The 144,179-nt window shown below is 40.5% G+C and overlaps 6 protein-coding genes and 1 long non-coding RNA gene across 9 annotated transcripts; 4 read left to right on the top strand and 3 right to left on the bottom strand.

Annotated features, from left to right (window-relative positions):
• Positions 1-28,576: 28,576 nt before the first annotated feature.
• On the top strand, positions 28,577-35,461 carry LOC308103318. The gene is made up of 4 exons (XR_013934722.1): positions 28,577-28,711; positions 29,690-29,757; positions 33,980-34,093; positions 35,409-35,461. It is a non-coding gene; the product is annotated as an uncharacterized lncRNA (long non-coding RNA).
• Positions 35,462-40,459: 4,998 nt separating this feature from the next.
• On the top strand, positions 40,460-41,335 carry LOC308103777 (isopentenyl-diphosphate Delta-isomerase 1-like; the record flags this gene model as incomplete). Its single annotated transcript, XM_080453936.1, has 1 exon — positions 40,460-41,335. The coding sequence occupies one exon, from the start codon at positions 40,460-40,462 to the stop codon at positions 41,333-41,335; it is 876 nt and encodes a 291-aa protein (XP_080310062.1).
• A 48,801-nt stretch (positions 41,336-90,136) lies between these two features.
• On the top strand, positions 90,137-98,365 carry atf3 (activating transcription factor 3). The gene is made up of 4 exons (XM_080454206.1): positions 90,137-90,262; positions 92,475-92,730; positions 93,521-93,628; positions 94,623-98,365. The coding sequence occupies exons 2-4, from the start codon at positions 92,482-92,484 to the stop codon at positions 94,974-94,976; spliced, it is 711 nt and encodes a 236-aa protein (XP_080310332.1). The 5' UTR covers positions 90,137-90,262; positions 92,475-92,481; the 3' UTR covers positions 94,977-98,365.
• Positions 98,366-111,277: 12,912 nt separating this feature from the next.
• On the bottom strand, positions 111,278-113,295 carry batf3 (basic leucine zipper transcription factor, ATF-like 3). Its single transcript, XM_080452636.1, has 4 exons — positions 113,191-113,295; positions 112,842-112,949; positions 112,063-112,107; positions 111,278-111,485 (listed from the first exon to the last, which is right to left on the bottom strand). Exons 1-4 carry the CDS (start codon positions 113,260-113,262, stop codon positions 111,315-111,317), a joined length of 396 nt encoding a protein of 131 aa, XP_080308762.1. The 5' UTR covers positions 113,263-113,295; the 3' UTR covers positions 111,278-111,314.
• A 1,670-nt stretch (positions 113,296-114,965) lies between these two features.
• On the bottom strand, positions 114,966-126,124 carry nsl1 (NSL1 component of MIS12 kinetochore complex). Of its 2 annotated transcripts, none has more exons than XM_080452361.1 (8): positions 125,714-126,124; positions 123,844-123,918; positions 121,905-122,030; positions 121,408-121,480; positions 120,655-120,788; positions 118,138-118,192; positions 117,167-117,228; positions 114,966-115,485 (listed from the first exon to the last, which is right to left on the bottom strand). In XM_080452361.1, the coding sequence occupies exons 2-8, from the start codon at positions 123,895-123,897 to the stop codon at positions 115,282-115,284; spliced, it is 708 nt and encodes a 235-aa protein (XP_080308487.1). In that variant the 5' UTR covers positions 123,898-123,918; positions 125,714-126,124; the 3' UTR covers positions 114,966-115,281. The 2 variants fall into 2 exon arrangements, with proteins under 2 accessions (XP_080308487.1, XP_080308488.1); XM_080452362.1 differs by having other exon boundaries at positions 120,655-120,785.
• A 177-nt stretch (positions 126,125-126,301) lies between these two features.
• Positions 126,302-140,665, top strand: tatdn3 (TatD DNase domain containing 3). Of its 2 annotated transcripts, XM_080452358.1 has the most exons (10): positions 126,302-126,494; positions 127,640-127,672; positions 128,329-128,402; positions 131,070-131,154; positions 132,331-132,393; positions 134,835-134,944; positions 136,284-136,339; positions 137,371-137,483; positions 138,718-138,798; positions 140,148-140,665. In XM_080452358.1, the coding sequence occupies exons 1-10, from the start codon at positions 126,438-126,440 to the stop codon at positions 140,280-140,282; spliced, it is 807 nt and encodes a 268-aa protein (XP_080308484.1). In that variant the 5' UTR covers positions 126,302-126,437; the 3' UTR covers positions 140,283-140,665. The 2 variants fall into 2 exon arrangements, with proteins under 2 accessions (XP_080308484.1, XP_080308485.1); XM_080452359.1 differs by lacking the exon at positions 138,718-138,798.
• A 154-nt stretch (positions 140,666-140,819) lies between these two features.
• Positions 140,820-143,491, bottom strand: spata45 (spermatogenesis associated 45). Its single transcript, XM_080452364.1, has 2 exons — positions 142,892-143,491; positions 140,820-142,125 (listed from the first exon to the last, which is right to left on the bottom strand). The coding sequence occupies exons 1-2, from the start codon at positions 143,121-143,123 to the stop codon at positions 142,100-142,102; spliced, it is 258 nt and encodes an 85-aa protein (XP_080308490.1). The 5' UTR covers positions 143,124-143,491; the 3' UTR covers positions 140,820-142,099.
• Between the last annotated feature and the right edge of the window lie 688 nt (positions 143,492-144,179).

The raw sequence follows: 144,179 nt of genomic DNA, 5'->3' as shown, positions 1-144,179 counted from the left end.
TGGGAAAGGCAAGTCCAGAAATAAAGTCAGTCATACAAATGGGAAGAGTGGAGAGAAGTGAAAACAAAGTGAAAAGAGAAGAGAGGGTGAATGTTCCTGTGGAGTGGGTTTTGGAATGTGGTGCAGTTCAAGCTCCTCGCTCTCCTCGCTCTAAAGGCCCGATCGCGTCCTCTCCACCTCGCCCCCTCCTCCTCGCCCTCCTCCTTGCTTCTCTCCCCCTCTTTGGAATGGATGGTCTTGATGGATTGGTCCCATCAGTTAGAAATCATTGAGGATGAGTTGTAGGCCTTGTCTGGGTTGAATGTGCTATCACATGGAAGGGGGGGGGGGAATCCAACCCTAAAAGCTTCACTTTACAGTTCAGCAGGAGCTGAACTGTAAAGTGAAGCTTTTAGTTGTTTGTGCAACTTTATTATAAGCGACCTTGGGATTCTTTTTCTGTGAAGTCGCTTGTAAATGTTGGTAGTTGCGGTTTGCGTTTTTTGGGGCATTTGTCCCTAATCCCCATCTGAAAATGTTTTGTGCCAGGGAGCCCCGTACCAGATTTGTGTTTCAAAAATCTTCCAAATCTAAAAAAAAAAATAATTGCCGATCTACAAGCTCACATCGCGTCCTTTTGGGCTTGTTTTCCTAGACCTGGTTGCTTATTTCTCTTAACCAGTTAGAGCTAGATCAACATATCGGCCGGGTCAATATAGCAGCCACTATTTTGACGACATTGGTAAATATGCAGTCAATGTGTGCTGTTTCCCAAAAAATTACCCAAAATTGTATGTTGTGTATGAGGTCGATTCACTGTCCGTTCGTCTACCACCCTGTACTGGTTATACTGTTGACGTACAGTAGTAATGGTCTTATTATTAGTTTATCGTTTATCTCATTTTAGAGGTATTAAAAAGGTCTTAAAAGTCATTCAATTGTCAATTTTATAAATGTGCAGATACCCTGTATACACTTATACTGTATGTTGGTTGGTTTACTGTTGAGTGAGAAAACAATGTTGCACATTAAGCTAATCATCTGGGGACCCCCCAAAATCATGGATTACTACTAGACATCGATTAAAATCAATTCAAACTGGTGAAAATTGTAATCGATTTAATACAAAATGTATTGTGATGAAAAGAGCAGAGGGCGCATAAAAAGAAGGGAATTAAATACAGGATCTTTGTAAGAGAATTGATTTAAAAAATAGTTTTCAGTCATTTGCCACTGTATTGAAAAGTGGATAAGAGAAAACACAGTATTGTGAAAAAAATAAGAGAAGAAAATACTGGATTTGTGTAAGAGAAATGATTTAAAAACTAGAAAAAGTGCTCCACAGGTCTCCCTAGGTTATTGTGGCCTCCTGGTGGCGCTGTAATAGGCCAATGTGAAAAGGGTGCCATTTCTTCTTAGGCCTTTCAATCGGACACTGCATTCATGATTTGACCTGCTGGTGGCGCTATAACAGGCCAATGTGAAAAGGGCGTCATGTCTTCCTCGGTACGCGCAAAATTTCACGGAAATCGCATGCTGCTATGACAATTTGAGGCATTTTGTTCAAAATGAACCAATCCTGCAAACTTTGGAAGCCAATCAAAATCTGTAGGAGTGATATCCAAAAATATGTTTTTGCACAAATTGGCCTCCTGGTGGCGCAATAACAGGCCAATCTGAAAAATGCAGGGGCAGAGGTTAGGCTTTGGCATCCAGGGAGTGTGTGTGCACAGTTTTGCAGCGGGCCGGGCTAGCGGTGCCGGAGATTAGCTGTTCACAGACAGACACGCGGACGGACGGACGGACAGGGTGCAAAACATACTCTCGCCATGCCGTTCGGCCTGGCAGAGACAAAATGAAAAATATTTTTTGTGTTTAAAAAATCATGAAAAATTGTATCGTGAACGTGATTCGAATCGTATCGTGAGTTGAGTGAATCGTTACACGCCTATCTACTACAGTCTGTTTCACAGTTAACACGTTGGTTGATGTAAAACACCACCCCCCCCCTCTCTCTCTCTCTCTCTCTCTCTCTCTCTCTCTCTCTCTCTCTCTCTCTCTCTCTCTCTCTCTCTCTCTCTCTCTCTCTCTCTCTCTCTCTCTCTCGTGCCACCTGAGGGGCTGTCATTCGGTGACCATGGAGACATCCTCACTGCCACCGCTATACTGTATATATATATCTGCCATCTGCAGCGTCGGTCCCACGCTTTGTCCTTTTACACAGACCATGATGGGCCCCCCAAGCAAAGCCTCAGTGGACCCACTCCACTCACCAGCCTGGATAATGGGCTCTGTGTCTGACCTTTCTGCTTAATATCACTGAACAATGCCATAATATCACAGTCATCACTGCACGGCTCTGGTCTTTGTCTGTCCATCTCCCCAGCTATCCATCATATAATAATATATATATTATATATATATATATATATATATATATATATATATATATATCGTCGCTGTCGGAAATGGAAACCTTGTATGTCCAAAACCTCTGTTCCTTTTTTATTATTTTAACCCATCCAATCCGGGGACGCATCTCTGTCATTTTAGATGTCTTTGGCTATTCAGAAATCGTGCAAATCTTTGAATATATATTTTTTTAGTAAAATATTCAGTAAAATAATTAGTTCCGGCAAAGATTTGAGTTGAAAATGTTGTTTAAAAAAATACATATATGTATTCAAAGATTTGAACAAGTCAAAATGTTCAAAAATAGCAGATCTACAAGCTCATAGCGCGGCAGTGCTATGAGCCGCGCTATGAGTGCTATGAGCTTGTAGATCTGCTATTTTTTAATAGCCAAAGTATACAATAATGGTTATAGCTCAAATCTAAAAATGAAACAGATGCGTTTTAAAAAACATTTTAAAATAGTGAAAATAGCCGATCTACAAAGCTTGTATATCTGCTATTTTCACTATACATTTGTGCCACATTCTTGTGTATGATGAAGTAGGGAGTTAACTCAGCCAAAATATGGAGATACAAGTTTTCTGCCCAACATATATACAGGTTTATAACAGACCAGGCTAAAAAGCTTCGTCTTTTCACTTCACACGTAGCTTTAATTCGCCAATCAGGCTGGAATGTGAAAAATTTGGTGGATCGGACGGATCCGTCTTGATCACTTGACTATAGAGATCATGTGTACCAATTTGCTTGATGTTTGGATAAAATCTGATGGAGTAATATAAAAAAAATGTTTTATATAAGTCGGCCTCCTGGTGGCGCTATAATAGGGCAATGTTGAAAGGGTGGCATTTGTTCATCAACGTAGTGCAAATGTGCGTGCAAAGTTTCACCGCAATCGGACCCTGCGTTCATGATTTGCAACATTTTGTTCAAAACGGGCCACTCTTGCAAACTTTAGATGTCAATCTTAGCCAATCAGGATGGAATATAAAAAATATAAATAAATATAAAAGGCAGATGTATAAAATACAGGGCAAAGGTTTTTCTTTGGCCTCTAGGGAGTGCACATACAAAGTTTTACACAGATCAGTGCAGTTACAATATAGGCAAAAACACTAATCGGCATGTTATAGCGCCACCATGAGGCTGATTAGAAAATGTTCAAGTGGCATTTCTTCCTTGGCCTAGTAGTATCCCTATAGGGAGGTGAGATACTGACACAGCATAAATTAGGCATAACAGTTGATAAAGGAGTTACTTGGCTATCTCATAACGTCCTTAACATAATCACTGGTATTAAGAATAACTACGGACACGCTTTTATCAGCCAGTTTTATTATAATTTTAGGGTTGGGCTGCAATTATTTTATGGGGGTTCCGTTTGCTCTACAATATTATTATAATTTCTTAGGGTCTGTTTGGATTTAATTATAGCGCTTCAATATCTCTTTCAAAAACCTTATGGAAAGTAGCCAGTTGTGGGATGTTGTATGAATATTCAAATACCAATGTAACTTTGTTTAACTAAACCTTTGTATCAAACAGTGGTGGAAAGTAACTAAGTACATTTACTCAAGTACTGTACTTAAGTACAATGTTGAGATATCTTTACTTTACTGGAGTACTTCCAATTTTCAATAATTTTACTTTTACTCCACTAGGCTACACCTCAAAGGCATTATTGTACTTTTACTCCATTATAACTTTGTAGATTTTGATCTTATTATAACATCACTTCAGATCTATACAGGCCATACTTTGGCGATTTGAAAATAGCTTATTTTGATTATGGCGATAATATCGTAAATCGCAATATTTTTTTGCCACAATAATTGTAAGATGTAATTTTCATATCGTCCCATCTCTAGTTTGAAGATTGCTTTTTGGTGGAAAGTAACTAAGTACATGTACTCAAGTACTGTACTTAAGTACAATTTTGAGGTAATACTTTTACTTCTACTCACAGCACAGGGGGAGAGAGAAGACTTGAGGTGTGAGAAGCCACCTGGGAGACTGTCAACATCATGCTGCTGCTTATTGCTTTGATGCCATCATTCCTCAATAAAAACCTTTTACTGTATACTTCACCCCGAGAGGAATACAAAAAAAACACCACTTTGTGGCAACTAGAAAGTGGTATTTTGTGGCCTTTTTTTTCTGTCAATAGCCATACTATCTCGTTCCAGCTCGCATTACTTTAATTCGAGGGAACAAGATTGTATTTCGAGGCCACGAGTTATTCATTTTTTTTTTCTGTCAATGGCCTCTCCGGGGCTCCATTAGGTGCTCCGAGGAGGAACAAAATATTGGTTTATTTTTACTGACTGACTGAGTAGAGAATTACAGAAGACATGCTTTAAGTGCAGTTGTCTAAAAATAAACATACAACAATCAAACCTTCAAATTAAATGCCTTCTTAGACATTTATAGATATATTTATTACCACCTGTTACCACCACACACAGGTGTGTGTGCGACGTGCGTGTGCGTGCGTGTGCGCGAGTGCGTGTGTGTAATGGTTTTAGGCAGGGAATAAACAGTGGCAAATACTTGACAGATTGGGGGTGATAGCATGCTGTTTCTCTCCCTCTTTTTCCCCTGTCTTTCTCCCTCGCCATCTTTCTCTCTTTGGTTCCCTCTATCTCATGCTCCATGTTCTACCTATTTGATCCCTTGGCAGCCAGGTTGGTGCTGACACCACACCACACCACACCACACATTAAGCGTCACCACTTCGACTGAACGCCAGGGAACTTTGAAGAAAACTCACGTCATGCCAGCCGTTGGAGGAGGTTGTTCCTCTGCAACATGTTCATGGAATAAAACATGATGTCTCTGTCGTCGGGGAAACCTCATATGTCCAAAAACTATTACTTTTCAGGATTAAATAAAAAAACGGGTAGCAGATCGACAAGCTCGAAACACACTACACTGTAGTATGATCAAGTATAGGGCGTTCATTTACGAAAAACCAAAACGAGTTAGAACATGGAGATGAGAGGTTTCTGCCTGACAACAGCGATGAATATCACCTGTTTCCTAGGCGGTGTGTTTTCCACTTCCTGTCGATTTCATTGGATATCATTGGTCATCTGACCAGTTTCATTGGATTTCATTGGATCAAATCGACAGGAAGTGGAAAACACAGCCTAGGAAACAGGTGAATAGACGGCTGCATGCAGACAGAGGGTACAGCCACACATGAGCGCCAACTTGACGCCCGGAAGTCGGAAGTCCCGTCCACTCCCATGTTATAGGAAAAACCGGACCGGAACTTCCGGTTTTTAACTTAACATGGGAGTGGACGGGACTTCCGACTTCCGGGCGTCAAGTTGGCGCTCATGTGTGGCTGTACCCACATAGCCTGGTAAAGCCCCTCCCTCCGGAATTCTCATTTCCATTTGATTTCAGGAGTGAGTCTGGCCTGAAGGCTTATCTGGGCGTTTCTTGCTCGTCCACCAAATGGACTCTCCAATCAGCGTCCTCGCTCATTGTTTTGTGATTGACAGCGGAGGTAGGCCAATCAGGTGGAACCCGAGTGGTTCACACATCATTAATCAATACACCTTTCATACAAGCTGCTCGTTAACATCAGAGACAAACCAATTACTCCTGGTGATAATCACTGCAGCCTAAAGTGGCTTAATTGGACATCAAAGGGCCACTTGGACATCAAAGCTACATTACTCCCGCCCAGCTCCAGCCCACAGCCAAAAAGCCAAACAGGCCCTCATGCCAGACTCACTCCTGAAATAAAATACAAATGAGATTTCTGGAGGGAGGGTTTACCAGGCTAGTACCCACAGGCACCTTCAGAGAGGTGAGGGGGGGGCGAGGGGCTTAGAGTGGAAAACCCTGGCATCTTCACTTCCGTTCCTAAACCCTGCGTATCTGAGATCAGTGGAAGTGTGGGGACAGGAGTAGACGTGTAGCATGTACAGTAGTACAGTAGTAGCACGGCTGGAACAGAGGTCTGCTGCCGTGGGAGAAGAATAAGCTCTATGCACAGCAGCCATAATTGTAAGACATTCAAAGGTGTTACCAATGATACTAATGAAGGCTTTGCTCCATTCTGGTCAAACAGAGTCAGGGTGCTGATATTATGCATTGTTGACTCACTGGAAACACTCTGTTACACCAGTGGGTCTAAAGGGGTTTCCAAATGGCCCCTTACGGGTGTGTAACTCTGAGTGTACAAATGGAACCAGTTATGGGGGTCGTGGAAATTGAAAAATCTACACCACCACTGTGCTACACGAAATGGAACAGAGTCTTCATTAGTATCATTGGTAACACCTGTGAAGGAAGTGATAATATGGCTGCTGTGCATAGAGCCTATTGAGAGTTTTGTGTTTTCAGAAACTGTTGCTTAGCCCCCTTACTTAAAGGCATAGTTCACCCCCAAAAACCTTTTTTTCTATCGATTAGTCACCCCATGGAGACTTGAATTCATGGATATTTTTTATCAGTAGGTGGCCAGTGACTTTGACCAGTTTCACTTTCATAACCTTTGCCATCATGCCATGTCACACGAACAGAATGCGGCACACAACACCAATGGTTTTGATAATGTGGATTGTGTTAGTTAAATGGTGGATTTGTGGATAGGACTCTATATGAACAAACTTGTTATATCAACAAAATGCATCGGATTCTGTTTGTGTGACATGCATGATGCAAAGGTTTTGAAAGTGAAACTGGTCAAAGTCACTGGCCACCTACTCATGTCGATGTCGGGCAGACACCTCTTATCTCCATATTCTAACTTTGTGTGTTCTTTCGTAAATTAACGCCCTACTTGATCACACTACACACAAGCATCAAAAGTAGTAGCTTGTAGATCTGATACTTTTGATACTTTTGAATTTGAATCCTGAAAAGTCATAGTTTTGGAACATATGAGGTTTCCACCCGACAGAGGCGATATGTAAAGCACAACATAAAGCACAAGCTGTTTATATGCCCAGTGAGAGTATATACTAGTGTGTGAATATGTGTGTGTGTGTGTGTGTGTGTGTGTGTGTGTGTGTGTGTGTGTGTGTGTGTGTGTGTGTGTGTGTGTGTGTGTGTGTGTGTGTGCGTGCGTGCGTGCGTGCGTGCGTGCGTGCGTGCGTGCGTGCGTGCGTGCGTGCGTGCGTGCTGTATATAGAATAAGAAAAGTTGTCAGAATAAATTCATGTCCAATCTCTGGCTGCCTGGATGGAAAAAACATGCTGCATCCAACAAGCATTTTCAAGACACACTCAGCGTACAGTATATATATATATATATATATATATATATATATATATATATATATATATATATATAAACAAATACAATTGCCTGGGGTTTTATTTGACATTCAGATACAAGAAATGTTTTCAGTGACTCGAAAACAAAATGTGATTTAAAAAGTTTTTGAGGTTCAAAGGCGTTATGATGAGTGTGACAGGAAGCCCCATGCATGCGCTCTGTCACTTAAAATAGAAGCAGAGATAGATTTAAGGCAGAGTTAGCAGGGAATCATCATAACAATGCGTTTTGATCAAACCGATTGTTGTGTTTATAGTGCAGATGTCCAGTGTCAGACTCTAAGGCTATTTATATTATTTCTTATCTTATTCCCATCTCTCTAATCTGTACCGATCACCTTATCCTGTGATTCACACTAAGGGCTGTTGCTGGCTGCTATGACTCCTGAATTTCCCTACGGGGGTCGATAAAAGGTTTATCTTATCTTATTGCCAACCTGTTCAATGCAGTCTCTGTTACCTTAAATTACACTCAAGGCACAACCTGTGCATTTCCATTGCTAAACTAAACAGTACTGGGTTTGGTGATGTTTTATATTGTCTGAATCAGTGGTGGAAAGTAACTAGTAGGCTACACGTACTCAAGTACAATGTTGAGGTATTTTTTATTTATTGGAGTATTTCCAATTTTCAATACTTTTATTTCTACTCCATTACATCTCAGAGGCAAATATTGTACTTTTACTCCATTGCAATTACCACTTCAGCCCTATATAGACTTCGGCACTTTGAAAATAGCCGATCTACAAGCTCACAACGCGTCGTGATGCGACGCGTTGTGAGCTTGTAGATCTGCTATTTTCAAAAGATTTTATACATTTTGAAAACATGAAATGGAAGATTTCAGTATAACAAGTACTTTTACTTTTGGTACTTAAATACAACAAGTAAAAGTACAATTTTGTCAATTCGGAATACCAGACTGGTTATTGTAACAGAGTATTTCTGCATTGTAGTATTGATACGAAAATTGAGTACTTTTTCCACCACTGGTCTGAAACAGCTTTGTGTCGCGATGCGACACATTGTGAGCTTGTATATATCTGCTATTATCTGCCATTTTCAAAAGATTTTAAAACATTGTATACATTATGATAACCTTGTGAAATGGGACAGTCTGCAATTACTGAGTACTTTCTACTTTTGGTACTTTAAGTACTTTTGAAACCAATACTTTGTACTTTTGACTTATTTACGTATTTCTACATTATTGTTACTTTTACTTAAGTAAAAAAAAAAAGTAGTACATTTTCACCACTGCCAGTGACACCGTCGTCATGACAACAAGTGGCTCTGTGTCACTCACTCAAATCTGATCCACAAGTCAGCGTTCTCTTCAATGTCACTGTCCCATCGACCGTCTGTCTACAGTGTTGCCATGTCTGCTTATTATAGGCGACTTTGGACTTGTTTTTCTGTTAAGTTGCTTGTAAATATTGATAGTTGTGGGTTGCGTTTTTTTGGGCTTGTTTCTAAAGTGCAGTTGCTTGTTTAGGCTTGTTTTCTAATTTTGTTTAAAAAATATGATTTGAAAATAGCAGATATACAAGCTTGTATAGGTTTAAAGTGTTCACGTGGCCCATAGCTTATTCACTTATTTTGGGCTTGTTTTCATAGACCTGGTTGCTTATTTCTCTCACAAAATCTGGCAACACTGTAAGACAGCCTAATTCCCACCCGGTGATCAATAAAGTATCAACCTACTGTATCTTTCAGTACTTCTTGGGGGAAATAAATAGCCGATATGTCATCTCTCTATTTATCTGTCACTTCCCCTTCTACCATGTGTTACAACGTCTCTCAGCGGTAAATAAAGACATAACATTGTCTCTGTCGGGAAGAAACCTCTTATCTCCAGGTTTTAACTTTTTGTGTTAAAAGGGATAGTTCACCCATAGTAGGCAGCGGTTCCGGTAGGAGACACAAAGGAGACTTGGAGACTCAAATTATTGTCTTAGGAATGAGACAAAAACAAAAAAATATCCATGAATTCAAGTCTCCAAGGGGTGACTAATTGATAGAAAAAAATGCATTTTGGGGTGAACTATCCCTTTAACAGCCTACTACTTGATCATACTGCAGCGTCACACAAAAGCATCAAAAGTAGCAGATCTACAAGCTCGAAACGCGGTGCGAAGCGACGCGTTTCGAGCTTGTAGATCTGCTACTTTTGCTGCTTTTGAATTTGAATAATGAAAAGTAACAGTTTTGGACACCCGACAGAGACGAATTGACAGGTATATCAAGAGATGAAGTCATATTTAAAAAGACAACCAGGCTTTATGTGAAAGCTCTCTCTTCATAGTAGATCTCTATGTGAAAATACAATTAAATGAAAGATTAACATAATAGGTAGATAAAGTGTGGGACATAATGGTGGCATATTGAATAGAGATGTTTCAATGTGGACCAGATAAACTGTAAGGCCTAATTATACTCAGGGTTAGATTTTCCAATTAAATTGTTAAATCAGAAAAAGGAAAATGCATGTATTTAATTCAGTCTGACCAAAAGCTGGCATGAAAACATATAAATGAATGACATGGATGACAACTTGTTGTGTTTTTAACTTTTTTTTGTAAATCAATGCCCCACTTCATAATAATAATAATAATAATATATTGTATTTGTAACGCACATTATATTTGCACCAAATCTCAAAGTGCTACATTTCAAGAAAAAAAAATAATACAAAATAATACCAATAAAAACAATGAAATGAAAAAGATTCAGACAATGGTCAACTATACACATGAGCTAAGAAAACGTGTAAAAAGTTTTACCTGATCATACTACAGCGTCACACAATAGCAAAAGTAGCAGATCTGCAAGCTCGAAACGTGGCGCGAAACGACGTGTTTCGAGCTTGCGGATCTGCTACTTTTGCTATTTTTGAATTTTAATCCTAAAAAAGTAACAGTTTTGGACATATGAGGTTTCCACCCGACAGAGATGATATTTTGTAAACGATGGCGGGTCTTTATACAATAGCAATCATGAAAAAAATTAGAGAACAATTGAGGGAGACAGGAGTTTTTTGGGAGCCCGGTGGCGCTCCGCTCAGAAAGGGATGATGTTGATGTAAGTGTTTGGGATGGAGGGATGGAGGGATGGAGGGATGGAGGGATGGAGGGATGGAGGGATGGAGGGATGTCACACTGGGCCCGGCTCCAGCAACTCAAACTTCAAAATCCATCTCCTTCCTCTTTGGTTTCTAATTAGCGCTCAACAGACGAGGCGTCTATGAAGCAGAAGGGGAGCGAGAGAGAGAGAGAGAGAGAGAGAGAGAGAGAGAGAGAGAGAGAGAGAGAGAGAGAGAGAGATATGAGGGCCTCTCTCCACCGCTGAGCGGTGCCAGCGCGTATGCCATCTCCTTCTTATTGCAATTTTGAGATTTTTCAGGTGAGTGATTTTCCCTTTTCACCCATTGCGCCGCCCCGTCCTCCTCGGATCGAGGTGGGGGGGGGGGGGGGGGGGCCGGACTGATTTAGCTGAGTTAAACTCTTTAATAAGCCCTGTTTCGCGGCGTGCAGCAGAGAGATTAGATCTGACAGGGGAGGCGTGGGCTGGTGGTTATCTCCGGGCTAAAAAGCTATATCCCGTCCTGGAAAACTTCCAAAAGCCTGGTGCCTGGCTGCTCTCCGTGGACTTGGAGAGCTTCTGGCTACCGGCGTACGTACGTGATGATATTCTGGGACGAGTGGCTATTGTGAGCCGTTCTCCCCATCGGCTAGGCAGCCACTAGTACCCCAAACCCCAGCCAGCCCCATGCAGCCCTCCCTTCCCTCTCATGTTCTGCCCTGAATGGAGTGAACATGGGTGAGGCTAATGACTGATGCACTCTGTTTTGTTGTCATTGAAAATCTGTCGTTCTTGACAAGTGTTAAGTTTAAATCCACCACCGCGGAGGTCGTGGGTTCGAATCCACTCTGGATGGTGCATCCGGCGACGCGATGTGAACCCATGTATAAAATAGGGCTCAAGTGGTTAATGTATGTTTTATAATATAATCATTTATATCTGCAAAGTAACTAGTAACTAAAGTTTTCAAATAATTGTAGTGGAGTAAAAGTACAATATTTGCCTCCGAGATATAGTGGAGTATAAGTAAAAGTTGGAATTACTCCAGTAAAGTAAAAAAATACCTCAAAATTGTACTTAAGTACAGTACTTGAGTACATGTACTTAGTTACTTTACACCACTGCTAGAACGTGTCTGATGTTTTACCATTACTCAGCCCAAACCAAAATGCCAGCATGTCATCATTGGCTCCAGGGCTCTGTGACAGGAGAACATCTGTCCAACATCTGTCAGAAGGAAGGAGGGAAGGAATTAAAGGAAGTCAGAACCGTTTACCTTTTGTTTCCTATAAAGCAGGCCCCCTATATTCACCAGAAAATAGTTAATTTAGCACTCGGTGCCACGCTATGAGCTTGTATATCTGCTATTTTTGAATGGCCAAGAAATCTAAAAATGATGTGCGTTCCCTGATTGAATGGTTTAAAGGACCACATGGTTGGTCAACTACTCAACAAGGGGTTTGCACCATAGATATAGAAACCTAATTACCTCATTGGCCTCTGCAGTTCATTGGAGCGACCTGTATCGCAATACAAGGCTCTGGCGGCCGCCTGAGTTACTTTGCAGATATAAGTTATTATATTATAAAACATACATTAACCCCTTCAGCCATACAGTTATTTGAAAATAGACGATCTACAGTTCAAGCTCACAAGCGAGTGAGCTTGTAGATCTGCTATTTTCAAACATTTTAGTACTTTTACTTTTGGTACTTTAAATACATTTTGATACCAATACTTTTGTACTTTTACTCAAGTAAATTTTGAATTCTGGACTTTTAATTGTAACAGAGTATTTCTACATTGCAGTATTGATACTTAAGTAAAACATTTGAGTATTTTTTACACCACTGCATTCTACGATGAAGCATGAAACCGTCTCTGTCGGGTGAAAAACTCATATGTCCCAAAACTGTTACTTTTAAATATTCAAATTCCAAAGTATAAGTGTAAGCCATTGGTTCTCAAACATTCTCATATCAAGGACCCCCAAATTGACACTTATATATGCCAGGGACCCCCATAAGAGAAGATTTTTACGGCTCTTAGCAGTGATTCTCAACCATTTTGATTTCAAGGACCCCCAGTTTGACATGCATTAGGCCTACTTTCTTCAGTATTTACAATTTGCAATACTTTTACTTCTACTCCACTACATCTCAGAGGAGAATATTGTACTTTTACTCCACTACAATTATATGAAAACTGTAATAGTTACTTTGTAGATTTTGATTATTATTACAAAACACACTAACCACTTCAGCCCTATATATATTTAGCCTATTTGAAAATAGCAGATCTACAAGCTCACAATGTGTTGCGATGCGACGCATTGTGAGCTTGTAGATCGGCTATTTTCAAAAGATTTTTAATACATTTTGAACTTGTTAAATGGGACATTCTGCTCAATGAGTACTTTTACTTTTGGTACTTTAAGTACATCTGTATATCGATACTTTTACTCATATACATTTTGAATTCCAGACTTTTACTTGTAACAGAGTACTTCTACATTGCAGTATTCATATGGTTTGCATTAGCCTGGGATCATTACCATTTTCGGGTTTCTGATCCGGTCTGGACGGAAATAACTTTACGTCAGGTTGGCCGGGACCAGCGACCGGAACCTCCAAAATGATTCCCCTAGTTTACAATTGGTTTAAATTGGTATAATCGTTTTGTTTCTTTTGGTATAATAATCGTTTGGTATGTCCATCTTTTATTCTAACTTCACACCAACCGTAAACAACCGCCAGTTTGGAATGAATACCAGGCTTTCCTCCGTGGTGGAACGTCTGGTGATGCGAGGTTAGGTTTGCATAGAAGCAGTGTTGATTTCGTCGACGAAAAATGTTGGTCGACTACATTTTTACACTGACGAAAACTAAATAAAAACTAAGCTAGGATGACTAAAACTAAGACAAAATATATTGACAATTTTGTCAACAAATGAAAACTAGACTAAAATGTTAGTGAGGGACTAGAGGGGAAGAGATCCAGTAGAACTAAGACAAGTTGTTTCATGTTTGGTTGCGCTCGGGTGTTGTACTCTGAAAATAGCAGATCTACAAGCTCACAACGCGTCGCGCTGCGGCGCGTTGTGAGCTTGTAGATCGGCTATTTTAGGCATGCAACCAAGTGTAAAATCAGCCATTACGACGCCATCAAGGCACCGCCAAAATACATTTTAGTCGACTAAATCAATTTAGTCGACTATAATATTATGATATTTAGTCGACTAAAACTAGACCAAAACGAAAACAGTTCAGATGGAATTTGATTCAAAAGACTGACTAAAACTAAATCAAAATTTGGTGTCAAAATCAACAGTACATAGAAGCAAAGGGTAGAGGCAGGTGGGAGTCTGCCTACCATATCATACAGCCTGCGGGAGCATGTACAGTAATAGACACAGACGATACACATTCTCCACAGTGGACCTAAGGGCCACGAGAGGATTCATTCCAATATGGAGGCACTTTAATCCCACCGCTAGCCGCGGGGGGGCAGAGCAAAGGGGTGAGCAACACGCCTTCAGAAGAAGAAAGAAGTGCACAACATGTCTGCTCTGACTCAGGCAGGCTAGGGGATGTGTGAGTCTGGCTGTGACTCTTTGAAGTAATATTGGGGCTGAAAACCATGGGAATAGACCAGTAGAGATGTGTTGATTTTGACACCCAATTTTGATTTAGTGTTATTCATAGTCTTTCATTTAGTCATATTTTAGTCATCTGAAACGTTTTGGTTTTTGTCTAGTTTTAGTCAACTAAATATCATGAGATTTTAGTCGACAAAATCTACAGTTGATTTAGTCGACTAAAATGTATTGTGGCGGTGCCTTGATGGCGTCTTAATGGCTGATTTTACACTTGGTTGCATGCTGAAAATAGCCGATCTACAAGCTCACAATGCGTCGCAGCACGACGCATTGTGAGCTTGTAGATCGGCTATTTTCAGAGAGCAATATGTTCTACTGGATCCACTAGTGACTAGTCCCTCACTAACATTTTAGTCTAGTTTTTATTTGTTGACGAAACTGTCAATATATTTAGTCATAGTTTTAGTCATCATAGCTTAGTTTTTATTTGTTTTTTATTTAGTTTTCGTCAGTGAAAAAAGGTAGTCGACAAAAAAATGTCGTCATAGTTTTAGTCGACAAAATCAACACTGCAGTATAGGGGTCTTCAACAGGGTGTCCAGGACAATAGGGGGTCCTCAAATCCGCCAAATGTTTTTACATTAACCACTTGAACCCCCACTTGCATCCCTATTCTGAGGGGGAACATTAGCCAAAAATAGCAGATCGGCTATTTTCGGCAAAGTGGTTTGGTGAAGAGGGAACATTCACACAACGATAGTCTCTCTCTCTCTCTCTCTCTCTCTCTCTCTCTCTCTCTCTCTCTCTCTGCAAAGATATTTAGTTTAGGGCAAAACCAGAAAAGTCACAACTAGCATAGAGCCCTGAGGGACTCCGGTTTTAAGTGGTTAACTGTAGTTCCATGCAGGTTGCTTGCCTGCCGTGCATCACGTTTTGGATTGGCCGGCAATGCCTTGCTGCTGTGAATGGACATTTACCAAAAGGTTAATAAGGAAACCGGGAGGCACATAATAAACGAAGGAGGGTGAGCGACGAGCTCCGTCGAGTGAAAAGAGCAACAAATTGCAATCTTTGATATGAATGTCCGTCCGTGCAGCAATAAGCCCTCCACTCTCCTCCTCCAGACCCCTATAAGCTCATTTCACTCATAATAAAACCACCGGGATGATAAAGCCATGCTTAACCCATTAGTGGTGCCGCGCTATGAGCTTGTGGATCTGCTATTCCGCAGCCAAATACATATAATTGTGGGGGTCATTGACATGAAAAAGTTTGAGCACCACTGATATAGCAACATAGGTTTTACAGAAGACTGTTAGGATTTAAAGTATGAGTAAAGGATTTTGTAGAATCCCCCCAGAAGCAAAGATTTTAGTTACAAATGTTCGCTTTAAAAATATATATATCCAAAGATTTGCGCACATTTTCATGATTTTTCAATAAATAGCAGATATACAAGCTAGTAGTGCGGCACTCGGTGCCGCGCTATGAGCTTGTATATCTGCTATTTTTGAATAGCCAAAGTCATAGTTAAAATCTAAAATGACAGATGCGTTCCCGGACTTAATCTAATGGGTTAATTCTGTGGCTGAATAACATAGTGTATTCCATTCAGGGTTGATCTGCAGATCAAGTGACATGAAGACTGGTTGAAGAAGGCGGCCGTTTGTTCTTGATGTTGGGTGCTCTGCTCAGTAATGAGGTCTGCTTGAGATGTCTTTTATAAAGAAAAAAACATCTTTAAAGGGACGCGAATGGTAATGGCGCGGAACAGACGCACACACACACACACACACACACACACACACACACACACACACACACACACACACACACACACACACACACACACACACACACACACACACACACACACGGGTGTGCACACACTTTTATACGACAGATAATGTCACCAGAGATAAACAGTTCAGAGTGATAGAAGTATAACCAGCATGAATAGCAGCAAAAGGACCCTAAAATTATTTCTATTCACCCCTATCCCAGAATGCACCTGGGCCCTAGCCTCTTATGGTCTTTATGGAGTGTTATTATTATTGCAGCTCTTCTTCTGCCATTTTCCCCACTGACACTGGAGCTATAACCTCATTATTGAAAACATTCTTCATCCTCTTCCATTGTGTGTGAAGCTAAAAGCAGCTACCCATTCTAAACAGTGTACATGCACTACCCCCCTGTGGCGGAGTGGAGTAACTGCACTGATATTAGATCATGGCTGATTAGATAGAGAACATAATGGTAAAGCAGTGGTGTAAAGTACCTAAGTACATTTACTCAAGTACAGTACTTAAGTAAAATTTTGAGGTGTTTTTACTTTACTGGAGTATTTCCAATTTTCAGTTCTTTTACTTCTACTCCACTACGTCGGAGAGGCAAATATTATAGCCTACTTTTACTCCACTACAATTATTTGAAAACTGTAGTTAGTCTACTAGTTACTTTGTAGATTTTGATTATTATTACATAACATACATTACCTACTTCAGCCCTATATACATTTCGGCCATTTGAAAATAGCCTATCTACAAGCTCGCGATGTAACGCATTGTGAGCTTGTAGATCGGCTATTTTCTAAAGATTTGTATACATTTTATACATTTGAAAACATTCTGCATAATGAGATTTTGATACCAATACTTTAGTACTTTTATTCAAGTACATTTTGAATCGCGGACTTTTACTTGTAATAGTTATTTCTACATTGCAGTATTGCTACTTTTACTTACTTACTTTTACTTACTTTAGTACTTTTTCCACCACTGTATGTAATCAGGACATTTATTTATACATTATTTTAACATTTTAACATTTATTTAACAACTAGAGGGAGTGTTAACAATGATCTGGTACCACCCACCCATAAAACAAACATGGGCAAATTCTCCTTCTACAGCACTGCCACCCAGGTTTGGAATAGTCTAACCCCATCCCTCAAAAAGTACAGTTCGCTGGGCTCATTCAAAACAGCCCTGAAAATTCACTTTTCAGGAGGCCAAAAAATGAGGTATTTTCCAGTTAGACAGACCCCCCCCCCCCCCCAATTTTGTACAGCATAGCATTACCAACTTTTTTCCCTGCTATTTTTTAGTTTTTGTTTGTACATAGTGTTATTTTTTTGGTATTTTTGTGTTAATATTTGAACTGATGGTGCAACTATATATGACTATGAATTGAATACCAAGGAAGGACCTCAATGGAAACAAGACCGCAAGGACTTTTTTTGAACGGACCTTTTAGACAAAGTATTCTAAATGTAACTGTGCTGTTTTACATTTTTGCCTAATACAATATTCAATCAATCAATCAATTTAGCAAGCTGTAGGCTACTCATCTGACTTCTGCACTCTTCAGCCAGTTCATTAACCTTCTCCGCTTCACATTTCCAAGAGACGCAGCATAACTGGAGGCTCTGCTCCTCTCCTAATCTCTGGCTGTCTGCAGTATCATCATCATTACTCAGATACTGTAGATATACCAGCCCTCACAAGGTTATCAAATGAAAACTTGATGCATCACTGTAACATAAATAGCAGGGTAGGTTTTATACTGTAGTAGATGTTGCCGTTAAGGACGCGTCACAGTGATAAAAGACAGAGTAAACCTGTTTTATTTGACATTTTGTGTCCCATTAGCCTTTACTATACCCTCCATGTCAAGTAAAAAGATAGGAAACAATTGCTGTTCTGCTACAATGACATCAAATCACAACATTTAAACTAAGTTTACAAGTTTGAGTAAAAAAAATAATACTTTTACTTATTTCTACTCCACTACATCTCAGAGGCAAATATTGTACTTTTTACTCCACTATAATTATTTGAGAACTTTATTTACTACTTTGCACATTTAGATTGTTATTACAAAACATACATTAACCACTTCAGTACTGTACTGTACGTTGGCAATTTGAAAATAGCCGATCTACGATCTTGTAGATCTGCTGTTTTCAAATATTTATTATTATATAATTTTTTTACATTTTATACATTTGAAAACTGGTGTAAAGGGACAATCTGCATAATGAGTACTTTTATTCTTGGTACTTTTAAGTATATTTTCATGCCAATGCTTCTGTACTTTTACTCAAGTAAATGTTGAATACAGTGCTTGTAACAGAGTATTTCAACATTGGGTTGTTGATACTTTTACTTAAGTGATACTTTTACTTCTTCCACCACTGCTTAAACTGAGAGTAAACCTGTTAAAGTGGACTTTTTGGTCAGGTTGCAAGCACACATTCATTGCAGTGCTGCCTCGTCAAGTAAAGAAGTCAAATGTCATTTAATCCGTTCTACTCAGTGGTGGAAGAAGTACTCACATTTTTTCCTTAAGTAAAAGTATCAATACCCTATTGTAGAAATACTTTTACAAGTGCAAGTCCGGTATTAAAAATGTACTTGAGTACAAAAGTATTGGCATCAAAATATACTTAAAGTAGGTACCAACAGTAAAAGTACTCATTATGCAGAAGGTTCCATTTCACAAGTTTTCAAATGTATAAAAATACTTTGAAATTAGCCAATCTACAAGCTCACAACTCGCCGCAAAGCGACGCGTTGTGAGCTTGTAGATCTGCTATTTTCAAATTGCCAAAGTATGTACACACACACACACACACACACACACACACACACACACACACCCCCACACCCACACCCACACACACACACACACACACACACACACACACACACACACACACACACCCACACACACACACACACACACACACACACACACACACACACACACACACACACATAGGTCTGAAGTGGTTTTGTGATAATAATCTACAATAAATCTACAAATAACTAGTAACTAAAGTTTTTGGTAGAGTAAAAGTACAATATTTGCATTTCAGATGGTGTGGGGTATAGAAGTAAAATGATTGAAAATTGGAAATACTCCAGTAAAGTAAAACAAAATACCTCAAAATTGTACTAAGTTCAGTACTTGAGTAAATGTACTTAGTTACTTTCCACCACTGGTTCTGCTCAAACCACATTGGGACATCATGCACCAAAATGGTGCCGTTATGTTTGCTCCTCTTGGGGCGAACAAAGGAAGATGAAATGAGACTTTTGAGATTCCTGCACAAAAGAGAGATCATTTGATCCTTCCAGTCCCTCGGGAACCTCTCACCCAATATCACCCTGCAGTTGCCTAGTAACCAACGGCTCTTTTCCACTGCAAGGCCTAAGTGAGCCGCGCCGTGCCATGTTAAAAGTATTTCAGTTCTGGATATGGTTTCCATATGGTTACGTGTTAAGTGTTTTTCAGAACCTAATTTCGGGGTGCTGCTCAGGTGAGGTGGTGGTACCAGTAGCGGAAAAAGTACTCACATTTCTTACTTAAGTAAAAGTATCAATACTGCAATGTAGAAATACTCTTGTTACGGAATTCAACATTTACTTGAGTAAAAGTACAAAAGTATTGGTACAAAAATGTACTTAAAGTATCAAAAGTAGAAAGTACTCATTATACAGAATGTCCCATTTCACAAGTTTTCTAATGTATAAAACTAGAAAATTAGCGGCCTGAACCCCTAGAGTAGGTTGAAGGGCTTGCTTCTTTTGTTTTTTTTTCATAAACCTGGCTGCTTGTTTCTCGCGCACAATCTGGCAACACTGATCCCGAACGTCGGTGTAGGAGACTGCACAGACGAACTCCGAAAGTACAAAGGCACAGTAACAAACACATACGCAGACACGCAGGACGTATAAAAGAAGGAAAAAGCAGCAATGATTACCTTTTTGTGCGTGAGCGAAAGGGCAGTGATGTCCGGATGAGGTGGAGATGGACACATTTCAATGGCCGCCGCTTCGTTTTCGCCCGGCTGTAGTCGGCTGCACTCGGCTCGGTAGGACCCGTATGAGACCGACCGTACACCGCCGACCGACCGTCATGAGCTTGTAGATCTGCTATTTTCAAATGGCCTAAAATGTATATAGGGTTGAAGTGGGTCATTTATGTTTTCTAATAATCAACCAAGTAACTAGTAATTAAAGTTTTGAGTGGAGTAAAAGTACAATATCGGCCTCTGAGAGGTAGTGGAGTAAAAGTAAAAGTACTGAAATTTGGAAATACTCCTGTAACGTAAAAGTTTAGTTTTATAATAGTACTTGAGCACATACTTCATTACTTCCACCACTTGGTGGTGGTACTGTACTAACCCTACGTTCTGGGAACTCAGAAAGTACTTTCAAACTGTTTCTAATCTAGAACAGTGGTTCCCAAACTGGGGTCCCCCCAACATTTTTGGGGGGGTTCTCAGATGATTGGCTTAATGTGCAACATTGTTTTTTCACTCAACAGTAAACAAACCAACATACAGTATAAGTGTATACAGGGTATCTGTAACATTTCTAAAGTGACAATGTAAAGACTTTTAAGACCGTTTTAATACCAGTAAAATGAAAAAATAACACCATTACTACGTCAAAAGTAAGCGACAAACTATACTATAAAAATTGTCAAACATTGGCCAAATTATCAAATATTACCTAGCTTGAAAATAGCCGATCTACAAGATCACAACGCCTCGTAGTGCGAGGCGCTGTGATCTTGTAGTTCGGCTACTTTCACATAATGTATCTGTGGAACCGAGTCAAACTAAATGTAATGCCTACAATTCTGTAGTGCTTGTCAGGGTGAGGGGTCCCCAGTTCAAATATGATTATTTTGGGGGGTCAAGGCCTGAAAGGTTTGGGAACCTTCGATCTAGAATAGCTAAAATAGCAGATGTACAAGTTTGTAAACTTATACAACTTTGTAAAATAAAATAAATAGAAAAATGGAAACGAAACCAAAAGAACCATCACAGAACGTGACGGGTCGAGTAAGGTTCTGGGTTACCCTTCAGAGACAAAAAGAGCCACAAGCAAAGGTTTTTGTGAGGCCCTCTTATATGGAGAATTTAGCCCCGATCTACGAGCTACGAATGGCAGAAAAAAGCTGTTTTAGAATTAGGCCTGTCTCAATTATTACATAATCGTCTAATCGCAATTATTTGAGATAAACGCAATTATTTGTGTTCCGTTTTTCTGTAAATATACTTTTATTGCTCCTAGTATTGACGACGTGTTGTATTGTATGTATATTTTGATGAATTGAATAGTGGACCACAATGGAAACAAGCCCTGAGGGCTTTTTGTGTTATCCTTTTAGCATTATTGTATAACTGTACATCTGTACTTTTTGCAAACTGTTAATAACGTATTAAAATAGGTTTAAAGTGGTTAAACTGATTGTGATTGCTATATTAACTCATTTTGCTGGGGACCCCCGGAGCCAACTCAAGGACCCCATGGAAGGGGTCTGACATCACTGCCGCTAGAGCCCCAGTTTTTTATTTATTTTGGATTTTAGATCGCGTCATAAGAACTATGTTCCAGAAATAAACAAACCACCCCGGCAATTTTACTCATATGGATATGAATCATCGACTGATGGCAGTGGTGGATAAAGTACTCGCATTGTTTACTTAAGTAAAAAATATCAATATTGCAATGTAGAAATACTCTGTTACAAGTAAAAGTACAGAATTCAAAATGTACTTGAGTAAAAGTACAAAAGTATTGGCATCAAAATGTACTTAAAGTACCAAAAGTGAAAGCACTCATTAGGCAGAATGTCCTATTTCAAGTATTCAAATGTATAAACATCTTTTGAAAATAGAGGCATCATGTGTAGGACGACGGACAACACTAGCCAGTGGAATTAATTGTCTGGTTAATGAATGTCCAAAGGACTTTACCAAAATGGACATTCAGAATATAAACTCCAGTGCTGTGATTGGCTGGTTTCAGGTGTTCAGCCAGTTTTGTATTGAGATGGTTGAGGAGGTGTGTTGTGACCTGCTGCGTCTCACTTAGTTCTTCCTTTACAGGTTAGACCGTTAGTATTATGTGTCTTGTATCTTTTTAACAGTAATATATTACCATTATCAAAAGAGTCTAATAACGGCTTTTCTTTCATGTTGATCTCTGCCGTCATGGTGATGATGTCATATTGATTATATCAGTCTTGCCCAAATATGGAAAGGTGGCGGCTTGCACACATGGGTGTTGTTAAGGCATGCATTGCAACGGTTTTGTTGTGAGTGAGGTAAGAGCAGAGCTCTGCTCAGCCTCTATAAAGTGTTAAGCTACTGCACACTTATTCTTCATCCCAGACTTACACTTCTGCCCATTGGGACTAGAAGATACTTTGCACTTCATCCCAGCTGAGACCAATATATGTCCTGACGAAGAGTGCTGAGAGAAAGAGATAGAGAACATACAAAGGTAGAGAGAGTATAAAGACATATTTGCAAGCCCCTGCAGAACCTACAACTTCAGTCTTCATCACAGTCCATAGAAGCAGCTTTGACGATACATCGCCACTCCTGGAAAGAGAGAGTCCAAAGAGGAGCCACGACCTCTACTGCAAAACGATGACTGGACAGATCCGATCAGCAGCCGATCAGCAAATCACTTCTTCCATCACTTCTTCCATCACTGTGATGACCACTGTGACCACACCGCCCACTTCACACTGGGTGTGATTTTTTTTACTTTAGTAACTTTAGTTACTAAACTTCAGGCTTAATTTTGTCAATTTGATAATTATTACAAAACATACATTAACCACTTCATCCTTATATACATTTTAATGTTTATACATTTGAAAACTTGTGAAATGGGACATTCTGCAAAACGAGTACTTTCTACATTTGTTACTTTAAGTACATGTTTATACCAATACTTTTGTACTTTTTTAAAGTACATTTTGAATTCCACACTTTTACTTGTAACAGTATTTCTACATTGCAGTATTGATACTTTCACTTAAGTAAAACATTTGAGTACTTTTACCACCACTGGTTGAAAGATTGGACATGGGCATTGACAAGTCTGTGTACAGACATATTGATGACCCCTGATGTAGGCTATCATGTTATTTTACTGTACTGTGTGTTTCTGCTACACCCCCTGCCCCCAACACATGGCTCTTATATACACACACACATATATTTGCACCACAATGGAAATAAGCTATCAATCTTTTTTTATGTTTTATCCTTTTGGCAAATTCTGTACAAATATATGTTCATGTATATGCATGTTTGTTAATAATAACATCAATCAATCAATCATTCAATCAAAGCTTTGAGTGCAAGAAAACAGGGTCCCAAATTAAAGTTTGTATCTGGGTATACTTTTGGTTAATTAGCATGATACTTTTGGGTATTTTAGGGTACTTTAGGGTATTTAAGGGTATTTTAAGAATGTGCTGATTTACCTGTGTTGCGTTTCATCTGCAATAAACCAGTGGTTCTCAACCTTTTCAGGCCACGACCCCCCAAAATAATCATATTTGAACTGGGGACCCCCCAAAATAATCATATTTGAACTGGGGACCCCCCACCCTGAAAAAGACTTGGAATTGTAGGAGTTGAGGCGTTACATTTAGTTTGACTCAGTTGCCACAGATAAATAGATCTACATGCTCTAAAAGAGCTTGTAGATCGGCTATTTAAAAAAATGTTGCCCCTTTCTTATATTATTTGACTTTTTGGCCAATGTTTGCCCAGTTGTTATAGTATAGTTTGTTGATTGCTTTTGATGCAGTAATGGTCTTTCTTCTTTTTTTTTTGTATTCAAAAGGTCTTAAAAGTCCTTAAACTTTTCACTTCACTGTCATCCCCCCAAAATCATGTGGGGACCCGGGACCCCCCTGGGGGACCCGACCCACAGGTTGAGAACCACTGGCCTACACCACAGGACAATGGTGTTGAGCATCAATGCATTCGCATGAACACATGTCTCTCCGTCAGTATTACACTGGCACCATAATATGAACACAAAGTATCATCAATCATGGAACACCAAACAAGGATATACAGAAATATTTCAATACATCCATACAGTAATTTGATTACAATCAGCAATACCTGCAATCATAGAACAGAACAGTGATTGGCTGGACAGTGACTCACCCTCATGATACACCCTCGTGTATGTATATGATTGTTGATAATATATTTAGATAGAATATAGAATATATTTATAGAATATATAAATACTTGTAAGTTTATTTATATATATGAATTACATTATTGAATTATCTGTTTAATTTGTCTGTGGTGAAAGATTTGGTTTATTTAAATGTATCCCATGTTGGTATTATGTAAAAATATAGACGTCAATCGAAGAGGAACGAAGTTTTATTCATTCTACTTCTTTTTGAGCATGTAGAATTATAGTATTTTGTTGTTGCCTGTGAGGCTTGTTTTTGACAAAGATTTCATTCATTAAAAAATGATAATGGATCCTAACTTTGCAAAGAAGGCCGCTCCAGTAGAGATAACGGTACATTAGAATTCTTTATATCTATAATACTTAATATTTACTTAATAACTTCCAATGTTAATAAATTAATAATTCTGATTGGCTACTGAGTGAATCAGGAAGTGAAATTCAAGTTCGAGTTTCCAGTCAGAAGTTTCAGTGGTGAGTACACACACACACACACACACACACACACACACACACACACACATATTATTTACACTACGGAATTGTAAATAATAGACCATATTCACATGGTGGCAGGGGGGAAAAGGAGAGAAAAAAGGATGAATAAACAAAGATATTTACATACACTATGTACATGAGGAGACATAAGGTGCATAAGGTAGAGTATGTACATGAGGAGACATAAGGTGCATAAGGTACAGTATGTACAGTACATGAGGTTAGACATAAGGTGCATAAGGTACAGTATATACAAGAGGTTAGACATAAGGTGCATAAGGTGTACATAAGGAGACATGAGGTGCATAAGCAGCAGCTATATACATGATTATGTGCAATAATCCAGACTGTCGGCTTGCTGGAAACAGATGATGTAACATCATATCTTTAATCTGATTGGCTGATTCTTCTAAACTACAGAATGAGTCCTCCTTCATTCTCTTTCAGACTCCAGAACTTCTCTTATTCTGATCCGTTTATTCTCATCTGTTTATTCTCATCTGTGTATTCTCATCTATTAAATTCAGATCAGTTTCGATCAGTGATGATAAAGATTACAGCCACCCTCCTCATCCTCTCCTCTGTACTTCATGTCAAAGCGATCCCAGGAAGTAAGTACATTATATGAAGATTATGTTGATGTACGCAGACTTCAACAAAAGGAAGGTGGTGGAGCCTCAGCCTCCGTTTATAGAGCTTCTCACCTTCCCAGGAGCTTATGATTATGCTTTGAATCAGCAGCACTACTGCAAAGCCAACCTGGAAATCATTCTCACTGCCTTGAAGAAACCACCAGTGAAAGGTACATGAATATATGAACACAATAGTTATTAACTAAAACGGTTGAATGTATTGAACATGAATGCAAATGTTTAAACATGTATATTAAGCATTTATGTTTTTTTTTTTTATGGTGAAATATTTTCTATATAATATTTATTTTTAGTAAACATGTGCTTGAGGTGCAGATAATACAATTATACAACAGTTACCATCAAAATAAAAACATATCAAAATGTATTCATATTGTGAGGCATTTTGCTCTCAAAATAACAACCTTTCTGCGAGTGTTATCTCTGTTATCCTGCCAGAAATACATGATGGGGTCTGACAGACAGACAGAGTCCTTGTTTACTCAGCCACGCTAGACAACTGGACACAGAGAAACAAAACTTAATTGGTAGCTCAATCTCATTGTATTTAAGATATTCAATATACATTCAAAACATTAATGTGAATGCCAGATTTCACATGCCTGAACCTATTTTAGACTTTATGTAGTGACATATTTGGCTGACGGGGGCAGTTAGCCTAGTGTTGAATTTATGATAATAAAACTGAACATTAATGACATTTTTAATGGTCTATTTCCAGATGGATATGTGTACTATGAGGCTCAACGCTGTGTGTTTAACTCCAGTGAGCTGAAGGACATACAGTTCATAGTGTCATTGAATTTCGATGGTGATGAGTTCCTCAGGTGGGACAGCAGAGTAGATCAGTATGTTGGATACACCGAGTTTGGTGTGAAGAACGCAGAGTACCACAATAAAGATCCTACACAACTGGCTAGGATGAGAGCAACACGAGAGGTAGCCTGCAAAGAGAACATTGAGATCTCCTACTCCAACATTCAACATTCATCACCTCATAAACTATAACATGAAATCATAATAAATGATTCTATTCAGAGATGATTAATGATGTTAATATTGATCTGTTAATGATTATAAAACATTACTTAATCTGCTGAGAAACATTTCAGATCCTCTTAAACACTTAAGCTTGATTTTTACACTATCCAACAAGCTGTCACACAGTGGAAATAGCAGATCTACAAGCTCACAACAATGTGTATAAATTAAACATATAGATATTTGTCTGAGTGTTTTCACCTACCTGCCTAAAATAGAGACACCAGGATTAATGTTTTTAAATTAACGTTAAAAAGAACCATGCAGGCTAAAACACACCTCTATACATTCATTTCACCACACGATTTAATATTTTAATTATTATCTTTACTAGTTTGTTTTGTATGTTTTTAATCACTTTAGTAATATTTTACAGGATTATGTGTATCGTTTTGTTTGTTTCTACACTTGTTGATTCAAACTATTTTCATTAAATGATATTGCTTGGTTTATTTTTGTTCATATAAAGCACTGTGTAACTGCATGTGAATTATGTAATATGTTTACATTATATTATATAAATGCATTCGACGTTCAACTGTAGAATTTTGTAGAATCTACAGTATTCTATGACACCTTGTTCTCTGGTGCAATCTGGTGGCCAAACACTGACATTTACAGTAACAATTCACAATGTAGGCATTTATCAGACGCTCTTAATCCAGAGTGATTTACAGTAAGCAAGGAAAACACAAGGTAATACATCAAATGCATAGAAATAGTAATCTAGGATCATAGGTAAACCAAGAACCTATCATCAGTCTAAACAGTATAGTATCAAACAAATAATCTGTACATTGAAACTATCCATTGAAATCCATTGAAACTATAGGATGTCAGGTCTACAAATGACCTGGCATCTGTCTAAATAACATGTTATCTAAATTACATTTTAGCGTTTGCATAAGTCTGCAGGGTAGTCGAGGCTAGTCTAGTGCTACAGACTGAGGTGCAGTCTGAAGAGGAGAGTCTTCAGATTACGGTGGAAGAATGAGAGTGAGTCTGCAGTTCTGACTGCAATAGGGAGTTTGTTCCACCGTTTGGGAGCCAGAAGGGAGAAGAGTCTAGGATGTGTGGAGCGTTGTCCAGGGTGTTTTAGAGAAGGGAGAAGAGTCTGGGACGTGTGGAGCGTTGTCCAGGGTGTTTTAGAGAAGGGAGAAGAGTCTAGGACGTGTGGAGCGTTGTCCAGGGTGTTTTAGGGAAGGGAGAATAGTCTAGGACGTGTGGAGCGTTGTCCAGGGTGTTTTAGGGAAGGGAGAATAGTCTAGGACGTGTGGAGCGTTGTCCAGGGTGTTTTAGAGATGGGAGAAGAGTCTAGGACGTGTGGAGCGTTGTCCAGGGTGTTTTAGGGAAGGGAGAAGAGTCTAGGACGTGTGGAGCGTTGTCCAGGGTGTTTTAGGGAAGGGAGAATAGTCTAGGACATGTGGAGCGTTGTCCAGGGTGTTTTAGAGATGGGAGAAGAGTCTAGGACGTGTGGAGCGTTGTCCAGGGTGTTTTAGAGAGGGGAGAAGAGTCTAGGATGTGTGGAGCGTTGTCCAGGGTGTTTTAGAGAAGATTCTGACAGCTTCCCTGTGTTAGCTGATCTGAGTGAGCGGGAGGGGTTGTAGGGTTAGATCAGGCTTGAAGATATGGGGGTGTCATACCTTTGGTTGCTTTGTAGGCCAACATCAGTGTTTTGTACTCTGTGAGGGCAGCAACTGGGAGCCAGAACGGGGAGAGCAGGGAAACGTGAACATTTTGGCTGGTTGAAGACCAAGCGGCGTGTTGCGGCTTTCTGGATCATTTGGATCTCATTTGGATTATATACAATTATTAATGATAATGACATGTTCCTATGACTGGTGGTAATAATAATAATAATAATAATGATAAGAATAATAATAATCTTATTTATCCAGCGGAGCCCAAAGTGAGACTGAAGTCAGAGACTCTCCCTGGTGGTGGTAAACACACTCACATGCTGAGGTGCAGCAGCTACGACTTCTATCCTAAAGTGATCCTGGTGACCTGGTGGAGAGGTCAAGAACCTTTGACCTCTGGTCTCTCCTCTACTGATGAGCTGTCTGATGGAGACTGGTACTACCAGTACCACTCCTACCTGGAGTACACACCCAGGTACACACCTAACAGACACCTATACATAGAAATACACACCTAATAGACACCTATACATATATTCTTTAAAAAATAAAACAAGGGTTACTCACTTAATGAAAAAGGCCCATTAATTGTTAGGCTAATATTAAGTCGCACACGCACACACAATTCAATTCAAAGTACACACACACACACACACACACACACACACACACACACACACACACACACACACACACACACACACACACACACACACACACACACACACACACACACACACACACACACACACACACACACACACACACACACACACACACAGTGTATTGGGCAGGTATAAAGAAACCTTGACCATTACAAATATATAAATCTTTGGCCTACAAATGTATACACTTGGGTCACTTCAAGTTCTTCTTTGGTAAGTATATTTGGTACCCAATATACTTCTAATATCTGATAATAATATCTAATAATCTGATCCTGATAGCGTTATTGCGGACGCATGCGCTGTTGCCCACTACAGACGAACACAAAAACTCTCGCCCCAAAACAGTCACCCCCGGGGAAATCCGGTGATATTCACCTGGTATTCCTAAACGTAACCTCATTTAACTATGCCTAAACCTAACCTTATTCCTAAACGTAACCTCAGTAAAACTAATAATATGGCTAACAATATGCTATACATGAATACACACACAGGAATACGCTATAACGTGCGTATCTCGTTACTAAATTTCTTCTGCCTCTTGCCTTCCTATTTTTTCTGCAATGGGGAGGGAATAGTGGAATACACAATAAACACTAGAGCGAAGGAGAGCCCAGCGGGGCATTCACGCTCCTACAAAAAGAAATAGTCAAACAAAATATAAACAAAGATCAATGTGTCGAATCGCGGCGTGTTTCAGCGTGTAGATCGACTACTACTGTGTGTGTGTGTGTGTGTGTGTGTGTGTGTGTGTGTGTGTGTGTGTGTGTGTGTGTGTGTTACAGATCAGGAGAGAAGATCACATGCATGGTGGAACATCCCAGCCTGACCGCACCCATCAAGATGGACTGGGGTCAGTTACTGTATTCTACTGTATTCTACTGTACTATACTGTAATCTACTGTATTCTACTGTAATCTACTGTAATGTGTTACAATACACTCTGTTTTAAGGGTTCAAGGATTCAAGGTACATTTGTTTTGTAGAAAGGAAACACAGCAATCCAATTGAAAACAAGACACAACTAGAAAAAGTGCTCCTCGGAGCACAGGTCTCCGCCAGATCAGGTAATAAGGATAATTCCTTTTAACAGGTCGTTCATGAAAGTCCTTGCGGTCTTGTTTCCAATGAGAACCTGTGAGCAATTGGGGTTAAGAGTCTTGCTCAGGGACAAATTTCATATCATCGGCACATATGCTGGGATAGCCTGGAATCGAACCTGGGGCAACCAGGGCCTCTGGTTCCCTAGGCGGGCTCACTAACCACTCAGCTATGGCCGCCCCAGGTAGGTTATTTTGGCCTCCTGGTGGAGCTATAATAGGCCAATGTGAAAAGGGTGCCATTTCTTCCTAGGCCGTGCACGGCAATCGGACACTGCATTCATGATTTGAGGCATTTTGTTCTAAAAATGTGTTTTGCTAAATTTGACCTGCTGGTGGCGCTACAACAGGCCAACGTGAAAAGGGTGGCATTTGTTCCTCAACATAGTGTGAATGTGCGTGGAAAGTTTCACCGCAATCAGACGCTGCGTTCATGATTTGAGGCATTTTGTTCAAAACAAGCCACTACTGCAAACTTTAGATGTTATTCTTAGCCAATCAGGATGGAATATGAAAAATCTTGATTTTTACGACTATAGAGATCATGGGGCGCTATTCCAGGTTTAATTTGAACAAACCACTAATTACTGATTTAGGACTAGGCAAGAGGCGTTTCCCCGCAAATTATGGTATTCTGTGGCACCCCTCTCACCCGCCAAACACCTGAGCTACCCCTTACATTATGCATAGGTGTGGTTTGGGCGTTACAATGATAAAACCAATCACCGTGCCAGAAGCCATTGCCTTTAAGAGAAGACTGCGCTAGCCGTCATCCCCGATCCAATATATCTCTGCTGTCCAGCCCGAACCTGCTAACTCCAAAACGCTCATTGTTCAGGAAACGAAAAAACAAAATATACGTTTTTCAGGAAATGAAGAAAACCTTATATATTTTAAAACAAAGCAATACTGCCTCATCAAAGTTGGTATAGTGACTTTATATATCGTCAGATACTTGCATGTGTCATTATTTTATCACCACTTTACCCAAATCCAGCGCAAGTGGAGATAGTAGTTTCAGACGAGCAGAAATCAAGCTGAAATGGAGTTAGGTGTCCAAACAACAATAGCTCCACTTGCTGCTGAGGGAGAGGTTTCAAAAGGGTACAAATTTCCAAAAGCTAACAATGGATCTCCAAGCTCACAATGCAACGTGTGAATTAATGCCCTGATGCTTCATGACACTTATATAGGCCAACATTAATAAACAGGACTTTAAATATTACAATAACTTTTGCAAAGAGGGGTTCACAGAATTGGAGTTTCAGTAGAACTAGCGCGAGTCGTGACAGAAATGCTATCAACTCCTTTCTTCTTGTCACATTGCTCTCTTCATTAAACACTTCATAGATTTTAGAAATATAATTACTTGTTTTCATAACATTAGCGTCAGTGCTAAGTTTGATAAACAGGTACACTGCATAGTTTTAACAGACTACGGGGAGTTTTTTTACGTGATACTCCTCCTCGTTCACTGCGCAGCGCGCTCTGAGTCTGTTCTGTGAAAAGGCTGCAGCAGAGTGGAGAGGGGGAGTTGTTTGTTTTTGACGGACAGTTTGAGGATCCAATGTAGTTGGGAGGTTTCGTCAGAGGCGCTTTTTAATACTTTTCATTGGTTCAAATGTTTAGATTTTACACAGACGTAAAGGATGTTCAATAGCGTTGATTTATGAAAAAAAAAAAAAAAGCTGAAAATGGAGTTAGCTGGTTCGCCCCGGACACCGACGATTATAAAAATCAATACAAATACATGAAAACACCCTAAAAAGTAACCATTCTAATAAGAAGGTCATGACAGGAGCCTCACCTACTTAAGTGTCTTGTCTAGATGAGGTACATCATCTTAGAATGGCTGCCGGTACAAAGACATTTATAGAATTTATACCTCTGGTTTAGAAGCTGCTGGAGTGAAGGGGCTGAAAGTCACTGTAAAGTATGAGAACAGTCCTGAGAGATGGAACTGGTCATATATATATGCTGCATTAATATCAATGGTAATGGTCTAGTGGTTAGAGTGTCTGCCCTAAGATTGGAAGGTTGGGTTTTGATCGGGTCGTACCAAAGACTATCAAAGTGGGGCCAAATGCCTCCCTGCTTGGCACTCAGCATCAAGGGTTGGGTTGGGGGGGTAAGTCCCTGTGACCTACTAGCGTCATGTCCAGGAGGTGTACTTATACTTGCATCAAGCCGCCTCACGCTACAGAAACAGGAGATAGGCTCCTCCCCCTATGGGGCCACATGGCTCGGCAAGGCTTACTTACTAGGGGTCATCAATGTGTCCGTAGCTAGACTTGGCCTTGTCTGTGGCAAATTTTAGATTTTCATTTTTTTACGTTATTTTGATCATAAGACTCTGCATACTGAATGTCTCGGTCTCCAGGTTTTCTTCAGAATATGTATGACACTGATTTACTATGATACTATGTACAGTATGACACATTAGAAGTCCACTGGTACAGTGGTTCTCTAACCTTTTATTTTCAAGGACCCCCATAACTTGCACAAATGGAACCAAATGGACCCATAGGGTCCATTTGGTTCCATTTTAAAGGTTTGTGTGTTTCTGGTAATATAATTGTCCATACATCTTTATGTCCATGGCAAAGATAACATTTTGACAAAAATGTCCACCACAAGCCAGCATGGCGATGACCTGTGTTACTTACTTAATCCATTAAGACCGGGAACGCATCTGTGTTTTAGATTTCTTTGGCTATTCAAAAATAGCAGATATACAAGCTCATAGCACGGCACCGAGTGCCGCACTATGAGCATGTAGATCTGCTATTTTAGAAAAATCTTGAACATTTGTGCAAATCTTTGAATATATATTTTTAAAGCAAACATTTGTGACTGTCAAATGTCTCTCAACATATGTCTTAATTTTTCTGAAAAAAATCTATTGTTGCTATATCAGTGGTGCTCATACTTTTTCTTGTAAAGGACCCCCAAAATTATGTTTTTGTCCGCTGATCCCCATTAAAATATGTTGTTCCAGAAGCAAATATTTGAGTTAAAAATGTTTTAAAAATATATATTAAATGTTCAAGATTTTTCAAAAATAGCAGATCTACAAGCTTGTAGCTTATTGATTTGATAAAAACAGATAAAAGACCAGATTGATTTGATAAAAGCAGATCAAAGATCAGATTGATTTGATAAAAACAGATAAAAGACCAGATTGATTTGATAAAAGCAGATCAAATATTAGATTGATTTGATAAAAACAGATACAAGACCAGATTGATTTGATAAAAACAGATACAAGACCAGATTGATTTGATAAAAACAGACAAAAGACCAGATTGATTTGATAAAAACAGATACAAGACCAGATTGATTTGATATAAAAACAGACAAAAGACCAGATTGATTTGATAAAAGCAGATCAAAGACCAGATTGATTTGATATTAACAGATAAAAGATCAGATTGATTTGATATTAACAGATAAAAGAACAGATTGACTTGATAAAAACAGATAAAAGACCAGATTGATTTGATAAAAGTAGATCAAAGAGTCATCATGGTTTTATCAATGTGAAAACAAGACAGTTTTCGCTGATGTTCTTTTTTACAAACTGCCTCACAGTTCTGAGTCTATGACTCTGTCCCAAGATACTTTCTGCACATTCCATAGCCTGGTTTAAAATCATCATAGTAAAGTCATAGTCTTCTAAAATCTATAATCATATCCTTTGTTTTGGATGTATTTAGCTCTAAGAAGGACATGTCACATCAGGTGACAAACTCCTCAAGGACTGGACCAATAGGGTTGGACTCATTATTACTGAACAGACTCACAATGACTGTTGTCTGTTTAATGTTTATTGTGTTTGGTTGTTGTAGCTTATTGTCAGATGACTCCATGTCAGAATCAGTGAAGAACACAGTGTTTTAATCTACTGTAATAATATGATATGATATAATATAATATGATATGATAATTAATATGATATAATATTTGTATTATCAGATGACTCCATGCCAGAGTCAGTGAAGAACAAGGTGGCCATGGGAGCATCAGGTCTGGTTCTGGGTCTGGTCTTGTTCCTGTCTGGATTCATCTACTTCCAGTGGAGGAAACAAGGTGATTAACATGTTTAATTAACATGTGTAATTAATTATTATACTACCAGTGGAAGAAATGAGGTCAGATCAACAGAGGATCACATGACATGTGGAACCCTCACAGAAATGCAAACAAACAAACAAACATGTAAAGCCACAACCTAAACTGGTTTATATCGGTTTAGAACCTTCACTGGTTCAGACCAGTTTAGACAACCTAGTTAGAGGTCAAAGTGTGTTCTATGTTGTCACATTTAGCTTTAACACATTGATTGCCAAGATCGAGTTAACTCGTTTTTAGAATCCATCACTTGATTGCCAAGATCGAGTTAACTAGTAAAAATAATAATAATAATAATAATAAAACATTTAATTTGACCCAAAGACCAAGGAGATATGATGATTGGAGATATGATGATTTTTCGAAGATTTAGACTCCTATCCACTTCCTTGTTAACTTGAAACTTAAAAATTCTGTATCTCGGCTCTTGAGTACTTTTTTTAGCGGTGCCAGCCGCTCTACGTTTGACCGTGTGTGTTTGCGTGTCCGTATGTCCGTCCGAGCACGGCATAAGCAGCTGCGGCTGATTAAACACAAACAGGACACAGTGCAACACATGCGCCACTTAAAGGCACATGCGCCACTTAAAGGCGCACGCGCGCACACACACACACACACACACACACACACACACACACACACACACACACACACACACAAATTAAAAGTAAATAGAGTACAAATATTTAAAAGTAAATACCTTGAGTAACAATACTTAAGAGTACTTAAATTGAGTAAAAATACTCAGTAGTACTCAAATGAGTAAAAATACTTAAAGGTTGTTAAAATTTGCAAAAATACTTAAACATAGTTAAAATGAGTAATTATACTTAAAAGTTGATAAAAATTGTACAAATACTCTTTTAGTACCACCTCAATACCAGAACCCACACATCAAATAGAGTAGTACCGTCTGAATGCCAGCGCCCACACATCAAATAGATTTGTACCGCCTGAATGACAGCACACACTCATCAACCAGAGTAGGCACCGCTTACTCACACTGGGTGTGATTTTTTTAAAACCCCTGGCAATAAACTGCAAAAAATCAGAAATAATTCTGGCAGTCATACATGTACGTGTTAAATTTAGTCCTAAATAAGAGTCAAATGTTCACATTAGTTCTGATGACTGAACCCTAATGTTGTGTTATTGTGTTGTTGTGTTATTGTGTTTTTGTGTGCAGATGCATTTTATGGAGAAATACACACAACACAGTACATAGGATTTATTTGTGTGTCTGTTTTAATTGTCTCTCTTCTTCTTCTATCAGGTCGTATTCTGGTGCCGACAACCAATGAGAATCTTTAGACTCCTCACACACACAGGTTCACTTCCTCTTTATTTTGACTAAACTTTGTTTTTCTTTTTAATGTATAAAGGTGTATAAAACTAGAAAACATACACAAAACAACATGCTTGTGTAAGAAATGAAACAACTAGCCTGGTAAACCATCCCGGTCGCGTGAATTCACATTATCATGTGTCTTCTGCTTCATTTCTTATAATAATTAATCTAATAATCACATTTAATAGTCAAATGATTTGTTGTATCACACAACACTAATGACAATGTGGGCAGATGGCGGGTGGTCCTCTTGGTAAACTGTGTGGTTTGAACCATGGGGGGGGGGGGGTAGTTTGGACCATTCATCATCAATCACATATAAACATGGTTTACATGACGCAGGAGTTTAAATCCCATAGCCTGAGAGGACGTGCAGGAATTTAGATTCCATAGCCTGAGAGGACGTTCAGGTGTGGGGGTTTGATCCCATAGCCTGAGAGGACGTTCAGGTGATTCAGTCAAGGAAGTTTTTGAAAGGAAGAGACGTGCTGGACGCCGGGGATGCGCCATGACACTCATGTGTGGCAAACCTTGCACCGGAAGTTCAAGAAATACATTGCAGTGAATGGAGCCGGCTGGACCAGCTCATGAACAAACATTATATCTGAACGATTGCGACAGTACATCATTTTATTGAGGCATCTAAACAGTGGCAAGTATTGTTTCTGTCTCGGATGTATCGCGAGATTTGGTTGCCAGACAGGACTTTGGCCTTTCAGAAACATACTTTTTGCTCTTTAGATACCTCTATGAAATTATACAGTTTACACAACGAAAAGCAACACAGCAGAAAACAATGTGTGATAAGAGTTCTTTTAATTTCTTGAGCAGAGTATTTTATAAAGGTCTCAATCGTTCAGAGTGTTTGTTCATATAAGCTGTCCGATCGGCTCTCATAGACTCCAATGTTATTTCACTGACTTCCGGTGTGAGTCTGCCACCCAGTGAGACGAATCTGCCGGCTGGTATTGCAGGATAGAGAAAATGACGTCGGCGTCTCTTCCTTTTAAAATGAATTCCTTGGATTCAGTCAGGAAATGAAGTGCCTGTGATTCAGTTCAGTGAAGAGACGACACAATGCAGCCAGACTCTGAACCAATCAGTTGAACTAAACATTTCAGTGAGCTGTAGCCTACCCAATGATTCAAAACATTTAACACAACATTTCAGAGAACTGTACCGAATGATTCAGTACATTGAACACAACATTTCAGTGAACTGTACCCAATGATTCAGTTCATTGAACACAACATTTCAGTGAACTGTACCCAATGATTCAGTTCATTGAACACAACATTTCAGTGAACTGTACCAATGATTCAGTTCATTGAACACAACATTTCAGTGAACTGTACACAATGATTCAGTTCATTGAACACAACATTTCAGTGAACTGTACCCAATGATTCAGTACATTGAACTAAACATTTCAGTGAACTGTACCCAATGATTCAGCACATTGAACACAACATTTCAGTGAACTGTACCCAATGATTCAGTTCATTGAACACAACATTTCAGTGAACTGTACCCAATGATTCAGTTCATTGAACACAACATTTCAGTGAACTGTACCCAATGATTCAGTTCATTGAACACAACATTTCAGTGAACTGTACCCAATGCTTCAGTTCATTGAAAACAACATTTCAGTGAACTGTACCCAATGTTTCAGTACATTGAACACAACATTTCAGTGAACTGTACCCACCCAATGATTCAGTTCATTGAACACAACATTTCAGTGAACTGTACCCAATGATTCAGTACATTGAACACAACATTTCAGTGAACTGTACCCAATGATTCAGTACATTGAACTAAATATTTCAGTGAACTGTACCCAATGATTCAGTTAATTGAAAACACTGCTCATTACATGACTAGCAGGATCAAAGACAGAACCTTGTGGTCCAAAGGAGAGTGTTCTACCAACTGAGTTGCCCTTCCTACTAAGATACACTATTGACAAAGTATTGGTCAAATGTTGTTTGAATGGACTGAATTGTTTCTACTTTGATGGTTACTGTAGTTGCAGGGAGGGTGCTGGGAGGTTAGGTTTTTAAGTAGTTTACTAATAATTTGTTCATGATCTATTAACCATTTATAGCATAGTTTTAAATCATTAAATCATTAACCATTAACAAACATTTGGCAAGTTATGAATAACACATTAACTAATCATTTGGCAATGATTAATTTACTATTATAAGGGAATGTTATTCTAAAGTGTTAACATGTTCACACAGTTAATACATTCTGATTCTTATTGGTTTATTGTCTTTTCACAGAACACCTGGGTTTGTTTTCAGAGAAGCAGAGAGTCATCGCTGCCCCCTTGTGGAGAGAGGAGGAAATACATGTGTGTCCATTCAGCTTTTAAATAATCATAACAGCAGCACAATGATGACATCATCAACCTTTTTCACAAATGTGTCCTTTAAACGATTACAAATGCTAATTAACAAGCCAAGGCTAACGATAATTACTGTCTTTTCCCGGTGTTTCGCAAAGGTTGACGTTGACATGCTTTTGAGGGTTAGGGTTAAGGTTAGGTTTATAGACATAGTGTTGGTGAGGTTAAGGTACTTTTGGGTACGCCTTTGGGTATTCTTTAGTACTTTAGGGTACTTATGGGTACTATTGAGTTTGCTTTTGGGTACCCGTTTTGGGTACTTTAATGTAATTTTGGGTATGCTTTCGGGTATTTTTGGGTACCCCGGACCCCACTTTGAGAACCACTGCCGTAGCTAGTTAATCCGGCCATACAAAGAGAACACAGAGAGCCTCATTATTAAAACTTTCATCCATTTACTCTCTCTGCAGTCATCCCATATCGGCCACTAGATGGCAGCAAAACACCAATCCTTATGTCATGTCCTATATGAGGCCCAGTATACAAAACACACACACACACACACACACACACACACACACACACACACACACACACACACACACACACACACACACACACACACACACACACACACACACACACACAGTTACAGCTCCACCCGGTTACAGCTCCATTCGGTTCCATTTGTACACTCTCAGAGTTACAGCCCCATAAGGGTACATTATCTTTTATCTAAGGACCCCCTGGAGCCCCTCCCCCAAGGATCCTTGGGGGTCCCCACTTTGAGAACCACCGACAGACGATAAAGCAGGGTTTGCTTTGTGATTCAGGGCTGCCAGTGCTATAGACTATGGCAAGGTCTTCAACGTTTTTCAGACCAAGGACCCCTTAGCAGAGAGAGAGATGAAGCAGGGACCCCCCCCCCTATTGTATAAAATTGTATTGCAGATTAAACTTTTTCAAAGATTTCATTGATAGTTTCGTTGACTATCCTCATCGTTGTGTAAATCAATCCTTTTTTGTTTATTTCAGACATTTAACCACTTAAATACTAAACTTGACCGTTGGCTCTATACTTGGTTTGTTCCATTTTCCTTCTAAACAAAACCTCTTTGCTGAAAATAGCCGATCTACAAGCTCACAACACTTTGCAGCGCGATGTGAGCTATTCGACTACTTTCGGCGAATGTTCCTCTCAGAATAGGGACACTATAGGGTTGAATTGGTTAATAAAAAATAAAATAAAAAGTTCCTATCACACAAAGATTTGACGGCCCCCCCTGTAGTAACTCTGAGGACCCCCTAGGGGTCCCGGACCTCCTGTTGAAGACCCCTGGACTATAGACTAGCTCGTCCAAATATGGAAACTTCGTCCATGTATCCAATTATGGTGACGATGGATCTACTGAACTCAAGGCTTCTAAATGGGACTCCATAAACCAATGGGTGATGTCACAGTGACACTGTCCATATTTCTTTTCACAGTCTGAGTATAATAACAATGACGTCATTTCTCTCAAATATAAAAGCCTGATATTGATAAGTCTTAGTCCTGATGCTACAGTACTGCTGTCATACACGTCTGATGTCGTACAGTACTGTCCCAAGTACTCTGATAATTGATACTGCAATAATAAGAAGTAAGAACTCAGTACAGCGGGTAGTACTAGGATTTCTGATTTAGGAGACATTGACAATGCCTCTCAGTCAATCACAATTTGAGTACCGAAGTCCTGATGTCACTCCCACTACCCCTAGCCTCATTCCCAGCCTTACTCATCTGCGAAGAGAAAAGCCTGGTCACGACCCTAATGCAGTGAGTGAGTGTCTATAGGGGCGGGACTTCCGTCATATGCATTTCCCCCGAAACGATCTTTTTCGACCAATCACAACTCTTGTTTCATTCACAGAGAATGTAAACAGATTTGTTAAGCGTCAACGTCATTTCCTTGGGCGGTACTTCCGCCAAATCCCGGTACTTCCGTTTAGACACTCAACCGGCTAGCTCTTGCCCGGCGTGCACTACACCCGGGTGACAGCGTTATTTTTTGTATTGGAATTCCCATAGGCGAATCTTAGATTGCGTCATATAAGAATTGTGTTCCAAAAATAAACAAACCACCCCAGAGATTTTGTCAGGTATGTGACTCTGTCGTTTATGATATTGAGTTAAATTTGATAACGTCTGTGTTTGCAGAAAAAAAAAATACATTTTACTCTTTGAAAAATGTTATACTTTTTTACCGTCAGTCGATTCTTCATATCCATATGAGTAAAATCTCTGGGGTGGTTTGTTTATTTTTGGAACCCAGTTCTTATATTATGTGATCTAAGCTTTCCCTATGGGTATTCTAATACAAAAAAGAATATGCAGTGACCCAGGGGGATAGCGCCCTCTAGCGGCAGTGATGTCAGACTTCGGTGCTCGATGTGAGTCTGGAACTGTGATGTCACCACCAACATAAAAGAGAGAGTTCAAACATTGCAGCCTGCAGAGTGCTGGTTTGAAAGGCATTGTGTCGTGGGTACACGCAGTAGATAAATCATTTGCAGATGAAGGAGGACTAGATACGATCTTACAGCTTAGTCACAGTAGTATCGACTCAATTGCGCAAACATGCCGATTTTTGCGAAGACCGTTACTGGCAAGACCACGACCCTGGAGGTTGAGCCAAACGATAATAACACTGAGAACGTCAAGGCCAAAATCCAGGACATGGGAGGCGTTCAACCTGACCAGCAGAGGCTGCTCTTTGCCGGCAAGCAACCGGAAGACGGTCGCACCCCGTCTGAAATAAACACGGACGACCTCGACGAGAAGCAGGTGCAGCTCCTCTCGGAGATGTGCATCCTCGTCGACCACGACGACCGCAAGATCGGAGAAGACACCAAGAAGAACTGCCACCTGAACTCCAACATCGACAGGGGTTCGTTGCACAGAGCCTTCAGCGTCTTCATTTTCGACGGCGAAGAGAAGCTGCTCTTGCAACAGAGGTCCGACGCCAAGATCACCTTTCCGGGCTGTTTTACGAATGCGTGCTGCAGTCACCCTCTACACACCGCCAGCGAGCTGGAGGAGAGGGACGCCATGGGAGTCAGGAGAGCTGCTCAGAGAAGACTCAAAGCCGAACTGGGAATCCCCGCGGAACAAGTGACGCCGGACGAGATGACGTACCTGACGAGGATCCACTACAAGGCCCGGTCGGACGGCGTGTGGGGAGAGCACGAGATCGACTACGTCCTCCTCGTGCAGAAGGACGTGGAGGTGCGCCCCGACCCCAACGAGGTCAAGAGCCACCGCTACGTCACCAGGGAGGAGCTGAAGGAGATGATGGAGAAGGCAAAGTGCAAGGAGCTGGAGATCACGCCTTGGTTCAGCCTCATCGCCGAGACCCTCCTCTTCGAGTGGTGGGACAACCTGCGCGACCTGAAGCGGTTTGTGGATCACAGCCACATCCACCGCATGGATCCACACACTCGTGCCACCCTCTAATATGAAGTAAAAACTAGTAACAAACAGTCAAAACCAGCTTTTTCCAGCTTAGATTTTAGCCCTAGATAAAGGCCCATCTCTCCCTGAAGGATCTAGAGATGGAAATTAATGCCTTCATTTCGTCGAGGCTTGATCACTGCATCTCCCTGTATGTGAGCATTGACCAGTCGCAGCTTCTTGCCTCTTAACTGGTAAGAAAAGGTGTGACCACATCAATCCCAGTTCTGGCCTCACTCCACTGTCTCCCCGTCCATATTAGAATTTATTTGAAGCTTTGTTTGTTTTTAAAGACCTAAATGGGCTGGTTCCTCTGTAGGCTATACCACACCCTAGCTAAAACTTTGAGGTCATCTGACTTCTGGATGTGCCTCGCATAAGAACTGAGGTGACAGTGCCCCTATGCTCTGGAACAGCTTGCCTCTCCTTATTTGTTCCACCCAGTCCCTTGTGGTTTTTAAATCTTTATTAAAAACTCACTGGTCCCTGGCCTTCAATTCTAGATGAGCATAAAACCCTGGCATTTGGTGTGCACTGCTGTTATAAGCCCTTGCATACATTGAAACTATGGGATACAAGGTACACAACAAACCCAGCGTCCGTTTAAATAACAAGCTATCTAAATTGCATTCTTAATACTCTTGTGGTCAAGAAAACAAACCATAAATAACCAAAACATGAGAGCGAGTGACCGAGTTACAGTTTGTCCACGTGGCAGCCATCTTGGCCAACACTAGCATCAATGGAGGCAGAAGGTGGCAGGAAGGGGTATAGGGAGAATATAGTGCTCGACATGAAAAGGTTTGAGAACCACTGGTATAAAGCACAAGTAGACGAGGCCGTTTCATACAACTGTGTTTACATCTTTACTTACTCTTCACTACAATCCAACAGTATCTGTTAATGTTGAGAGTTTGCTGCCATCTAAAGGTAAAAAGAAATGTCCTAAAGGACTAGGCTGAGCTTAGTTGGGACACTGATGTAAGCAACACAGCTGCAGCTAATAAAGTTAATAACGGATCTGTTTAAATGTAGGTGTGGCAAAAAGCAAGCATTGGCATTATTACTATCTTGGCATGATCACATTGGCACACCTGAATCTACAGTAACACACCCAATATTAATTTCATTATTGATTATTTTTGAACAGGAAGCAAACTCACACACTTTGCCCAGGGTTTAGTTCCCCTTTAAAAGGAAAACAACTGAGAAGGCTATTGGGTAACACTTTAGAATAACTATCCGTTATAAGTAGTTAATAGATCATTCATAAACTGTTAGTTAATGAGTTATTAATGCCTTCTTAAGCATTAGTTAATAGTTAGTTAAGGATTAATAACTATCCGTTATAAGTAGTTAATAGATCATTCATAAACTATTAGTTAATGAGTTATTAATGCCTTGTTAAGCATTAGTTAATAGTCAGTTAAGGATTAATAACAATGCTTTATAACTACTTAATGGATCATTTATAGACCATTATTTAATTAGTTATTAATGTTTTGTTAAATATTTGTTAACAGCTAGTTAAGGACTTGTAACCATGCCTTATAGATAGTTAATAGACTACTCACAAACTATTAGTTAATGAGTTAACAATGATTTGTTAAATATGTTTTAGTAGTATGTTAAGGATTTATAAATATGCCTTGTAGATAGATAATAGATCACTCACAAATGATTAGTTAACTGACTTATTAACTGTCTGCTAATGATGTATGACTTGTCTTATAAATGCCTTATAACTAGTTAATAGATCATTTATGGACCATTAGTTAATGAGTTAATAATGTACTTGTTAAATATTTGTTAACAGTTAGAAAGGAGTTATAACTATTCCTTATAGATAAGGGATAGATTACTCACAAACTAACTACACCTTATATATGTTCAAAGGATTATGAGCAAGCTATTAGTAACTCACTTACTAATGGCTAGTTAAGTATTTGTTAATGGTTAATATATGTTAATGGGTAGTTATTCTAAAGTTGCAACTACTCCTCATTTACTAACATGAATTAAGTATTTGTTGATGGTTAATATGTGTTATTGGGTAGTTATTCTAAAGTTGCAACTACTCCTCATTTACTAACATGAATTAAGTATTTGTTAATGGTTAATATATGTTATTGGGTAGTTATTCTAAAGTTGCAACTACTCCTCATTTACTAACATGAATTAAGTATTTGTTAATGGTTAATATATGTTATTGGGTAGTTATTCTAAAGTTGCAACTACTCCTCATTTACTAACTATTAACAAATACTTAACTTACCTTTTACAGATCAATTGTTAATCAGAGACACTTTGTACAACAGCAAATGGGTGATACAGAAATGTGATGTGATACTGTGGACATATTTCACATTTTGGTACCTCAACCTTGTTCAATATTTTACAAAATAAATATCACAAATGAAATAGTGAACACTTTATTTATAATGAATAAAGAAAACAATACACAAATAATAAATGCATCCATCTAAAATAACAATAGCAAATAAATAAATAGTCATATCAACAGTAATACAGTAATTAGAAATAACCAAAAGGAATCCCCTCCCATCATAATCCACCTTTACAGTCCAGATTACATATAGCTTTATCCAGTGGATATAGCACACACATTAGCTTTAGCTTTATAGCAGGCCTTCTGCAGTAAAGCAGTATGGCCACAGCAACACCATGTGCTAAAATTGTAGATATGCTAATATTGTAGCTAACAGGCTAAAAGTGTTCCCAAATTATAAATCTTACTCTTTTTCATCAAACAAACAAAAACGAATTATTTACATTAACTAATAAACACAACAGTTCATACAGTTGTCATGGTTTTTGCACTACATAACCTGACATGCATAAAATAGAATACACAATGGCATCAGATACAGAACAATGGTTCCTTCTCTCATGTCTTGTTCACAATAACTGAACAACATCCTGCTCCTTTCAAAATAAAAGGCAGTTGAGCTTCAGAACTCCATTGAGACACACTGCCATCTACTGACGCAAAGTAGTATTGGTAATACATTACAGACTAGTGTAGTTACATGAACTGACAATAAAATAAAAATACAATAAAACATGCAATGAGGGGTCAATATTAAACACTTAAAGGGATATTTCACTTTCAAAAAAACGTTTGGTCATTTTATCGTCTACTCAGGCTTTTGTGAACCTCCCAGACCATTTTTAAGTTGCTTCATTTAGTATTTAGATATTTGATATCCATTTTATCAGACACGCCCCCTTCCTATACAAACCCATTATAACTTCAAACTCCATTTTTAACATGTTAGATTCATCCTTGGTTCACCCGTCCTTGGTTCTGGACTCACCCTGCCCCCCTAATACACGAGGGGGCCGTGTTTTTTCGATACATAAAAAAAATAAATGAAAAAAGTTATCGAAAAAACATGGCCCCCTCACACATTAGGAGGGCAGGGTGAGTCACCAGAACCAAGGACGGGTGTTTCTGATGAATCTAACATGGTTAAAATGGAGTTTGAAGTTACAATGGGTTTGTCTGATAAAATGATTATCAAATATCTAAATACTAAATGAAGCAACTTAAAAACGGTCTGGGGGGTTCACAAAAGCCTGAGTAGACGATAAAATGACCAAAAGTTTTTTTGAAAGTGAAATATCCCTTTAACATTAAGAACACAGCTATGGCATGTGGCCAAATATGTTTCATATCACCACATAGGCTACATACTGTAATTATGCCTTAGGAATTATTGATCATTGTGAGCATTACTTACTGTAGCTACACAACAGAACACAATGAACAGTAAAATGGCAGTGTTTTTAACAGAGTATACTCGTAAACCTGGACTAAAGCTTAAAAACAAAAAGAACCACCATCAATCTTAGTCTACTCTCATTTCCTTCTACTACACCAGATGTCTTTGCCAGAAACAGCAGATCTTTCTCACAGCAAGACATGCTGTGAGCTTGTAGATCATGCCATTTCTAATCTGATATTTCTACTGAGTGAAGAAAAACTCAAGAGAAATGCCCCATTTCAACATTACAGGCCATGACCAGAAATTGACCCCTAGGTGTTTCCTGGGCCTTTTTAGAAGCAATAACCCTCAATTTGAAATTTGTGAGGTTGCAATTATTTTCTTCCGTTTCTCTTCATTCGCCAGAAATATCCGGAATAGCAGATCTACAAGCTCACAACATGTTGAAATGCGTCTTGCTGTGAGCTTGTAGATCTGTCATTTCTTATCTGCCATTTATGGCGAATGTTCCATGTATGTTCCATTTATTTTTATTTTATTGTCCTATACAGTTCAGTTCATGTAACTACACTAGTCTGTAATATAGTACCAATACCAATTTGCGTCAGTAGATGGCAGTGTGTCTCAATGGAGTTCTGAAGCTCAACTGCATTTTATTTTGAAAGGAGCAGGATGTTGTTCAGTTATTGTGAACAAGACATGAGAGAAGGAACCATTGTTCTGTATCTGATGCCATTGTGTATTCTATTTTATGCATTTCAGGTGATGTAGTGCAAAAACCATGACAACTGTATGAACTGTTGTGTTTATTATTTAATGTAAATAATTCGTTTTTGTTTGTTTGATGAAAAAGAGTAAGATTTATCATTTGGGAACTCTTTTAGCCTGTTAGCTACAATATTAGCATATCTACAATTTTAGCACATGGTGTTGCTGTGGCCATACTGCTTTACTGCAGAAGGCCTGCTATAAAGCTAAAGCTAATGTGTGTGCTATATATCCACTGGATAAAGCTATATGTAATCTGGACTGTAAAGGTGGATTATGATGGGAGGGGATTCCTTTTGGTTATTTCTAATTACTGTATTACTGTTGATATGACTATTTCTTTATTTGCTATTGTTATTTTAGATGGATGCATTTATTATTTGTGTATTGTTTTCTTTATTCATTATAAATAAATTGTTCACTATTTCATCTGTGGTATTTCTTTTGTAAAATATTGAACAAGGTTGAGGTACCAAAATGTGAAATATGTCCACAGTATCACATCACATTTCTGTATCACCCATTTGCTGTTGTACAACGTGTCTCTGGTATTAGTAGATGGGAATCAAATCATTAACAATCGATCTGTAAAAGGTAAGTTAAGCATTTGTTAATAGTTAGTAAATGAGGAGTAGTTGCAACTTTAGAATAACTACCCAATAACATATATTAACCATTAACAAATACTTATCTCATGTTAGTAAATGAGGAGTAGTTGCAACTTTAGAATAACTACCCAATAACATAAATTAACCATTAACAAATACTTAACTCATGTTAGTAAATGAGGAATAGTTGCAACTTTAGAACAACTACCCAATAACATATATTAACCATGAACAAATACTTAACTAGCCATTAGTAAGTGATTTACTAATAGCTTGTTAATAATCCTTTGAACATATACTGTATAGGGCATAGTTATAAATCATTAGCATACAGGTAATAAGTCAGGTAATAGTTGTTTGTGAGTGGTCTATTGGCTATCTACAAGGCATATTTATAAATCCTTAACCAACTACTAAAACATATTTAACAAGTCATTAACTAATAGTTTGTGAGTAGTCTATACATTATATATAAGGGATAGTTATAACTCCTTAACTAACGGTTAACAACTATTTAACAAGACATTATTAACTCATTAACTAATGGTTTATAAATGATCTATTAACTAATTATAATACATTCATAAGACATAATTATAAATCCTTAACATACTACTAAAACATATTTAACAAGTCATTGATAACTCATTAACTAATTGTTTGTGAGTAATCTATTAACCATCTATAAGGCATGGTTACAACTCCTTAACTAGCTGTTAACAAATATTTAACAAAACATTAATAACGCATTAACTAATAGTTTATAAATGATTTATTAAGTAGTTATAAGGCGTTGTTATTAATCATTAACTAACTATTAACAAATGCTTAACAAGTCATTAATAACTCATTAACTAACAGTTTATGAATGATCTATTAACTACTTATAACGAATAGTTATTCTAAAGTGTTACCGGCTATTGTGTGCATGGTGCTTGTTGAGGAAAGGCCATGGAGTCACTAAAATCAATAGGGTTCATCCTGCAATCAGACAGCAACAGACAGGCAACACTAGGGTGACCATATTCTGAATTCCCAAATAGAGGACACCCAACGAATTCACGCACGCGCAAAAGAAAAGAGAGGTAGATAACAAAATAATCAATAAATGTTAAGTTCTGTATGAACATTCAGCTTTTTGCAAACAGTACACTCTGCTTCACATTTGTCACGACCCAGACGAAAACACGGGTACTTTTTGCGCATTTCATCTGTGAAGTTGCATTTGCGTTTCGGCATTTTCTCCACCTCTGTCTGTGTAACTTTTCTCAGTCGGGGAACAATGAATGACAGGCAGCGCTGAGCGCGATGTATGCTGTTCAGTGTGTGTCTGTGTGAGTGTCTGTGTCTGTGTCTGTGTCTGTGTGTGTGTGTGTGTGTGTGTGTGTGTGTGTGTGTGTGTGTGTGTGTGTGTGTGGTCACGTGTGCCTCCAGCCTGTCAGCAGCTGTGTTGCCAAGTCTCATGAGAGAAATAAGGAAACATTCCTCCAAAACAAGCCAGAAAAATAAGCACATTTTAGTTTTTGAAGTTGCAGTAAATATTCGGACATGGCAACACTAACAATGTGAACAACTCGTTCGCAATTTACCAAACCGGGGTTACGGAAGTACCATAGTTAGCGCTTTCATTCCCAAAAAAAAAATCCCAAAACACCGGACATTTGAAGGATTTTATAAACCCCCCCCGGACAGGCCGGACAGCACCCCAAAAGAGGACATGTCCGGGTAAAAGAGGACGTATGGTCACTTCAGAATCAGAATCAGTTTTATTGTCACATCACAGGTTTACAAGGTAAAAAAGTGGGTGAAATTCGTTTTTGTACATCGTTCCCATCGCAACGTTAATTTCCATAGAAAGAAGAGGGGGGGGGGGGGGGGGAAGAAGAGGGGTGGGGGGCAAGTGGGAAGGAGATCAAAACAAGAGAGCAACAGAAGGCCAGACAAGTTATCTACATATTTACAAAGTACCTGAGATAATAAAAACTAAGGTGCCTGAGCATAGCAGCAATGTATGTATACTGTGCATGTTATACTTATACTGTGCATGATATACATATGGACGTTAAGGTGCCCAATAACATATATTAACCATGAACAAATACTTAACTAGCCATTAGTAAGTGATTTACTAATAGCTTGTTAATAATCCTTTGAACATATACTGTATAGGGCATAGTTATAAATCATTAGCATACAGGTAATAAGTCAGGTAATAGTTGTTTGTGAGTGGTCTATTGGCTATCTACAAGGCATATTTATAAATCCTTAACCAACTACTAAAACATATTTAACAAGTCATTAACTAATAGTTTGTGAGTAGTCTATACATTATATATAAGGGATAGTTATAACTCCTTAACTAACGGTTAACAACTATTTAACAAGACATTATTAACTCATTAACTAATGGTTTATAAATGATCTATTAACTAATTATAATACATTCATAAGACATAATTATAAATCCTTAACATACTACTAAAACATATTTAACAAGTCATTGATAACTCATTAACTAATTGTTTGTGAGTAATCTATTAACCATCTATAAGGCATGGTTACAACTCCTTAACTAGCTGTTAACAAATATTTAACAAAACATTAATAACGCATTAACTAATAGTTTATAAATGATTTATTAAGTAGTTATAAGGCGTTGTTATTAATCATTAACTAACTATTAACAAATGCTTAACAAGTCATTAATAACTCATTAACTAACAGTTTATGAATGATCTATTAACTACTTATAACGAATAGTTATTCTAAAGTGTTACCGGCTATTGTGTGCATGGTGCTTGTTGAGGAAAGGCCATGGAGTCACTAAAATCAATAGGGTTCATCCTGCAATCAGACAGCAACAGACAGGCAACACTAGGGTGACCATATTCTGAATTCCCAAATAGAGGACACCCAACGAATTCACGCACGCGCAAAAGAAAAGAGAGGTAGATAACAAAATAATCAATAAATGTTAAGTTCTGTATGAACATTCAGCTTTTTGCAAACAGTACACTCTGCTTCACATTTGTCACGACCCAGACGAAAACACGGGTACTTTTTGCGCATTTCATCTGTGAAGTTGCATTTGCGTTTCGGCATTTTCTCCACCTCTGTCTGTGTAACTTTTCTCAGTCGGGGAACAATGAATGACAGGCAGCGCTGAGCGCGATGTATGCTGTTCAGTGTGTGTCTGTGTGAGTGTCTGTGTCTGTGTCTGTGTCTGTGTGTGTGTGTGTGTGTGTGTGTGTGTGTGTGTGTGTGTGTGTGTGTGGTCACGTGTGCCTCCAGCCTGTCAGCAGCTGTGTTGCCAAGTCTCATGAGAGAAATAAGGAAACATTCCTCCAAAACAAGCCAGAAAAATAAGCACATTTTAGTTTTTGAAGTTGCAGTAAATATTCGGACATGGCAACACTAACAATGTGAACAACTCGTTCGCAATTTACCAAACCGGGGTTACGGAAGTACCATAGTTAGCGCTTTCATTCCCAAAAAAAAAATCCCAAAACACCGGACATTTGAAGGATTTTATAAACCCCCCCCGGACAGGCCGGACAGCACCCCAAAAGAGGACATGTCCGGGTAAAAGAGGACGTATGGTCACTTCAGAATCAGAATCAGTTTTATTGTCACATCACAGGTTTACAAGGTAAAAAAGTGGGTGAAATTCGTTTTTGTACATCGTTCCCATCGCAACGTTAATTTCCATAGAAAGAAGAGGGGGGGGGGGGGGGGGAAGAAGAGGGGTGGGGGGCAAGTGGGAAGGAGATCAAAACAAGAGAGCAACAGAAGGCCAGACAAGTTATCTACATATTTACAAAGTACCTGAGATAATAAAAACTAAGGTGCCTGAGCATAGCAGCAATGTATGTATACTGTGCATGTTATACTTATACTGTGCATGATATACATATGGACGTTAAGGTGCCCAATAACATATATTAACCATGAACAAATACTTAACTAGCCATTAGTAAGTGATTTACTAATAGCTTGTTAATAATCCTTTGAACATATACTGTATAGGGCATAGTTATAAATCATTAGCATACAGGTAATAAGTCAGGTAATAGTTGTTTGTGAGTGGTCTATTGGCTATCTACAAGGCATATTTATAAATCCTTAACCAACTACTAAAACATATTTAACAAGTCATTAACTAATAGTTTGTGAGTAGTCTATACATTATATATAAGGGATAGTTATAACTCCTTAACTAACGGTTAACAACTATTTAACAAGACATTATTAACTCATTAACTAATGGTTTATAAATGATCTATTAACTAATTATAATACATTCATAAGACATAATTATAAATCCTTAACATACTACTAAAACATATTTAACAAGTCATTGATAACTCATTAACTAATTGTTTGTGAGTAATCTATTAACCATCTATAAGGCATGGTTACAACTCCTTAACTAGCTGTTAACAAATATTTAACAAAACATTAATAACGCATTAACTAATAGTTTATAAATGATTTATTAAGTAGTTATAAGGCGTTGTTATTAATCATTAACTAACTATTAACAAATGCTTAACAAGTCATTAATAACTCATTAACTAACAGTTTATGAATGATCTATTAACTACTTATAACGAATAGTTATTCTAAAGTGTTACCGGCTATTGTGTGCATGGTGCTTGTTGAGGAAAGGCCATGGAGTCACTAAAATCAATAGGGTTCATCCTGCAATCAGACAGCAACAGACAGGCAACACTAGGGTGACCATATTCTGAATTCCCAAATAGAGGACACCCAACGAATTCACGCACGCGCAAAAGAAAAGAGAGGTAGATAACAAAATAATCAATAAATGTTAAGTTCTGTATGAACATTCAGCTTTTTGCAAACAGTACACTCTGCTTCACATTTGTCACGACCCAGACGAAAACACGGGTACTTTTTGCGCATTTCATCTGTGAAGTTGCATTTGCGTTTCGGCATTTTCTCCACCTCTGTCTGTGTAACTTTTCTCAGTCGGGGAACAATGAATGACAGGCAGCGCTGAGCGCGATGTATGCTGTTCAGTGTGTGTCTGTGTGAGTGTCTGTGTCTGTGTCTGTGTCTGTGTGTGTGTGTGTGTGTGTGTGTGTGTGTGTGTGTGTGTGTGTGTGTGTGTGTGTGTGTGTGTGTGTGTGTGTGTGTGTGTGGTCACGTGTGCCTCCAGCCTGTCAGCAGCTGTGTTGCCAAGTCTCATGAGAGAAATAAGGAAACATTCCTCCAAAACAAGCCAGAAAAATAAGCACATTTTAGTTTTTGAAGTTGCAGTAAATATTCGGACATGGCAACACTAACAATGTGAACAACTCGTTCGCAATTTACAAAACCGGGGTTACGGAAGTACCATAGTTAGCGCTTTCATTCCCAAAAAAAAAATCCCAAAACACCGGACATTTGAAGGATTTTATAAACCCCCCCCGGACAGGCCGGACAGCACCCCAAAAGAGGACATGTCCGGGTAAAAGAGGACGTATGGTCACTTCAGAATCAGAATCAGTTTTATTGTCACATCACAGGTTTACAAGGTAAAAAAGTGGGTGAAATTCGTTTTTGTACATCGTTCCCATCGCAACGTTAATTTCCATAGAAAGAAGAGGGGGGGGGGGGAAGAAGAGGGGTGGGGGGCAAGTGGGAAGGAGATCAAAACAAGAGAGCAACAGAAGGCCAGACAAGTTATCTACATATTTACAAAGTACCTGAGATAATAAAAACTAAGGTGCCTGAGCATAGCAGCAATGTATGTATACTGTGCATGTTATACTTATACTGTGCATGATATACATATGGACGTTAAGGTGCTTAGAGAAAAAAGAGCACAATAAAAAGACAAAAAAGTCAGTGCGTTATACATGGGATTAAGGTGCAAAAGGTCAGTGCGTGTCCACCTAGGGTGGACTGACCCTAGTATAATCCGCAAGTAGCTCCATGAGGGAGTGCAACAAAAATGTCATTTGTACCTGGTGTAGTCCACAGGTGTGTCCGAGGGGGAGCTAAGTCCAAGTCATTGTCCCTGGTATAATCCACAGGTGTGTTCAGGAAGAGCCAGAAAAGTTTTTGCACCGCCTGCTGTCAGGCTGCTGAACAAGGCTTATGCCTCATTCAGCATCCTGACAGCAGCCGGATTAAAACTACACCAGTACCTGGTGGTGGAACTCTTGATACTGCGGTAGAGCCCCTTGCCCGGTCGCGGTCGTTGTAGGGGTTTGAACAGTCTGTGACTTGGGTGGTGCTTGTCCTTGATGATGCGCTTGGCTTTGACCACGCACCGCTTTTTGTACAGTTCCTGGAGCGCTGGGAGCACTTAACACCTTCTAGACAAACCTCTTGCCAAACTGTTCACCTTGGTGGAGGTCTGAGCATAATTATGTTCTAGCTTACTGGTTGCTAGAACATAACTTATCTGTAAGGGTTAAATGGACCCTTACAGGTCAGTAACGGGCCAGAGTCGATGGCTTCGACACCAGAGCGCTGCGCTCAATAGAGGGGATAAAAAGTGTCAAGATAGGGTCTCCAACATCAAGCAGCAGGAACGCACCCAACAGCCCCTCCAAATTTATGTTGACAATTAATTGTCACTCAAATAATTGTGATTAACGATTTAATTGTGTGTTTAGCATTGAACATTCGAACATATGAATAGATACAAATTTAATTTCTGTTTGCCTTTTAGTCTTCGTAATCAAATATTGCACAGGGAAAATATGAAAAATAACTTAAACATACAAAGAAAGTATTGACATTTAATAATTGTATACATGTAAAAATAGCAGAAATAGCTGATCTACAAGCTCACAACGCGTCACAAAGTGACGCGTTGTAAGCTTGTAGATCAGCTATCAAAAGAGAAAAGCTTGTAGATCAGCTGAAAATTTTACATGAATGTACATGAAAAAGAAACAATATAACATGTTTTTCAGAAAACTGTTAGGATTTAGAAGGCATTTGTAGAATCGGCCTCAGGTCTTAATGGGTTAACCAACTGTCAGACACTCTCCGAGAAGATTAAAAGAGTTTCGTGACAATGAGCTGTTTTGGCAATTCTGACTTTAGAGATTTGAATGACTTATGGGGCTAATGAGGTCACTGAGGATGGCACGATGCCTGACAACACAGTATTGTAATTTGTCGCAATAGTTGCTGCAACAGGTGTGTCACTGGGCACGCTATGACCAAGAAAAAGAGCTACGGGAGAGTACAGAGACTGTCAATCAATCCATAGATTGACTTTATAGAAGGTAGGCTGATACATAGAGTGATAGAAGAGCTATCGAATCGAGCTTGTAGATCTTCCACTTTTGCCATTTTTGAATTTGAATCCTGAAAAGTAACAGTTTTGGACATAATAAGTTTCCACCTGACAGAGACGATATGATGTAGGCCTAACTTAGGACATCGCTAAGTCAAGTGTACTGTATATGTAGGGGAAGGTGTGTGTGCATATGCATGTGCGTGAGCCATCATGTAATTTAATCATCATTACAGAGCTCATTTTCTTCCTGGTTGTCTGTGTGACTCATAGTGACATCATCATTCTTTTGACCCATCTGTGTGGTCGGTCGCCTAAGATTATAAGTAACCTTATATGGACATGTGCCTGTCTGTGTGGATACAGATCAAAGGATTCTATTGAAACTCCACGGTAATGATCATCAAAGGATTGAACCTCCATTAGTGTTGACTGATGGGGTTATTTTATTGACCCAAACATAACACTTTCTAAAGAAAAGGGACTGTCATAGCGTGCCCTATTTACCGCACTGGTAAACAGTGGTGTAAAGCAACTAAGTACATGTACTCAAGTACTGTACTTAAGTACAATTTTGAGGTATTTTTACTTTACTGGAGTATGTACAGTTTTCAGTACTTTTTGTTAAATTCTACTCCACTCCACATCTCAGAGGCAAATATTGTACTTTTTACTCAACTACAATTATTTGAAAACTTCAGTTACTATAGTTACTTTGTAGATTTTGATTATTATTACAAAACATACAGTAACCACTTCAGCCCTATATACATTACATTTCGGCCATTTGAAAATAGCCGATCTACAAGCTCAGATGTAGATCTGCTATTTTCATGAAAATGAGTGCAAATCTTTTTTGCACATTTGTAACTCAAAGTTTGGGGGTCCCTGGAACAAAATATTTTAGAAATGTTAGCTTTAAAAAATATATATATTCAAAGATTTGAACAAATTTTCACGATAAAAATAAATAAATAGCAGATCTACAAGTTCATTGTGTGGCACTCGGTGCCGCGCTATGAGCTTGTATATCTGCACATTTTTTTAATAGCCAAATAAATCTAAAAATGACAGATGCATTCTCGATCTTAATGGGTTAAATGTTATTTTCATACATAGAAGTTTATTATGATTATACAGTATACTTAGATAAAAAATATATGGTTGCTTAAGTTAAATGTTCTCAAATTGAACCTTTGATCAAATACGTTTTTCAAATTGATATAAAAACTCTTTTTTATTCTGTATTTTTCACAAAATATCATTCATCATAGTCAATCAGCGGTCCTATTACTCTAGTAAACATGGCTAAGTGATGCTGAACGCTGATATAACCGTTGCATGAAATGTGTGTGAAAGAGAAACAAGAAGTTTCACCCAGTCATGATGACGAAACAGCTCTCATGACCCAGAAATAGAGTGAGAGAGAGAGATCATCCGGGGGTAAAAATGTCGAATCACAGAGTTGAAGCAGAATAGAAGCTCTTGCTGCATAATAGACCTTAGTTGCTGAGTAACCCCCCACATGGTGACTGAGGGTGCTTTCCCACACGGTGTATGATAATGAAAATGTGACAAGTCACGTTCAAAAACCACAAAACAGGTTGAGCTGAAACGAACCTCATGACCATGTGTCACACACAACTTTTGTTGTGGTTCGTGTTGCTCATTAGCTCTCTCTTTGCTCACTCTTTTGTGACCCCGGTGGTGGAAAACTGAAAAATCCCCACCGGTCTGTGTCATGTGACAGAAATACTACCTGTTGTGTGCTTTTTCAGATTGTGCTGGATGTCCTGGATGCCCTCTCTCTGCTCTCTGAGGGGGGTTTGCCAGAATGCAGGTCATCATCATGGGGTAAGATTAAAACATACAGGATTTTGTGTCATGATTAGACTTTTGATGCCTGGAAAAGACTCCAGGAAACGGTCACTTACACAGTAGTGGTGACTGTGCCCCGCACACAGCAGTGTGTGTGTGTGTGTGTGTGTGTGTGTGTGTGTGTGTGTGTGTGTGTGTGTGTGTGTGTGTGTGTGTGTGTGTGTGTGTGTGTGTGTGTGTGTGTGTGTGTGTGTGTGTGTGCGCCAGGAAAGCTTGTAGTGTTGTGAGCTTGTGGATCTGCTATGCTTTTTTTGAAAATGTGTGAATATTTCTCTAGTTTTTATTTTTCAATAATTTTTTTTTTTGAAAGAAGTATTTGTTTTTAAATATTTTTTTTATTTTTTTTTAAAAGATTGGGGAAAGGTTAAAAAATATTCTGTATTTACTCACGATCCATGAAAACGGCTCAGTGACCCAAAATGTTGCTCTGTTTGGGGAAACACTGGGTGTGGATTTCCAATCAGTGCCCGTTACAAAAACTCCTAACTGATCATACATAGTAGGAAGTATATCGTGTCTGTCGGGTGGAAAGCTCAGTGATGTCCATAACTGTTACTTTTCAATAACTTCAGTAAATTGCAAAAATAGCAGATCGACAAGCTCAAAACACGTCGCTCCGCTTGTGGATCTGCTATTATTGATACTGTAGTGTGACGCTGTAGTATGATCATGTGTGGCATTAATTAACGAAAAAAACACAAAAAGTTAAAATATAGAGAGAAGAGGTTTCATGGTAACCTCACTCCGTCAAATGGAAGCAGCTTGCGACACACATTTTGTTTCACAGCGTACTTGCATCTGAGACTCCGGGCGCAGAATCGATGACAGACGGAGTTTCATTTTTTCAAGCTACTAGGCAGGTGATTGGATGATCCCGCCCCTAGCAGCCGCTGATTGGTTCGTATGCGCAGCGGTTCGGGCAGCTTTACTCTGTGAGCAATCCCAGACCCTCCTTCCTGAAACCAAATGCAATGCAATGCATGAGATTTCCGGAGGGAGGGGGTGTTTACCAGGCTAGTTTCATGGATCATTTAGAACGTTTTACACACACGCTCTATGTCCGTGAGACCAGTCCAGTGACACACTGGCTGACACATGCAGGAAAACCATGGGAGCGGGCATGAAATGTAACCTGTGTGTGTGTGTGTGTGTGTGTGTGTGTGTGTGTGTGTGTGTGTGTGTGTGTGTGTGTGTGTGTGTGTGTGTGTGTGTGTGTGTGTGTGTGTGTGTGTGTGTGTGTGTGTGTGTGTGTGTGTGTGTGTGTGTGTGTACGCCTGCACGCGCACGTGTGTTTGCTTGCCCTCATGTACAGTATGTGTATGTGGTTGTGATGTGGTATTATTGCCCATTCAGCCCCACAGAAAGACCAGTACGCAGCTGCACATGGTCAAGTGCTGGCCTAGATTCCTGATGTTGGTGTTGAACTTGGCAGGAAACTACTGCGTTGAATGCCAAGCTGTATAGTCCACAGTACCAGTGGTTCTCACCTTTTCAGGCCGTGACCCCCCAAAACAATCTATTATTTGAACCCCACCCTGACAAGCACTTGGAATTGTAGGCATTACATTTAGTTTGACTCTGTTCCACAGATAAATAGTGAAAATAGCAGATCTACAAGCTCACAACGCTTCGCAATTTATTTATTTTTGTCACTTTCTTATATTGTTTGACAATTTGGCCAATGTTTGACCAGTTTTTATAGTGCAGTTTGTTGATTACTTCTGATGCAGTAATTTTTTCTTATTTTTTTTTAGATATTACAATTGTCTCAAAAGTCCTTACATTGTCACTTTACTGTCATCTGGGGACCCCCTGACATCATGTGGGGTCCCGACCCACAGGTTGAGAACCACTGCACCATACCACAAGCAACATTTGCAACTTTCCACCATTATGCCTGACGTGGGAATGTTGCAATATTAGCCAACTTATGACTGTTTTGATATTACCAGAACAATTCATGCCTTGTCATTGACAAAAGACACATTTCATCTAATGTTGCCGTTTTTCTTTTGTTTTTGGCTGCTGTTTTGTGTACCCACTACCTGGTCTTATTTCCGTATATGGACTGGAGTCGAGTTCTTATCATGGGTGTGTCAACACAGCTGAAGGAAACTGTAAATGGCAGGAAATTGCTGTATTTAAAAGATTTGTGGAGAGGCTGCCAGCTGTGGGTCAATGGTAGCATATATATATATATATATTTGTTTTATTTATACGTATGCCAATCAGCAGAAGTGAGAAGTAACAAACTACAATTACTGTGTTACTGTACTTAGGCCTATGAATAGTTTGTATGTACTATGCATTTCCACTTAAGATTCAAGACTTTTAGTTTCTACATTTCAAAAGAAACATCTATACTTTCTACACACAATATTTTCAAAATAGACTCTTCACTCCTTCCTTGGGGGGGACCAACGGTTCCTGAGCCATGTGGCCCAATGGTCAAAGGTCAGGAGCCTATCTCCTGTTTCCATCACAAGAGGCAGCTTGATGTACAAGTACAAGGGGACTCACTCTTTCATTGGTGCGCCTAAACCTTAAACTTTAACTTCACCAAAACTATGCCTAAACCTAACCTTAAACCTAACCTCACAAACACTATGCCTAACCCTAACCTTAACCTCACAGAAATGATGCCTATACCTAACCTCAAAACCCCGTCCACCTGGGTGAAACACCGGGAAAAGAGGGAGTCCGCATCAACATCAACGTCAATACGGAAGACATAGACGTAGCCCAACAACTCACTGACGTACCCTTGGGGAACGTACAGCAACTGTTTTGAGAGAGAAAGAAAGAAAGATAGAAAGACGGAATGAATGAATAATGGACATGAGGAATAGGCCTACCTAGACAGAATAGGCCATCAACGCGATCCCAAGAGTCGCAAAAACTAGACTAAAATATTAGTGAGGGACTAGTGGAGAAGAGATCCAGTAGAGTCTACTGGATCTACACCCGAGCGCAACCAAACTAAAACGACTTGTCTTAGGTCACAAGTTGTTTGGTTGTGCTCGGGTGTTGCACTCTGAAAATAGCAGATCTACAAGCTCACAACGCGTCGCGCTGCGATGCAGCTTGTAGATTGTCTATTTTCAGCATGCAACCAAGTGTAAAATCAGCCATTACGACGCCATAAAGATCAAGGCCCACCAAAATACATTTTAGTAGACTAAATCAACTGTACATACAGTATAGTGGACTACATTATAATCTTATATTTAGTTGACTAAAACTAGACAATTCATTTCAAAACATTTCAAATGACTGAAATATGACTAAAGATACTCAAAAGACTGACTAAAACTAAAACCAAAAATTGCTGTCAAAATCAACACTGGTCCCAACTCCCAAAATGACAGCAATAGTTTGAATCACATTAGTATACGCACAGCATACAACCCAAGCAGCAGCAGTAAAGAAAAAGTGGGGGAAAAATAAAATAAAACCCTACCTTGAGCCGTCTTCTACTTGACTTCATCAGTTGCGGCGTCTCCATACACCTGGCTAGCTCGCCATGTACTTTCCTCTCCAGCTGGGAGCTCCCTGTGTCAATGGCAGTGGTCCCATTCTCCCCGTTGCCATCGTGTCACTCACCCTTGGTATAGCCCCCCCCACACACACACACAGTCGGTTCAGACCGGTCCGTCCCCGGCGTGCCAGGTCTTCTCCTTTGATGCCGTCTCCTGGGTCCCAGACGTAGCGGTGACAACGCGTGGGCCCAGCTGACTCCCAACTCCCGCTTCCAGGGTGGCTCCATTCATGCCTTTGTAGACATTAGGTCCTCAGGGATAGAACTGAGCAGCTCTTTGTGCAGGACTCGAGTCTGTTTAGAGCAGTGGTTCTCAACCTGTGGGTCGGTCCCAACATGATTTTGGGGGGGGGGGGTCCCCAGATGACACAGAAGTGAACATTTAAGGAACTTTAATTAATACCTTTTTACTGCCTCAAAAAAAAGGAGAAAAAAAGACCAGTACTGCATAAAAAGTAAAGTATAAAAACTGGCCAAACATTGGCCAAATTGTTGAATAATATAAGAAAGAGGCAAACATTTTGAAAATAGCCGATCTACAAGCTCACAACGCCTCGCGTTTGCCATTTTCACCATGTTTATCTGTGGAAAAACTAAATGAATGCCTCAGCAAGTACTTGTCAGGGTGGGGGCTCCCCAGTTCAAATGTGATTATTTTGGGGGGTCCCCAGATCAAACATGATTATTTTGGGGGGTCCCCTGTTCAAATTTGATTATTTTGGGGGGTCACAGCCTGAAAAGGTTGAGAACCACTGGTTTAGAACTTCAGAGGCAACGCTGTCGTATTGGTGTCATGCAGGATATGACAGTCATGTTTCTGGGCTTGCCTTGCTAGTGCAAAAGGTACAGTAGCAGCCTCTCGTCGGAGGCCGGCCGAGGTTATTCCCGCGAGGACTGGCATGTATGAACACAGGGGTGGAGGCTTCAGGCAACCAGTTATGATCCGGAGAGTGTTGTTAATGCCAGTATCAACCTTTTTGGCATGTGGGCTTCTACGCAGTATTCAGCTGCAGCGGAGACCGGGGCTTGCATGGAGATTCGTAGTACCTGCTCTCGTACCTGTGTGCATGGCTCCTAGGGTCCAGAGTAGGTTGGGAGGAACACCATAAGCCTTGAGTGTCTGAAACAAACAAACAAACAAACAGGCCGCAGTAGTAAGTTAGTTTTATATTGGATAGTTTGTAAAGGAAAGAGAAGGTCTGCACATCGTCTTAATAATGCTCCCAAAATAATGTAAGATCCTTCTCAAAAGATTTGAATATCGTGGATACATTTCGGCCATTTGAAAATAGCAGATCTACACGCTCACAATGCGTCGCAACACATTGTGAGCCTGTAGATCTGCTATTTTCAAAAGATTTTAATACATTTTATGCATTTGAAAACTTGTGAATTCTGCATAATGAGTGCTTTCTACTTTTGGTACTTTAAGTACATTTTGATACCAGTAGGCCTACTTTTGTACTTTTACTCAAGTACATTTTGAATTCCAGACTTTTACTTGTAACAGAGCATTTCTACATTGCGGTATTGATACTTTTTCTTAAGTAAATCATTTGAGTACTTTTTCCACCACTGCTGGTCAGTCAAGCACAGTAATGCCATGGTCAGTAGGCCTACACCAGTTACTAGTGGTTTTGGCACAGTGGGCAGGTTGCCAACTCCTGCTGGAAAATGAAATCAGCATCTCCCTAAAGCTTGTCAACATACGGAAGCACAAAGTGCTCTAAAATCTCCTGCTAGATGGCCGTGTTGACACAGGACTTGATAAAACACAGTGGACCACAACAGCAGCAGACTGAGAGGCACCGAGTCAGAGTTGCTTGAAGTCCAGTGGGAAGTTTCTGCAGTCAGTGACGATTTGGTCTGCTGTGGCATCTGCTGCTGTTGGTCCACTGTGGTTTATCAAGTCCAGAGTCAACACAGCCATCTACCCGGAGATTTTAGAGCCTTTTGTGCTTCCGTACGTTGACAAGCTTTATGGAGATGCTGATTTATTTTTCCAGAGGCACTAGGCTGTATATGCACATGCAGCCATATTGGAAAGAAATTGGGCCTCTTCCTTAACAGATGTTACCAATAATGCTAATTAAGGCTCTGTTCCATTCTGGTCAAACAGAGTCAGGGTGCTGATGTTGTTTGTGCATTTTGGCTCACTGGAAACACCAGTCTCAAAGTGTGGTCCAGGGACCCTCATGGTTCCTTGAGAGGGTCACTCTGAGAGTGTACAAATACGGGTCCATTTGGTTCCATTTGTACACTCTCAGAGCTATGGGGGTCCTTGAAATTAAAAGGTTTGAGAACCACTGTGCAACACGAATGATAGATAGGTTAGGGTTGGGGTTAGGGTTAGGGATAGGGTTAGTAATGTCGGAACAATGACATGTAACCCTTGAAAAATGCATTAATGCTTTCAATTTATCAGAGTCAAATAATTGGTTTAATAGTAGGCATGTTTCTCTTCCCTACACATATTGATTTATTTTGTCCTCACTATCTGGTGGCATTTTTAAACATGCACACATTATAAGACCTACACCAAGAACTCTGACTAGGGCACCTTGCAATAAATAGAGAGATTAAATAGAAATCTAGATGTACTATTCAGGTTGTAAAACTTGCTGCAATATCACTTTCAATTAATCAATCATTGCTAAACAGTTGAGAATGAAGTTTCATAAGAGGATATCCGGTGCTGTGACACCCCAACAAAACATTGTGTATTTATTTGGTCAATAAAAGTATATAGGGGACACACACACACACACACACACACACACACACACACACACACACACACACACACACACACACACACACACACACACACACACACACACACACACACACACACACACACACACACACACACACACACACACACACACACACACACACACACACACACACACACACACACACACACACACACACGTTAACTTACCTGGAGAGTAAACACATTTGGAAAGAAAACGACCAACGCACGAGGAGTCTTTCAACCTCACTCCCTGACAAACACTGACAAGTTGTTTATTTATTTCACTCTTTTTCCCTTCCAAACATAACATAACAGCTTGTAATGGAGACCTCTCTCTGTCTGTTTGGGGGAAGGGGGCGAGGCAACCGGAGGGTTTTAGAGAGCCCTCTGATTGAAGCCTACTTAGGGAGTGTCTACCAATTAGCCTGCATTCACAGAGTGTCTACTTTCTAGGGCAATGGTTGTGGTTCCCAAACTTTTCAGAATAACCATATTTGAACAACTAAGAGAAATACTTTGTTTGAATTGTATAATGTACAGTTTATTTGTTTATTTTCACTTACAAGATAATTAAAAAATTATACAAAGATTCAGAAAAATGTGAAGGAGTATGCCTAAAAACCCTCCAGGGGCTTGAGAAGTGGCATTCTCTGGGAATATTTGTACATTCATAAGATAAAATTATTATGTGGAATATACACATCTATTACAAATAAAACATTAATAGACAAAAATTAACACAAAAAACCTATATGGACTTTATTGAATACTTTATTAGAAGCAGATAAAAGCACATGAAAGTACTTATCAATAAAAGGTCAGCTAATAGGAATGAAAAAACCCAAGAAAGCCATTGGCTTGTTTCTATTGGGGTCCTTTGTACTCAATTCATAGTGGACAATATAACAAAGAAAAGAAACAGAAAAAACATATCAAAACAATAAAAGTCAAAGGCACAAGTCAAAGTGAAATAAAACAGAAAAGCCATCACACTACAGGCAAGGCAAGTCAATGGAACAGTAGGTCTGCTATTATTACCTTACATTACGTTAGATTCAGCCAAAAAAGGCCAATCTACGAGCTCACTGTGCTTGTAGATCTGCTATTTTTGGCTAATGTTCCCCTCAGAATAGGGAATTAGGGATCCTATAGGGACCAAGTGCATGGTTAATGCAAAACAAAACAAAAAAGTTCCCTTCACACAAAGATTTGGAAACCCCCCTGTAGTAACTCTAAGGACCCCTTAGGGTCCTGTACATAACAAGCCGTGCCCGTCTGGCAAGGAAGGAAGCAGCTTTAAACAAACCATAAAGGTATCTCCATGCTATCCGATCCATCACGCTTATTGCACATACCACCAGAAATACAACACCACAAGTGAGTAGAGTGCCGTGCTAGCATTCAGTAGTGGAAAAGTATACTTTTTTTTATATATTTTTACTTAAGTAAAAGTATCAATAATGCAATGTAGAAATACTCTGTTACAAGTAAAAGTCCGGAATTATAAATGTACTTGAGCAAAAGTACAAAAGTATTGGCATCAAAATGTACTTAAAGTACCAAAAGCAAAAGTACTCATAATGCAGAATGAGTACCACAAGCTCACAATGTGTCGCATCGCGACGCATTGTGAGCTTGTAGATCTGCTATTTTCAAATGGCCGAAAAGTATAGGGCTGAAGTGGTTGATCTATGTTTTGTAATAATAATCGAAATATGCAAAGTAAAAGTAGAGTAAAAGTACAATATTTCCCTCTGAGTTGTAGTGGAGTAGAAGTAAAATATGTGAAATAGGAAATACTCATGTAAAGTACAAATACCTCAAAATGGTACTTTTACATTACTTGAGTAAATGTACTCAGTTACTTTACACCACTGCTGATCCATCACTCTTAGTCTTATTGCCACATACCACCCCAGAAATACAACACTACAAGTGAGTAGAGTGCATGCCAGCATTACAATAACAACCTTTTCATGGCACCACGTGACGGTGTAGTATAAAGTGAAAGAGCAGCATCTCATAGTAAAGTGAGTAGAGCTGTGGTCCCGCTGGGGATGACAGTAATTGCCAATTGCTGACTCACTGCTCCTGGTCTTAGATTGCTGTTCCTTCTGCTATTAACAGCGTGACTCACAGCTACTGGCAGTGAATCATACTCACAACAAATCCCTCTGTCACTACGAGAGGAGTTAGGTCATCGTCACCCTTACTGCTGCTTGATCTACTGTCCGTCTGTCTGTCTGTCTGCCTGCCTGTCTGTCTGTCTGCCTGTCTGTCTGTCTGTCTGTCTGTCTGTATGTCTGTCTGTCTGTCTGTCTGTCTGTCTGTCTGCCAACTATGTCTGTCTGTCAATGTCGGTCAATGTCTGTCAACTCTGTCAGTCTGTCTATCTGTCTGTCTTTCTTTCTTTCCTCTAGTTGTTTCTTTATTCTAACTCTTTATCCTGTTTTACTTTTATATTCAGTACATTTCTTTCTCATCACTCTCTTCCACTTGCTGTGCTGTGTTATTCAGGGCCAGCTCAGGTCGTGTGTGTGTGCGTGCGTGCGTGCGTGCATGTGTGTGTGTGTGTGTGTGTGTGTGTGTGTGTGTGTGTGTGTGTGTGTGTGTGTGTGTAGCCTATGTACATTATTGATTCCCTTTGATCCTGTCCAGGCAGCAGCGGCTAGTCTCTGCCCTACAATCTGATTGGCCCGCAGCCATCGGCCCTCATTACCTGATGTGTGTCCAGGCCTCTGGTGATTGGCTCTCGGTGTGTCGCCTCATTACGTATTCATGGTGATGCAGGCTGAAGTCACACCACTGCTCAAACCGATGATGTCATCATTCCAACCTGAGCCCCAAGAGTGCCCCCCCCCCCTACTTGTGAGGACATCAACCTTTCAGGATGGTGATTTTACGAGTGTCATTTTTATCATTCTTACGTTACCCTAACCCTGAAGGTGAAAATAGCAGATCTACAAGCTCAATAGATTGTCTATTTTCGGTGTATTCGACACCGGCACGCATACTTCTAACCCTATCCCCTAAAACAGGGGTTTTCAATGGGGGGGACCCCACTGTTCTATGGCATCACTTCTGTCAATGTTCTATTCAATTCAAAGGAGCTTTATTGACATGCGTTTACATTGCCAAAGCAAGTCAGTAACACTAACAGTGATTGGCCACTTTATCCGCAAGTAGGAAACGGTATATCCTGTAACACTATAAAGTGATTGGGCCATTTTATAACATGGGGAAATAAAACAGGTTTCTCGGACCGGAGCGGTGATTGGAAATGTCATCATGATGGTGGAAGAAACTGCACTTGTAACAGTAACAGTGATGGTATCAAACTTCCCTGTGCCTGTAAAATGTGAAGGACAGTTTAGTTCTGGAGGGAAACTATAACCGATGACAAATAGTTGTCATTGCCAGGAAGGAACCCAGACTCCTGGTAGGGATACTACCACTTCAGCATTCCTCACGGCATATACAGTAAATAAGTAAATTCAGGCATACAGTAAATAGGAATTATTCCTTCCTGCATGAGATTCCTGGAAATGGTGTTAGGCCACAGAAAGTTAAGGAAAGTATAAGTTATACCTTACTCCATTGGTCCTCAAGGCGGGGTCCGGCAACCCCCAGGGTCCTTGGCGGGGTACCAGGGGGTCCTGAGCTAAATAAGTTAATATAGCATCACGATCATTTTAACCACTTTAACCATTATTATATACTTTGGCTATTAAAAAATAGCAGATCTACAAGCTATGAGCTTGTAGATCTGCTATTTTTGAAAAATATTTTTTTTTAAAAGATTTGCGCAAATCTTTGAATATAGGCCTATATATGTTTTTTTTTTAAGCCAACATTTGTAACTCAAATCTTTGCTTCTGGGGGGTCCCTGGAACAAAAGAGTTTGAGATGGGGGTCCGTGGCCAAATACATATAATTTTGGGGGTCCTTGACATGAAGAAGTTTGAGAACCACGCCTTACTCTAACTTAGTGCTTTTTTTTCATGTCAAGGACCCCCAAATTGACACATATTATTAGCCCACGCCGGACCCCCATTTGAAAATATATGCCAGGGTCCCCCATAACAGAAGATTTTTTACAGTTATAGCAGTGATTCTCAATCATTTCAAGGACCCCCAGTTTGATATGCATTAGGGCTACGGACCCCTCTCAGAGTTACAGACCCATAAGAGTCCATTTGGATCCTAACTATCAATCATTTTGCTGGGGACCCCGTGGAACCCCTTCAAAGACCCCTGGGGGTCCCCGGACCCCACTTTGAGAAACACTGCTCTAACTTGCTTGTATTTTCTGTCTATCTAATACAGTGGTTCTCAAAGTGGGGTCCGGGGACCCCCCTGGGGTCCTCGAGGGGTTTCCAGGGGGTCCCCAATGCAAAAGGAGTTAATGTTGCATCAAAATTAGTTCAACCCATTTAACTTGTGAGCTTGTCATAATTTAGAAATCTTTAAACATAAATATTCTCTTCTGGGGGTCCCTGGCTCAAAATCCTTTCAGATGAGGGATCCACGGTCTAACTTGTCAATTTGGGGGTCTTTGGCACGAAAACGTTTAAGAACCACTGATCTAATACAGTGGTTCTCAACCTGTGGGTCGGGACCCCTAGGGGGGTCCCCACATGATTTTGGGGTGGTCCCCAGATGACAGGGAAGTGACAATTTAAGGACTTTTAAGACCTTTTTAATACCTAAAAAAAAGACCGTTACTGCATCAAAAGTAATCAACAAACTATACTTTAAAAACTGGTCAAACATTGGCCAAATTGTCAAATAATATAAGAAAGAGGCAAACAATTTCAATAGCCGATCTACAAGCTCAGTTAAACTACATTTAATATTTCAAGTGCTTGTCAGGGTGGGGGGGTCCCCAGTTCACATATGATTATTTGGGGGGGTCCCCAGTTCACATATGATTATTTTGGGGGGTCCCCAGTTCACATATGATTATTTTGGGGGGTCCCCACTCCCCAGTTCACATATGATTATTTTGGGGGGTCACGGTCTGAAAACGTTTGAGAACCACTGATCTAATATACTGTATATAAATTACACATCATTAAGTAGAAGATAGCCTGGCAGCTTGAGATTGTATCGGGAAGTAGCAACATGTATTGTTGGGAATGAGTCAGCAGAATATGCTGCTGGGTCATGATTAATTACCTCTGTGTGTGTGTGTGTGTGTGTGTGTGTGTGTGTGTGTGTGTGTGTGTGTGTGTGTGTGTGTGTGTGTGTGTGTGTGTGTGTGTGTGTGTGTGTGTGTGTGTGTGTGTGTGTGTGTGTGTGTGTGTGTGTTTGTGTGTTTGCATGTACAGTATGTATGTGTGTGCCAATGTTAATTTCGATCAATGTTACAAATCTGTTATGTGTGTCAGATGATTAAATAATTAAGGAGAACAAGGAGAACAATAAACCCTCCCATGACTGAGTTACCAAGAACTCATGATGACTCATTATTAAAAGCCTTGGAGATTGGAGAACATTACATTTTGTAAGATAATACAAACCATGTGTATTTGTTATCTACAGTATCTATCGTGTGTGTGCGTGTGTGTGTGTAATAATAGGACAGAAAGTGGTTTTCTTTGCCAAAGTGCTTTTGAAAAACATATATTTTTAATCTCAGTGTAACATTAAAGAAATAACCCCATGGGCCACATGCAGGTCCATCAGTTGCAGTAAAACTATAGCATAAGACACTTCTACCATTTTGTATGCCTGTATAGCAACAACATACTGTAACATGCCTCAACTCAACTTTATTGTCATATTGTCATGTTTAGTTGTAAAAATGTGGTTTAAAAGCTTTGTTCCCATGCTCCCATGATTTGCAGTTTCAAGAAAGGTGGAAAGAGAAGAAATAAAAAAAACTGGGTAGATATCGATATGGGCTGTGTGAAATATATAAGGTTCATGATATATAGCCCACTGCAGTGGTTCTCAACCTGTGGGTCGGACCCCGAGGTGGGTCCCCACATGATATTGGGGGGGTGGTCCCCAGATGACAGATGTGAAGTGACAATTTAAGGATTTTTGAGACCTTTTGAACACCAAAACAAAACATTCATGCATCAAATGTAATCAACAAACTACACTATAAAAAAAAACTGGTCAAACATTGGCCAAATTGTCAAATAATAATAAGAAAGAGGCAAAAAATGTAAAATATTATTATTTTCACAATATTTATCTGTGGAACCGAGTCCAACTAAATGTAGGCCTAATCCTCAACTCCTCAATTACAAGTTATTATCAGGGTGGGGGGTCCCCAGTTCAAATATGATTAGTTTGGGGTCACGGCCTGAAAAGGTTGAGAACCACTATAGTAGTATCACTATTCTGGGGTGAACATTATGCTAAAATATTTAGTGTAGATTGAAAACTGTAGGGGGGCTTGTACAGAGCCTTGAGTGACTCCGTCCAACTCCGTACAATATATCGTCTCTGTCGGGTGGAAAGCTCATTTGTCCAAAACTCTTGCTTTTCAGGATTCAGATAAAAAAATGGCAAAAGTAGCAGATCTACAAGCTCGAAACGCGTCGCTTCGTGCCGTGTTTCGAGCTTGTAGATCTGCTACTTTTGATGCTTTTGTGTGACGCTGTGGTATGATCAAGTAGGGCATTCATTTACCAAATAAACATAAAAAGTTTGAATATGGAGATAAGAAGGTTTCTGCCCGACAGCAACAACATAGGGTTTAAGTAGTGAATTCATGAAGAGTTGTTTAGTTTTTGTCGCATTCCTGAGACACAAATTTGATGACCAGCGGAGACACAATTGAGTCTCCTACTGACCAGCCACCCCGTCATCAAATTATTGGCTCAGGAATGCTACAAAATCAAAAAAACATCCATGAATTCAAGGCTTCATGGGGTGTGTAATTGATAGAAAATAAGTCATTTTTGGAGGTGAACCTACTCCTTTAAGGAAAATCGCAATAAAACGAGGCAGTTAAAAAGCAGCAGATATATTAATAATAACTGTGACAGAGTATAATATACAGCCATATAAACACAGAAAGATAATCCTGTGTCATCAGGACAAGCAGCCTGGCGACAGGCGAGCTCAGAGGCTGGTTCCAACACTGTGATGGTAGCCAGGTGGAATCTGTCCACAAAGCTGCTGCTGTGGCGTATATGGCCAGTATGAACACATTCACACAGATGACTGGCTTTCATCTTGTTGTACTAACTACTGTACATGATTATCTTTTTTTCCCCTCTTTTTTATAGAATGTTATTGTTATCTGTGAACCACATCTCCCTTTTATGGGAGAATATTGAATTACATTAACTGAATTTAAAGCTGCCCGATGTAAATGTCCTCTTCTACCCCGTATTTGAACCCGCTTTCTGCGCAAGTGCAGATTCTTTTCTTTTTTTTACCATTGAGCTAATAGAGTCTGCCTGCTGAATTGATTAAATTAATTGAATCTGAATCTGAGACCTTTGCCACGATCTAAATGTCTCAATAGAAGATCAGGGAGACAAAATACAACCTCCCCAATTGGATATTAAGTTATATTGTATGAACGCTCTACCATACAGATTGGACAAAATGACATGTTATTCATTAAAAATAAAGTTGCATAGTGCCGCTTTAATGAAATCTATGTACGCTGTGGTTCTCACATATTGTCATGTCAAGGAACCCCCAAATTGATAGCCTACTGTATGTACTATTTGGCCACGGACCCCCATTTCAATGATTTTGTTCCAGGGGACATTCGTACAAAAATCGTTTGTCAACATTTTTTTCAAAAATAGCCAATCTACAAGCTCACAACATGTCACGACGCGATGTGTGGCGAGCTAGATCGGTTGTTTTCGAATAGATGGAGAGAACAAAATAAGACTTGAGTGTTAAAGGAGTAGTTCACCCCAAAAATTACTTATTTTCTATCAATTACACACCCCATGAAGACTTGAATTCATTTTTTGTTTTTGTCGCATTCCTATAAGCCAATAATTTGATGACCGACAGAGTCTCCGGTAGGAGACTCAAAGAGTCTCCTATTGAGTCTCTATTGACCGATGACCCGGTCATCAAATTATTGGCTCAAGAATGCGACAAAAAACAAAAAAAGTCCATGAGTTCAAGTCTTCATGGGGTGTGTAATTGATAGTAGTCCTTTTTTAGGCTAACTACTCCTTTAAAACTGGTCCTCGGTTTGCCCTGGGACCCCCTGGAACCCCTACAAGGACCCCCTGGTGGTCCCTGGACCCCACTTTGACAACCGGTGGTTTATATCACTTGTTAATCTTGACACAGTGACATAATATCTTGTTTTTAACACTTGCGTAAGACTAAAGATAGACCAGTAAACGTCACAGACACTTAACACGGACTGGTGCGCGCGCGCACCAGTGTGTGTGTGTGTGTGTGTGTGTGTGTGTGTGTGTGTGTGTGTGTGTGTGTGTGTGTGTGTGTGTGTGTGTGTGTGTGTGTGTGTGTGTGTGTGTGTGTGTGGCTGCCAAGGCCATGCAACCGAGTTTACACATGATCCCAAAAATAGCAGCGCACCGCAGACAGGAAGTGATGTCACAATGATCCATAACAGCTGAGCAGGGCAGAGAGAGGAGGGGGGGGGGGGCCTGGGAATCCTAGGACACGTTCCATTCCCAAAACAACAACCACTCCTTATTTCATGCCACCTTCCGTATTACTCCCTTTGTTTCATTCCCAAGCGTAGACATACAATACGATTCAATAAGGGAGAGATGACAAAAACGGAACGCACAAGAAAAGCAAATTCATAAAGCAAAGGAAAGGAAATGACGGAGAAAGGACACTGTTCTTTTCATAATGGAATGGGACCTTCACAGAGGCTTCCCTTCCCTTCTCTCTCGCCCACTCCCTCTCTCACTCTCGCCCTCGCCTCTCTCTCTCTCTCTCTCTCTCTCTCTCTCTCTCTCTCTCTCTCTCTAGTGGAGTGGAAGTCCATGGGGGTGTGTGTGTGTGTGTGTGTGTGTGTGTGTGTGTGTGTGTGTGTGTGTGTGTGTGTGTGTGTGTGTGTGTGTGTGTGTGTGTGTGTGTGTGTGTGTGTGTGTGTGTGTGTGTGTGTGTGTGTGTGTGTGTGTGTGTGTGTGTGTGTGTGTGTGTGTGTGTGAGCGAGGGCTTGTCACCATGGCAGCAGCCACATAAACATAAACAATGGCATTCTAGCATGGCTGTTTGTCAAGGTCTAAAGCAGGCAGCGGGGTGGTGTAGTGTTGCGTTAAAGCCTTGCTCTGCGATCCACGTAGACATGGGAAAGCTACGTCACAACAATGTATGTGTATGTATCCATTAATAGCCAGATTTTTAGGCAAAATATATACAATAACTAATAACTAACTATAGTCAGGGGATATTAGCAGAATATTTTCCAATCTTGGAATAAATTCCTTACCAAAAAAAATCTTCGCCAATGTGTTTGTAAAGGTGTCTAGTAACACATCTCACAAAGACTGAAATGCAGTCCCCCTAGGAGAATTTTTGACAGTTCCTTAAAGTTGGGGTACCCACAATAACCTTGGTTTAAAAAAAAAATCAAATTTTAATTCTGTTTTAAGTAGCATGTGAGGGGTAAAACTAGGGTGTTTTTATGATTCTGAATCCATTGCAAGCATTTGTTTTGCACCAAAACCACTCCTTGGGCTAAAAACGGCCATAGCCATCCTTTTCCAGGTATACTTTTTGTGTAAAAAGCCCATTGAGATTGGGCCGTTTTTAGCCCAAGGAGTGGTTTTGGTGCAAAACAAATGCTTGCAATGGATTCAGAATCATAAAAACACCCTAGTTTGACACCTCACATGCTACTTAAAACAGAATTAAATTTAGATTTTTATTTTTATTTATTTTTAACCACGGTTATGGTGGGTACCCCAACTTTAAGGAGCTGTCAAAAATTCTCCTAGGGGGACTGCATTTCAGTCTTTGTGAGATGTGTTACTAGACACCTTTACAAACACATTGGTGAAGATTTTTTTTGGTAAGGAATTTATTCCAAGATTTTTTTAATATCCCCTGACTACTAATTAAGATAATAAATAAAGAAATAAAGAAATAAATATATGACAATGATAGAAGTTCCTGCATGCCATCTAGATCATTGGTTCTCAAAGTGGGGTCCGGGGACCCCCAGGGGTCCTTGGGGGGGTTCCAGGGGGTCCCCAGCATAGTTAACATAGCATCACAATCATTTTAACCATTTTATCCATTTATATATTTTCAAAAACAGTACATAGCAGAAGTGCCGTGCTGTGAGCTTGTACATCTGCTATTTTTTAAAGATATTCGAAAAATATAAAAAATGTTTGGGAAATGATCATGAATCATTCTGAATGTTCTAACACAAATCTTCTATTCTGGGTTTCCCTGGCACAAAACCCTTTCAGATGGGGGGTCCGTGGCCTAATAATACATATCAATTTGGGGGGTCCTTGACTTGAAAATGTTTGAGAACTACTGACCTATATTCACTGTAGGTCATATCTTATCTAAGGAAAATAAAAAAGGTTTTACATGTAAGCTTGACTAAAAACCTGAATTGTGATTACTCACTTGCTTATTGCTTTATTAATATCAGAATGATTATTATCTGCTGACTGATGAACACTTCCAATACGATGGGTTCTGGAATGTCACCCTTCATTGTTTTTTCCTTCCTGTCATCAGATTAGAACCCTCCATCCACAGGGTGTTGTAATGGAACGGAATGGAATGAACAGAATGGAATGGGTAAGTTCCGGGTGTGTCACGGCAAAGATTTACAATTACAACGCTACCGGAATCCAATGCTGTTGGCAAAGAATTTAGATTGGCCTCGACTAAATTCAACTCAATTGAACCCAACTAACACAATAGCAATGTTTATGACAGTAATACTAACTAAATTAATTCCAGTATAGTGTGATTTAAAGGTGGTAAATATTTTGATAGTAATCATTGCTATATTATTTGTTTCGTGCAGTGGTTCTCAAACTTTTTCATGTCAAGGACCCCCAAAATGATATGTATTTGGCTGCGGACCCCATCTCCAAAAATATTTTGTGCCAGGGATTTTTCAAAAATAGCAGATCTACAAGCTCATAGCGTGGCACAGTGCCACGCTATGAGCTTGTAGATCTGCTATTTTTGAATAGCCAAAGTACAAAATATGGACAGTGGTTAAAATGATTGTGACGCTTTATTAACTAATTTTGCTGGGGACCCCCTGGTACCCTCCCCCAAGGACCCCTGGGGGTCCCCGGACCCCACTTTGAGAGCCAATGGTTTAGTGACCTGGGTCTTTATATGTAGACATATCAAATGTTGTTTAGGTATTGAACCTATCACCTTTTGCCTACGGGCCAAACCTAAGTGTTAATAAAACTTTATAGCAATTGACCCGTACAGGGTCCATTTTTCACAACTCAGAGTTAAATCAACACTCAGGATTTGACTGTGCCCCGGTCTAGTTTGTATTTCGTATAGCAGCCAATAACTGTCCCGGTTTTTTAATGTCTGAGGGTCACAGACAAGTTATCACAATCGCGGAATGCACCTTTAGCCTCAAGGCAGCTCTGGAATTATAAATAGCTATGACTTGCACAGTCAGAGAACTCTGCCAAACGTACAGTAGCACTAGCAAGAGAAAGGTGAGAGAGGAGGGGGGGGGGCGGGTAGTGAGGGGGAGAGGAGAGGAGAGGAGAGGAGAGGAGAGGAGAGGAGAGGAGAGGAGAGGAGAGGAGATGTTGGAAAAATATCGAAAATGTTGAATAATTTAAAAGAACATTAATAAACAGAAAATCTTCTCTACTGGGGGTCCCTGGCACAAAACCTTTTCACATGGGGGTCCGCGGCCAAATACGTCAATCAATGTGGGGGTCCTTGACAGGGAGGGAATGAGGAGACCTGGAAGAACAAACAGAGGGAACAGGAGAAGGAGGTACAGTAGGATGATTATACATCAGTGGTTCTCAAAAATGTTAATGTCAAGGACGCCCAAATTGATACGTATTTGCAGTCATTACATTACATTACATTACATTACATTACAGTCATTTAGCAGACGCTTTTATCCAAAGCGACTTACAATAAGTGTATTCAACATACTGGTAGGCAAGAAAACTAGAAATCACCAGAAGTATTAAGTGCATTCTCTTCTAAAACAAGCTACTAAGAGTATACCTAGCGCTAAGGTAAAAGTGCAATATATCAGCTACCCTTTCTTAACCAGATGAGACAAATAGGAAAATCAAATGAGCAAGAGCTAAAACAAATAAGTGTATCAAATAAACAAGAGCTCGTACAAATAATTGACAACAAGTAGGCAAGGCTAAGAGGAAGGGTCAGGGTAGTGTTTCCTGAAGCAGTCGAACCAGAGCCGTCTGGGAGAAATGCGGGGCCCTGTGCGAAGTCGCGTGCGCCCCCCCATCCTCGAGCGTGCGGTTTTGGGCGGATATTTCCAAGTTTTTGGTGGTTATTTGCTATAAAAAAGTTTTTTTGCGGGGCTCCCCCAAGCGCGGGGCCCTGCGCGGCCGCACATGTTCGCACACCCCTTCCTGCGGCCCTGAGTCGAACCCCCATTTGTAAAGGTTTTGTGCCAGGGACACCCGTAACGTAAGAGAAGCTTTGCGTCAAGAATGTTCAAAATCATTCAACATTTTTCAAAAAGTTCCACAAATTTGTCAAAAGTTTTTTTTTTAAATATAGCTTTAAATATGAGCTTGTAGATCTGGAAATTTTGTGAAGAGGTTAAGGTGGCTAAACTGATTTTGATGATATTTGAACTAACACCAAATTTTTCTGGGGACCCCCTGGAACCCCCTCAAGGATCCCAGGGGGGGATCCCCCAGGCGGACCACTGCTATGCGTGACGGAGGATTGGAATGTAAAGAAGCTCATATAAGTATTATTTAGAGCGCGTCCGTCTCTGTCAGCTCGTCTTACATTCCCACGCTGTGAGCGTCGTCCAACCTGTTTAGGCTCCACATGGAGAGGGGAAAAAAAGAAGAGGGAAAAAAAAGTAACTACGTCACCTCTAGCCTATTTTTACACCGCTGTGCTAATGTTTAACTTTCACCTGTTGCCATGTTCACCTGTCTTTATAAACATAAAATACATTTCCAGGATACCAAATTTTATCCAATTAGCAGAGCAGAGGCCTGTTGAGTATCATCACGTGTCGTGTGGAAACCTATTATGTCCAAACCTGTTTGCTTCTCAGGAAAGGGAAAAAAAGAACCATTCTTGTATGACGAAGTAAGGCATTATTTTATGAAAAAAGAAACTAAAGAAACATAAAACATAACATGAAAAAATAATGGAGATACAAGGTTTCTGACAGACAGCAACAATATCTTGGTTTTGTCAGTTGCTTGATAACATAGTTTTACTGCGGTGACTGCAGGTAGCACAAAGTGTATTGTGTGAAGCGAACCTCACTTATCAGCACTTAAGTAGGTCAACAAATCACTACCCTCAGCAGCGACTCTGGATGTGTTGCGTTCAATCAATGTGTGTGTGTGTGTGTGTGTGTGTGTGTGTGTGTGTGTGTGTGTGTGTGTGTGTGTGTGTGTGTGTGTGTGTGTGTGTGTGTGTGTGTGTGCGTGTGCGTGTGTGTGTGTCTGTGTTACTTTCTCGATTTACTTCAGGTTTATCCAGGCTTAACCTTTGGTTGGAAAAAAAAACAAACTGTTGTTGTGTCTCTTCTTGAGAAACCTCTATTTTACCACTGTCTGTAAACAGAGCATGGCCGGACACATGCCTTGAACTTCGCCTGAGTTTATCCAGGCTCTACTGAGAACCCAGTTCATTCAGTGCATTATGTGTTTCTGTCATTATGCTTTGAGACCAGAGTTCACTGACAGACAACATGTAACAACACATACCTCTGCAAAAAGACCAGTGGTGGAAAAAGTACTCAATTTTTTTTACATAAGTAAAAGTATCAAAACTGCAGTAAAAGTCTGGTAATCTTAAAGCAGCACTATGTGACTTTCCTGCACAAGTGCTGACATTTTCACCATTGAGCTAATAGAGCCGACCTGCTTGCTCAGGGGATAAATAGAATCTTGACCATCAGGTCAAAATTCGTGTCAGATCCCTGTGTCAAGGTGAGACATGACCTTTGACACGATCTAAATGTCTCAATAGAAGAGCAGGGAGACAAAATACAACCACCTCAATTATATTAAGTTATATTGTATTAACATACTCTACCATACAGATTGTATAAGTTATATTGTATTAACATACTCTACCATACAGATTGTATAAGTTATATTGTATTAACTCTACCATACAGATTGTATAAGTTATATTGTATTAACATACTCTACCATACAGATTGTATAAGTTATATTGTATTAACTCTACCATACAGATTGTATAAGTTATATTGTATTAACATACTCTACCATACAGATTGGACAACATTTATTTGTATTAATAAAAAAGTTACATAGTGTAGCTTTAAATGGCTGATCTACAAGGCACTACGCATTGTGATGTGATGCATTCGTTGTGCTTATGGATTGCCTATTTTCGCGAATTGTCATAGGGCTTAACTGTTGTTTTAAAATGTGCTTTGTTTGTTTACAAATCAAAGATAACACATAGTTACTGTATGTCATAAAATTACATCATAATCGCATGATCACACTTCCATTGAACTTTGTCCATAATTGTGTTGGTTTGGGTTGTGATTAATGTATGATACTACTGTATGACTATTGCCTGACTATGGCATAATGCTTTGCCTTTACCCCAGTGTCAAAATGGCCCATTACACAATGATATGCTAGCATTAGCATCTTAGCCCAGTGGTTCCTAGCGGTGTGCAGGTGAAAACACTGATTTCCAGGTTACCGAAGCACATCCCATACTCACCTGGCATCCCTATTTAGGGCATGTCTTCATAGGCAACACTTTCAGTTATATATATTTTTAAAGTTTAAAAAGTTTAAAGTCCACAGTATCAAATACAATTGTTTTACAGTTTGACAAAATGTGAAGATTTCCGCCTATAATGACATGCCCAAAATAGGGATGCCATGCAGGTTTTAGGGCCATCCACTCCAAGCAATATTATAACTATACTGTAGCTGTAAATATGCTGTAAATATATTGTCATAAAAATCATTCTAACTCAAGTGAATGGCAGTGTCAACACCACAACTTTAACAATGACAATGCTGAACGATATAGTTATGGTGGTGTGGACGGCCCTTAAATATAGTTAGTATCGTTAACCACTCATTCCATTATATTGCTAATCTCTGACCACAACACAATGCAGGGCCTTTGGCCCAGTATCACAGTGTTCCTTATACAAATAACTGAACTGAACTCCACCACACTTATATGACTTTAGTCACCATGATGTGGCTCATATATACAGTATAATAAATGCATTAAATGAATGTTCTCTGACTACAACAAACAGCCTGTGTCCCAGTAACCTCTGCCTCAGTATCCTACTAGATTCTAGTAACTTCTAGTAGTAACTAGAAGATACAGTACATGCCCCCCTGTGCCGTACAAAAAGTGTCACCCCAACCTTTTGGTCACATTCTCCTAAAACCAAGCAGCACCTTCCATGCGATGTTCTGCGGTACAAGTAATAACATGCAAACGCTGCGTATTTCATGTCACTTTTCCAACTGCGTTTCTTGACAGATGCATCTGTGCTTCCGTTCATTCAACCTGTTCACAAGAAAACTGAGCTTTTCTGACAGTTTTCTATACCAACTAGTATACTTTAAGTTCCTATATATCTGTATCATAAGTAAGTAAGTAGGTCGGAGAGGTTTATTGTCGGGAACGTGGGAGTCTGTCCCCGTTATAATGCGCTGCTAGCCCCCTGGGAGATGGATTGCTGAGGTGGAGCGCCACACCTATACCATCAGCTCCCAGTGCTTACCACATGACTTGCCGAACCCAAGACACTCTACTCATACGCTGTCCCCAGCAACCCCCAAAATGTAAAAATAAATAAAAAGAAGGATAATTTGACATTTTTTAAACACAAATCGTTTTATTTAATTGCTCTTTTCTTCTCATTTTGATTTGGCACCAAAATGTGGTCCCCTTAAATAGCCTACACTACAGTAGCTTTATAGTTGTAGGCTGTCTATTGGTTATTTATTTATTCTGTATTGTTTAACTTAACAATATGCTGCTACCTGCAACTTGCAAAAGCCATTATATATATATATATATATATATATATATATATATATATATATATATATATATATATATATATATATATATATATAATGGTGATGATAATGGTAATAACAATAATAGCCAAACCTACTAATGATAATTGTTTATTAGGCTATTCACCTATTATTATTATTATTATTATTATTATTATTATTATTATTATTATTATTATTATTATTATTATCATTATTATTATTATTATTATTATTATTATCATTTAATATTATTAATATTATTAATGATGTTATTGTATAGCAAATGTGGACCAGCAAACCATATTCCTGTTCATCATAGTACAGTAGGTTTAATTTCAATAATATAACAGGCCACATCAGTAGCTTATTTACTGTAGCAGGAGCCATGCTCCTCCAACTTCTCCAATGAATCATCACCTTACCGTGGTGGAGAGGTTTGTGTGCCCCAATGAACCTGGGAGCTGTGTTGTCGGGAGCCTTGTGCTCCTGGTAGGGTCTCCCATGGCAAAGTGGTCTCGGGGGAGGGGCCAGACTAAGAATGGTTCACCAAACACTTCATGGACAATTCAAGACGAAGTGATGCGACCCGGCCCGGAGGAAGCCCGGGGCCCTCCTCTGGAGCCAGGCCCGGAGGAAGGGCTCGTCAGCGAGCGCCTGGTGGCCGGGCTAACCACGGAGCCCGGCCGGGCACAGCCCGAAGAAGGAACGTGGGCAGATCTTCGCCGCCACGTGGGCCCACCACCCGCGATCGGAACCAGTGGGGTCGGGTGCACTGTCAGATGGGTGGCAGTGACAGCAGAGGTTCCAGACGGACCAATCAGGGGCAGCAGAGGCTGACTTTTGGGACGTGGAACGTAACTACGCTGGTGGGGAAGGAGCCTGAGCTGGTGCGGGAGGCAGAGCGCTACCGGTTAGACCTGGTGGGGCTTGCCTCCACACATAGCAAGGACTCTGGAACCAAACTCCTGGACAAGGGGTGGACCTTGTTTTATTCTGGAGTTGCTCAGGGTGTGAGGTCTCAGGCGGGTGTGGGGATACTCACAAGCCCCCGGCTGAGTGCCATCACGTTGGGGTTCACCCCGGTGGACAAGAGAGTCGCCTCCCTCCGCCTAAGGGTTGATGGGGGGAAAACTCTGACTGTTGTCTGTGCGTACGCGCCAAACAAGAGTTCAGAGTATTCGGCCTTTTTGGATACCCTGCATGGGGTCCTGCATGGGGCTCCGGTGGGGGATTCCATAGTCTTGCTGGGGGACTTCAACGCACACGTGGGCAATGACGGGGATACTTGGACTGGCGTGATTGGGAGGAACGGTCTCCCTGATCTGAACCTGAGTGGTGGCTTGTTATTGGATTTCTGTGCTAGTCATGGACTGACAATAACAAACACCATGTTCAAACATAAGGATGCTCATAAGTGTACTTGGTACCAGAGTACCCTAGGCCAAAGATCAATGATCGATTTTGTAATCGTATCAGCTGATCTGAGGCCGCATGTTCTGGACACTCGGGTGAAGAGAGGGGCGGAACTGTCAACTGATCACCATCTGGTGGTGAGTTGGTTCAGATGGCGGGGGAAGCCTCTGGACAGACCTGGCAAACCCAAGCGTGTAGTGCGGGTGAACTGGGAACGTTTGGAGGAGACCTCTGTTCGGAAGGAATTTAACTCCCACCTCCGGCGGGACTTCTCTGGCATCCCTGTGGAGGTTGGGGGCATTGAACAGGAATGGGCAATGTTCAAAGCCTCTATTGCTAAAGCTGCGGCTGTGAGCTGTGGTCAGAAGGTCTTAGGTGCCTCAAGGGGCGGTAACCCTCGAACACCCTGGTGGACAGCGGTGGTCAGGGAAGCCGTCCGACTGAAGAAGGAGGCCTATCGGGGTATGATATCCCAGGGGACTCCAGAGGCAGTTGCAAGGTACCGACAGGCCCGAAGGGCGGCAGCCACAGCTGTGACGGAGGCTAAGCAGCGGGTGTGGGAGGAGTTCGGGGAATCCATGGAGAAGGACTTTCGGGCGGCACCAAAGTTGTTCTGGACGACCATACGGCACCTCAGGAGGGGAAAGCGGGGAACCATCCAAGCTGTATACAGCAAGGATGGGGCTCTGCTGACTTCAAGTGAGGAAGTCGTAGGGAGGTGGAAGGAACACTTTGAGGAACTCCTAAACCCAATGACATCAGACCCACCCTCCCTGACAGGAGCAGAGCCTGAGGATGATGGGGGATCGGCGTCAATCTCCCGGAAGGAAGTCACTGAGGTAGTTAAACAACTCCACAGTGGCAAAGCTCCGGGGGTTGATGAGATTCGTCCAGAAATGCTGAAGGCTCTGGGTGTTGAGGGGCTGTCTTGGTTGATACGTCTTTGCAACATCGCGTGGAAGTCTGGGACAGTACCGAGGGAGTGGCAGACTGGGGTGGTGGTCCCACTTTTCAAAAAGGGGGACCAGAGGTTGTGTGCCAATTACAGAGGTATCACATTACTCAGCCTCCCTGGGAAAGTTTATGCCAAGGTACTGGAAAGGAGGGTCCGGCCGATAGTCGAACCTCAGATTCAAGAGGAGCAATGTGGTTTCCGTCCTGGTCGTGGAACAACTGACCAACTCTTTACTCTGGCAGGGATCCTGGAGAGGGCCTGGGAGTATGCATATCCGGTCTACATGTGTTTTGTGGATTTGGAGAAGGCATATGACCGGGTCCCCCGGGAGTTTCTGTGGGAGGTGCTGCGGGAATATGGGGTGAGGGGGACCTTGTTGAGGGCCATCCAATCTCTGTACGCCCAAAGCGAGAGCTGTGTCCGTGTGCTCGGCAGTAAGTCGGATTATTTTCCAGTGGGGGTTGGTCTCAGACAGGGCTGCGCCTTGTCACCTATCCTGTTTGTGATTTTCATGGACAGGATCTCGAGGCGAAGTCGTGGCGGAGAGGGTATACGGTTCGGTGAGCTAAGGGTTGCGTCACTGCTTTTTGCGGATGATGTGGTCCTGATGGCACCATCGGTCCGGGACCTTCAGCTCTCACTGGATCGGTTCGCAGTCGAGTGTGCGTCGGCTGGGATGAAAATCAGCATCTCCAAATCTGAGGCCATGGTTCTCAGCAGGAAACCGGTGGATTGTGCAGTCCGGGTAGGGAATGAGGCTTTGCCCCAGGTGAAGGAGTTTAAGTATCTCGGGGTCTTGTTCACGAGTGAGGGGAGGACGGAGCAGGAGATCAGCCGGAGAATCGGAGCAGCAGGAGCGGTATTGCAGTCGCTGTACCGCACTGTGGTGACGAAAAGAGAGCTGAGCCAGAAGGCAAAGCTCTCGGTCTTCCGAGCAATCTTCGTTCCTACTCTCACCTATGGTCATGAAGTGTGGGTCATGACCGAAAGAATAAGGTCGCGGGTACAAGCGGCCGAAATGAGTTTTCTCAGACGGGTGGCTGGCATCTCCCTTAGAGATAGGGTGAGAAGTTCGGTCACCCGGGAGAGACTCGGAGTAGAGTCGCTGCTCCTTCGCTTGGAAAGGAGCCAGCTTAGGTGGTTCGGGCATCTAGTACGGATGCCTCCCGAGCGTCTCCCTAGGGAGGTCCTCGCTGCACGTCCCACTGGGAGGAGACCCCGGGGCAGACCAAGGACCAGATGGGCGGATTACATCTCCACACTGGCCTGGGAACGCCTCGGGATCCCCCAGGAGGAAGTTGCTAATGTTGCTCAGGAGAGGAAGGTCTGGAGCTCTCTGCTGGAACTGTTGCCCCCGCGACCCGACTCCGGATAAGCGGTTGAAGATGGATGGATGGATGGAGGAGCCATGCAGGAGAAAAGCGTTTACTGTAGATAGATGAAACATAGGGATTTATAATGACATAATAGGCTACTGTAAAAGAAAAAAAGAAAAGAAAAACCTAGTATCAGCCCACCCAGATCTGGAGCGAACAATAAACAGATACCATTATATATTATGTCTCGGTCATTGAACGTCTTTATGCTGCAGGTGCTTCTGGTTTCACGCCATATGACGATGACTCAACGCCTTGGAGCTTTTACAGGAATGTGTGATTCACTCACATCAGATCGAAAATGGAAATGATATATTGTTATGTACCGTAATCTAACTTAACACTCTCGACCTCCTCTCCATCCCTCCCGTTTCGCCTCATCCTCCGGTTTCTGGTCGGTCGCGTGATGTTGGCAGAAGGAGGGGGGGTTCCTATGTTATGGATCATTTCCCGGACGCCGGTAAGGCAATGCTTTAACGCCACCAGGGTTGCCAGATTCCACGAGAGAAATAAGCCCAAAACAAGCCCAAAACAAGCCCAAAAGAAGAAGCAACTACTATTGGCCACATCATGAGCACTTTACATTTATAAATACATCAGCTCTTTGAAAATAGACCATCTACAAGCTCATAACGCGTCGCATCGCTTGTAGATCTGCTATTTTCAAAAGATATTTGGGGGGGGGGGGGGGGATTGGAATATTTTGAAACATTTTAACAACACAAATCTGGTATGTTGATGAGTCTTGTATATTATTGTATTTTATTGTATGTCTTTAAATGTCTTGATGAATTGAATACACATGGACCACAATGGAAATAAGGACTTTTTGTTATCTTTTTAGCACCATTGCCTAATCTTACCACTGTAGCCTGCAAACTGTTAATAAAGTATTCAATCAATCAATCAAAAAATACAGGGGTCCCTTGCTGGCTCAAAATATTTCCAGATGTGAGTCTGCGGACAAATACATATTATTAATTTGGAGGGTCCATGAAAATGTTTAAGAACCACTGTTTTTTAAACAACATAGAATAGACAGCAAGCCCATATAGCAACTTCACTTTAGAAACAAGCCCAAATAAACAACTACACCTCAGAAACAAGCCCCAAAAGAACACAACCCACAACTACCAATAATCAACAAGGAACTTTTACAGAAAAACTAGCCCAAAGTCGCTTATAAATAAGCAGACATGGCAACGCTGCTGCTTAATGCCCACAGTGTCAGGATGAGAAGCGCCACTTCCCGGAAAGGATGACGTAATGCCATCCTTGAAAGAATGCACAAGAAGGAAGAAACACAGAGGGAGCTGTTCTGTTGTTGCTGTTGGCATGGGAGCTGCTACTGTTACAAGTTACAACACATACTGCACTATAGTGGAGTGCACTTGCTCTCAAACTTTTTCAAGTCAAGGACCCCCCAAATGTATATGTATTTTGACCGGCCGCGGACCCCCCATCTGAAAAGGTTTTGTGCCAGGGACCCCCAGAAGAGAAGATATATGTTAAATAAATTCAAAAGTACTCAACATTTTCAATATATTTCAAAAGTTTAAAAAAAAATAGCAGATGTGCAAGCGCTGTGAGCTTGTATATATCTGCTATTTTTGAATAGCCAACGTATAAATGGATAAAGTGGTTAAAATTATTGTGATGCTGTATTAACTACTTTTGCTGGGGACCTCCTGGAACCCCTAAAGGACCCCTGGGGGCCAATTGTTTTTATTAACGCAATTAACAATAATGTATTATGGAATGAATCCAAAAACATACACTAGGCCACTGTGGCTGTTATACACTAGTGTCTATAATCCAGTAATATATGATATGATATGTTATAGGCCTAATATTTTACATTAAATTAGGCCTATATTATATTATATTATATTATATTATATTATATTATATTATATTATATTATATTATATTATATTATATTATATTATATTATATTATATTATATCATATTATATTATATTATATTATAATATATCATATTATATTATGTTGCTATGTTGTGTTATATTATATTACAGTAGGCCTATGTTATAATATTGTATTATTTTATATTATAGTATGTTATATTATACCTTATCATATGACTGACAGACAGACAGACAGACAGACAGACAGACAGACAGACAGACAGACAGACAGACAGACAGACAGGTAAATAGATAGAAAGAAAAAAGGTCACATGTCCTGCAGTCAATTTGTTATTTATTATTTAAGTATCCCATAAAACAAGAAGAAAGCCTGTTATATCCTGTATCTTTTCTCACATAATGAAACTACCACTATCCACAGCAACGCCCCTCTCCCCTGCACCTTTCACATAAACACACTTCATAATCCAGAAAGCAAACTGAAAGTTAACACCGGGGGTGGTTGACCTCAAACTGAAAATGGAACCGTAGAGTTACGTAAAATCGGAAGGGTTTTCTTGTAAATAAAGTGGTCTTTGTTAGAGGTTCTCAAAGTGGGGTACGGGGACCCCCCAGGGGTCCTTGAGGGGGTTTCAGGTGGTCCCATGCAGCAAAATTAGCTTACTTAGGCTATTCCAAAATAGCAGATAAGCTCACAATGCGAACCGCTGAGAGCTTGTAGATCGGATATTTTTGAGGGGGAAAAAAAAATTCTTGCAAAAACAAATCTCTCTCAAGTCCCTGGCACAATATATTTTCAGATGGGGGTCCACAACCAAATAAATGTCAAGCCTGGGGGTCCTTGACTTATATAAATGTTTGAAAATCATATTGCTCTGAACATGAATCTTTTGTTGCTCCCGCAGACACATCACCCTTGAAAGCGGCACTATGTAACTTCTTTTTGATTAATAAAATGTAATTTTGTCCAATCTGTATGGTAGTTTGTTAATACAATATAACTTATACAAGGTTGTATTTAGTCTCCCTGCTCTTCTATTGAGACATTTAAGATCATGTCAAAGGTCATGTCTCACCTAGACACAGGATCTGACCCACATTTTGACCTGATTGTCAAGATTCTATTTATCTCCTGAGCAAGCAGGCAAGCTCTATTAGCTCAATGGTAAAAAAAAATAAGAAAAAAAAGGGGGGGGGAATCAGGACTTGTGCATGAAACTGGGTTCAAATCCGGGGTAGAAGAAGAAAGTTATAGGGCAGCTTTAAATACCACATGCTGAACTAGTTTAAGAGTTTGAAGCATTGCTATTCCTCAGTTGGTTCCATTGACTCTCATGATAATAATAAAAAAGTATAATAAAACAATTAATAATAATAAAGTTATCATGATAGTTTACGTTATTAATCAAGCGGTGTTAGTGTAACATTTAGCCGATGGGACGGCTGTTCTTATCACACGATATAAATAGGAAAACAGGTCAGCATCGACCGCGTCGCGCAGTCTGTACGTCTGAACTGTCCTCATAACCTTTACAACACCTGTCCATGAGTGTAATGTGTGTGCGCATGCATCTGTACCACTGTGCGTGCGCGCGCGCGTGTGTGTGTGTGTGTGTGTGTGTGTGTGTGTGTGTGTGTGTGTGTGTGTGTGTGTGTGTGTGTGTGTGTGTGTGTGTGCAGGGCCGGATACAGAAATTATGAACTGGGGGGGCATTAATAAATGCTGGGGGGGCGGCTTCCTCGGCGCCGCGCGCAGCGCGGCGACGAAATTTTTTTTTGGGGGGCCCAAAACCATTTGGGGGGTTTTCGGGGGCCCCAAACGGTTCTGCTTCATTTTTCTGTGTGTGGGTTTTGCGAGCAGTCGGCCCGTCACAGTCCCCCCACCCCCCCGCTTAGGAGAGACACTAAGCGGTGCGTGTTCAGGTGGGTCTAAAATGCTGCCCACGGTGCCCACTTACAGTCTATGGTGCCCACCCAATCAAAATAAATAAATGTTACATAAATATTTTATGATAAAAAAAAAGAAATTGGCAAAAAAATATTCTTTTTTTTTTTTTTTTTTTTTTTTACCCAAATTTTGATTGGGTGGGCAGGATGCACGTTTGGGTGGGCACTGCCCACCCCTGCCCCCCCCTAGAACCGGCCCTGTGTGTGTGTGTGTGTGTGTTGTTGTGCTTGTTTGTCTAATTCAGTGGCCCAAGGGGGTCCCCATGTGACTTTTCCCCCCCTTTTCTTTTTTCTTTTTTTTGGGGGGGAGGGGGGTCCCCAGATGACAGTGAAATGACAATTTAAGGACTTTTAAGACCTTTTTAATATAATTTTTTTTTTTAAAGAAAATAAAGAAAATAAAAAGACCATTACTGCATCAAAAGTGTAATAATGAATGACTGGGCAGTCATGCAAAAGAATGACATACCAAGCCTGGGCCGCAGCGTGGCGGTCCAGGCACCCTAAGATTGCAATGCTAGCGTGCTGCGGGTTCGAGTCCCGATCCCGATGACCTTTGCTGCGTGTCACTCCCCATCTCTCTCCCCATTTCCTGTCAGTCTATACTGTCCTATAAATAAAGGCATAAAAGCCCCAAAACAAATCTTTAAAAAAGGGGAAAAAAAGAATGACTGCCCCAGAATAGGGATGCTGTAGGGTTCAAGTGGTTCAAATGTGACGTTTCAGTCACAGTAGGACCTTCATCAGACATTTGGACACACCGGTTCCTAATGTAGACCTAAAGTAGGACTCCTAATCTTGGATAATATGGAATGTAGTGTCTTCCACGATGGGAAGTTGTTTTTTACAGTTTGCATTTCACTGCATTGAGCTTTCACTCTTATCAACGGATGTTTGTCTACAGGGCATGTGCATTTTCATATTCAAAACCCTGTATGCAAATCAAATTGTGCGACAATAAAGTTTAGAATCTACACTTACTGTGTAGATTCCAAAGATGACTTTGATTCCGTGACTTTGAATATCTATTTATTTATTTATCTATATGGGTTAAGAGGGGAACACCATTTGGTTCATAATTAACTGTTTTACAGCTGCTTGACGCACCGGTTATATGGCCGCTATCACAAACCTGTGCACACACACACACACACACACACACACACACACACACACACACACACACACACACACACACACACAACACACACACACACACACACACACACCGTTTCCTGAATGGAAAATCACCATGGTGGTGTTTTCAGCACTCAGACTAGGCTCCCTAGGAAACAATGATGTGTGTGTACGAAGACAGATGAAAACACACACACACACACACACACGTGTACGTGCGCATACACACAATGACAGATGGCATGCAGAGTTTAGTGAGGAGAGAGCTAGAAGTTTCTAGATCACATTGATCCGAATGGCTTCTATGATGTCATACAGTAGGCTATGTTCTGTCTGAATGTGTTCATATTGTCCATCCTTCTATGTCTATGTGTTGTCACACCTGTATTAGTCATTTAACACTACCGTAAGTTGACTTTGCACCATGTATCACAAATTAACTTCCAATTGTATGAACCTCATACTTTGACAATAAAATGATTCTGAATGTTGATAAGCAAAACTTTAAATATGTATTACATTACTATGGTAAATGAACACAGGGTACAGGGTGTGAAATTCTGGATTGTTTGTCTCTTAAACTTTTATTCTTTTATCATACAGTATACTTTTATCATACAGTATACAAGCTGCTTTGGTCTAATCGTTTTACACGTACACTGTCAGAGATAAATGAACACGCGTATAATTCTCACTTGGACGAGAGACGGGAGAGAGGAAGGAAGGAGAGAAGGAGAGGAAGGGAGGAGAGGAGAGGGGGAGGAAGGAATGGTGAAAGAGAGGAAGGTGGAGGAGAGAGGAGGAGGGTGTGGTTGTTGAGGATTTTTATCCTATCTCAGACAAACTAAATCTCAGACAATCTGAATCAAAGATATATAATGTCTTATATATCTTATCAAATATACTCAAATATTGGACCAATATCTAGGCTTCTTTTAAACATATAAGGTAGATCATAGTCTGAGCCACAGCAATCTGGGAACCCATTCGGTTTAAAAGGGAAAAAAGGGGGGAAATGCAACTGTTAGCTGAATCTGTCTTGAGAGATTCTACGCCACAGTAAAATCCTCAGCGCAAATTTAGTTTAATTTATGGGCTTAATTCTCATAGACAAGAGGAATGCTCTGTTTGGTAGCCTACTGTATCTGTGTATTCCTACTAGTCACATAGTTCGCCTACCGTCTGTCTCATCAGAGACCACAGTAGAACAGAATAACACAATGGAATTAGAATAAAATAGAATGTTCTCTTTTACACATTAGCAGGACGGCAAAAGTAAGTGGTTTCATATGGAACTCAATATGATAAGAGAAGAGAAGAGGAGAGGAGAGGAGAGGAGAGGTGAGGAGAGGAGAGGAGAGGAGAGGAGAGGAGAGGAGAGGAGAGGAGAGGAGAGGAGAGGAGAGGAGAGTCAAAACCAAGGCAAGCCATAAAAAAAACACAAGCCAAGACAAGTCAAGACATGAATGTAATATTGCATCAGTCTTATCTGGTATTTTTTAGCTCTCAAAATATAAAATCCTTACAGATGTGTAATTTCAGGCAGTGTTCAGTTAAATATTTCTCAGAGTGAAATACAGTTGGAGCCAGACTCAACCAGGTACCATGCTCATAACCCACTTTATGCCCACTTTATGCCCTCATAAACTGGTAACAACAACACAGGAGCCAGCCTCGGTAGCTATGGACGTCAACACATAAGTGTCTGTTGAGGTCAATCCTTTCTGTTTCAAATGTTAAAAACTTATGACAAGGGGTTTAAAGAACTTCTCCTTTAAAATGATACCTTGTGCACTTAACTGTAACTTCTGGTGGGATGGAAAATATATATCTTGAAGTGGTATTTCTCTGTTTTAACCACTCTATGGTTTTAACCCATGAAGACCTGAGACTTATGCTATACAAAATGTCTTCTAAATCCTGACGATGTTTTTGTCAGTGGTTCTCAAACTTTTTCATGTCAAGGACCACCCAAAATGTATTTGGCCGTGGACCCCCATCTCAAAATATTGTGTTCCAGGGACCCCCAGAAGCAAATATTTGAGTCACAAATGTTCGCTTTAAAAATATAAATACTCAAAGATTTGCATAATGTATATCTGCTATTTTTAATAGCCAAAGAAAAAAATAAAAAAATGGATGAATTAATATAGGGGTAAATAAGGCTGCCCACTGTCCATTGGCTTTGTAAGAAAGAGTGTACTGGCTTGACGTATGAATTAAGAAGACATTAATCTTGTCGTATGGGATGACACGGATTAGTAATAATCAACTTTGACAAGTCGACAAAGAGAATGAATTATCAAATCAATACAAACGCACTTTACCTTGAGTGACCAATCCTGAGAGCTTCTTGAAGAAATTGTATTATATTGTCTATACAAAGGCACTGTATCATTTAAATTCAGACAGAAACAATTTAACCCAACTAAACATTATAGCCTAGATATATATAATGAGACCTGCCCTGATTTTTTTGCTTGATGGTTGATGGTCCCCTGGTGCCTGGTCCCCTATAGGCTGGTGGTCAGTCACCCCTCTCTAACTTTATAGGCTACTCAGTACTCGGGGAATGATACTGGTGTGTCATTGGGGCTATAGAGCTGTTATTCAGTCATTAGTATAAAATGTTAACATTTTAAATTCCATCACCGCCGGTGAAACGGGGAGGGGGATGACAGAGACAGAGAGAGAGTGAGGGGAAGATGGTGATGTGATGTGAGGGGATCAGTGGTGGGAAAAAGTACTCACATTTTTTACTTAAGTAAAAGTATCAATACTGCAATGTAGAAATACAAGTAAAAGTCCGGAATTAAAAAATTTCTTGAGTACAACTACAAAAGTATTGGTATCAAAATGTACTTAAAAGTAGGCTACCAAAAATAGAAGGTGTCCCATTTCACAAGTTTGAAATTTGGAAATACTCCAGTAAAGTAAATAATACCTCAAAATGTTACTATAGTACAGTACTTGAGTTAGGCAACATGTACTTAGTTACTTTACATCACTCGATGGTGATGTGATGTGACGTGATGTGAGGGGATTGAATTTGGGGAGGGGAGGGGGGCTCGCCTGCTGTCCTGTTATGGCAGAACAGAACACAACTACACGGGGAGGAGGAGGAGGGACAGGGAGGCTCGAGGATTGCATCACCGGCCAAATAAGCCTTCTATAAATAGGATGACGTCACCCCCCCCCCCTGCCCTGACTGACAGCAGAGAGGAGGGAGGAGTGTGAGGGGGCGGGACCCTCAGTGACGTAGCAGCAGCGGACCACGCCGGGCTCACAGGCTGGCTGTTATAAAAAGAGGGTGATGCAACGCTCCGGCCACAAACTGTAACTTTACTACAGAGCGGAGGAGGAAGAGGAGAGGAGACACGTTTAAAACTGAATTATTCAAGGTTGAACCCGGTGAGAAAGAGGAGGATTCTTTCCCTTATTCTACTTGAAGTCTAAGAATTATCAGGTACGTTTTTATTTGAGTTATATATATAGAGAGAGGGTTTGTTTGTTTGTAGTGCGGCGGAGTGGTATACGACGAGAGAGAGAGAGCGGTATCGGCTGCGGAGCGATATCGGTGTTTCCCTCTGCGTTCGTTGTCCTGTTCGCTCTGCGCGCCCCCAAAAAGAGCGGATCTACAAGCTATCAACGCGTCGCTTCGCGACGCGTTGATAGCTTGTAGATCTGCTCTTTTTGGAGCGCGAGCGAGACTACTGTCGCGATATAATCGTGTGTTCTCGCTCGAGCGTTCTGTTGCGTGGACAGAACAACTGAACAAGCGACATAAAACCGTGACACCTCGAATAATTATGATAATAACGTTTATAGACGTGTTTTGTGAATTAAACTAAGGTTTATTTCACTGTCTCGACCCTGTTGGCTTTTAAAAAACATGTTGTATTGGTGCTGTAGCCTATAATACTGTTACAGTTTACACATACGATTGAAAAGTACTGGCTATACTTAGTTTTGAGTTTCTTTTTGGGGGGCTCATTTGGGCTGTTTAAAAAACAAATACTAATTGTATGTTATGTTAGAGTATTTCGCAGTGGTGAAAGAGGTAGTCAGATATTTTACTTAAGTAAAAGTAGCTATACCACAATATAAACCACCACTCTGTTGCAAGTAAAAAGGCCTGTGCTCAAAATGTTACTTGAGTAAAAGTACAAAAGTATTGGCATTAAAATATATTTAAAGTACCAAAAGTGAAAGTGCTAAACATGTTTGAAAATAGCAGATCTACAAGCTGTAGATGGGCTATTTTCAAATAGCATGTATAAAATAGGGCTAAAGTGGTTCATGGATGTTTTATGATATAATGATTTATATCTGCAAAGTAACTAGTAACTAAAGTTTTCAAATAATTGTAGTGGAGTAAAAGAACAATATTTTCCTCTGAGCTGTTGTGGAGTAGAAGTAAAAGTATTGAAAATTGGAAATACTCCAGTAAAGTAAACAATACCTAAACATTTTACTTAAGTACAGTACTTGAGTAAATGTACTTACTCAAGTTACTCTACACCACTGGTATTTTTCATATGGGTGCCCTATTTTTTAATAGAAATACATGTTAAATTTGTATTGGCATCTGTAGCGATAATTAGGTTATTCCACACATTGTGTAAATGTAATGTTAATTGACTAGTTATAAACTAGTTATAAACTCATTGTTCTGTTGTGTAATATTCATTGCGTGGAATTAATTCCTTCCCTCCTTGTTACTTTAAAACTTTGTTTTCAACTTTTGTTGTTGCTTCTGGAGTCATGTTTGTGTGTGATGTAACATTACATAAACATGATGAAACAGCTGAAAACATTATGACTGATGTGTTTGGTTTCATTCTGTGTCTATGCTGCTGAGCCTTATGGATCAATTCAAGATTATCATAGATGTATTTGATCGAGTCTGACTTGCTTGATATGAAGGACATTACAAGAAGAGTGGGCACTATTAGGGTCAGGGACCCTCCATTTTTAAAATGTGCTATTTTGTGCAAAATGTTTAAAAAATATTTTAAAAAATTATACACGAGGTGCTCACTCTTCCTGTTACTTACCAACAAGGGCGCCGATACTGTGGGTGCCTCGGGGCTAAAGCACCCAGGTGAAATGAGGAGCACCTCATCATTTTTTTGAGCTAGAGCTTATAAATATCGGCGCCCCTGCTTACCAACATCAGTGGTTCTCAACCTTTACAGGCCGTGACCCCCCAAAATGATCATATTTGTACTGGGGACCCCCCAAAATAATAATATTTGAACTGGGGACCCCCTTCCCTGATAAGCACTTGGAATGTAGTCGAGTTGAGGCATTACACAACGCGTGAGCTTGTAGATCGGCTATTTAAAAAAATGTGCCTCTTTCTTAAATTATTTGACAATTTGGCCAACGTTTGACCAGTTTTTATAGTATAGTTTGTTGTTGACTTTTGATGCAGTAATGGTATTCCCCCCCCTCCCCCCCAAAAAAAATCATGTGGGGACCCCCCTGGGGGTCCCAACCCACAGGTTGAGAACTACTGACCAACACGACCACCAAGCAACTGAAAAAAACATGACTTGATGTTTGGTTTCGTTTCTGTGCCTATGCTCCACCCCAGCAACTCTTTCTTGTACAATCATGGTCCACAGTCCACCTCGGGTCTAAAACTAACTTTCAGTTGTTCGTGTCGGTTTCAGATTGAAAATGATGCTGCAGCACACGGGCGGTCCCTCGCTGGCCGACATCAGCTGCTCGGCCCTGGTGCCGTGCCTGTCCCCGCCGGGGACGCTCACCCTGGACGACTTCACCAACTTCACGCCGCTGGTCAAGGACGAGCTGCGGCTCGCCATCCAGACGCGGCGGCTCTCCAACGGCCTCAGCGCCGACCTGAGCTCCGACTGCGGCAGCTCCAGCTCCGAGAGAACCGGCAAGCGGGGCGGGGCCAGGAGAGTGGTAAGGCACTAGTAGGCAGGCTAAACCTCTTCAAGACTAGTTATCCCCTTGACAATGTTTGACCTATTAAGACCTGAGGCCGATTCTTACAAATGTCTTCTAAATCTAAACGGTTTTCTGAAAAACTTATGTTTCTATATCAGTGGTGCTCAAACTTTTTCATGTCAAGGACCCCCACAATTATATGTATTTTGCCGCGGACCCCCATCTCAAAATATTCTGTTCCAGGGACCCCCCAGAAGCAAGGATTTGAGTTAAAAATGTTCGCTTTAAAAGAATATAAATATATGAATTTGCGCACATTTTCTCGATCTTTCAAAAATAGCAGATCTACAAGCTCGTAGTGCAGCACACGGTGTTCCAAATGGACCCTTAGAGCAGTGGTTCTCAACCTGTGGGTCGGGACCCCTAGGGGGGTCTCCACATGATTTATTTTTGGGGGGGTCCCCAGATGACAGTGAAGTGACAATTTAAGGACTTTTAAGACGTGCTGTTATTATATCCTGTCTTGTTTTACATAAAAAATGATAAAAGCAGAATGTTTGTGATGGTGCAGAGACCCAATATAGTTAAAAGTATAAGCAGACTGTGCTCATTTTGCAAATGGCATATAGTTATTAATTCAACTCAAACCTTGCTGTTGTTGACAACCAAGAACAATACAAATCAAAGTTTTAAACATATTTGGGGGGAGGTTGTTGTTGCTCCTGTCCAGGGGCCTAGTAGCAATCTTCCAGATGTTAACATTGACAGTTTCCATTTGTATTTTTTTCCCCCTCCATTTTCTTAGCTGACAACAGAAGAAACAGACAGGCGGAAGAGGAGGAGGGAGAGGAACAAGGTTGCCGCTGCAAAGTGTCGCAACAAGAAGAAGGAGAAGACGGACGGCTTACAGAAGGTATTGCTGACGGCAAAAGATAACGTTTTGTACCTATTTAATTGGTTTAGCTGATGTCACCCAGAGACCGTTTTAGAAGCGGGACCCATGCACACACAGTGACAACACCTTCAAAAGTACCTCAAAGGGTGCTATGATTACTTGTTGTTCTGTATTTGTTTTGCTATGGTTGTGGCAATGAAACTGAAACCAAAGAATGTCACTCTTGTGTGAGATGTAAGCAATACAATCTTGAAGAGTGAACTAGATTAGACAGTAAAATCCTCAGTGTTAAATTGCCTTGTTTTGTACACTAACATGTACAAACGGGGTTCGGGTACAGATGTACTCAGAGTTAACACCGAGGATTTTACTGTGCAGTGAGTTAGCAGGTCGGGGGGGGGGGGGGGGGGTAGGTTAAACTTAAGGCCTATTTTATACTTTGTTGTACGTCAGTGTCGTGCGACAATAGCCAATCAATAAGCTCCCAATGCATCACATGTATTACTAGGGATGGAACGATAAACGTTATTATCGTTTATCGTTATATGATAAATGCCCACAATAATCGTATTGCAGAGATTTTAATTTATCGTGAAATTGTCCTCCGATCATACACTGGGATCAATTCACCTTTTTATTTGCCGAGCTGCATATCCGTACCTACAAGCCATATCTACAAGCTCACATCGTGACTAACGTGACTCGTTGTGAGCTTGTAGATCTGCTATTTTTAGCAAATGTTCCACCCCAGACTATGGATGCCTCGGTTCAAGTGGTTAACAAAGGTGGCATTTTAAGAGTTTTAAGCATATTTTGATTATCATAAATCTCAATTATTTTTGTCACAGTAATCGTGATATGAAATCTTCATATCGTCCCATCCTTATGTAGTACACTTCTTTTTTGTAAATGTCCGCCTATAATGCCATACCTAAAACGGGGACGCCAGGGTCAATGTGGCTAAGATTACATTTCATTTGTATTCCCTTCCCTCCCTCCTCTCCCTCGGCAGGAGTCAGAGAAACTGGAGGTGGTCAATGCGGAGCTGAAGGCCCAGATCGAGGAGCTGAAGCAGCAGAAGCAGCAGCTGGTCTACATGCTCAACCTGCACCGGCCCACCTGCATCGTGCGCGCGGTCAACGGCCAGACGCCCGAGGACGAGCGAAACCTCTTCATCCAGCACATCAAGGAGAGCACCCTGCAGCTCCACAACCTCACCAACATCTCCGCCTCCTCCGCCTTGGGCGGCGGCGGCTCCACGGACGGAGGAGTCACCGACATCACGCTAGCGCCCTCTCTGGACGGAGGACTTATTACCCTCGGACATTTGCAGTGCCACGGCCATGGTGTTTCGACATTTGTGTGATCAGCTATGAGTGGGTGTGTGTGTGTCCAGGACTGTGTGAGTGAGTGCGTGCTTGCGCACGCGTGTGTGTGTGTGTGGTTTGCTTTTGACAGACTTTGATCTATGTATTGAACACCACAACCAGAGGCTGCCACTGATGATGTAGCACACATTCAGGAGCCTCGTTTAGTCAGAGGAGGAGGAGCCGTCTCCCAAGAGAAAAAAGACATGTAAGCCAAGCCAAGTCAAAGAAGTGTCTGCCCTGGGGGGAAAAAACGTCTTTATTTCATTAGCTGTCTGCTAAGCTGCTAGATGGGGCGACGAAGTGTGGCTGACGGTTGAATGAGAACCACAAAGTGCCCTGGGAACAGACAGCACCAACACCGCCCCCTTTGTGTGGACAACAAAACAAAAATACAACTAAAAACTACGATGCATTTATAATAGAAAAGGTGCATTACTGTTTTTGAAGAGTTAAAGCTGCAATCCAGAACGTATTTGAAAAAATATATATGTTATTTTTTTACCAATCTGTATGGTAGACTATGTTACTACATAGTCTATAATAGATAACTGGCACATCTGCAGTGGTTGGAGGTGATCTCCCAACTATCCCATTTGAGAAATTTAGACCCATGGTCCAAATCCAGGTAGTACATGTACCCGTTGAAAGGAAGGTACTGCCGGAAGCACATAAGCGCAAAAGCCGGAGACACAGGTTCAAATCCCGGTTTTGAACATAAAAGGTTATGGATTGCAACTCTTAAACTCTGAATTGGTACCAAAGCATGATTTCAAGGTGAGCAAGGCACAGAAGTTCACCTGAGATGGAACGTTTGTTGAGGGAGAACGATATAGTATGCGTGTGTGTGTGTGTGTGTGTGTGTGTGTGTGTGTGTGTGTGTGTGTGTGTGTGTGTGTGCGCGGGTGTATGTATGGATGTGCGTGCATGCCACTGTACAAGCTGCAAAATCCCTTTCGTTAACGACGACAATGGTATTTCCACTTAGCATTATGACTACTAGAATATGAACATTTATATACAGTAACCACTGTGTAGCTTGCTGTTAGTTTGTAGGCCGTTTTCCCCCAGCTGCCTTGCCATTATAAGACACACAGTAAAATCCTCAAGTGTTGATTTATCCATTTGTACAAACTTGCAGAGAATTAACCACTGAAACCCTTATAGACTTAGGTCTATACTATAGGGATATACAGTATATTAGGCCTCCTCTTGTTCTCTCAACACTATAATATAGTTTAGTGTTGAGGGAAAACGGGATAGAAATGTCTTTATTCGCGGTGCAACACGTTGTGAGCTTATAGATCGGCTATGTAGGGACGCTGGGGGTTCATGTGGTTAAATGAACACTCAAGGAATTCATTGTACATACTGTAGACTTCTAAAAAGCTGCTGCTACAACTTAATATCCACTCAGGACACGCTGACTACAGAAGTTGAACTCACTGCTATGTTTCTGTCGCATCATTTCCATAATGGTGTGACAAAGAAGTCAGGTTGTCCCAAGAAACTCAGTGAGTTTTATACGAGTCCGACAGGAATGCGGCCATCTTTGTTTTTGCATCGATGACACGTATAATGATGACGCACACTCTCCGTTTGCATGTAGTACTAGAGGGAATCTTTAAGGAACCGGAATATTCCGATCGTTAGGATCCCAACCCTATTTAGTACGCCTACGGCAAACGGAAGTGTGCGTCATGGTGGTCTGGAATATGTTATTTATCACTGTATCACTGTGCTCAATTCTATACAGGCCTTAGACACCTTTTGCTTTCAGGCATACCGAAGTGAAGTTCCGATTGTTTTGTGTGCGCAGTATTTTCACTGTATCTTTTTTTTTCTACTTTCGAATCTCATTATATTGCATTGATTGCAGGTATGGCTGGGCAATCTATCGGTATTATCAATATCGTGATATGTGACTGGTATTGTAATATGGTGATATGGCACGAGTCAGTAGTCATCCCCACAATATCGTTATTGAGGTATTTGGTCAAATATTGTGATATTTGATAACTCTTCCATATGGCCCAGCCCTAACTGTAGAGGCTACTTTGTATGTAAACAGCTGATGTAGTAATTATTTGGCCCTGAAAGGGCCATCTAAAGGTGTGGGCTTTTTTTAGTTTTGTGATATATTATTTATTGTTGAGAATTGGTGTGAAAGTTGTGTTCACTATAGATATCAGTAGCTAGGTATCGATCGTGTGACGTTGGCTTTCATTCTTTATGGATCGTCTGAAATGTCTGATAGTGTGGTATGTAAAAAAAAAATATATATCGTCTCTGTCGGGTGGAAACCAAAACTCCAAAACTGTTACTTTTCAGTTCAAATTCAAAAGTCGCAGATCTACAAGCTCAGAATGCGGTTTCTTGACACTGAGGAAGTAGGGCATTAAATGACAAACAAACATAAAAAAGTTTAAATTTGGTTTAAAGTTTCTGCCCGTCGTGGACGATATGGTACACAGTGCGTTAAGAGTGTTAATTTAACTCTTAAGAGTGTGTACACATGTTTGGTCGCACTCTGGAGTTAACAACTGGATCAAACTAACACGAGGACTTTACTGTGTGTGTGTGTGTGTGTGTGTGTGTGTGTGTGTGTGTGTATATGTGTCATTATCCAGACTTAAGTACTTAAAGCTCACTGCCAAATATTTGTCAAACCCCCCTCTGTGTCCCTCTGTGGCGGAGTGCTTCTTACGTAATCGCGAAGGGAGGCTTTATTGCATCAACAGAAACTCTGAGGAAACGCGAGACAAGGACACGAAGATAATCTTTTGTCCCTTTTTGCATGTAATGCAACAGAGGTTATCCATTATTTCTGAAGAATGTCTTGTCACAAAGGCGTGATTCATGATGGGTCTACTCTGGACAACGCCTGGTTTTGATTAATGGTTATAGGATTTATTTCTGTGTGTTCGTATTCAAAACACGAGACAGGATGGATTTTTTTTTTATTTTCTTATGTTTGGTTGAAAGCATGAATTAGAGATGGGTGAGAGACGCAGGCGTCTGTGTATTCGTATGTGTGTGTACAGTATGTCCTACTGTGGTGCAAGTTTGTGTTATTTAATGAAGGTCTTTGACAAGATAGCTACGTACTAAGCACTGAGTGTTTTTGGTTGATGATGCCACACAAAAGTAGTAATTGAGTCTATTGTATCTAGTTCTACCAGGAGAGTTTTTTTTTGTTTTCTTCTGTAGCTGCTCAATGGAAGTATTGCTAGAGTATTAAAACATAGCATACCAGAAATGAATGAATGCACTGTATCTAAGTGGAAAAATCGCACTGCTAATACCAATATGTACTTCCGTCTACACAATCTCTGTCACCTTTTCTGTTTTTGATACTTTGTTAATAAATGTAGCTATGTATTATTGATTACTCTTGTCATGTTGTCATTTTCTCAAAAGAGGAACTGTTGTTGGTCTCATAACCACATCCCTATTTTTGCCATGTCATTATAGGTGAAACGTTTTCCAAATTAGCACATCTACATGCTCACGACGCACGTGAATTGTGAGCTTGTACGTAGATTGGCTATTTTCTTTGCCGCAAGACGCTGTCATACGACAAAATATAACTGAAACCGCTTATCTTCATATTTTAACTTTGTGTTTTTTTTGTAAATTAACGGACCTACTTGATCATACTACAGTCAGTGTCACACCAAAGCATCAAAAGTAGCAGATCTGCAAGCTCGAAACGCTTGTAGGATCTGCTACTTTTGAATCCTCAAAAGTAACAGTTGGACTTTTTTTTTGTTTTACACCCAACAGAGACGATAACATACTGTATGGCTTAAGCGGTTATTGCCGATTTATACTTCGTCATACCACAGTGTTTCCCGGCAAAAATGGCAGGTCTACAAGCTACAGCTTGTAGACCTGCTATTTAAATACTGTCTAGTAGCCCCATTTTTCACCGGTTGCTGAACCATGTTTCAGAAGGGTCTGTTTGTTTCTCTCAATTTGGTTACTTTAAGTAGAGGCTGGGCTTCATTTTATCGCGCGTGTTTGAGCACGAGCAGCAGGTTCCTTGAGTGCAGCAACTCGAAACTCGCAGCCGTTGAGGAACAAACATCAGCTGTGGTTGCGGGTTCGACTTGAGGCACATGCCAGGGCATGCTGACTAACACACAGGGACAGAGAGGTGGTGAGAGAGATAATGTTGCACTGTGTAGTTACTAGTTACACAGTAGTAAAAGAAGGAGGGACAGAGAAATATAACAAACAAAGAAAACAGTTGTTGGCAAGGGAGAGACAGAGAGACAGAGAGACAGAGAGACAGAGAGGGAGAGAGAAAGTGAGAGTGTAATATAGTCTGTGTGAGATAAGAGAGAAGAGGAGAAATAGCGAAAATGAGAGAGAGAGGCAGTAGAACCAGCGTTGCCATGTCTGCTTATTATGAGCGACTTTGGGCTTGTTTTTCTGTAAAGTTGCTTGTAAATATTGGGGGTGGGGGGTGGGGGGGGTTGTTTCTGTAGTTACGTATTTGGGCCTGCTTCCAATTTTTTATTATTACTATTCAAACCAGTGGTTGTCAAATATTTTCATGTAATGGACCCCCAGATTAATATGTATTTGTCCCTAACCCCCATCTGAAGATGTTTTGTGCCAGGGCGAGCCCCATACCAGATTTGTGCTGTTAGAATGTTTCATTTTATTTCAAGATTTCTTTGAAAATAGCCGATCTACAAGCTCACAATGCTCATGTGGCCTATAGTCGCTTCTTTTGGGCTTGTTTTCATAGACATTGGTTGCTTATTTCTCTCACAACATCTGGCAACGCTGAGTAGAACAGAGGTAGCTTGCTGTTGCAGCCGGTAGCAGCAGATGACTCAATGTGTTTGTTGTTATCTGTGAAGATAAGTTGTGAAATGCCAGGCAAATAACAGCTCACCCCACGAGCAAAACATTGTATTACTAAAAACCCACTTTGAACCCACTTTGAACCCACTAAAACAACACAGGGATCAATGAATGGACAGATGGAATGTCAATGAAACGTGCCGCATGTCCATATGCTCAAGTCTGAGAAAGCTCTATAGTAGCCTATAGAGTCTATGCAATCTGGAGCAACATAGTGTAACTGGATCTAGTGTATCTGGAGCAACATTAGTAGTCTGATAGTGTAAAGAACTGTTAATTTTCCCACTTTCAGAGTAAAATGAACACTGTATTTTACTTTGTGCAGTAGATTAGAACGAGATCTCAAAAATAGATTGTATAGTCTCATCCCCCCTGGCTTCCACTTAATCACTTACCCATATGAACCCTATAGCCGTCTCTATTGTAGGGCAAAACAGTCCACGGAAATTGCAGATCTACAAGCTCACAATGATGTGAGCATGTAGATCAGCTATTTTCTGTGAAGATATTTAGTGTAGAGCGAAGACCGTCAACCACATTTATAGGGGCCAAGTGGTTAAAGGGATTGTTCACCCACAAAAATATATACTTTTTTTCTATCGATTGAACTTCATAGACGGATGTTTCCAATCATGCATCCTAATCAAACCTCTACAACAGGATTTTAAGGAGTACACAGTGTTCTGACAATGAGTGCAATTCATCAGTAATGTTGCATTCCTGGATATTGTTTAGTTTTTGTCGCATTCCTAAGCCAATAATGTGATGACCAGCGGACCGGTAGGCAGCGGTTCCGGTAGGAGATACAAAGGAGACTCTTTGTGTCTCCTACCGGAACCGCTGCCGGTCATCAAATAATTGGCTTAGGAATGCGACAAAAACAAAAAAATATCCATGAATTCAAGTCTCCATGGGGTGACTAATCGATAGGAAAAAAGTCATTTTGGGGGTGAACATATCCCTTTAAGCCCTTTGTCGTACGTAAATTGATATTGAAAGATTATAGGAAGATTTGCCCAAAATATATCGTCTCTGTCCGGTGGAAACCTCATATGTCCAAAACTGTTACTTTTCAGGATTCACATTAAAAAAATAGCAAAAGTACAGTAGCAGATCTACAAACTCAAAACGCGTCTCTTCGTGCCGCGTTTTTGCCTGACAGTAACGATATGCCAGGGTTAAGGTGGTAAACAGAAGTCATGGGCATCTCTGCCCATCAGATTGGAGCCCTATGATAGCTTTTAAATCACTAAGATTTACAACCCTCATTAAAGTGCCGGAATGTGGGTGGGGTTCTCCTACAGTAGCTTACAGCACACTAAGGCTAGGTTTCAACATGTTTAATGGTATTTGATGAATTCCTGGTACTTTAGTCGTGACTCATGGATTGATAATGCCTGTCGAAAGTTACAACACTTTTTTTTCATGTCGTTTGATGCATGGGCCATTTAGTAATCATAACAAGATTTTCAGGGTTTATTGGTGACATTGATCTAAGCGTTTGTGTCAGTCATAGAAACATCACAGAAGGCATGGTTCTGTTTTTTTGCCTGACAGAAGATCAGATGAATAAATACTAGTGTGAAAACAGACATCAATGAACCTGTCAACGCAGGCTAGAAATTAAGAAACGTGCAATTAATGTCAAGAATGGTAAATGGTGCATTTATATAGTACCTTTATCCAAGTCGCTTTACATTCACACGCACATTCTTACACCGACGGCGGAGGAAACCATGCTAGGCACCAACCTGCTCATCGGGAACAATTAGGGGTTCAGTGTCTTATGAAAAACATAAGATACAATTCCTGTTGATCAAAAACAAAGGAATAGGCCTAAAAGTACATTCTAAAAAAAAACATGAAAAGGCTCATAATAGATATGGTCTTTTTTTTTTAGCACATTTTCATTTAGATATTTATTGGCCACAGTCGGGTTAGCTGGGTATGCGAATTTTAACCATTTTATACTTAGTCATATGGTACAAAATAGCAGATCTACAAGCTCACAACACGTTGCATAGTGATGTGATCATGTGTTATGACCTTGTAGATCATCTATTTTCGCTATCTAAAACTATATAGTGTGTTTTGTCAAAAACAGGGATGCCAGAGTTATGCAAGAGGATGATGTCGCACTCATTTCTCCACTTGTTGGCACACAGTCAGACAACTTTATGGACGGATGATTCCAATCTTGCATCCTAATCAAACCTTTACAGCAGGAATTTAAGGAGGACACAGTGTTCTGACAATGAGTGCAATTCATCAGTAATGTTGCATCAGCTCCTCCCTGCTCCATCACATTGGATTAGCAGAAGTGGTGTAAGGAGTAGCCTACTCCATTTCTTTACTCAAGTAAAAGTATCAATACCACAATGTAAAAATAGTGTGTTACAAGCAAAGGTTTGGTATTCAAAATGTACTTGAGTAAAAGTACAAAAGTATTGGCATCAAAATGTACTTAAAGTATCAAAAGTAAAAGTACTCATTGTGCAGAATCTCCCCATTTCACAAGTTTTCAAAATTCAAGTTTTCAAATAATTGTAAAGGAGTAAAAAGTTCAATATTTGACATTTGAAATGTAATGAAGAGTGGAAGTAAAAGTATTAAAAACTGCCTCAAACGTGTACAGTACTTGAGTAAATTACTTTATACCACAGAGTAGCAGGTCAACAGGTTCCAAGCAGAGATGGTACCAGGATGAGCAATGTGACCATTTAAGAATCCTCACTCTGACGAAATATCATTGAGCAATTTGTTGTTTTCTCCATCCTAACCTCCTCCTGTAGCTCTTACTGCCGAAGGGCAGGAATTACATAAAGCTATTACACCTTTTAATCTTCATTATTGCAGGTGAAGATTAAAATAAAAGGATACATTGCAGATATACAAGCTGCACAACACATCATAATGCAACAAGTTGAGAGCTTGTAGATCAACTATTTTTACGATACTATTGCCAGATGAAGTATAAAATAGGGCTTAAAGGGGGGTATACCACTCATTTTCAACATTGGACTATGTCTTTAATGGCTCCTCAGCCAAAAGTACACCTTGCGTATCACATGACCTCAATCAATTATCCAGTTCTAGGCAACATAGAAGGGGGGGGGGGGGGGTTTCTTATTTCCACACAACAGCTTCAAGGTGTATTAAAGACATAGTTCAATGTTGAAAATGAGTGGTATTCCCCATTAAGTGGTTTAGTAGCATAATGTAAGAATAGACGGTATTCACCTTGTTCCTGGCCACTCCCACTGTGTAGGGGGCAATGGTACCGCCCTGGTGAAGGGCCAAGAATAAAGTGAATAGTATAAGTAATCTGATTCGGTGGGTTGTTTACCCACATTAATATAACATCACAAAAAAGTGGTACAAATTTATAATTTATACAAAGCCTAAATAAGTAAGAATTTTTTTTGAAATTTACATAACTCGTAAATATTAAACTTAAAAGTTGAAAATAATCTAACAAACTATTTTGATTTTAAAATTTAAATAGATTTTCTAGGGTTAGTTAGTTAGTTAGTCACATCTTGTTGGGGCTCTTGGAAAAGCTCAACAATCACCCAGCAAACATGTTTAGTTAACAGCCTGCCAGATTTAAACACGGCATGTCAAATACATGTTTTATAATATAATAATCCCCACTCCTTTGGGGTGTTGTGTGTCACATTATATATGTATATATATATATATATATATATGCACATAGGTGAAATTTGTCTTCTGCCTTTTACCCATCCTAACAACTAGGAGCAGTGAGCAGCCATTTGGCGGCCATAACTCAGCTATGGCCGCCCCCTAACGATAGAACTCAATTGAACTCATGGCAAAACAGAAACTAAAGTCTCATAATTGGTCCAGATCACCTGATCCTTGATCCAACAACGGCAGATCTGTTGCCAAAAACCTTGCCGTCTTATTAATCCCAGTCTATATGTCTGAACAAACTTGTTCAGGCATGTTCATTTGTCATCTCAGGAATACATCCAGATCATAAAAGACATTGAAACCATATGTGAGAGGCTCAAAGGTATAAGACAGAGTTCAGTCAAGGTTCTGTTACTTGGAAATAGAGAACTTTGAGCTAATTGGCTCGAAGTTCTCTATTTCCAAGTAACGACATAAAGTACTGCTTGCCACGCCTTAGTTGTAGCCGTAATGGTAGTTACTTACTTAGCCACAAGGACATATTAAGATCATAAGGTCATTATGTTCCCCAAGTTCTATGTTCTCCTGTGCTATGTGTCCCACTCACCTTAGGGTTTTTAGGGTTAGGTTTAGGATGTTTCACCTGTGCCTATAAATCCTAACCTGAAAACCAAGCCCATTTGAGGCACCCTGAAAAAAAAAAACACCCTGAAAAAAGTGACTCTCAAGATGTAAGACCAGATAAAAGACTTGTATGACAGTCTCTTCCTCCTGAATGTGTGTGTGTGTGTGTGTGTGTGTGTGTGTGTGTGTGTGTGTGTGTGTGCGTGCGTGCGTGCGTGCGTGCGTGCGTGCGTGCGTGCGTGCGTGCGTGCGTGCGTGCGTGCGTGCGTGCGTGCGTGCGTGCGTGCGTGCGTGTGTGCTCGGTCTTGGACAAGACCGAGCTGATGTTCCTCCCGGGGAAGGGCTGTCCGCACCGAGACATGGCCATCACCATTGATAATGCTGTGGTGACGTCAACTCGGACTGCGAAGAATCTGGGTGTGACCTTGGACGATCAACTGTCGTTCTCGGCTAACATCGCATCAGTGACACGGTCCTGCAGATTCCTCCTCTACAACATCAGGAGGATTCGCCCCTTCCTCACGGAGAAGGCAGCCCATGCTCATCCAGGCTCTTGTCATCTCGTCTGGTGTTCAACCGCCCCAAGTTCTCCCACACAACCATCCTTCTCCGTTCTCTACACTGGCTCCCCGTAGCGGCTCGCATTCAGTTTAAAACCCTGGTGCTAGCCTATAGGGCAGTGAAAGGAACAGCTCCTTCTTACCTCCGGGCTATGGTCGTTGCCTACACCCCTGCCCGACCACTTCGGTCTGCCACCTCGGGGCGACTGATTGCCTCGTCACACAAGGGTCCTTCTGGTCGATCGACACGGTCACAACTTTTTTCTGTTCTGGCCCCACAGTGGTGGAATGAACTTCCCACTGATGTCAGGACAGCAGAGTCACTGCCCATCTTTCGCCGCAGGCTGAAAACCCACCTCTTCAGGAAACACTACCCTTCCTCTTTGCCTGGCCTACTTGTTGTTAACTAGTTGTACGAACTCTTGTTTTATTTTTGTATTGTTTTGTTGGATCTTGTTTAGTCGATACACTTATTTGTTTTAGCTCGTGCTCATTTGATTTTGCTATTTTGTCTCATCTGTTTAAGAAAGCAGGTAGCTGATATATTGCACTTTTACCTTAGCGCTAGGTATACTCTTGGTTGCTTGTTTTTGCAGGAAATGCACTTCTGGTGATTAGTAGTTTCGTTCCCCCTACCTATGTTGAATGCACTTATTGTAAGTCGCTTTGGATAAAAGCGTCTGCTAAATGACTGTAATGTAATGTAATGTGTGTGTGTGTGTGTGTGTGTGTGTGTGTGGGGGGGGGGGGGGGGGATGGCTGATTTATTTTGTGTATTAATTAACTTGATACACAACCAACATGTGCGTCGTCACACCTACCTCTTTGTCTTAATTAGTTTGATTCACTCCAGGTCTGACTGCTTACCATCCTCACACGGAGCTAAGGCTTGATAAATCAGTGTCTTCTTGCCAAACACTTAAAAAACATATTAAATCACTTTGTGACTTTGTCTTGATAAGTGCTTTAAAAACCGGGAAAGCATCTGTGTCATTTTAGATTTTAGCTTTGGCCATAAAAGCCAAAAAATACATCTGTAGTTTGACCGTGGCCTCAAACCTGCAGGTTTGAATGAGAACGTGGCTGTCAGGTTCTATGGAAATTGGTTAACAAGGGCGCACAGTCACACACACACACACACACACACACACACACACACACACACACACACACACACACACACACACACACACACACACACACACACACACACACACACACACACACACACACACACACACACACACACACACACACACAGACAGAGAGAGAGAGAGAGAGAGAGAGAGAGAGAGAGAGAGAGAGAGAGAGAGAGAGGGAGTTGAGAAACAGAGAACTTGAGTAAAAGTAAAAAAGTATCAGCATCAAAATATACTTAAAGAACCAAAAGTACTCATTGTGCAGAATGTCCCATTTCACAAGTTCAAAATGTGTAAAAAATGCTATTTTCAAATGGCCGAAATATAGGGCTGAAGTGGTTAGCGTATGACTATGTTTTGTAATAATAATCTAAATCTACAAAGTAACTAGTAATTCACATTTTCAAAAAGGCCTAATTGTAGTGGAGTAAAAGCACAATATTTGCCTCTGAAACATAGTGGAGTAGAAGTAAAAAGTATTGAAAATGAGAAATACTCCTGTAAAGTAAAAAATATATCAAAATGGTACGAGAGTAAATTTACTTAGTTACTTTACACCACTGACTAAAATGCATTGACAGAGAGAAAAAGGAGAAACTTTGTCATGCCCTCAGTTCATGACCAGGGAACGCTGATGATGCAACGAGCAGGAAAGAGTACAGTATTTGCAACGCAGTGTCATAATAATCTGTGACCAGTATAATAGCTTATTTGTGCTAACTTGCTGTATAGGCGTGGGCTTGCCACCCGTTTACGGAAGAACTTCTCAGGAAACTTGGATATAGATAGAGTTCACTGGAAGTCTGTGAAGGAAGGAGTGCATGCAAGGAGGGCGGTCCTCAAACGTTGTCAAGGACCCCCAAACTGATGTATTTGGCCACAGACTCTCTATCTGAAAAGGGTTTGTGATGCTATGTTAACTATTTTTGCATGGAACCTCCCTCCCCAAGGACCCCCCACTTTCAGAACCTTGCGGCTTGGCGGGATGTTTCTGAAGAACTTCACAGGAAACTAAATAAAGACAGAGTTCCCTGGAAGTCTGTGAAGGAGTGCATGCAAGAGGGCGGAGCTTAAACATGACCATGTGCACGATGCCATGGATACATAACAACGGATTTTTCAAAAGTATTTCATAAGTAAAATGAAAAAAATCTAATCATTTCCGTAAATATTTTTTTTTAAAGTCTGAGAAGTAGTGAAAATGGCAGATCTACAAGCACACAATGTGGTGCGAAGCAACGTGTTGTGAGCTTGTAGATCTGCTATTTTCACTGGTTTGGGTCCCGGGCAAACTTCTAATTTCTCTTTTGGGTCTTGAGCTAAAACGTTTGGGTACCACGGATCTACAGCAACATGCACTCTACACAAAGTTGTAGTTTACATGGCAGTAGGCCTATGTATCTGGCCTTCAAATGAAGATTTTTTTTGCATAATTGATTAGTCCGTCAATAACTTTTTTGAATATTTGATTAATTTACCTCTTAAGCACATGAACCCTAGCATCTCTATTCTGGGGTGAACGTTCATTGAAAAGAACAGATCTACAAGCTCACAACGCATCACGTTTGGGATGCATTGTGAGCTGTGTAGATCAGCTATTTTAAGAGAACAGATTTGGCCAATGACTGACCCCTGGGGGGTCAAAGTATAGGTTTAAATGGATTTAAAAAAGCATTGTTTTCTCACTCAACAGTAAACAACCCAACACACAGTATAATTGTATACAAGCTATCTGCACATTTCTAAGGTGACAATTTAATGAGTAAGACCTTATAAATACCAAATTGGCCAAATATAACGTAACTGCGAGGCGTTGTGAGCTTCTAGATTGGCTATTTTCACAACGTTTATCTGTGGAACCGAGTCAAACTAAATGTAATGCCTACAATTCCAAGTGCTTGTCAGGGTTCAAATGTGATTATATTGCGGGGTCGCGGCCTGAAAAGTTTGGGAACCCTTGTGTTCGAAGAACCTTGAAGTTGTCAGCATGGTCCCACCATCATCACCACACCTGTGACATCACTGGAAAGCCCAGGATGTCCTCTTCAGATGACAACAGGCATTACTCAAATGAGTAAAAACATAGAAGCAGATTGCAGAATGAATCAAAACATCCTGCCTAGTGCCTACACAACATGTGTAGGCCTACTTAAAACGTTCTTTTGTTTGTGTGCATGCGCATCATCCCAAAGTGTATTCCTCAGAACGTATGACGTAATTATACTTCCTTTGAATGGCCTCATCTGCCCGTGTTGCCATGTCCGCTTATTATAAGCGACTTTGGGCTTCTTTTTCTGTATGTTCCTTGTAAATATTGGTTTGTTGCGGGTTGTGTTTTTTTTTAGCTTGTTTTTTAAGTGCCGTTGCTTATCTGGGCTCGCTTCCAATTTTTTATTATTATTTAAACCAGTGGTTCTCAAATATTTTCATGTCATGGACCCCCCAAATTTGTATGTATTTGTCCCTAACCTCCATCTGAAAATGTTTTGTGCCAGGGGGCCCCATATCAGATAATAGTGTTCCAAAATATATATTCCAAATATTCCACATTTTATTTCAAGATTTTTTTGAAAATAGCAGATCTACAAGCTCACAATTCATCGTATCGCGACACGTTGTGAGCTTGTAGATCGTCTATTTTCAAATGGCCAATGTATACAGTATATAGTTTAAAGTGCTCACGTGGCCATATAGTCGCTTCTTTTGGGCTTGTTTTCCTAGACCTTGTTGCTTATTTCTCTCACAGAATCTGGCAACACTGGCCTCTGCCCTCCCTCGCACTATTTCCTGCTGTTACTCATGCAATGTCCACTGTGCTGTGTCTAATAGGCGGGGATTTACCTTCTTATCTCAGTCATTCACTACACTTTCAGTTACAGAGCCTCGATATTCTGAACCTATTATGGTCATTGTATGAAGCAATAAAATGTTGCAATTTCTGTTTCGGGGAAAGGACAGTTCAATAGTCTGATGTCGGGAATGGCTAAAGATAAGTAACTAGTTGTAGGCCTTCAGTACAACTGAGCTCCTTGATTGGCCTAGGATGTAATCCCTTCTCTTAGTTATCTCTCATAATGTAAATGATAAATATTAAAGGGAAACGGAAAACTACCAAAAATGAGAGGTTTGGCACATATTTTTGGCTTTAAGGCTATTGCCTTGGCAATTTAACCCATTTTGGGCGGGAACCGTCCAGTCTCCTTTGTATCTCCTACCGGAACTGCTGCCTACCGGTCCACTGGTCATCAAATTATTGGCTTAGGAATGCGACAAAAACAATAAGATATCCATGAATTCAAGTCTCCATGGGGTCCATCGATAGAAATTTTTTTTTTGGGGTGAACTATCCCTTCAATATAATTGTATTGGTTGGTTGGTGGGCCAGCTACAACAGGTTTAAGCAGCAACCTCGGTTTTGAATGAAATATGTCATGACATGATTGCATTAATGCTATTCAGTATGAACGCTTCAATCGAATCATTGCCATAATCTCATTATTCCCAGTAATCTGTGCATGTAAATGCACACAAAGCACACAGGATGTCTCCGGCCTTCTAAAAAGTGCTGTTTTCCAGCAGCTACCCACCATCACATCTCCGAAAACAAGTGGCACACGTCTTTTGCGCTTAAAGATTTAATAAAACAGTGACCTTACATGAGCTTTTGGACTCAACAGGTTGAACATAGTGTGAATCACTTTGGACTGAGTGACCCTAGACATACTGTAACTTGCACGTCAAACTGAAAGAGGGAAGTAAAACCGAAGGTAAACCGCAAATAGCTCAATGCAACTATAAACATCCTCAACACATCACTCCCAGGAAAGGGAAGTGATATTTGACGTGTATAAATGCTTGTGCTTTATACAATTGACAAATCTTTTGCAGTATTTGTGGTTTTATATCCGTTTCATTTTGAGCATCCAGCAGTCATAGGAAGCATTGCGTCGTAATATGACCAATATGAAAACTACTAAATTTACCCCAGATAGTTTCACCATAATGAGGTCATGTCTATAATAATAAAGTTCAAGTTTCATCTCACCCACGCAATTAACCCCGGTAATGCTGGGCACTGACGTGATATGATTGTATCATGTCGTATAAAGAGTCTAAAATAAGCCTGATCCTTAACTCTAGTCATAGAGTTTGAATGACAGACAGACAGACAGACAGACAGACAGACAGACAGACAGACAGACAGATAGATATTCCTTGAATTCATAGAGAGACTATTTAGTGCAGATCCGGTATAAAATCATGGCCGACATTTGGAACACGTGCCAGTTGGAAATGCGTGCAAGTTAGAAGCGCTCACACTCAACACTGCACTCTGGGTCCTCAGCCATACATATGTCACAGGTAAATTGGCATTCCAGGTAAATTGGAAGTGGAGCGCTTGTTTTTAGGCGCGGGGCTGCGAGGCGGCAACAACAAGATAGCAACCAGGAAAAGCAAGCACTGGCCTCAGTGGCGCACTTCGATAATCATTGGACCCTCCATCCACTACCATTAGGAGTCTGGGTTTGACTCCCGCTTGGGACATTACTTTTTCAAACAACCGCGGACTACTTTTTTTCGCCGATAAAGTATAGTTTTGGACCATGACGGAGGCGCGCCGACTCAGTAGACCTTGAGGCCGAGGAGTCGCGCCCGAGCGCCTCCAGGCGCGAGTGCCCGCGACGACCGGCCGATGGTCTGCTAGTCGACGTAAGCGCCGTCCGAGTTATGTACCGATAGGCACAGAATCGTAAATGATGTTGTGGGGACTGCGTTTGCCCCAACTGCCACTCACTGCACTAACATAGCCCGCCAGCACCGCCCCCTCGCTCCCTTGTGCTTCAACTGCGTGTGTGTGTGTGTGCGTGTGTGTGCGCGCACGTGTGTGTGCGTGTGTGCTCGTGTGCATGCGTGCGTGTGTGGTGTGGGGCTCATGTCTGGCTTGCATTGTTCTCTAGCGTTGATTCTACAGAATTGCCTGGGGGGTGAAAACAAGCGCCACTTTTCCAATTTACCTGGAATGCCAATTTACCTGTAACACATACACCCGTCAAGTGTGAAGTCGCTTGGTTGAACGGTTCTTGAGCAATGTGAAAGACAGAGCTTCCTGTGTATATATAGATACATTATTTGTATTTATTAATTATGACAATGTATTTCAAAATAATGGTAGCACTTTATAATAACTATAATAATTAATAGGCTAAATCAAAATAATAGTGATCATTTTAGTAGGAAAAGCAACCACATCATAACAGCAATATTCAGGGCTTTGATACAGAATTATACAAATTTAGCTTGATTCACGGTGTGTGTCCATGCATATATGCCTAACTTACGCTTGCTGTATGACACGTCACATGCAGAAAATAGCAGAACTACAAGCTCACGCGACTTGTGGTGAGCTTGTAGATCGGCTTTTTCCGGCACACCACACCGCTGTATACACAACAAAGTGCAAATGGGGCTGAAGGTATCGTTAGTGGGCTGTTGTTGTTGTTGTTGTTGTTGTTTTGTCCTTCGGCGTCAGACTGGATGAGGAAGAGGAGGGAGAGGACACAGGCGTGGAGCAATGCATGATGGGACATAAAGGCTCATGCGTCCTGAGAACCTCCATCAGTAGAAACTGCTCCTCGGACAGAGATGCCACCTACATGTGCATGAAAACACAAGCCATGGCTTCAGTTAAAGGGATATTTCACTTTCAAACATGTTTGGGGCCGGTTTAACGTCTACTCAGGCTTTTGTGTGCATTCCAGACAGTTTTGAAGTTGCTTGATTCAGTATTCAGATATTTGATTGGATATTTGATGATGGTGGCAGTGGCTCAGGGGTAGAGTGGCCGGTAGAGCGATTGGATGGGAACCGTGAGGTTTCCAGTTTGATCCCGGGCTCCCCCAGAGTTAGTGTCAAAGTGTCCTTGAGCAAGACGCTGAACCCCTAATTGCTCCTGATGAGCAGGTTGTTGCCTTGCATGGTTTCCTTCGCCATCGGTGTATGAATGTGTGTGGATGTAATGCACAATCTATTAAAAGCGCTATATAAATGCACCATTTACACGCCCCCTTCCTAATGAATCCCATTGTAACTTCAAACTTCATTTTAACCATGACAGATTCATCGGAAACCCCATATACTTAACATGCCAGATTGCATTAAAGGTTGTGTTGTTGAGTTCAATGAATGATGTTATTAATTATGGTGTTAATTATTATTATTATTATCACCTCTTTCTTCAGCTGGTTGTTCCTCTGCTCTAAATACCCATAGGCCTGGTGGAGGAGAGAAGAGGAGAGGAGAGGAGAGGAGAGGAGAGGAGAGGAGAGGAGAGGAGGGGAGAGAGATAAACTTTATTTCAGACACACTAGGTCGATATAAAAACAGAGATGCAAAACAAACAACAACAACACAGAGATAGCCTGAGTACCAGACTAAGTTCACTCCATTAAGCTCAGATCAGTTAAAAACATAAACATTGCCTCCAGTGTTCCCAGAAGCATGAGGAATACCTTGTATCACTCTGTGTTATCCCCGTTAAGGCCATAATTAACACATTCTTTGACTCCATCAGTCTACACATACATCTATACATAAAATACAGCATACAAGTCACAAACATTTCACTTGCACTAGTCAATCTTGGGATTTTCAGCAATATTAGAAACGCATCATTATATACCACCTGAGGTTTTTGCATTTAACGAGCAGAGGAGAGGAGAGGAGAGGAGAGGAGAGGAGAGATTGGAGAAGAGAAGAATAATGTTTAGTATTAAAAGTGCAATAGACAGAATTCAGCCACTAGATGTCACACTCTCAAAACCACTGTTGGATGAATTATTTTCTTCATAAAAAAAGGTTATGATAATGACCTTCAGTGTAACACACACACACACACACACACACACACACACACACACACACACACACACACACACACACACACACACACACACACACACACACACACACACACACACACACACAATATATATATATATATATATACCTGGTGTAGGAGATCTGCTTTCTGTGTTTGTCTTTTCCTGCTCTTTCGTGCTGCAACCCTGTTCTTCTCTCTCCTTTTGAGACAACTGGCATTATCATCACCATAACCCTGACACACACACACGCACACCCGCACACACACACACACACACACACACACAGAGCAGGGAAGGCACAGTGGAGACTCGAACTTCAATGCCCTCAGAAAACATTTTAACATTCCTGGAATTCAAAAGAGCATTTTACAATAATTGCACTCTCACACAAAATGCTAGGTCGACAAAGTGAGAAACACACACACACACACACACACACAGTTACAGTATGACTCTAAGGAGATTTGACCTTACCTCACAGTTCTGGGGGCTCAAGTTATTTTCATGGTTTCCTATTCCTGTGGACGACTGACAGTCAGACATCATGGGATCATGGAGTCACTCATTTAAGAGGTGATATCTTGTATGGGCAGCAGCTCACACACAGTCAGGCAACACAGTTTCACTTCAACTTCTATCCACTTTTTCAATTTCGCTGCTGTTTTACTCGAACTGCCCTCATAACTTCTTTGAAGTCATATGATGCAATACCCCATATGACAAACGTGAGTGTGCATATGCATTCATTTCCCTCAGAAAGATTCCAGAAAATATTTATATATATTATTTAAAGCCTGCCTGGAACCAAGCCGTCTAGGCTCCTGGTGAATCATGACAATAAAACATTTGATTCTGTGAAAAAAAATTATGTAATATTTATTTATACTAGGTCTATATTTAATAAATACAAATTTTTGGGGTGTTTTTTAAATATATTTTGACACAGAATCGAATGTCTTATGGTCATGATTCACCAGGAGCCTGGATGGCTTGGTTCCAGGCTTAAAATAATTTATATAAATATACTGTTTGTAGCAACATTAAAAGAAAAATGTTAACTTAGGATTTAGAACAGTAGTTCTCAAAAATATCAGATTTACAAGCACACAGCGCGTCACTTCACTGCATTTAGAAGGCCCTCTTCGGTCTCTGCCATCTCTTGACCGCCATCGCGTGGGGCAAGGGTGCGTCTGACTGGCCAATCAACGCCGCCAAACACGTCCTTCTAGAGCTCCTGATCGGATTCTATTTTCAGTATTTTGACAATGTAGTTTGTAAACTACAATCACTCAAAGGTGAAATCAAATGTTTATAAATATACAGCATATATAATGTACACACATAGAAAAACTGAGTTCTAATTTGGTTATAAGAATAGTAGAACAGTAGTCTCTCATCACACAGCAACTTTACCCTTCATTCTTGTGTAATATGCGTTTTATTTGACAGAATGTAGATGTATAAAGACAAAACTATAAACTTTAGACTTGAAAAAAACGTGTGGTACTCATGCTGATGTAATGGTCATTAATGTTCACACAGGGGCGCTACAGTATCATTCAGCACCCACAGTGAAGGAAAGATGGCACCGTTACAGTTATAGTCAGAAATAATACCAGATTTATACAGTATGTACAGGTAGAAGCATGAATAAGACAGACATAAAGATGGGTCACCAACCCTGGCAAACCGACAAAAAAACAAGGTGGGACCCAAATGTTCCATGTTAGAACCAGGCGTGTGCACAGATAAACACACCATCATATCGTCTCTGTCGGGTGTCCAAAGTCGTTACTTTTCAGCATTCAAATTCAAAAATAGCAAAAGTAGCAGATCTACAAGCTCGAAACGCGTCGCTTGTGGATCTGCTACTTTTGATGCTTTTGAGTGACGCTGCAGTACGATCAAGTAGGGTGTTCATTTACGAAAAAACACAAAAAGCTCAATGGCAATGAATGGCAGGGAATTGTAATCGTTTCTTGTCTGAGAACAAAATAACTTGAGACGGAGTGGGTTGCCGGGCAGACTTTCATAAAACTAGGGGGGGGGCTGAACGGTTGGCGTAGTCTGACAGCGTGTCGCGGGTTCGAATCCAGATCCCGGCGACCTTTGCTGCGTGTCACTCCCCTTCTCTCTCTCCCCAGTCTACTGTACACTATCAAAAGGAAGAAAAAGCTACAAAAATATAAATATATAAAATAAAATAAAGTAGCAGATCTACAAGCTCAAAACGTGTTGCTTCGCGCTGCGTTTCGAGCTTGTAGATCTGCTACTTTTTATGCTTTTGTGTGAAGCTGCAGGCTGTAGTATGATCAAGTAGGGCGTTAAATTACAAAAAAACTAAAAGTTGAATGGCAGGGAATTGTAATCGCTCTCATCTGAGAACAAAATAACTCGAGACAGGGTGGGTTGCCGGGCAGACTTTCATAAAGCTTGATTAGTCTGCCCCAAAGAGATGATCAAGATAACAATCAAGGTCACAACGGTCAACACTAACAAAATAGGTAAAAAAAATAAACAAATAAAAAAAGCGGGATTCTGCGACCTCCTCCAGGCGTGTTTTAGTCATTTAGATAGTTCAGTAAAGCCCTCTTCGGTCTCCGCCATCGCGACGGCTCTCTTGATCGCGATCGCGTGGGGCAAGAGTGCGCCCGACAGGCCGCCATCGCCGCCAAACACGTCCTTGTAGATCTCCTGGTCGGTGGAGCTCGGCCTTGTGTTGAGCACCTCACAGAGACCCTCGGCGCGCTGCTGGAGGGTCTTCATGGCCTGCAGGGGAAGAGAAGAGCGTGTACATTAGTGGTTCGTTCTCAAACATTTTCGTGCCGCGGACCCCAAAATGTACAATTTAGCCATTTAAATCGTAATCTAGGATCAGGTAAACTGTCTAAACATTAAATCAAAAAATTGATAATCTGTACATTGAAACTATACAAACTATAGGATGCCAGGTCTACAAATGAACCTGACATCTGTCTACATAACATGTTATTTAAATTACATTTTAGCCTTTGCATAAGACTGCATGGTTGTCAAGGCTAGGAGTAGGACAAGTGCTATGGGCTAAAGTTAAGTCTGAAGAGGTGAGTCTTCAGACTACAAAAATTGAAAATGTACTTTCAAGATAATCTTTTTTTTCTTCAAAAATAGCAGATGTACAAGCTCGCAGTGCGGCACGAAGTGACACGTTGCAAGCTTGTATATCTGCAATTAGTTTGAATAGCCAAAGTATAAAATATGATTAAAGTGGTTATTAAGTGCTATATTTACTACTACTATTATGTTGGGGGACCCCCTGGGAACCACTCCAAGGACCCCTGGGGGTCCCCGGACCCCACTTGGAGAGCCACTGTAATAGATAGTCTTTCTAACTATCCACTGATCAGGCCTGAAAAGACTTATGTTCGTTAATATGTACAAGTCTGGTGCCCCCTGGTGGCTCCTGTGTGCATCCTGCTTTAGGCACAGAACGAAGGTCTCCTTTGGGAGTCTTCCTCGCCCGTTTAGAGGGTCTATGTATGGCAGCCAGGGGTTTCCAAACGTTTGCAGCTCGAGACCCAAAAGAAGAATATGGTGCCATAATGTACAAAAGTACATTATGAGTGTCAATTCATAATGAATTCACTTAACCCATTAAGACCTGAGGCCGATTCTACAAATGCCTTCTAAATAAGTAGTTCTCACACTTTTTCGTGCATCAATTAACAAACACATATGTGAATAGGAAGGCTTAGGAGTGTGCATTTACTTTATTTAGCACATTGTTATAAAAACAATTATAGAAACAATATATCAAAGAAAACAAGTTGCTGTTCGAGGAAAGGAAGAAGCCGGCTGGCTTATTTGGAATCCTTTCCTTCATGGAAGAAGAGGTCATTAAAAAACAAGGATTCAAAGTTCAATAAGAACAATACAAAATCTAATACAAGTTTACAAGGGGAGCAGCGGTGCAAATTTGCAAAGATTACTAAATCTATGAACTACAGTATGGAACAAATGAGATATTGTTTTAGATGTTTCTTAAACATTGGGAAGGATAGTGATGACTTGAGATGCATCTAGAGAGCTCCACAACTGAGGGCCTCTAAATTTGATGAAATATCTCTTTGCCTTGCGGGGTAGGAGTGAATGTCAGAAGTAACATGAAAACAATTATGAAAATAATAGGGAATGTCCCGTTTACATTTTTTATATTTGAACATAAATAAGCTGGTTTGAAAAACATGTACCTTATCTATAGTGAATATTTAATAAAAAGGAGGTGCAGATGGCTCGTGTCTATTTGACTTGTGAAATCATTCTCAAAAACCTCTAGAATGATCAGTAATTTAGTTAGATATGATGGAAATGTAGCAGCCCAAACAATATTACAGTAATTAATATGGGGGAAAAATCTAAATCTATAATAAAGAGTTAAATGAGACGAGCATGTGTGATTTGCTGCATTTACCTTTATAACCTGGGCCACCTCTTTGACGGTTGCAGAAGATGACACACTGTTCATGATGTTCTCTGGTGACACACAAAGTTAAACACAACATGGAATGAAGCGAAAATTTAAAGAAATCTCATGACTGAAACATTTTGTCAGGCCCAAGTCCTAATCTGTGATTGGTGAAACAGCATGAAAGGAGCCTACCCCACACTAGTGCTCCGTTTCCTAAACAATTAGCACAGTATGTAGAAGCATGATGTTTAGGTTTTATCGTTCCTGCTGTTCGACATACAGCCAACCACTTGAGGAAATCGCAGATTGAGGCTTTAGCCTTTGCTCTTATGAAATAACCGAGACCATTAGGGATGATGGAAAATGCTTCTGGACATGTATTCAATTGCTAGTTTTACCAATTCAAATATTCACTGACCACTTCAAGTCTTTAATTTTAAAATAATTAAAAACCAAACATAACTATGTAAACTTAGGTCCACGACATGCTTTCAAATGACTGAAATCAGTCATGGCGACTGAGACCTTAATCCATGACACAATTTATGTTACACCGACATTCGTGACCCATCCGTTTCTGTGGTGCAGTGCTAGAGATCTTCTTTCAAGCTTTGGATTTCTGATTCTAATGCTTAAACCTTTTAGACCGGGAACACAACTGTGTGTAATTTTTTGATTATATAATATCAGCGGTTCTCAAAAATATGCATTTGGCCGTGGACCCCTTATATCAAAATGTTTTGTTCCAGGGACCCCCAGAAGTTGTAACAGAGTTAAAAATGTTCGCTTAAATTATATGTTTAAAGATTTGCACACATTTTTAAAAATAGCAGATATACAAGATATACAAGCTTGTATATCTGCTATTTTTGAATAGCCAAAGAAATGTAAAAATGACACACAGATGCGTTCCCGTTTTTAATGGGTTAAGATCAAGGAGAGACAAAAGTAGATTTTTGTGAGTAAATACTCACCCTGCTCAGGGCCTATCTCCATCTTCTCAGGTTTTACTGTTTGCTCGTACAGCTTCTAAAAAAACAAAACAAATAAACATCGCATCTGAATCTGGAGAGATAAAATAAAAAAGTAATACTCTCCCCTCCCTCAACACCCAGGTGTGTGACACCCTGACATAAACCACATGAACCCTAGTGTCACAATGCTGGGCAGGCGTGTCATAATAGATGAACATTTGCTGAAAATAGCTCTGTGGAGCCGAACTTCAAATAGTAAAACCAACAGGAAGTTGACATTTTTATTGACAAATAAAATTTACAAACTTTAATTTATTAACAAAAAGTAACGGGTTTTTTTGTGTTCTATATTGTCTGAATCAGCTTTGTTTGCATTTGTTTAAAGGCTAAAATAATGACTTTGAGAGCTGTTTCACCGTACAATGTAAGTCAATGAGGAGCATATTCTGAATTATCAATTTCTAATCAATGGAGCAATATTTTTTTTATTTCTTGCCCACCTTTGGAGTTACACCATGGCAAGGTGACTAAACAACCCAACCTCATTCTGAAGAAGACCTCGAGTTGAAACGTTAATAAAGCCTTGACAGGGAGCTTCTTTTAAATTTACAGTGTGCAGACTTTCCACTGTTAGTCCTGCACCTGCCATCCAGTGGATGTAGGACCAATTTGGCAGAGGTCAATCACTTTTAATAACAGAGGAAGAGGTGTGTAGAACCCTCAAAGGAATTAACCCACGCAAAGCACCGGGTCCCGATGGGATATGGGGTTATGTGCTCAAGGAGTGTAGGGAACAGCTCAGCCCTGTACTGAGACACATGTTCCAGTTATCAGTAGATACGCACTACATTCCAAAAGCGTGGAAGACTTCACTTATAGTTCCAGTGCCGAAAATGTCCAATCCCAAAGTCCTTAATGACTATCGGCCAGTTGCCTTGACATCATTGATAATCAAAAGCTTGGAGCGCATTATTTTAAATGACCTCCTTAGTAATGTGCATCAACATGAAATGGACCCCTTACAGTTTGCATATAGAAAGGGGAGGGGGCACTGATGACACTCTTCTTCTTATGCTTAATAAGATCTATTATCATCTAGATCAACCTAAAAAGGCACTTTTTGTAGATTTTTCTTCGACATTTAACACAATGAGACCTCATATTTTGATGAGGAAACTGTATGATCTGGGTGTTAACACCAATATCATCAGATGGGTGGAGTCCTTCCTGACTGATCGGGTACAACATGTCAGGGTGAATAAAGCAATATCTCTCCCTATTACAACCAACACGGGGGCTCCGCAAGGGAGCGTGATCTCACCGGTATTGTTCACTCTGTACACAAGCGACTGTAGGGGTGATTCAGATGTACACCTGTATTGTTAAATTTGCCGACGACACAGCTATTGATGGTCTGATTGAGAATGATGAGATAAGCTATCGAAGAACAGTGGATGAGTTTGCTGGTTGGTGCAAGAGTAACTTCCTTCAGTTGAATATTAAGAAAACTAAGGAGGTTATATTTGATTTTAGGACTAGTGCTCATGATGCACACCAGCAAATAGTTATTGATGGGGATGGGGTGGCGACTGTTGAGGAATACAAGTATTTGGGTACAACAATTGATTCCAAGCTGACATGGAATGCCAACACTCATGCCATATAAGAAAGGTCAGCAGAGGCTGCATTTTATGCGCAGACTGAGACAGTATGACATGGAAAAAGGTTTAATGGTACTCTTCCATCGATCCTTCGTGGAGAGTGCACTAACTTTCTGTTTTGTTTCCTGGTATGGCTCATCATCATTGGTTAATAAGAACAAACTCCATAAAATCATCAATGTATCCAGCAAGCTAGCTGGGGTACGACCTGAGAGTATGGCAGCAATGTATGAGACCCGGGTGCTTAGGAAGGGGAGAGCTATTGCTATGGATAGAACACACCCGCTATACAGTCAATACCACCTTTTACCATCAGGATGACGGTACACAGTGCCAATGTTGCAGGCTAGGGCTTCAAGATCATTTGTCCCTACAAGCATAGGACTCCTGAACAAACAGGCCCCATCTCAGTCAGTTCTGTGCATAAAATGTAATGTGATGCCTCTTGAATCATGACTGGTAGCCTTTTCTGGTTTTCACACTGTAAGAGAGGAGCTGTGTAGCACTGTCAATGTATTGTGTGATCTGTCTATGTTTTTTGTATTTATGTCATGTTTTGTAATTTTTTGTATCCTGATGGCTGCTTGGCACAAAATGAATTTCCGCAAGGACAAATAAAGTATCTATCTATGTGCCAGTTTTATTGTTTCTAACTAAACAACCCAAACCTCTACCAAAGTGTTCTTGCCCTTTAGAAATTGGGACACATTGGCTGCATAATAAGCAGCAAAGCTGATGTCATTAAAAAACTCGAATAATTATATATTGGCTAAACCGTTAGCTCGGTCGAAACAAAGTTGTATTACACATGGTGTCCTTGGTAAATGAAAGTCATTCTAACTTTGTTGAGACGCACCATGAGTTTCCGCTCAGCCTGCAGTGAGGAGACCAGGTGAGGCCGGATCTCCTTGGGATACCTGCGGCGTTTCCGAACCGTCTCCAAAATGACCTCATCCAGCTGAGTCTCCAGGGTTAGGGCCTCGTCTTCTATTGGGGTTTTTTATCACATGACACAATAAAGGATGACTGACTGATTACATCCATAATGTCATCATCATTTTAAGCACAGCTAATCGCGATTATTTGAGATAATCGCAATTTTTTTTTCATAATCGTCATAATCGTTTCCATGTTGAAAGATTTTCACACATTTTCAAATATTAAAAAAAAGCAGAAATAGCAGATCTACAAGTAGATCAGCTATTTCAGCTTTTTTGACAAGGATAATAATTATTAAATATGTCAATATTTTTTGTATATTTCAGTAATTTGTCTGCCCTGTGCAACTTTTGATTACAAAGTCTAAATGGCTTCATATGTTCAAATAATGTTCAATGGCAAACACAAATAAATTAATTAAATCGTTAATCGCAATTATTTTAGTGACAATTAATTGTCAACTTAAATATGTAATCGTGACAGCCCTATGTACAGCACTTAAATGTTTTTGTAACTTTCTATCCAAATACTCAAGAAAAGCTCTCTTACTACATATCAATGCATAATAAGAGTAATAACACTACAGTATTTACGTTATATTTTGTGAGTGTCACGAATAACTTCCAGATGTATTAATCTATGCTGCTGTGTGATTCAACAGCTGGCTTACCTTCATCATCGGGCGCGTCGTCCCATGGCTGACCGTTCACCAACACATTATCCGGCACCACGGTCGAGAACTTCTGCACAGTGTCAACAACAACAACACCACACACACACACACACACACACACACACACACACACACACACACACACACACACACACACACACACACACACACACACACACACACACACAACCCTATTCATGTCACTCTTCCAGGGTTCCCACACATTTTAACAATGAATTTTCAAAACAATTCCATAACTTTTCAAAAGTATTATACCCCATAACTCCAGGCCTATAGCAATAACTGAGGCTCTTATTCCAGTGTGCTACGCACCAAGACAGACTCGAGCTAAGTCGTCACGTGACAAAAATATTTGACAAATGTTCGCTTTAAAAAATATATGAGCTTGTAGATCTGCTATTTTCGAATGGCCCAAAAGAAAATGACACAGATGTGTTCCCAGTCTTAATGGATTAACATCAAAAAGGACTGACCTCCAGCATGTGTTCCAGTAGGCGTGTCCTGGTCGGTTGGTCCATGGTGGTCTGTCCGTCCAGAACCTTCTTCAACAGATCCTTATATCTGTCCATCTGCTCAGTCAGTCGTTGCTTAGAAGACACCTGGACCAGTGGTGGGATGTAAATAAGTATATTTACTCAAGTACTGTACTTAAGTACAATTTTGAGGTATTGTTTACGTTACTTGAGTATATTTTCCAATTTTCTGTACTTTGACTTCTACTCCATTACATCTCAGAGGCAAATACTGTACTTTTTAATCCATTACAATTATTTGAAAATATTACTTACTAGTTTGAAAATAGCAGATCTACAAGCTCACATTATAGATCTGCTATTTTCAAAAGATGTGTATACATTTTATACACATTTGAAAACTTGTGAAACGGGACATTCTGCATAATGAGTACTTTCTACTTTTGGTACTTTAAAGGAGCTACACCATGAATTTAAAAAATATATTTGATATTTAATATCATATGGTGTATGTCCCTCAAACCTTTTTCAAAAGGTTTGAGCCTAAATCATCACTCGGATATACTCATCCCAAGTCAATTGTCTCTGGCTTATACAGCACTTTCAGCTGCAATACCAAAACGTCCTCTTGGGCAGGGGGGGGCTACTGAGCAATTCTGTTAATACAAAATTCTGTTAATAAAAAAATATATATAAAAAAAAAAAAAAAAGATTGAAAAATTCTGCATAAAAAGAAGCATCTAAGAAAAATACAAAATCGAAAAAAAAACACTTTGAACATTTTTGAACAATTCCACCAAGTGTTTGAGGTGCCTGTTTCACCCACTTCCGGGGGGCGGAGCCAAAATCCGAGCCCGAAGTATTTGTTCGTAGACCCCCACTTAGGGGGGGTAGAAAAAGTTTCGGAGCGATTCGGGCACTTTTCATTTAACATTGGGTTTGCCATCAAAAATGTTTATGACCTCATAAACATTGCCATTCTGAGATCGCCTGTTCAGACACGCCCATTCTGGAAATCCATGAAATGAGAAGGAATGACTGAATTTTAAAAAAAAACATTTTTTGGGGTACAAGAGACACTGGGGACCCCAAAAAATACAAAAAAACAAGAAAAAATTGATTTTCATGGTGTAGACTCTTTAAGTACATTTGGATACCAATACTTTTGTACTTTTTTACTCAAAGTAAATTTTGAGTTACAGACTTTTTTAGTTGTAACAGAGTATTTCTACATTGCAGTAGCTGTAGAATACAACTCTCGTAGACGTATTTATGATTCTGACGTTTTCAATCTACGAGAGTTGTAGGGTTCACGCCCCATAGAGACAGGGACTTTCTGCACTATGCCCCGTAGACACTCCAAACATGTACAAATTGAAAATAAAGGTGCTTACCCCCAAGCCCCAAATGTTAACTGTCTCTACGCGGTAGTAATTAGTGTAATAATCCATATCTTTCAATAAAGAAGTGTTTTAATGCAGTCTGTGGCCGAACGCCATTTTTTCACCCTCGTTTACTTCCTGTTTACATTTAGTGTAATTCCGGGTTTCACCGGATGCGCCCCGTCACTACCAGTCGCTACCTTATTTTTAACTCTATGGTCGCTACCGCCCATTGGGGACTTCCGACAGAATCGGCCACAGGCCCACAGACGGCATTAAAACACTTCTTTATTGAAAGATATGGATTATTACATTAAACTACTACCACGTAGAGACAGTTAACATTTGGGGCTTGGGGGTAAGCACCTTTATTTTCAATTTCTACATGTTTGGAGTGTCTACGGGGTATAGTGCAGAAAGTCCCTGTCTCCATGGGGCGTGAACCCTACAACTCTCGTAGATTGAAAACGTCAGAATCATAAATACGTCTACGAGAGTTGTATTCTACAGCTAACATTGCAGTATTGATACTTTTACTTCAAGACAAAACCACTGACCTGTACTCTGTAAACCACACACTCCTCCACGCTCGCCTGGCCCTGGACTTCCATCTTTTCGGTGAGAACTTATAACTGTTGGTTTTTAATGGTAGTTAATATTGTTATTGTTGTTTTATGAAACATGACCGTTTATCGTGTTTCAGTTCATTCTCTCCAGCGCCAACCCGTTTCAAAATGAACAACAACCAGTGTTGCCAGGTTTACCGAGAGAAACAAGCAAGCAACTAGCCCCATTGGCCCCATTACGAACCTCTCCCTCCGCTGTACAGCTGTCTTCCGGAATCGGTGGAACACCAGCAAAGGGTAGGGTCCGTGGATTACCCTTTTCGCCACATCGTATCCAAAAACTAATGGTGGTCCCCAAATTCTACAGATGTTTGAGGATGTTCCGGAACCCTAACTTTTTAGACCGGGTCGAAACAACCACTTGAATCGCTTATTTAAATCAGCCTGTGGCCATGTTTCCCCATTCAACCCCGGAAGAACCCCCTTCCGTCAGGCGCCAGTTCGGCTACAATGGGGAAACATGGCCACAGGCTGACTAAATAAGCGATGTATACGGTTGTTTCGCCCCGGTCTAAAACGTTAGGGTTCCGGAACATCCTCAAACATCTGTAGGATTTGGGGACTACCATTAGTTTTTGGATACAATGTGGCGAAAAAAGGTAATCCACGGACCCTTTGGCTTGGCTGGTGTCCACCGATTCCGGAAGACGCGTGACGCTGACAAATGACGCTCGTCTGTCAAAAAGCGTCATGGTGCTACTTGTTCCTGTTTTTTGAAAGTTTTACATTTACAACCAGTACATCTACACAAACGTTCAGATTTCAAATATAAAGTGCTGAACCCCCGGCCACGGGTGTAACAAGTTAAAACGCCCGGGTCTAAGTACCCGTATCTTCCGTATTGTTCAATAAAAAGCTTTTTAATCCAATCGGCGGCCATTTTCAATTTTCTTTTCTTTTTCTCATAATGTATCAGAATGCAATACACCTCCCAACCAATAGGGGCGCGTAGTTGAAAGCCTATGGAGAAATTCGGAGAACATGGCCGGCAATCGCCAATCGGATTAAAAGGCTTTTTTATTGAAAAATAAGGAAGATACGGGTGCTTAGACCCAGGCGCTTTAACTTGTAACATCCGTGGCCGTGGGGTAAGCACTTTATATTTGAGATCTGAACGTATATGTAGCTGTACTGATTGTAAATGTAAACATAAAAAAAAAACAGGAACAAGTAGCGCCATGACTGTCATGGTATGACAGTCATGTTTCAGGGCTAAGTCAAACCCCTTCTCGGAGGGAGAAGGTCGTAATTAACCTGACTCCGAGGGCCAGCAAGCAACCAGGTCTAGGAAAACAAGCCTAAACAAAGCAACTATGCCTATGGGGCACCACGCCTGCTTGAAAGGTGCATAGGTGGCAGTGGTGGAAAAAAAGTACTCAAATTGTTTAATTTAGTAAAAGTATCACTACTGCAATACGGAAATACTCGGTTTACAAGCCCAAAAAAAAGTACAAAAGTATTTAGATCATCTAAATATACTTAAAAGTGCCAAAAGTAAAAAGTACTAGTTATGCGGAATGTCCCGTCTAAAATGTGTGAAAATCTTTTGAAAAATAGCAGATCTACAAGCTCACAACACGTCGCATCGCTATGCGTTGTGAGCTTGTAGATCTGCTATTTTCAAACATCTTCATACTTTTACTTTTGGTACTTTCAGTACATTTTGATACCAATACTTTTGTACCTTTACTCAAGTCAATTTTGAATTCTACATTCTACATTGCAGCATTGATACTTTTACTTAAGTAAAACATTTGAGTACTTTTTCCACCACTGTAGAGTACAGTACTTTGCTACTCACGTGAGATATATGAAAGTACAGATTACTGAGAGGAGTTTGATGATCACAACTGTCCATGTCACCCATGACCCAGGATCCATCTGTCCATCCATCCATACAGGGCTGCAAGGAACTTAATCCATTGAAATAAAACAAAAGTAATGGATGCTTTTCATGTCCTTGACATGAAAATATATGTGAGAACCACTGGTTAAAATAATTCAAAAAATGGTGAAACAAGCCCAAATTAACAACTACACTTTAGAAACAAACCCAAATAAACAACTACACTTTAGAAACAAGCCCAAAAAAACAACTATACACATTAAAAACAAGCCCAAATAAACAACTGCACTTTAGAAACAAGACCAAAAAAACAACTAAACTTTAGAAACAACTTCAAGCCCCCCCAAAACACAACCCCGGAACTAACTTTACATTTACAAGCAACTTTACAGGAAAACAAGCCCAAACTTCCCCAAAATCGCTTCTAAAAAGCAGACATGGCAACGATGTGGCGGAAGTGGGCGTGGCGTGTCATGTCGCGCCCTGGGTCCGCCTGCGTAATGTGCCCGACAAGAGACATTATCGTGCTGTTTTAGAGGAAAGGTTCCGCTTACTTTATTTTAACACATGCTCAGCTGAACACTTCAACTAAAACAATAAAGGTTTATTAGTTTACATTGTTTTAGTTGTTGTTGTTTTTTACCCCTCCTCCAAGTTCAAGTTGTTTAGTTTGTTTTAAATGGAGAATGGTTTCGTTGACTGTCACTGTCACATCTCTGCCCGTGAGTTTGAAGAGGTAAGCTAGCTGTTGTTGACAACAAAAACCTGTCAGCCTTCAATAGCAGGTTGTTTGTGAATGATAATGATACCGAAAATAGCAGATCTACAAGCTCTTGTGAGCTTGAAGATCGCCTATTTTCGGCGTGTGCCACCCGGTGTATGACCGAAGTATAAATCAGTCTTCTGTCCTCAACTAGCATTGAATCACAAGACGGCGGTCATCTGTCATCATGACAGTTTTGGATGAACTTCAACCTGGTGTTTGCATTTTCTCCATTTACGGTCCGTACATCTACATAAACGTTCAGATTTCAAATATAAAGTGATTACCTCATGGTCACGGATGTTACAATTATGTACGGGCCCTCAGAAGTACCTGTATAATCCGTATTGTTAAATAAAAAGCATTCTAATCCGATTGGTGGCCATTTTCTCCGCTTTCAACTACGTGACCCTATCGGTTGAGAGGTGTATTGCACTCTGATACATTACAACTCTATGAGGAAAATGGCCACCGATCGGATTAAAATGCTTTTTATTGAACAATACGGAAGATACGGGTACTTTTTAGGGCCCGTACATAATTGTATCATCCGTGGCCATGGGGCACTTTATATTTGAAATTTGAACGTTTATGTAGATGTACAGACCGTAAATGGAGAACGTGCAAACACTATTTTGAAGAGCAGCCAGACTTGTAATCAAGGCTAGTCCTAAACATGTCATTCACATGTTGTTTTCTTATTCTTGACTGATGCAGTTTAATCTCAGTTGTTATCCATTGTAGTTTAGCCTATATGTATATTTATTATATCAGATATTTATTTTATAGAATAAATGTGTTATAGGCAAGGCAGGCAAGGCAGTTTATAATTGTACAGCACATTTCAACAACAAGGCAATTCAATCTACTTTACACAGAACAACAAGCAAAGGAAATACAATTATACAATAATAATAATGCAGATGCATAAACATAACAGATACATAAGATAACAGATATGTATATGTTATTTTTTAATTGATACAATATTTTGTATTATTATTATTAATTCTGCTCCTACATTTTATCATTGGATTTTGTTTGAACGTTTGTGCTTTATGCTTTGATCAGATCAGAATAAATCAAATGAATTAACCTGTTCAATCCTCTGTCTGTAGGATCTAGAGGAGGTGATCCAGAGGACCACAGAGGTCAGTGTTGATCTGTTGTTCTGGAGGCTCAGGAAGGAGTCTGCCCTATAGACGAATCCACAGACGCGCTGCCTGTAGCTGCCTGTAAGCGGCCATTGCTGCGGTGTTGCGTCCGCGGAGCGTTGACACCGCAGCAATGGCTGCGCCCAGGGCAGCGCTCCGTGGATTCGTGTATACTGGAGTTACATCCTCTGGTGTTTTAAATCATTAAAGGGATAATTCACCCCCAACATGATTATTATTTCTATCCATTGGTCACCCCATGGAGACTTGAATTCATGGATATTTTTTAGGCTTTGTCGCATTCCTAAGCCGATAATTTGATAACCGGCAGCGGTTCCGGTAGGAGACGAAGAAGAGTCAAGAGTCTCCTTTGTGTCTCTAACCGGAACCACTGCCTACCGGTCCGCTGGTCATCAAATAATTTGTTGGGGTGAACTATCCCTTTAAGACCTGAGGCTGATAAATTTAGAAGACAAATGTCTTCTGTGTGTGTGTGTGTGTGTGTGTGTGTGTGTGTGTGTGTGTGTGTGTGTGTGTGTGTGTGTGTGTGTGTGTGTGTGTGTGTGTGTGTGTGTGTGTGTGTGTGTGTGTGTGTGTGTGTGTGTGTGTGTGTGTGTGTGTGTGTGTGTGTGTGTGTGTGTGTGTGTGTGTAGGCTGGGGTGCAGACCCTGGTTGCGGTGACAGAAGAGGTGGGTGAGTTCGAAAGAGTCCTCCAGCTCAGTGACAGGTCGGTACCGTTCATTCACAGTAGATGTCTTTGTGCTGTTGCTTCCTCTTCTACCTCTCTTATCTAGAACACTGAGTGAGAAGTGAAGAGTTCAGGCTGTTCCTCAAGGACACATGGTTACAACATGGATTGACCTTGCTGCTGTGGAACACAACAGTCTGCACCTGCTGTCTCGTACTCAATACCAAGACACACGCTTACAAGGCCCCTAACGTCCACCGAGTGACAGTCTATATCAGCAACACCTTTCTGAGCAGTCTGTCATTTCTCACCTTTTATTTGATGCATTTATTTATTTATTAGAGAGCACTCAGTGGTGGAAGAAGTCCCCAGATTTCTTACTTAAAGCAGCACTATGTAGTTTGGGGTATCAGTGGCCACTTTGGACACAAATAACATGGCAGCCATTATTACCCAAGATTCTCTGCAAGCATGTCCGGCGAGGACGCGCTGTGATTGGCCAGTCTTCACTTTGACTGGCAGTTCTGCCTTGGTGCCTTGGCAAATGCCAGGATGAAACTCATCAATGTCTCCCCTATACATAGTAATGCAGTCAAGCCCCCTAGCAGGGACCCCCCCTGAGTCTATACATTTATGGAAGGATGCCATTGCTTAAACATGTAACTTTATAATTTTGTGGGACATAATATGCTACATAGTTGTTAAAAGGTTACATATTGCTGTTATAAAAGTTGCAATACGACAATGTAGAAATACTGTTACAAGTAAAAGTCCTGCGTTCAAAACTTTACTTGAGTAAAAGTATTGTTAAAAAATATACTTGCAGTATCAATCGTAAAAGTCATATTATTATTATTAGTAATGACTTTAATGCATTAAATCACTTTAATGTTGCAGCTGGTTTTACTTTAATGTGTTGCTGAGTAGATTAACCTATACTAATACTTCATAATTTGTCAGTTAATGTACGGTATGCTTTGTATTCATAATCTAAATCGGCAAAGTAACTAGTAAATAATTGTAGTGGAGTAAAAAGTACAATATTTGACTCTGAGATGTAGTGTTGTAGACGTATCACAAAACGTACGTGTCACAAAATAGAAATACCCAAGTAAAGTAAAAAGTTCCTTCTTTCAGTTACTTCCCAGAAAGTTCCCACCAATTAGAGCACTTGCTTGCTTTACTTTCATAAAAATGTGCACACACTTGAGAGTTGTCCAATTCAACTTCTATTATTGGCCACTGGGCGGCTCAGTACAGTACTTTGGGGATGAGTGCCTTGCTCACAGGCACAGAAAGGTTAGTTGTTGGGAGAAGGCAGTGGTGGAAAGTTAATTTCCACAACTCAAAGTACATTTACTCAAGTACTGTGGTACAATTTTGAGGTATTTCTTTACTTTACTGGAGTATTTCCAAATTTCAGTACTTTTACTTCTACTCCACTACATCTCAGAGGCAAATATTGTACGTGTACTCCACTACAATTATTTGAAAACTTAAGTTACTAGTTACTTTGTAGATTTTGATTATTATTACAAAACCACTTCAGACCTATATACTTTTGCAATTTGAAAATAGCCTATCTACAAGCTTACAACGCGCCACAAAGTGACGCGTTGTGAGCTTGTAGATCTGCTATTTTCAAAGGATTTTTAATACATTTTATACATTTGAAAACTTGTGAAATGGGACCTTCTGCTTAATGAGTACTTTTACTTTTGGTACTTTAAGTACATTTTGATGCCAATACTTTTGTACTTATACTCAAGTAAATTACCGAACTTATACTTTTAACAAGTGTCTATTTCTACAATAGGGTATTGATACTTTTGCTTGTAAAAAAAACAGGTGAGTACTTCGCTGGGAGAAGGGAGAGTGTTTATCATTCAGCCATGTTTCTCCCTGCTGGTATACTGACATTCCAATAATAGGAGACATTCCAATCATCACAGACGCGCTGTTTCAATACCTCTAGTCTGCCGCCACACCCACTTATAATAACATAATACATAAGAATCACACACATGCTGTTTTGGGGAACTGGGAACTCTGCATCAATCATAACACTAGCATATTGCTGGGTTTTCTTTTGGCTTCCCGTGGTATTGGCAGTCGAAAGATGTTAAAAGATGAAATATCCACCTTAAAAATGTATAAAACTGTCTCACAAATCACAAATTAGGACTTGGTCATACAAACATTTTCAGTCGTGAGATTTTATTTTGCTTTAACCCCAGGGATCATCGCCATGCTGGCTTGTGGTGGACAGTTTTGACAAAATTCTATTTTTGCCATGGACATACAACATAGACAAACACATCAAGAGCTAGCCCTAAATGACCACTACAGGTCTGTAACTCTGAGTATGTACAAATGGAATGGTTTCATTTGCACACACTCAGAGTTATGGGGGTCCTTGAAAATAAAATGTTTGAGAACCACTGCACCAGTGGACTCATTAGGTAATGCGCCATACAATATATAGTGTCATAGTAAATCAGTGTCATACATATTCTAAAGAAAACCTGGAGACTGACCTTCAGTAATTGGGTGTTATGATCAAAATAAGAATATTATAATGGTGTGTAAAAACAAAATCAAACATTTGGCACAGACATGGCCAAGTCTTGCCACGGACACATGTGTCCGTCTACAGACATATTGATAACCTGATAACCTCCTCCACCCATCATTCACATACTGTAGGTACCCAGGTCTGGTGGCACCATGCCTGGGCCTCCATCCCCTGCAGGCCTGTGGGAGCCCAGAGCAGCGCAGCGTGAAGCCAGAGGTACATTATTTAAACATCCTCTCACCTTTCTGCTCAGCAGCTGTTTGTTTTCACTTCACTTCTTCTGGGAAACTAAAGAGAGAGGTAATGACATCTCTCTTTGCTCAGTGGTGTCCCAGATAGAGAAAACATTAGTTCTACACATGCAGGGTTCCTACTTACTTGTGGTGTGAAAACATTACAGCCTGATCAATGCCTGATTGTTTGGTTCGATGCTGATCACGTATTAGGAGAGTCCTAGACCTAGACCACTGATTATTACCGATGTTTTGACGTAAAATCAATTTGAAAACCGTTTTCTTTTAGAACATTTAAGTAACATTTATGTAACTTTTTTTTAATGAATGATTTTTTTTTATGTTTATTTATTTTTCCTTTCTTTTCACAAAATATTTCAACATTATATTACAAACAACAGAAAACAAAAATGGACAATTACATCAAATCATACAAGACAATCAATGAAAAAACAAAAACAAAAGAAAAACATACATTGGCATCGGCACTACTCTCCAGATTCTTCCATTAAATGCGGCAGATTATTGTTTTCCATATACTGTATAAAACGACCCCACACCTCCTGAAACATCTCTTGTTTGTCCTTAAGTATGTATGTGATTTTTTTCTAGAGGTAGGAATGAATGAAATTTTGTCCAATCTGTATGGTAGAGTATGTTAATACAATATAACGTATACAATTGAGGTGGTTGTATTTTGTCTCCCTTCTCTTCTATTGAGACATTTAGATTGTGTTAAAGGTCATGTCTCACCTAGACACAGGATCTGACACGAATTTTGACCTGATGGTCAAGATTCAATTTATCCCCTGAGCAAGCACTAAAGCAGGCAGGCTCTAGTAGCTCAATGGTAAAAATGACAGTACTTGCGCAGGAAAACTGGTTCAAATCCGGGGTAGAAGAGGAAAGTTACATAGTGCAGCTTTGCTATAATTATATTATAGTATATTAATTATATAATTATAATTTATGTATTATGTATTTTTTTTTAAAGGGAATTAACTTTGATTAATGAACAGGTAAATATAAAATACACACATAAACTGAACTTCATTTTATTGAACTACACATTCAGAAATGTCCTGTGATTCGCATTGTGATTTGTGTTCAAAAGCAAAGACAAAACAATATGCCAAGTAAACGTGTTGTCTCTCCCCAGGATCTGGAGTCTGCACTGCCACTCTTCTACAAACACAGAGATCGTCTAGTTGCTGTCGGAGAGGTAGGCAGTAACACACACACACACACACACACACACACACACACACACACACACACACACACACACACACACACACACACACACACACACACAGTTGCTCTATCTTCTGCTGATTGTTACAGAGTAGGAGGGGAGAGGTATTTCACCGCATTGTCATCTGTAGAAGAGTAAAGCCAACTCCATTGTCTAGATTAAGGACATTCAACAGACCACACCACCATCAATACATGTCATTGTCTGTTCACAGCTTTGTAGGGCTACAGCTATTGGTTATTTTCTTAATATTTACATTTAGTTTTTATATCAACAAATTAATGCCCTGTTTCACACTTTGAACAACAGTGTCACGCAGAAATAGTGAACATAGCTGATCTACAAGTACACAATGTGTAACATTGCTATTTCTGCTATTTTGTTGCTATTTGCTATCACCTATAATGTCAAGAAAAAAGGGAACAAATTTGAAATTTGACCCCAACATCTGTTATTCTATATATATATATATTTTTTAAATAATCAATTTCATCGATTTATATGATTAATTGTAGTTTGGTTTCCCCATTACTTCCCATTACTTTACTTTTCTTCATTAAAGGGTTACCAAACTTTCCTGAATAGTTGCCTACATGGGCTGCAGGCTTGGAAGTGTGCAGCCCCTGAATTGGGACACAGCTATTGACTCAGTGTTGTAGACCATAAGTGCCTTAAAACGTCATAAAGTTTACTGTTGGATTACTTATCTCGAGAAGGTTTCAAGTCTCTGTATGTTGATTTTCATATACTGTACTGAAATGAATGGAAAATCAAACAAACCATGGTGCAGTATATGCTTTGGAAAATGTCAACAAACACCAGTATGGTATGGGACTATGGGCCTTTAGTGATAACAGTTACACTTACGCACGCACGCACGCACGCACGCACGCACGCACGCACGCACGCACGCACGCACGCACGCACGCACGCACGCACGCACGCACGCACGCACGCACGCACGCACGCACGCACGCACGCACGCACGCACGCACGCACGCACGCACGCACGCACGCACGCACGCACGCACGCACGCACGCACGCACGCACGCACGCACGCACGCACGCACGCACGCACGCACGCACGCACGCACGCACACACACACACACACACACACACACACACACACACACACACACACACACACACACACACACACACACACACACACACACACACACACACACACACACGGCCCGACCGCATTAGTGAAACAGCACAAGACTGTGATGATCATTTTTGAGCATCAAGAGGATTAAACTTGTTAAAAGTCTGTCTGGCCTCCTAATCTTTTAGCCCTTGTCATGTAACTTCTTAAATCTCTCACACATAATTTCTCAGGCACACCGGCTGCATCGATACTATTTCCTTCACAGACTGTCCCATAAACACATCCCCATTCCCCTCTCACACACACAATTCCTTCTCTAATGACATAGAACCATCTAGAGACTGTCTTATCAAGTATATGAATGCACATTGCACACCCATACCCTCTCTCTCTCTCTCCCTCTCTCTTTGTCTCTCACTCGTTCTCTCTTTTATACATGTGCACACTTATCCTCTAATCCAGGGGTCTTCAACGTTTTCAGGCCAAGGACCCCCTAGCTGAGAGAGAGATGAAGCAGGGACCCCCACTATATTGTATAAAATTGTGTTTCAGATTGCCAAAAATAGCCGATCTACAAGCTCACAACGCCTCGCAGCGCGAGGCGTTGTGAGCTTGTAGATCGGCTATTTTTGGCTAAAGTTCTAGGTCAAGGTATATTTAAAAAAATCGTATCTAATCACACAAAGATTTGCCGGCCCCCCTGTAGTAACTCTGAGGACCCCCTAGGGGTCCCGGACCCCCTGTTGAAGACCCCTGCTCTAATCAGTCTAGATGCTTTCTCTGCTGTGGAATGTGTGTGTATTTGTCAGAGCAGATTGTGTGTGAAGGTTGAGACGGGCATTAAAGAGCTAAAGTCAACCAGCCTGGTCCCTAACCCTAATTATTGTTATTTAAAAATATTTGTGAGGTTTTTCCTTTTATTCAGATAGGATCGTAGGGTGATAGGAAACTGAGGGCAGAGAGGGGGGATTAACATGAAACACAGGTCTCTCTCTGGATACATAGGATTATGTCTGGGTGACTGGGTTCCATGTTTCGCATAGGAATGTGAGTGAGCGAGTGAGTGAGTGAGTGAGCAAGTGAATGAGCGAGTGTGTGTGATTAAATGTGATTAAATATAGGGTTAGTAGTGTAAAACCACATTAGACTCCCTATAGCCTCCACCCAAACAGTATCTGTGCATGTATCTGTGTAACATGTTGTGGGTGGTTACAAAACCATCAAATAAACCATTCCCTTTGGTTTCATATATTTGTAAGGAGTGTCCTTTTGTTCTGTGTCTCCCATGGTTCCAGATAGGGCTGGATTTCACTCCATGGTGTGCACCTACTGCCCAGGACAGAGAAGACCAGATGGCTGTCTTCATCCAACAGCTCCAGATCGCCAAGGAGCTGGACCTGCCCGTGTGAGGAATCAGTTTGAGCAATCAGTAGCAATATGAAATATTATTAGACTGTTCTAAACCACTGTTCTAACAAGACCAGGAGACCTGGTTCTGCCAGACCCCTAGTGGTTGAAATCTGAATGGCTGGGTAGGAAAAGGGGGACATACCGACCGACCGACAGACCGACCGACAAAGCCTCCTGTAGGCCGACCCCCTGGGTCTGGCAAAAATAGTTTTCTGAAGAACTTATGTTGCTATATATACAGTATATATAGCTAAAATCTAAAATGACACAGATGCTTTCCCGGTTTTAATGGGTTGAACATCAGTTTACTCCCACACCAAAAAAAAGACATGCATGTTGGGGCCATGAGGGCTTCACTGTAAAAGATCATGTGTGTGCACAGCTTTCAACCTATCAAGTATAAATATAAAGGTTAATACATCAAAATACATCTTCAGCCATATGAGTGCCAACCGCGATTACACGGTGATTACACAGTGTAACTGTATGCTGAACGTATATATAGAGAGTGATATTTATAGCGTATATTCTACGGCCCATGCACTGCCCCATTTCCACTAAATGTGAAGTCTAGGTGTCTCCGAGCCATTTCTGTGTATGTTCTCTATAAGATTGTTCAGTGCGAGTACAGGGATTCTGGCTCAGTCTCTGAGTTAAGGAACAAGTCGTTCCCAGCTCAGAGGAACTTTAGGGCACTGGTCCAAGACACAATTGCAATAGCTAAAAGTTGCTAAACTGGTCTTCCGAAATTGAAAGGCTGTCTACTGCAGTGGTTCTCAAGACTTTTCTTTTTTTTCTAACTGGGGACCCCCCAAAATAATCATATTTTAACTGGGGACCCGCCAAAATAATCGTATTTGAACTGGGGACCCCCCACCCTGACAAGCACTTGGAATTGTAGGAGTTGAGGTATCACATTTTGTTTGACCACAGATAAATATTGTGAAAGTAGCCGATCTACAAGCTCACAACGCCTCGCAACGCATTTGAAGTGTTCAAACTAGCAATATGTTCAGAAGTATCTTCCATAAATCTTAATAGTCTCGGATATTTCATATAAAAGCAAAGATTAAAGCCTCAATCTGTGATTTCTTCACCTGGTTGGCAGTATGTAGAACAGCAGGAACTGTATTACTAAAACATCATAATTTTACATATTGTGTTAATTATTTAGGAAACCATGCTAGTGTGGGAGGGGGGGGCTCCTTTTCATACTGTTTCACAAATCGCACATTAGGACTTACATTTTTGCTTTAATCCATGATGATGAATATTATGAATATGATAACGATGATGGTGATGATGACTCCTTGTCTCCTGCCCCCAATGCACAGGAACGTCCACTCAAGATCTGCTGCTCAGGTCACCATAGCAACCATGATAGAACAAGGTGCGTACAGTATGGCCAGGTGTGAATACGATCATCGTTCAGTTGTTCTCTTGGAGAGCTTCGTTAGAAGCTGAGAGCATGGCAAGATTGTAAGCGTGTATCATACCTGTTTGTACTCTGCATGGGGTTTATCATGGAGATGAATTTGGGTCCAGGCCTCAAAATCGATCTTTATAGGTCATGGTTGGTTGGTTGGATAAAGACGACTGGATGCATAGATTAATATTAACCACTTAAAGGAGAGATCCTCCTTTAAGTGTTATCTTTGATGTGTCGCTAATCACTCACCAACATTGAAAGGGACGTTGAGTTATTCCAGAGAGTCCCCTGTCGTCCAGTCTGACGACCCCCTCCGTGGCATAATGGGAGCCCGTCCGTGTAAGAGTGAAAATTGTCTATTATAACCGATGCAAAGTTAGTTTTTTCTCTACTACTGCTCATCGTGGAGTCTCATGATACTCAAACATGCCCTGAAAGTCGCGCACGAGCTATTGTTCGTGCAGAACGAGACGACGCTGGTTGCTTGTTTCTTCCACAGAACCTGGCGTCTGTGGAAGAAACAAGCAACCAGCGTCGTCTCGTTCTGCACGAACAAGTTTTCACTCTTACACAGGCTCCCATTATGCCACGGAGGGGGTCGTCAGACTGGACAACAGGGGACTCTCTGGAATAACTCAACATCCCTTTCAATGATGGTGAGTGATTAGCGACACATCAAAGATAACACTTAAAATGGGCGGATCTCTCCTTTAAGCCCTATATATTGTACTTTGTCATAGTGAAAATAGCTGATCTACAAACTCACAATGCGTCACGGCAATTTTTTAACATAGACATGTCCTAAAACAAAATTGAAAATTGCAGAAGATTTCTAAAAATATGTGACAGTTTTTGCTTTTTCGCCTATGATATGCCCCAGATAGATTGACATATAAAATGAGGTGCTTTATGCTATAAAATAACTGACAAAGATCAGTTCATTTATGTGGTGATTGGTTCCAGTGTCAGTCTAATTTCCTTGGTTCTCTCAGGTGTCACCAGAGCTCTGCTCCATAACTTTGCTGGGAGGCCGTCAGTGGCTCTGGAGGCTGTGAAGGCTGGATACTTCCTCTCCTTTCCCCCTGCTGTCTGCACCAACCAACAGGTATGTGTGCGTGCGTGCGTGTGTGTGTGTGTGTTTATTTGTTTACTTACGGTACAGGTATGTATGTGTTGCTGAGAATGTTTCTCTGAATAATACGTGTGGGTAGGGCTGAAGAAACTCAAATATGACTATTTTTGACCAAATACCTCGATATCGATATTGTGCCGACTATATCGTAGTGACGATAATATATATTTTTCTACATTTTTCAGAAATTGAGAAATTAGAAGATCTACAAGCTTACAATATAACACTAAAATCTAAAATAGGGCCTAAGTGACTAAAACTAGGAAAAGACAACATTTGCCATATCACAATATTACTACAAAACTCCCAGACTTCTTTCTGTAAGTCTTGAAGAGACCATAAAGTCCTGAGCCTTATATGTACACATTTATATGTATGCACTTACTGCACTTACTGAACTGGACTGTCACTCTTTGGCTGAGGACACCTACCAAAGAGCAGCAATAAAGTTAGTGTAAAAGCAGTATTTTAAAGGGTTATGATTGCCCATGTACTGTTTTTTTTTTGCTTGCTTGACATGAACTGAACTGGCCTTGTATAATGTTATTCTTTACCAGTATCAAAGAGACAGATTTCTGGACATGTATTGGGTTTGAGGTAGACACTCGCACACTGTGGGCTCCAGTTGTAGGATTTTTAAAAATGTTTTATTGCACCTGAGTGCTGCTGTGTGAGGTTTGGGGCTCTCGCCTTTCCTCAGACTGAAGTGAACACAAAGAGACACCCATGATATACAAACAACATGATCACACAATGCATCATCATGTTGTTTGTATATCATGGGTGTCTCTTTGTGTTCACTTCAGTCTGAAACGTCACAGCAGCACTCGGGTGCAATAAAATAATTCCTACAACTGGAGCCCACAGTGTGCGAGCGTTCTCTTTCAATTTTCATGTTATATTTTTTAGCTTAGCCCCTGCCCAAATGTGGGTGTGGATGTGCATGTCTCTCCTCCCTTTATATTGGGTTTGAGGTAGGACGGGGCCATACAGTGATATTTGATATGATGATTTTATGAGCTTGTAGATCGACTATTTTTGCTATTTTTGAAAACATTTGGAGAAAAATAATGATATTGTCACAATATCAATATTGAGGCATTTGGTCAAAAATATAATGATATTTAAGTTTGTCCATATCGCTCAGAACTAGTTTGGGGATTACAATCAATCTAATTACTGATTGTGATTATTACCATCATGTCAGAGAGCCAAGCTGATCAAGCAGATTCCATTGGAACACATTTGCCTGGAAACGGACTCTCCTGCACTGGGACCTGACAAGCAGGCAAGTCTTTTATCATTATTATAAACCATATCACATAATAGATTACAGTAGAATATTATATTGTACTGTTCTACTGTATACTGCAGTGGTTCTCAAAGTGGGGTCTGGGGACCCCCAGGGGTCCTTGGGGAGGTCCCCAGCTAAATCTGTTAATATAGCATCACAATCATTTTAACCACTTTATCCATTTATACATTGGCTGTTCAGAATTAGCAGATCTACAAGCTCAAGCTGCGAGCTTGTACATCTGCTATTTTTGAACATACTTGGAAAATATAAAAAATGTTATGTTTTCAACATAAATCTTCTCTTCTGGGGGTCCCTGGCACAAAACATTTTCAGATGGGGGTCTGTGGCCAAATACATATCAATTTGGGGGTCCTTGACTTGCTTGCTTGACTTGACCATAGCTTTAGAAGACACGGTAGATACTATTTTATCAGGGCAATACTGGCTGTCTGAGTCTGGCATGTTGAACCAATTCACTATGCCACTCACTATGCACTTGACATTTCTGCAGACCATTTTCTAAAGCATACTGAATCATGTTAGATTTTGGAATAATTAACCGATTTAGCTGCATGGTTTTAAAGCTGGTCGTTTGATATTGGTTAGTAAATCAATCTTTCCTCCAGGCTATAGGCTTGTCAAATCAATCCGGCTTTGAAATGCATCAAAACACAAACAATAACTTAATTGACTTAAACAAAATGCAGTCAGTTTCTGCATGTTGATTTTCATATCATCCAATCTAATGTATCTCTACATTTTTATCCCGCGATTTTGTAACCCTTATTTTTTCACCCGGTGCCAATTTTCTAAGTGATCCTAGGCTATACACTCCCCTCACCAGCCTAGGGAGGCCAGGGCCGAGCTCATGCCTCCTTCAATGCATGAGAGCCAACTGACCTTCTTATCACCTGACGGGGGAGTTTCCCTGGTAGGACGTAGTGCGTTGAAGTAACACGTTATTCCAACCAGTTCCTTTCCCCTCCATCAGGCACCCCGGCTGTCATGGGGGAGGCGGTATAGCGACCAGGATTACTGCATGTTTTTGTTAGGGTATTAACTACCCTGAGAGACACGGGGAGAACATGTCAATCTAATGTATTTTAGGCATGTGGCATGTCTTTATACGTAGGTGAAAATGTTAAAACAAAGAAAGAAAAGAAACTCAAGAATGTTCTACATTTTTAAAAACATTTTCAAGTATAAATTAGGTTTTAAGTGGATAATCCTGCTTGGATTGGACATTATGTTACTGTGCTGCGCATTGGATGAAGGTGTTCTTCTTTAAATGGCAGCTATTGATCTAATAGTATCTGTTTCCTGTTTGACCTGTTCCCTAGGTGAGGAACGAACCCCGGAACATCTTCATGTCGTGCCAGTACATTGCTGACGTCAAGGGCGTGTCGTCCCAAACCGTTCAACAGGCCACCACAAACAATGCATACAGACTGTTCCCCAAGGCTAGGAAAATGTAACACAATCGCACTTTATTAATATTAACATACAGACACAGTAACACACACACACATCCATCCTTCCATTACTTGACCGTTGTTTACACAAAGTTAGGTGGCAGCTACTGGGAAAAAATGCTGTTGGTGTACACAATATGCCAAGTATTTTATGCACATTTGATGATGCTCTATTTTATTCTCTTTTTGCTATTTTTTGCACTGTTTTCTGTAAATCTTTTTACGATTTCTATCATTATTCTGTTGTTCTGCTGATGCTGCTGCATTGTCTGAAGGAAGCCAAACCAAAATAAGTTTTACTCTTATGTACCTGTACACGAGATGTAACAATAAAGAACAACCTTGAACCTTGGGGGATACCGAGGCGTTCTTGGAGATATAATCCACCCCCCCATCTGGTCCTTGGTCTGCCCCAGGGCCACGTGCCCAGAGGACCTCCCTACCTAGGGAGACTTCCAGGGAGCATCTGTACTAGATGTTCCTTGGTCTGCCCCAGGGCCCACGTGCCCATGCCCAGAGGACCTGCCTCCCTAGGGGGAGACGCGCAGGGAGCATCTGTACTAGATGCCCGTGAGATTGAGACTTGATGGGGAAACACATGGATGAATGAACTGATGGTGAAGAATAACTGTTACCAAGTGGGATTGTAGATCGGCTTAAAGGTAGGGTAAGTGATATTTTTTGGTTAAAACAAAGTATTTTGTTAAAAGGTTAAAGCACTATATTCTGATAGTAATCATTGCTATAGAGTGTTTGTTCGGTAACAGGAGTCTCCCCGTCTCTCCAGCTCTTCAATAAACAGAAAATACATTTTCCGGTAGGTGTCAAAATCTCAGCCAATCAGGAGAAAGTACCAATTTTTAAGCTTCATTTTTATAGTGTTCCAGTTCCAATTTTGTCTGCTCATTTCTTAGTGTCATCACTAACAATTTCACTTGTTTAATCTATATCCTGATTGGATAAAATTGGAAATGAAACTGAAACGAAAATGCATTTGTTTTATAAAGAGGAGACTCCTTTTGAACAAACACTCTAAAGCAATGAGTACTATCAGAATATAGAGCTATTTAACACTTATTTTAACCAAAGAAAATCACTTACCCTACCTTTTAAAGTCAGTGAAAACCCTTAAAAATTTCAGAAATGGACCAGGCGGCAGGCTTGCAGGAAAATTTGTTATTTTGTTCCAGGCCTGGATAACATAGGTGAAACTACAATTAAAGAAAAGGCAACTCAAAACTCAAACAACATAACTTTTTAACAGAGTGGTAAGGTGTCAGCCTCTACCCATGACAGCCCATACTTATCTGAGCTGTTCCCTTTATATAGTCTACTCATACTCCACCCGTGGCCATCTAATCAACCAACCCCAGTGCAATAGCAATCCACCCAAGATGCTCCCTGTGTATTAATCAGCTCTTCGGGCACCACACCACACCCCACACTACACAGTTATGCTTCAAGGCAGCTTCCCCATAACAGCATCTGTGCAGATAAGCAAAAGCATATTAGAATTCCAGTCACAGCAGAATGCTGTGCACTTTCTGTGGGACTGAGAATCTAAACGTTTTAAGCGTACATACACAGCATAACATACAATGAATGTGTACTGCTGAACTTTAGGAAATGTGTCTGTCTAGGCTGCTCTGTCACAATGGCATTGTTTTCTTATTGTATTGCTTTCATGTTGTAAATTAGTAAATTCTTTTTTAAATACAGGAATTTCAAGTATGTTGTCTTCATATAAATCACTCACCTCAAACAAATTGTGTTTGAGGTGAGTTTTGTCTGATGAATGGGATCCCATGGTCTGTGAGAGTCTAGACCAGGTGGGCTCTGTGATTGTCTGAAAGAGAGAATAGTAAGAGTCAGGGTTAAACCAATAGACAGGGTTAAACAAATACAAATTGGATTGGTATTTAAGATGGGTATCAAAGAAGCAGTGTCCTCAATACCTCATACCTGTCTAACTACTTCTCCAAAGTGAGTGACACCCACAGCCACAACACCAGAGGAAGTGACTGCATGATTTGGTACCACTCACATTTAGAACAAACATGGGAAAGTTCTCATTCTACTGCTCTGCCACAAAAATGCGGAATGCCCTGACACACCATCCATCAAAAGATCACTGGTTTCTTTCAAAAATTGGCCTGAAAACACGATCTATCAGGAGACCACAAGGGGAGGTGTCATTCACTGCCGCCCCGCTTAACCCATTTTAGACCTGAGGCCGATTCTAAAAACGCCTTCTAAATCCTGACCTAAGTTTTCTGAAAAACGTACAAAAATATATATATACTGTACATAGCAACAAGAACCCCAAAAAGGGGTTCCCGTCTTAAAAGGTATAGTTACAAATAGGGGTTCCCGCCCTAAATGGGTTAACATAGCATCATGATCATTTTAACCACTTTATCCGTTCATATGTTGGCTATTCAAAAATATTTGGAAAAATAATTAGAACATTTTGAATAGTTTTTATTTTTTTTTTAACACAAGTCTTCTCTCCTGGGGGTCCCTGGCACAAAACATTTTCAGATGGGGGGGGGGGGGGTCGTGACCAAATACATTTTGACAGTTACCACTGGGTTAAGAAAGAAGGTTCTTACAGCTCTCTTCATAGTGTTTCCTCTCCACGTGCTTCTTGGTGACCGGCTTCTCCGTCCAGGCTGACCTGGGTTGTGGTGCGACAGTCTTCTGGGAGCTGTTCCGGAGGTGGCACCGGAAATGTCTCATCTCCCTTCTCTCCAGGAACGCTCTGCTGTCGGTCTCCACCTGGCACCACGTCTCCCTGTGCAGGTTCATCTCACAGACGGCGGCTTGCTCGTTAGATTTGGACATGACGATCCCAACTATTTGTGTGGTTATTTTTGGTTGTTTATGTTAGTTGTATCCAAAAGCTTTGTGTGACACTGACTGTGTAGGATTGTCACAGTGTCCTGAAGAGTGCTTTGATGTCCACTTCGTTTCCATGGGTACAGTACAGGAAACCTGAGGAAGTGCCGTGTCACCAGATCACCCAGAGACATGTGACCGGTCACCAGCACAACCACAGTGGGATTTCACATGTATTTAAAATACAGCTGCTGTTTATAGTCACTGTCATGATTCACTATTCTTTACACATTGAAATAGGCCTAAAAGGTAGGTAGGTATGGGTATGAAGGTAGGTAGGTAGGTAGACAGAGATAGATGGATGGATAGATAGATATAAAATATGATCAGTCATTTTAACATTTACAGTATTTAGCCTAATGTACAGTCTACAGTCTGTACAGTCAAGTATATGGGTAATAACATAGTAATAACATGGATCTTTTAAATGTGTGTGTGTGTATATATATATATATATATATATATATATATATATATATATATATATATATATATATATACACACACATACATACACACACACACACACACACACACACACACACACACTGTAAAAAACGTTGGACCTTCTACTTACTACTGGAACTTACTACTGCATTTAAGTGATTTACATATATAGCACGATGCGTTTCGCCGTGAGCTTCGTCAGGTGCTGTATAAATCACTTAAATGCAGTAGTAAGTTGTCCATCTCTGTTCTCTGGAGAGTGCAGTCCCTTATGGAAGGTCTATCCTCTATTTACAGTTTATATGCCTGCTGACTAGACTTGCACCTCCTACAGGGTTTTTTGGATGTGCAGGAGTCCTCTTTTATATATATATATATATATATATATATATATATATATATATATATATATATATATATATATATATATACACACACACACACACACACACACACACACACACACACACACATATTTGAAAACATTCTATTGGCCTCACTAGCCTGGCTATAGGCCTAGTTCAGTCCCACTGGGTCAAGCTAATTAGGATTAGC

Source organism: Gymnoscopelus braueri, assembly GCF_963280865.1.
Source record: "Gymnoscopelus braueri genome assembly, chromosome: 16".
Lineage (NCBI taxonomy): Eukaryota > Metazoa > Chordata > Actinopteri > Myctophiformes > Myctophidae > Gymnoscopelus > Gymnoscopelus braueri.
The sequence above is the reverse complement of the archived record's forward strand: the minus strand, read 5'-3'. Positions and strand labels throughout refer to the sequence as shown.

What these genes read in the sequence shown, in the direction of transcription:
- atf3 (XM_080454206.1), top strand. Translation starts at nt 92,482, where the DNA reads ATGATGCTGCAGCACACGGGCGGTCCCTCGCTGGCCGACATCAGCTGC. An exon ending in GGGGCGGGGCCAGGAGAGTG is followed by an intron (nt 92,731 to 93,520) that starts GTAAGGCACTAG and finishes CCATTTTCTTAG; the next exon opens with CTGACAACAGAAGAAACAGA. An exon ending in AGACGGACGGCTTACAGAAG is followed by an intron (nt 93,629 to 94,622) that starts GTATTGCTGACG and finishes CTCCCTCGGCAG; the next exon opens with GAGTCAGAGAAACTGGAGGT.
- batf3 (XM_080452636.1), bottom strand. Translation starts at nt 113,262, where the DNA reads ATGATGTCTGACTGTCAGTCGTCCACAGGAATAGGAAACCATGAAAAT. An exon ending in TGAGCCCCCAGAACTGTGAG is followed by an intron (nt 112,950 to 113,190) that starts GTAAGGTCAAAT and finishes TGTGTGTGTCAG; the next exon opens with GGTTATGGTGATGATAATGC. An exon ending in AAGCAGATCTCCTACACCAG is followed by an intron (nt 112,108 to 112,841) that starts GTATATATATAT and finishes CTCCTCCACCAG; the next exon opens with GCCTATGGGTATTTAGAGCA.
- nsl1 (XM_080452361.1), bottom strand. Translation starts at nt 123,897, where the DNA reads ATGGAAGTCCAGGGCCAGGCGAGCGTGGAGGAGTGTGTGGTTTACAGA. An exon ending in AGGCTGAGCGGAAACTCATG is followed by an intron (nt 118,193 to 120,654) that starts GTGCGTCTCAAC and finishes TTGTTTTTTTAG; the next exon opens with AAGCTGTACGAGCAAACAGT. An exon ending in AGGTGGCCCAGGTTATAAAG is followed by an intron (nt 115,486 to 117,166) that starts GTAAATGCAGCA and finishes CTTCCCCTGCAG; the next exon opens with GCCATGAAGACCCTCCAGCA.
- tatdn3 (XM_080452358.1), top strand. Translation starts at nt 126,438, where the DNA reads ATGGAGAATGGTTTCGTTGACTGTCACTGTCACATCTCTGCCCGTGAG. An exon ending in TGATCCAGAGGACCACAGAG is followed by an intron (nt 127,673 to 128,328) that starts GTCAGTGTTGAT and finishes GTGTGTGTGTAG; the next exon opens with GCTGGGGTGCAGACCCTGGT. An exon ending in AAGGAGCTGGACCTGCCCGT is followed by an intron (nt 134,945 to 136,283) that starts GTGAGGAATCAG and finishes CCCAATGCACAG; the next exon opens with GAACGTCCACTCAAGATCTG.
- spata45 (XM_080452364.1), bottom strand. Translation starts at nt 143,123, where the DNA reads ATGTCCAAATCTAACGAGCAAGCCGCCGTCTGTGAGATGAACCTGCAC. An exon ending in GAAACACTATGAAGAGAGCT is followed by an intron (nt 142,126 to 142,891) that starts GTAAGAACCTTC and finishes TCTCTCTTTCAG; the next exon opens with ACAATCACAGAGCCCACCTG.